Below are 144,179 nucleotides of genomic sequence, written 5' to 3'. Positions count from 1 at the left end.
TACTCCGCCCCCAATTCCTGTTTTTCTGTCGTTGCGGAACAAAGTCATCCCGGGTAATGCTAACTCTTGGTCCGAGAACTGAGAAGATATCCAGGTTTCAGATATTCCTATCAGATGGGCCTTATTAGCGTTGCTAAGTTCACGTAGTTCATCCAGTTTGTTTGGTAGACTCGCGGCGTTCATATATAAGCAGTTTATGCTTTCAATTTGGAACGCGTGAGCTTCGTCCTGTTTTTCTGTATGAACCTTATGTGAATGGACAGGTAGCCCACCTATATGAGGTTTGCCGAGGTGGTAGGCCCTGTCCTTTACACGTTTTTTTATCGTTTAGACAGTCCACAAGTGGAATGGTCAGCTCCAACTTGCCTTTGTTCTTGGTCCTAGCTTCGTATGGCCTATCCGGGTGCATGTGGATTCCAGGTGGCAATCGACGTCTGTTGGCACGAAATACTTCCAGAACTGCAGCCGCCATGTGGGAAGATGGGAAGGTTATCTTCATTAGCCGAGGTCTGGAATCACCGTCCTTCTTGGCTAGTCTCGTCACATGCTGAGTTAGTATGTGTTTGAGCCTCAAGGACTGTTTGATGAATTTCCATTCCCTGATGTCAGAATTTGATTGAGTAGGGTCTGCATTTTCCGGTATACCTTGCACAATTATGTTTCTTCCGCGGAAAAACTGATCGCGAGTTTCTTTGGGGATGTTCCGTATGATATTGCGCTCAGAGTACGGTATGTCGGGCAATATTTTTACGTTACCATCGGATTTCAACAAGTGACTTGCTAGCAAGACGTCCTCAACGTCGGCAGCATTCTTAAGACTTACTCGGAGAAGCCTCGGGTGATTTAGATGCTTAGAATCCTTTCCTCGAGTGAGCCGGGTGACCATCAAATGCTCTATTCTAGGAAGTTCGAGCTTCTTGTTCAATTCACCCCAGAGCATCCTGTCGTTTTTGTCCTGCAGACTGAGAGGAAGGTCAGGATTGTCAACGAGGTTCATGATAATGAGAGAATCGTCACGAACTGTTGTTAATTTACCAGGTTTCACGATGGGTTCAGGTTTGATAACTTGTTGTTTAATAACTTGTTGTTTGGAGGTCAGTGTGCGTTTTTGAGTCTTGGGGGTAGACTGTGCGACCAAATCCCCACTTATTTTCCGTGCAGCAACACTTGGGTTGCTCTGCTTTAGGCGGTGATGCCTGGTTCTTTTGGGCTCTCTTAACGTGGGTCGAATCACCTACAGGGTTTTTGGGAACCACTGTTGTGTTCAGGGACCCTAAGCTGGGAGACCCGAGTTTGCTTAAGTAGTCTAGTACCGTCGACGTAATGATGGTGCTGAGCCTCGACACGTCATCATTAGTGTTGACGGATGCTCCATCGGTGGTGTACCTATCGGCATCCCTATTTTTGTACCCGTCGCACGCTCTTGTTTGTCGACCGGTTTTTTTACTATCGTTATCCAAGTTAACTGACAACTTGTTCCGAAGACCCGTCAGTAGGACAATGATGTTACTCAGCAAGACTACAGCGTCCTAGCTGCACGTGACACATACCCACTTTTGCTCTGACTTGCTGAGTCTGTTGTATGCAGTTGCTGTCAGATCTGTGCATGCTTCGTGGAACCAACCTTTGCAGTTGTCGCACTGCATGCCAGTTGTGACAGCAAAACGGCATCCCGGACGTTTGCATGAGTTTTTCATGACTGTGTTGAAGCAAACTATGTTATAGATGCTTGCAAGAGCCTAAGACCTTTTAAAAAAAAACACTAAAACCACACTGAAAACGGATAAAAATGGACAAAACGAGTGATATAAACTGAAACTAGTCTATACGTGAAAAAAAAACAACCGAATAGTAAGCTGAGGCAAAACCACAGGTAACAATTAAATATATCGACTTACGATGTACCCAATCACCATCCATTATGGATGTGTGGTCGAACTCCTTCAGCTAGTGTGTCCAGGTAAATTAGCGAAGTCAGCATCAATGTCGAAGACTTACTGAACTATTTATCTCTTGAATTTATTTACTGTTAAAGTACAGGCAAAATTCGTGCAAACTTTTTTGTGTTTTTGAAACTCTTCACAGCATGCGACAGTGAATACTTTTCTGTTGATTCTTTTAACAACACATATAAGCGAACAATTGTTTTCAATTAGATCGTCATCAGGCTTTACTCTAATATACATGAATATTTATACGAAAATTTTAAACCAATCAAGGCAATATGAGTTAATAATCACAATGAAATAGAATAAGTCACTACACATAATAGGTAAAAGTACAAGTTGATAGTACGAAAACAGGTGAACAGATAGTGGTTAGAATAATAAACTACAATAACAAAGCTCTTATCAATAGTTATTCGTTGGAAATAGAAGGTCAAATAAACATGGGTAAATAGACTAGGAATAGTAATCACAAAACATTAAAAATCATTACGTAATAAGATGTGTGTAAATAATTAGATAGTGAAGAATACAAAGATTAACTATTGGTAAGAGCTTTGTTATTGTAGTTTATTATTCTTACCACTATCTGTTCACCTGTTTTCGTACTATCAACTTGTACTTTTACCTATTATGTGTAGTGACTTATTCTATTTCATTGTGATTATTGACTCATATTGCCTTGATTGGTTTAAAATTTTCGTATAAATATTCATGTATATTAGAGTAAAGCCTGATGACGATCTAATTGAAAACAATTGTTCGCTTATATGTGTTGTTCTGATTCTTTTAACAACACACTTCAGCAGGCACTGACAAGAGAGCACTCATTGACTACTTCTCTAATCATTATCTAATGCTATCGTCCTTCAGGTGTAAATGAAACATCACAAGAATTATAAATCTCCTTCAGCAAGAATGCTCTTTCTTTCCTGGACGCAATTCAGAAAAAGCGAATCCTCCGCTAACCTTGTCTAGCAAATTTGACATTATCGGCCGTACAATTCAATATTGACGATACACAAGGTCATGACCTCAAGTTGTTGAGGTATATGCCCAAAAGCTAGTGTTTTGCCTTTTGATTCAAAACAAAGTACATCAAAAACGTAGACAATGTTCGACAACGGAAAGATTTTTGATGAAAAAAGTGATGCGACTATAATTGACAAAGTTTCGATAATAAACTTGATGCAACAGGCTGCGAAAATATGAATCTCAGATTTTGTTGATAAAGTTTATGCTAAACTGCAGGTTAATTTAAACTGATCTAGTGTGACTTCGGATTTCGTCTAATAATAATGTAATTTAAGGAGGGATCACTTCAGTGCCGTGCAAAGGTTTTTGCTCTATGTACATACTAACTGACAGTGTGGAGGTCAGGAAATCAACTTAGATTATAATTTTCATAACTGTGTACCGGTAGCATAACGTCAGTGGTGTTAATTCTTGACTGATTGATGCGAATAATAATGAATCGCACTAAAGGAACAACAATGATTATTACTATTAATGGTAATAATCATTTACTTAAATGGCTCAGTTATCACGGATCACAGTACATGCATGTGGGAGACTACATGAATCTGACTGCAAAGTAAATGCTCGCAAAAATTAGCCATTCGGGACGCAAACACATCTTTTTCGATTTTCAATGGCACGTGCCCTACAAATATTAGTATATTTTTTCTCAAAACTGAGTGTTTTAAAATGGTATTTGGTTTGTAGCCAGACTACTAGTGTTTCTTGTTAGAGGTCGTTGGTTTATCTTACCTATTTTATTTCGTAACGGGATTCGATTTCATACTCATGCTCAGCTACACAAGATTCACACTGAGAATCTTAACACATCCACACCCCACCTGCCTGCGAAATCCAATTATACAGTTCATCTAGCAACTGTTTAATAATACTTCACAGGCTCCTCCAAATTGCTTTCGTACAATCTCGTTTAGATTTGGAACAATGAAATTATTTATTTGCCCCATTATTCAGAAGTTATAATTGTAATCGCGTAAAGTGCTACATCGCCTCCCTCTTCATGTTGTGTCTAAATGATTATCGTTTGTCGTCGATACGTGTTTACACAGTAATTTGCTACTCACAATCCTTCATTTAAGGTATTTGGAAGTGAGCATATTGTCCCAGCAATCAAGGAGAGATTACTGTGTTTGTGGCATGCTAGGCTATGTACTTTTTGTTTGATCCCAAGCTTGTCATATTTTGAGGACAGCGTTATTAGTGATCTTCGTTTATTCCTGTCTTTAATAAATATTGGTGGATTGTTTGCACTTTCTGGGTCGTCAATTCACTTTTTATTTTTTGTTTAGCCCTTACGCTTCTCTGGCCCCCTAGTACGTAACGCACCTTCTGGCTAGACGAAAACCGCTACTCGTTACAGACTGTTTAAAGTCTCTCGCATCTACAGGTAGTTCTGCTAACTATGTTTAAATGAAAACACAATTGTCACAAAAGCTTTTAACTCCCATTTTTCGTGGATTAGTCCAAGTTTCGGTAACATTTTTTAATTAAACGCAACAACACACTTCGCTATTATATAAGGATACCAGTAAAGTTATAACGATGATCAACCAGTCAGATGTAAATGAAACACCCGAAAGATAAATTCTATGGCTAAATGATTGACCCTTTCCGCGTGATGTAGACTGGCAATATTAATTATTTTTTCCATTAATTCAAAACGTATACTAGTAAGGCTAACAAAACAGATATTACTCACCAAGTATCTGTACCTTGTTTCACATACCAGATTATTGAAGGTGTTCTTCAAACCTATTGAGTGTTTCGACTGCTTCGGTAATGTACTGAGTAACACTTCTAGAGTCCTCGCACTGATATCAACTTTAGCTTCTGTACTACAAAGGTGAGTATTTTCTGTGTCACTGGTCAAACGTATATACATACATGTCTTAAAAGCATTACTACTTTTCAAAATTAATTCATTTCCGTCTCAACTTGTCATGGTTTGCTTACTGTGATGTTGATTAAGTAGTAGTAAAGACAAGGTTCTTATTGAACGTTGAACCACTGTCTGCACTGTGCTTTAGCAGCATCAGTACGTTACCCACCCATATTGCCTTCTCAAAAACAGAGCTTAATCTAAAAGATAACCCATAAACCCTTAGCCACGTGATTCTTCTGCCAGTAATCGTCTTCTTAGAAGTATACCAGTTTATACCACATTAAAGTTAAATATTTCAAAAAATGTTCTGTACGACTGATCTCCAGTAGTCACTGTAGTTTATGTTCACATTCCCAAATAGATAGAATCTTCATTAATGCGTTTCCCTAAGGGAAGATTACCGCCTAAAACATGAAAGGTTTTGTCTTACAAGGATCCATGACAGCTAAGTTCATTCACTATTAATATCTCAATTATTTAAAAATTTTCTATTCTACTTATCATGTGCTTTTTGTTTCTTCATTTATAGAACATCGTCTCACCACAACCGTCAGGCGTATGTAGCGTAGGTGTAAGGGGTAAACCGGACTATAATAACTAGTTAAATGAAGCAGTACGAAAGGCAACTGTAGTGTTCTTTATTTGGCGTAAATGGGTCAGTCTTTATGTGCTCCTGTTCTATCCAAGGAAACGAAGAGCTGGCAGAATGAAAATTATAGTGTTGCTGTATCCAGCATGCAAGGATGGCGTGTACATATGGAAGACGCTCATATGTGTTTACTAGAGCTTCCTGGTGATCCAAAGGCTGCCTATTTCTCAGTTTTTGATGGACATGGAGGTACAAGAGTGGCAAATCATGCAAGTCGTCATCTTCACGAGAAAATTCTTGAACAAATTGAATATAGTAAGTCTTCTTTCTCATATGGATCGATTTTAGAAAAAGCATGCTAATTAGGAAAGTATTTGACGCGCCTATTTTTCTTTCTTCGATTTGATACTCGTCGAAATATGTAATTTGCTCATCTGTAGCAATTGTCAGGTTCAATTTATGATAGTTAATAGCTTGAATTAGTCTACATATATTGTAGTGACCTCACATGAATAACAGTTGTCATACTTTCTGAAAGAAAAGTATATTGATGAATACCGTATACATATAGCAAAAATGTTGGTAACTAGGACTACATGTGACTTTTTGAAGGCTGATATCAATTTAAAGTGAGGGTCAGGTAAACTTTTAATTAATTTTCGTAACATTGGCTTCTGAACCTTCAATAGGTCTTCGCTCTGATTTGTGTTTTGTGGCAGTCACTCAGTTTATGAGTTCTGATCGTTTTAACCGATGTATAACCGGTTACCTAAACTGACTTTTTAATTATACTGAGGTTATAATCAGAAAAGCTTCCATTACGAAGCTGAACTTCTCACTGTTTTTGAGGCGGCAAATAAGAAGAGAATAGAAGTCGTCTTGTTCGTTTTATTGACGTCAAAGTTGCGAAATATTAGAATAGCATACGAGTGCATCACGTATAAGACCTTAAGGGTAATGCATACCTAAGTTGAACGGATAGAAAGCTATTTCGATCACAGACAAAGTTTGAATAAATCTCTACTTGATGTAGGTGCACGCAGTTAGGCTTTGTGGTTCGGTTATTCTCTCAAACCGTATCCGTAGTTTTTCCACCATTCATTATATCCATCTTAAAATCTGCCTGAAAAAGCGAGGTCTATAAAAGTCGAGGCTAGGACTTAATCTGGTGTTATTTCCTTTTGTCACAAACGGTTGGCATCAGTACACGTATTTTTCACGTTGAAATTCCTGGCTTAATAGCTGTTTTATATATGTGAAGCCAAAGCAATGTTTATTTTATCTCATAACAGTTTTGTTGATATCTTGATTTTCTTTCTCAGCACTTGAACCATAGGATGTATACCTATTAGGTTTTATGGGTGTTTTATAATTCTCTCATATTACAACTCATCTATTCTTATTTCATAGTATTCTTGGACACCAATTCACTCGACAAGTCTTCAAATCAGAAGGCGATTGAACAGATAGGGAATTATATTCCAAATAACAAGGGTAGATCGAAGTAAGAAGCACAATAAGAAAAACGTTAGCATATTTATAGTTTTTACAGGGGAGTATTCTAGAATGTTCTCCAAGCATCGGCTAGCGCCGATTGGATAAGAATTAAGCAATCAGCGAGCACCAACGCAATCGTGCATGGAGCATGATTTAATCCAGTCTCTGTCTCGCTAACAGGGTGTTTCAGTTAACTTGAGATTTTTGCTTATATGTTTGTATATAATGATATCTATGTCGTTCCTCATTATCTGTCTAAACACCAATTCAGTATTAGACACGTCGGTAGCCATTTTAGTTATCAAAGTTACCCCCTGCGAATATCTAGTACTTATCTGTAACGTTTTGGATTCATTCATCCTGATAGTAATATTATAAATGTCACTGGAATATACAATAGTTATAAAACTCATCTATTTCTTCCTAAAATGGCTACATGTAACACTTTGTGGTTGCAACGTATGATGATAAACACAATCTTAGCCTGCAACAATCTCCGTCAATATTGTTCTCTACGACATCGTGGTATGAAAGAAAGCTGCAAAGGGCTGGCCTCTGTTGGTCCTTCACGACTCCCTGACTGGGGTCCGAGAGATGGTGCGACGTTACCAGATATGGCTCAGAATAGAAGCCAATGGCGATCCTGCTGTAACCTTCTTTTACTTTCTTCGTAAAAAGTGGTTGTGTCTTCCTTAACTGAAAGATTTCTTCTGGTTGTACTTTTCCGTTTTCCCCATTATTATTATTGCACTACCTCACACTAATCTGGTCGTTATTGTTCTTCTTTTTTTTCTCTTACGCTCCTTACATTCTTTTTCTCTTGTCATTCTCATTGTTTTGTGTGGCGCATATATATTTGGTGCCCTCTTGTACCAATATTTATGTGTTCAAATAAATAAATAAATAAAACCAACTACGACATCCCCAGTATCATTCGAGTGACCTGGATTAGGGTTAGAAACTAAGCTGGTCATTGCATTAACCGATTGACTAACTCATGTATGTTTATGGGATTACTATGCAATTTTCCACTAGTCCTATTAAGCTGTGAGATTGGGTGGATGTTATCCCACCACAAATTGAGCGAACGATGATTTCGGACTTTTCCCATTTGTAGAACTACAATGAAACATCCTAATTTAAAGAACCGAACGATTGATTTACTGTTGGATAATAAGGTAGTACAAAGCTATGAAGCAGTTCTCACTAACTTATACTTCTAAGTAAAATACTTTTTGTTTTTTTCCTTATTACATAAGTGGAAGCGAATATGTGGAAATCAAACAATAATTTGGTCACCAGATATTACTATATCCTTAAAAGGATCTCGATACATAACCAGCCGTTAACTTGTCCTTTTTAGGTCGGAACGACATAAAAGAGGCTATTCGTCATGCCTTTCTTTCTATGGATGCTGAGATGCAATCTGAAATGACCACATATTCTGTTAAATCATCGGCACCGAAATTAGACAGCTCAGTTAATTTAACAGCTCCTGGTTCAGTTGTAGCAGTGAAAGATAGTACTGTTGAAACCCACAATGACAGTACAACAAGCTTCTCTTTGAAAATTCCAAATCCAGGTGATGAATTGGCTGGATCCACTGGAATAATAGTCCTACTGAAAGATCAAATGCTTTACTGTGGAAATGCTGGAGACAGCCGTGCAGTATGTAGCAGACGTGGAGTCGCAGAACCTTTGTCTACAGATCACAAACCAACTCTACGTGCTGAGAAAGAACGTATTTCTGCTGCTGGTGGTTGGGTCGATGCAAAACGTGTGAATGGGAACCTTGCACTATCACGAGCTTTCGGGGATTTTGTCTTCAAGCGTAATCCACACCAGTCTGCCGAAAACCAAATCGTAACTGCAAATCCGGACGTTTTTGTTCGACGACTTTCAGTCGAAGATGATGAATTTATTGTACTGTGTTGCGATGGTATATGGGATGTAATGACAAATCAGGAAGTTGTAAGCTTTATTCGTCTGCGACTCAGTTATGGTATGCTCCCATCTAAAGTAAGATTTTACATAGTAATACATCTTTTAATTAAAGCACCATATCGACATAAGAATTCGTTTTCGAAATTTCTCAAAAAGTGCTGTAGAATTAAGATCTATATGTTCCAGACTCTTTAAAAGTGTCTTTTTAGATCAATAAGCAGAAGCAGTTTAGTGATTAACCTCCCTTTATAATGAATTGATACACAATACCTAGTTTCCGTGTCATAAAAAACTGCTGTATTTCAAACAGTATATGAAAATATGGTTCATTATCACTGAGTGTTCTGAAAAGTACAGCCATTTAATACACCAAATTTTATCTGCACTGATTACAGTGACAATACATTTAATTTTGACAGAACTGCCAGTATTAATCAATGCACTGTTAAATGCCAGTATTCTACAGCTTTGAAGTATTTCCTACTTTTAATGGATGTACTACCAAAACGCATATTTTTGTAGAAATAGAAATGTTGTAAGCGGTATAAATTCAATTGATGTGTGGAAGTGAAAGTAAAGTATGATTGATTGTTGAGCGTGAACAAACAGCAATAGCCTACGGACTATTAAATATGTGATTTTCCTTTTTATCTTTGATCTCTACTCTGGACACACTGTATGTGAATGCTTGTAATTGTATTGCATAAAGTATTCTCTAGTGTTAACCTAGTCCTCTTTTGGATCGTGAATACTGGTTCTGAAATAACGTGATTAGTCTTATTAACGTATTATCTTAATGTACATGTAGAGGGGAAAAATGTTGTAAACAATCAGTTATATCACAAAAAAGTGAAAAATACCAAGTCATACTGTTATAATTTATGCTGTAGAAATTAATTACGATACAATGAATAGTGCGAGCGAGTGTATATATGCGTATTGTTAACTATTAGAAATTAGAGGGTCTGAACTGATTGTTCATTCTATGCCTAATTACTCTGAGAATTAATGTGCTTTTGGGATACTGGTAAATATAGCCATTTTAACCAGATATCTCGAAAAGTATAAGACCTCTTGTTTGTGTTCATACTAAACCACACATTTTATTGTTCTTAGGTATGTGAAGAACTTATGATGCGATGTCTAGCACCTGACTGTCATACAAATGGTTTGGGCTGCGATAACATGACTGTCGTTTTGGTCTGTCTCTTACAAGGACGCCCGTTCTCGGATTTGCAACGCAAGTGTTCTCGATCGTGTCCAGCCGGTCCAGCAGCCGATATTTTAGGTGCATGAAGCTATGGGAATTTATCGCCGTGAATTTCCTTTGTAGTCCCAGCTGAGAGCTTCACCTTGCCACTTATTTTGATCTAATATTTACAATAATTTTTTTACCTATGTAGTCTTGCATTTTGTTTCTAAGAACTGTAACCTCACTGCATGTAATTATTTTAAAAATTCGGTTAATTCTTGAAATGATACTAAAAGTTGTGAGGATTTACCATGCTTGTTGGGCGTTATGCATTAATCTTGTTGGTAGATAGATGTGTTACATAACTTATCAAATTGAATGGAAGTTTGCTTATCTATCATATTGAATAACACTGCAATTAACTATTTGACTTGACTTTTCAAGGATTTCCGACTGATAATCCGTCGTACAATTTTAACGTACAAATCTGCATTACTGCGGAACATAAGACTAAGCTCTAGATACCCAATTGTGTTACCAATAACTATCAGTTTTTCATGTTGGTAGGTGCAGTCCAGGGCAGTATTTTAACGAGTATACAAGTATGAATTATTTTTATTTGAACACATACATATTGGCACAAGAGGGCACCAAATATATATGCGCCACACAAAACAATGAGAATGACAAGAGAAAAAGAATGTAAGGAGCGTAAGAGAAAAAAAAGAAGAACAATAACGACCAGATTAGTGTGAGGTAGTGCAATAATAATAATGGGGAAAACGGAAAAGTACAACCAGAAGAAATCTTTCAGTTAAGGAAGACACAACCACTTTTTACGAAGAAAGCAAAAGAAGGTTACAGCAGGATCGCCATTGGCTTCTATTCTGAGCCATATCTGATAACGTCGCACCATCTCTCGGACCCCAGTCAGGGAGTCGTGAAGGACCAACGAAACTCAGCCCAGTTTCCTTGCATACCATGCCACCATGTCATGCACTGACTACCTCTCCGATTTTTCCAACCAATCCTAGCGTCGGCAAGTAATGCACGACGTGGAATTCTCTGGGATACTTTCGTAAAGCATGTCCAAGCCACCGAAGTCGATGTTTCAAGATGTTGACACCAGCTGGATTACCATCTCTGCACCCGAACACGATGCCGAACCTCTGCATTACTAACATGGTGTTGCCACTGGATATCAGCAATCCTTCGGAGACGACAATGATTAGACACAGAGTATTCTAACATCCTCAACTCGGAGAGGCTAGGTTTCAGAAGCATAGAGCAGAACTGCTCTCACCGACGCGTTGTAGACCCGATCTTTCACAGCCAGACTGACATCACGAAGGCGCCAAAGATGGCCCAGATTGGCATAAGCCGCTCTGGCTTTCACTATACGTGCATTGATCTCATCACTCACACCACCACTTATTAAGCTACCTAAATATACAAACTTCTCGACTACTTCTATCTCACCATCCAGGGTGAGTACAGGATTAGAATCCAGCCAGTCTCGTAGAATTACTTTGCACTTCGAAGGTGCAAAGCTCACACCGCACCTACGGACACTGATTAAGTGCGGATTGCATGCCTTGGTCATTATCGCACAGTAAGAAAATACCATCCCCATACTCAAGGTGAGAAGTCTTTCTCCAGGCAACAGATCCACACCGGTATTACTTACATCCATCAGAGCTGTTTCCAGAATGTCATCGACGGCAAACTTGAAGAGGAATGGTGAGATTGGGCAACCCTGCTCAACCCCACTGCTCGAATGCAACAATGGACAGAGGTGGTTGTATGCCCTCACTCTACCCGAGATGCTTGTATATAGGGTTTTTAGGATGTTAATAAACTTCTCAGGCACATCCTTCAACAGACAATCCCAGAGAACAGTCCTGTCCAGCAAATCGAAGGCAGCCCTAATGTCAAGAGACACTACGGTTGTTGGCCTGTGATAAGTATGATGTTCTGACATTTTGCGGAGGGTGAAGATATGATCAATACATCCTCGACCAGAACGAAAACCAGCCTGCTCCTCTTGAGTAGAGAATTTCTCGGGTTTTGAACAACCTACGAAGTATAACAGAAGACGCCCGACCTGAGCATCCAAGTCTCCGGCTAGTACCACAATATCTGTCGAACGCACTTTCTGGAGAAAAACAGTTAACTGGTGGTAGAATTCATCCTTAATTGCATCCGGCATGCAATCTGTCGGGAAATAGGCGGAGATGACGAAAAGACATCGTTTCTCACGTCGATTTCTTCTCACTTTGATGGAACTTTCTAATCTAACACCACATAACCGACTGTTAATGGGGATCCAATCGATTAGTGCTGCCTCAGCTCTAGCGCTTAGTGCGACACCAACGCCAGAAAGACTAGACGAAGATGCCACAGGGTCCCCGGATAAACGCACGTAAAACAAGCCTTTCGAAGCGACACATGGAGAGCGAACTTGTCGTACATCACCAGAGTCTTGAATACGGGTCTCGGATAGACAACAAACGTCGATATTACGACTTTCCAAAGACAGTCAGCCCTATCTGTTGTCCGACCTGCATTCAAGTTCGAACGTTGAAGGCAGCCAGTTTGAATGGTGCGCGTGGTTTCAGAAAAACTGCTTCAGTATTCGTATTTGGTGGTAGCATACAATTTTCAACCAGGCAGTGACTCGAGAACGCTTAGATAGAACCGAGTTTCCACCATAAGCGGGCTGCTGTATAAGTCGAAAAATAAGGACACATAAAGTGGGAATAAAAGAGAGTGAATAAATGACGTAGTAAATAATAATAACAACAATGTGGATCGTTTGACCGTTAATGGAAGCAAGTATAGTATTATCCGTAAGTGATATCTCCCGGGTGCCCAAACCGAAGCAGCTGGTTTTCTTAGGTGGCCGCACCCCGAGCCTTTGACCTTAAGGTCTGACCCACAAGGTGGTGGGGCGACGTCAGGAGATGCATTCCCATGGAAGCCGGTGACCAACAATTGGTTCATACTCTATTTGTTAGGATACTGGAGCCCATGTGCACCATTGGTTTGGAATCAAGGTTTCCCAACTCCTCTACGTGGACTCAACATGTCCACCAACCCGGTTAAAGAGCCGGACATTCGCTTTTCGTCCTCTCAATTTCGTAAACAACACCCCGGCCACGAGAAGGCAGTGAGTAGGACTTCCCTGGCAGATGTTGTATACGCGTGGTCGTGCGAGACCACTTCGAAAGGGAGGGCGGGCCCCCTCCGCCGTACCAGGGCATTTGGGGGTATACTAGTATGAGTAGAACACAGAACGTATTTAGCTGAGTGGGATCGCTTTACAGAACATTTTAACAGCCTTAAGTAACAGCACGTGTAGTTGGTACAAACTTCAACCTTAACCAACTTCTCTATTTTGGGGAAGCCACTGTAGAAGGTTTAGGGAAATGGCACAAATTCCCAGATTTGGGGAAAACCCCAAAGTAGGGAGATTGGGTATGTTCGAACTACTTCATGTTGTTTAATTTTAGGATCATCGGCTTTCTATTCTGAACGGTGTCTCACTCTGAATAATAGATAAACTATATTTAGTGTATAAAATGTGCTTATTTGTTCACATAAATACAAATAGTCTATAACAACTGAGACCTAAAGCATACTTTTTAGTAAGATCATAAATAAGATTAAATTCCATAGTAACCACTTGATAAAAATAAAGGTGTTTCAATCTTTTATGACCAAAATCTCAGATTGTATACAAATGAGAGCCAGAGATTAGAAAAGCTATGCTTTTAGTGTCTTGACTTAACAGAGTTAGGTTGTGTGTAAATCCCAAGTTCATGAAAACTGATTTCGGCAACCAAACTATTTGTATGCGAAGAGCAGTCTGAGATATTGCCCTAGATGAATTCATTGTTGGAATTCGGAGATAAAATTTCAAAATCAGTAGCATATAAGCTGTGACTAGGCAAAAGATCAAAATAAGTAATGAATTGTCAGGACTGGTACTACAGAAACCCCAAATGCCCTGGTACGGCCGAGAGTGGGGAGAGTCAGCTCTCCCTCTCGAAATGCTCTCACATGTCCACGTGTATACAGCCACTCACAAGGAAGTCCTACTCACACAATTCTCTTCACGGAGGTGTTGTTTACGAAATTGAAAGAACGAAAAGCGAATATTTGGTGCTTTAACCGGGTTGGTGAATAGGGAGGGTCCATCTAGAGGAGTTGGAAAACCCTTATTCCAAACCAATGGTGCACAAGGGCTCCAGTATCCTGAGGGAACAAATGGAGTATCAACCTATTATTGGTCACCGGCTGCCATGGGAGTGCATCTCCTGACGTTGCTCCACTGCCTTGTGGATCAGACCTTCAGGTCGAAGGCACGGGGAGTGGCCTCCTAAGAAAACCACCTGCTTCGGTTTGGGAACCCGGGCAGTATCACAGCCCTCATGAGATTTGTGTGGCGTATATGTATTTGGTGCCTCCTTGTACCAACATCTATGTGTTAAAATAAATAGTGATAAACTACAAAACCCAGTTACCATATTAGGATTCGTGCACTCAGCTCTGAATCCCAATTTTGGCGTGGTAGTGATGCTACCCGATTATTGAAACTAGAGATGTGCTGTAATCAATAAACTACTACACAAACAAGCACTGAAATACGTAAAAAAAGTTAGTGCACTTCTAATAAATATGTGATTATCTGTTAAGTAACAGTCAACATATTTCTTATAAGCTGGGTATTATGACTTTCGTACGATGAAATATAAAAACATAAGTAAACAGAAAACATTTACTAAAGAATAAATTGAATTAATTTAATACATATCTGGAAGTACACACGGGTGCTAGATCACAATTAAGAATCAAAATCTATACACTAAAGCTCTCTCCGCACCCACATGTGCCTTTAATATTAGGGTTATTAAAAACAAATTGACTTGATAGTACGTCCTGCTGATAGTCCATTTCAGTACCTAGTAACGTCAGCTGAGCTCGGCGATCAATGAAAATGCGGACATTATCTTGTTCTACAACTTCATCTCCGGGTTGGCGTCCTTCAAAACAAAAGTCCAAAGTATATGACAAGCCATTACATCCACGGGTCCTAACTCCAATGCGTAATCCTGTGGCTTTTGGATTCATTTGCAAGAGCTGCAGAGCTCGAGCTACAGCTGACTTTGTAAGAATCAGTGGTGCATGTTTACCAACAAAGGATGACGGTTTTGACTGCGCAGTTGTCTTTACGGAATTTGAAATCGATCCGGGTCTGGTTGAAAATCGATACACTGTAGATTTCGCAACCAAACTATCCTCTATTAAGCAGTGCAAGATTTTTGATCTGGTTGTGACCAACTTAAGGCATTTAACCGAGTTCATTGAAGCATGAAGCGTTATACCGACATCTGAAATGACAAAAAATGTATTTAGAAAATTACCAATTTGCCAACATACAACGTAACGTGTATACTAAATTCAGAATGCTACTACCAACATACATTTCAACGTAGGTAGCTTGTGCATAATTATCTCTGTGCATTTATGATAGCACTAGACATATTAATGTCAACAGCCAGAGCTGCATTCAATTTTTCATAACTCTAAAGACCACTAAGAACATATATATGTATATATCACAACCTAAAGAATAATAGATGAAGAGTATTTTAAACGGGTAATACTCCGGTCCTCATTAGTTAGTTCATTGTATCCACTAAAATTAAATAAATTGCATTCAGCTTGATTCCTGGGACAATATGCTCACTTCCAAATACCTTAAATGAAGGATTGTGAGTAGCAAATTACTGTGTAAACACTTATCGACGACAAACGATAATCATTTAGACACAACATGAAGAGGGAGGCGATGTAGCACTTTACGCGATTACAATTATAACTTCTGAATAATGGGGCAAATAAATAATTTCATTGTTCCAAATCTAAACGAGATTGTACGAAAGCAATTTGGAGGAGCCTGTGAAGTATTATTAAACAGTTGCTAGATGAACTGTATAATTGGATTTCGCAGGCAGGTGGGGTGTGGATGTGTTAAGATTCTCAGTGTGAATCTTGTGTAGCTGAGCATGAGTATGAAATCGAATCCCGTTACGAAATAAAATAGGTAAGATAAACCAACGACCTCTAACAAGAAACACTAGTAGTCTGGCTACAAACCAAATACCATTTTAAAACACTCAGTTTTGAGAAAAAATATACTAATATTTGTAGGGCACGTGCCATTGAAAATCGAAAAAGATGTGTTTGCGTCCCGAATGGCTAATTTTTGCGAGCATTTACTTTGCAGTCAGATTCATGTAGTCTCCCACATGCATGTACTGTGATCCGTGATAACTGAGCCATTTAAGTAAATGATTATTACCATTAATAGTAATAATCATTGTTGTTCCTTTAGTGCGATTCATTATTATTCGCATCAATCAGTCAAGAATTAACACCACTGACGTTATGCTACCGGTACACAGTTATGAAAATTATAATCTAAGTTGATTTCCTGACCTCCACACTGTCAGTTAGTATGTACATAGAGCAAAAACCTTTGCACGGCACTGAAGTGATCCCTCCTTAAATTACATTATTATTAGACGAAATCCGAAGTCACACTAGATCAATTTAAATTAACCTGCAGTTTGGCATAAACTTTATCAACAAAATCTGAGATTCATATTTTCGCAGCCTGTTGCATCAAGTTTATTATCGAAACTTTGTCAATTATAGTCGCATCACTTTTTTCATCAAAAATCTTTCCGTTGTCGAACATTGTCTACGTTTTTGATGTACTTTGTTTTGAATCAAAAGGCAAAACACTAGCTTTTGGGCATATACCTCAACAACTTGAGGTCATGACCTTGTGTATCGTCAATATTGAATTGTACGGCCGATAATGTCAAATTTGCTAGACAAGGTTAGCGGAGGATTCGCTTTTTCTGAATTGCGTCCAGGAAAGAAAGAGCATTCTTGCTGAAGGAGATTTATAATTCTTGTGATGTTTCATTTACACCTGAAGGACGATAGCATTAGATAATGATTAGAGAAGTAGTCAATGAGTGCTCTCTTGTCAGTGCCTGCTGAAGTGTGTTGTTAAAAGAATCAACAGAAAAGTATTCACTGTCGCATGCTGTGAAGAGTTTCAAAAACACAAAAAAGTTTGCACGAATTTTGCCTGTACTTTAACAGTAAATAAATTCAAGAGATAAATAGTTCAGTAAGTCTTCGACATTGATGCTGACTTCGTTAATTTACCTGGACACACTAGCTGAAGGCGTTCGACCACACATCCATAAGGATGGTGATTGGGTACATCGTAAGTCGAATCCTCGCGACAACTAGCTAGCATAGTTCACTCACTTTTCGAAATACCGACTGCTCCCAGACAACCCAAAAATGGAAAATAAAGGCGAAGAAAGGGGAAATAAAGGGGTAAATGCTTCGGTAGCGAAAGGGGAAATAAAGGGGAAAACGCATCAGAATTTCGCCTTTTTCGCCTGTCCGAGGGAAATAATGCTGATTTTCCCCTTTTTCGCCTTTTTATCGACAAATTACCGACTTATCGCCTAAATATCCCCCGAATTGTCGCATTTTCGCCTAAATATCCGCCGAATTGCCGCATTTTCGCCTAAATATCCGCCGAATTGCCGCATTTTCGCCTAAATATCCCCCAAATCGTCGCATTTTCGCCTAAATATCCGCCGAATTGCCTACTTATGCTATTAATTGTCTACTTTTCGCCTAAATACACACATTACCTCCTATTGTCTATCCATCGACAGAACCCCAAAGGTCTCCTATGTTCGCCTTTATTTGCAACAACAGACCGAAATATATCTGCAATGCAGTGGAAAAGCAGAAAATTTTTTAAAAATTTTATTTAAAAAGAAAAGCGTATTATTGTACAACAGTAGAGCACAAGCTTAAGCATCGATTGTTATGCATATCCAATGCAATTGCTAATTCATTGTTATTTGTAATTATCTGAAAAACAAGGAACAGGTTATATTTTATTCATAGGGAATGTGCATTTAATCAAAAGTTCACTGAAACTCAGACACACATTCTCAACACTTCAACAGTTTCCCATGTAAGTAAAAGAGTAAGCTGTTTGAAAGGATAATGTTTATTGAAATCGAGGTAGAACAACAAAAAAATTGCGCGGACTATTCAGAATTGAGGTAGTCCTCCTGTGAATTCTGAAATAAAAAAAAACGAACAAAAAAAGTCACAACCATATCTCAATGACATGCTTTTGCACAGCTAAATACTTGAAGCTGAACTTACGGTTATGTTCGTTAGTATTGTTGACTGTAACTATAGAGCCGTACAGAAGTTATCACTTTAAATTAGTACATACCGGATTTTCTTTTCTTCTATTTCGTTTAATCATCTTGTCTCGGATGTCGTGAAAGTAACCTTGTGTCGCTATGTCGTACAGCTTACCAAGGTCTTTCTCGTTGACAGAGGATGACAAAAAGCGATGAGTTAAGGCACCTGAAGTTTAAGTAATAGATATAGGTTACTTCGTATGCAGCTGTAAAACGTGCATTTCTGTAGTGCTCGTTTTGAAGAGATGCCAAGTAACGTGAATTTACTGGCAACCTCCGGTGTCAGCAGATGCGACAGAACAAAACGCATGGACGTTTTTGGATCGTCACCTGATAACCTAGTGACCATTGCCATCTGTAATAGTAACAAATTATCAAATTCATGTAAATGACTTACAAATCTGTCCCTGGTTTCTTTCTGCGACAAACCAGTATCTAGCATCTGTAGTTCCTCTTCAGATGACAAAGGTAACTGCTGACTTGACAGTCCGCAATCGAATTGATGCGGTCTTTCGCGCTCATTAGACTTTGAAAGCAATTGGTTAACATTAACATTCAAGTCCATAATGGCGGACGACATGTTGTTAATCGTTTTAGTCAAGTCATTGATAGCTGACGACATCTTCAGCACCACAGTATACAATCTATCACAGGTGAAAAAGGTAACTAGATGATGTAGGTTACTTACTGGTCCAATACAGCGCCACCAACAGGGTTACATTGCGATGTGGATGGTGATATCTCTAATTGTGTTGAACTAAATAGTGAATATCTAAATAGTAATTAAACGTACTTGGCGATTGGCGATATCACTTTGTCGAAAACACGGAATTTTGGATATTGTACGCGGCTATTCCCAGCCTGCATTTCAGCCACATCCATGTCAACTGAATTGTAAAGAAAATCTTCTTTACGCTTCATTAAACCTCTAGGAAATGTAAGTAAGATTATTGTACAGACCTCTTCGGCTGTGCTGCTTGCTTAGCTACTGCAAACCCACTACGCACGGAATCCTTAATTTTTCTCATATAAGACTCGAATGGAAAGGCTGAAAAACTATCTAAAGGTCCATGTGCACGAACGTCGTCAGGGAGGTGCTGTAACGAATGCACATTGTAGACTAAGTTTTCACACCCATAACACCATTCGTATTCATTCAGGAAGTTTACTAAATCTATTTTGGCGGTTTCTACAACACTTTTATGTAATTGTGGATGTGCAAGCAGATACATGGATAACGCTAAACGCCGAAAATTAAGATAAAAAGGTTGTGGCAATGTTTTTTCAAGAATCACCGGGCCTAAATACAGAAGGAACAATCTACATTCAGAAGCTTTCCATGCCGATACAAAGTCTAGTGTGCGGCATTTACGGGGAAAGTCAGAAGGAGTACTTGCCACACAACGAGATATTAAATTATTTATGTCCCGAATTGCACATGAGTTAAAGTTCCGCAGTCTTCGGCGTGCTAAATCTATCCATAAATTAGCTAGTTTTTTGGTAACACCAAGGTACACCATGTGCATAGGATCTAGAGGAAAAGTTACAATCATATTAATAGAAAGCGTTTCCATTATAGAATGTCCTTGATGGTGAGTTGGTTGAGTCTGACGACGGAAGGTGTCGTCTGTTCTTACAGTATATACCCCATTTGGAAAGGTCGTCTTGCCCTCCAGTCGTCTCCCAAGAACAGTACACCTATCGCAACCTGCCTTACCGTTATGATTCACCGTGTACCTAACAGAAGAACGAGCAGGTGCGTCACATATAACAGCCGCCAACCTAATAGCTATACATTTATTAAACTTAACACTAAAAAGACCCACGTCAATCATTTCTTTTATTTCAGAAATTGTGTCCGCAGAAAATTCGTTGAATTCTGCCGGCTTACTATTCCCTCCGTAGATCCCTATCATGAACACGTCACTAAGCCGAGGGGCAATGATCCGTCCAAGTATAGGCCATAACTGTTGATTGGAGCTTCTAGACATAGAAAGTCCATCTATATTGACATATAACTTTAAAGAGTCAAAATCAATAGTACACAACCAAAGCTCAACGTATCTTAGCAGATTGGTTTTCAATCCTAGATGGTAGTAAACCCCACTGCCGATGAACTTGGGTTGAACACTTGGACATGTCTTCAGAACGCCTCTGATGCTTTTCGGTATGTCCGGGATAAGAAATCTTAGACCATACAGAACCCGATCAGCATCTTTTATGCTCAGAGATGTATTTGACATTAGATACATCATAAAGTCGTTCATCTGTTCTTTGCGATTCACGAACTTTGTAGAGCACAAGTTCACTTCAGTACATCCTATAAGATATATATTCACGTACGAATTTAATGTTCATACCACTATTAGCTGGAAGCTTTTGATTGATGTTGCTAGTGAACGGTGTACTAATCGAAGTACTTTCGTTACAACTGACTTCTCTCTTTACTTCTATCAATTAAGTAAACAACATTGTTAAACTCAGTTACCTTTTACGGTGCTTTCATTAGCAAACTCACTGACCGAAGGAAAGTGATATTTTTTCATTAAAGCAGCTCTCATTTTATTCCACCTCCGATTATAAGTGGTTCTGTGACAACCAAGGAAACTTGACAAGTTCACAGTTGCCCTACGTCTACGAACATTCCCACTGATATCAGAAAAAGTCATATTATTGGCCTAAGAAGGTAATCAGTCACAATGAACCTAAAATCCTGAGAGCACGTCACTCACCTGCATCACGTAAGTTTTTTGTGATGGCTCCAAAGCATGCCGGAACACTTTAACTAAACAAAAAACGAAGTCACTCTATATGCGTATCAACCGAAAGCCTGGTTCCGTATTTTGTACATTGTTTTTATGAAAATACTTTTGTTTTTTTAATTTGCGGTGAATAAATTTGTCGAAGTTTATGAAAACTTCAGTTCCAGATGCGGTTCATTCAAACAATGTACGTTACGTAGAACTGTCGACAAATTTCCCCCAAATACACGACGTAAGGGGGAAAAAGCGACATTTCCCCTAAATAACCGACGTAAAGGCGAAAAAGCGACATTTCCCCTTTATTTCCCCTTTCGTCCGCTTTATTTCCCCTTTTATCCCCTTTATTTCCTCTTTTTGTGTTGCTTGGGCTATTCAAATATAACTTCGAATTTCTTCATTCCTGACTTCTGGTATGACTGGATTTGAGATCCTTTGGTTATGAAGGCCCAACCATCGACACAAATCAACCACAGTGGTATTCTACAACAGGAACAATTTTTCCATCTGGGAAGTAATTCAGTTCATGTTACTAACGACTCGATAACTTTGTAGCGGTAAATAAATCCCCAAAATAAATAGCTGTGTAAATCATCGACATTTGATGCTGATCGCATTAGTTTTAATGGACTCACCTAGCTGAAGGCACTCGGTAACTCATCCACACCAGGTCACGATTGGATGCTCTTTGTTTTGCCTCTCCTACAACTGTTAGCCAGCTTAGATTAGTCACTTCTCGATAAATCCATAGCCTATCAAATATATCTACGAAACTATTCGCTTCTGACTTCTGATTTCACTGGGTTGGCATATTTCGATTATAAAAGGTGTTGTTGGTTAGAGTGTTGTCAAACTCCGAATACTTGTGGCTTGTTTAGCTATTAACTTACTAATATGTCATTTGGAACACTTGTAGCGTGGAGTCGAGTTGAGGTTAATTAAGAACACCGCTACCAAGAAACACGTGCCAAATAAATCAGAAGGCGTAGGTTGAACGTAACCAAATAAATCCATAAAATCCCCGAGAAGCCAAATACCAGAAGGCAATTAATGGACCAAGTCGATGTTTATTTGCTGGCGATCTCGTGGCATCGAAAGGATACCGAGATCGTGCCAGGATACAAACTTGGTTACAGAAGGTAACCGAATTCGCACGAAGTTACAATCGAAGTGTAAGAACAAGAATGAAAGCACAAAATAGCTGTCATTAGCACAGTCAAACAAAAGCACGTTAAAACAAACACTGGTACAGTTGGTTATAATAATAATTGTTTTTATTAAACCAGTCGTGTTCTCGTGATAAATGTGAGTCACTACAGGAGCTCCCCGCTAGAAAGGGTTTACACTTTCGATAAATAGCGGTTTAAATCGTTGGACTGATCGGCTGACGGGCGATTGTAGGACGGAAGGATTGGCGAACAGGAAGGCGATCGTTGATCGTCGAGTTGTCAACGAAGGTCGTTTCGGAGATCGGTACCAGGAGCGATGTCCTGTATGTATTGCTTGAGTTGGCATGCTACACGAGAGTGGTTTGTATCCAGAATCTGAAGAGGGCGTTCGTAGGGGTCCGGACCAGAAACGCTGCAGACGTAGGACGAAACAACGTTGAGCCAAAAGACCAGAAGCGACTGTAACGACCATGTTCGAGACCAAGCGTATGCCAAGCATTCGAAACCAAAATATCGACTGAGTGCGTTGACAAGAGCTTGGGTGGCCAGTCCAGCTTTCGCCAAAGTTGACTGAAGTCGACGGAACCAAACGGAGATGGTCGAAGGCGTGGGCTCAGGAAACAAAAAGAAAATCAAAAAAGAGAAGAGTGTAGCATGAGTGTAGTATAGGAGTAATCCTACACCGTATCGGTTGTTAACTGTTCGGCTAATCGCGGAAGCGTACGGGCAACCGTACTCGGCGACCGGAACGTGAGACGGTAGTCTCGTTCGCGTCGCGTGAGCCTGCAATCTCGTCCGAAGTCAAGGGCTGCGTGGTCTGCTGATCTGGACGTGAGACTGTCGTCTCGTCCGTAGACGGTGCAGATGACGCGTGCTGTTGACCGGGACGTGAGAATGAGGTCTTAGATGTATCTAGCGTGGGATCTGAAGAAGATTTAAGGATCCCGCTAGGTTTAATAGGTCTAGCATTGAATCCCAGGGTATCAGATAGGGCACTGTCATCGACGTGTGCTGGTTTGAGACGGTCAATGCTGACGATCTCGACGCGGCCATGTCGATCAACCTTGAAGGTCTTTTCGTGACGAGCGATCACGTGAAAAGGGCCTTCGTAAGGTTGTTGCCAAGGTTTGCGTACCGAATCTACTCGTACAAAAACATGTGAACAGGTAGATAACTCTCGAGGGAGAGCGACCTGTCGATGTTGTATTTGAGTTGACACCGGAGACAGCGTTCGCATAAATGCAGACAGTCGATGAACGTAGTCTGATTTACCGAAATCAGGTCTGCTCCGTGGTGTGAAGAATTCTCTGGGCAGACGCAATGTCGTGCCGTATACCAGTTCAGCGGCGGAACATTGGATATCTGCCTTCAAGCTCGTTCGAATACCTAAGAGAACGAGCGATAAGGTTTCGTGCCAGTTGTCGTCCTCGTGTGCTCGTAGAGCACTTTTAAGTTGGTAGTGAAACCGTTCAACTCAAGCATTTGATGCTGGGAGGTAGACGTTAATGCGTATGCGAATGCATTCCGTACCAAGCAGCCGGGTCAGCGAGGAGAATAGTTAATGGGGGAAAATTTCTCGAATAAAGCGTGGAATTCACCGTCACGCGAATAATAGATGACAAGGATTCGGTACACATAAATGGGAGTCTATTATATTAATACTATTCTTATCGTTATCCGTCACGTCGAGTATATTATATATTAAAAAAATATGAAAATATACGACAGACGTGGATAAATAATTCATAGACTCACCGAATTGGCTTCTTTGTAAGATTTGACCAGAAGTTGAGGCGTGTTCCAAACCTTGGGATCACCAATTGTAGCGTGGAGTCGAGTTGAGGTTAATTAAGAACACCGCTACCAAGAAACACGTGCCAAATAAATCAGAAGGCGTAGGTTGAACGTAACCAAATAAATCCATAAAATCCCCGAGAAGCCAAATACCAGAAGGCAATTAATGGACCAAGTCGATGTTTATTTGCTGGCGATTTCGTGGCATCGAAAGGATACCGAGATCGTGCCAGGATACAAACTTGGTTACAGAAGGTAACCGAATTCGCACGAAGTTACAATCGAAGTGTAAGAACAAGAATGAAAGCACAAAATAGCTGTCATTAGCACAGTCAAACAAAAGCACGTTAAAACAAACACTGGTACAGTTGGTTATAATAATAATTGTTTTTATTAAACCAGTCGTGTTCTCGTGATAAATGTGAGTCACTACATACTCATGTAGGCGTAATTTTCTTTACATACGCATACAGCATTAGTAATTTCGCTAGTCTCCCGAAGTCTATAGCGATATTCACGGGTTGACTGCTTTCCTTATACTTTACACTTTATACTCCGTATGCTCATGGATTTCAAGAATATTCTGTGCAGTTTTAAGACGTGAAATTGAAAATGAAAACTAGTTAATAAATATTGGGAGACATGAAATACATTAAAAGGAACATATCAGTTACACTGTTTAAGCATATTGTTTCAGTAGCATCTTTATTATTTACGCAATTACGTCACAATATTAAGTAACAATTTACTCTCTGGAGCAAAATTCAAGTTTGTCAGGGTGAGTATGGAAAAAAGGGTAGGTACTATTATCCTCTTCAGTTATAAAGAGGAACATTAACACGCACAACTATAATGTATCAGTTTATTGTAGATAATTTCCGACTAATCTTGTTCATGCAATTACGACCTATGAGACAAAGAAATTTTGAGCCATTTCCAGAATTGTGTGAGTTTTGAGTTAAATTCAAAAACTGTATATATTTGCATATATGTATATATAATCCAGCCGATTCTCCCTATGGCTTAACTATGAATTGGCTGTTCACTTGATTTCGCAAAAAAAATTTGTGAGAAATGAAATATAGGAATTTGTCTTTAAAGTTTCTTGTTTGAGGATCATTCTGTGCATCCTATTTAGCCTAGAAGCTGGCTTGGTACATGTGCAGCACAATTCTACGTTCAAAATATTAAACTCAGAGATTATGTGATGATTGGTAGTATTTGAATTATTGTACGAGCTGGTAATTTCCGAAACAACGCAATCCAAGCCACAAATAACTGGGTGAGCACAAACGAATGTATCGTGTTTAGAATTCAAAACCAGGCGGTCATCAAGTACAAAAGAATCATTAGTTTATACAAGCACCACATATTACCCAAGTACGGTCATAAAATTAAATACTTTTAACGTCTTTGATTAAAACGTCTAATTTAATCGTCAATATGAGGGAAAAACGAACGACACTTGCTCTTTACATTGGCATAGAAAAATATTTTTCACAGGATTTTAGTCACCAACCCCATTCACTCAGTTAGGTAATCGAATTTCCAATAGCAATACACGTTTCCAACAAACGGGAAACGTTATTTGTTCCTCGTAATAATTGTGAAACCAGTCAATCAAATAGTAGCTATCAATAAAACAGTTAATAAATATGGTAGCCACCGAAATCCAGTGACTGAATAGGAAATAATTAAGACGGTAAGAGAAAAACCGAAAAGCAAAATTACATGCAAAATTAATAATGGTAATTTTATATCAACCAAAAAACGAAGTGAATATGTAAGGACAAAGACATCAAAAATTCCAAGTTAACACAGTGTACATATTTTATATGTAAATATCCTACTATACTCAAACATTTTTGTTCTGATGAGCAGTGGATGCGTTTGTTAATATTCTGACGATTTGTAGAATTTGATCGCTGCTACCAAGTCCAAAACACTGGAGAGTGGAAGCATATCTCTCATACAAGACAAAAAATTCTGTTTACAATGGTACATGAGCAGCATTGTAGAAATATGTATAAATTTAGCATCCATATACTAAGGTCGATAGTTCTAGTGTCTTCAGGTATTCCTTGTTGTATATGAATTTAAGAATAAAAATGATGCCGTAGTTCCTCAGTGAATCCTCAGTAGATTGTAATTCATTCCTGAAAATAATCATTTATACGAGTCAATATTGGACTTTTTACAAGTTGTGAATTTCATTTTGTTTTTATTCAAAGCCATCCTAATATAACTTTTATAAAGACGGGTATACTAAGTTCTGAACGTATTTTCAATGTAAAAGGTGCACTCTGTAAACGGAACTGTTACATCCTTGGTCTGTCTACCCAATAGTATACAAGTGAGAACTCGTTTCGATCTAGATTAAGACCTGGACGCGATAGGCTTGTAATGACTTACTTTTATCACGAGAACGCGGTTGGTTTAATGAAAACAATTATTATTATAACCAATTGAACCAGTGCTTGGTTTAATGTGCTCTTTGTTTAACTGTGCTAACAACATCCATTATACTTACTTCGATTGTGACCTCGCGCGAATCCGGTTACGCTCAGTAACCAAGCTTGTATCCTGGCACGATCTCGGTATTCTTTCGATACCACGAGATCGCAAGCAAATATATCTCGACGTGGTCCATTAACTGCCTTCTGATATTTGGCTTCCGAGGGATTTTATGGATATCCTGGCACGTGTTCCTTTGTAGTGGTGTTCATAGTCTACCATGACTCGGCACCACGCTACAGGCTAGCTGGTTTAACCTTGAGGCTGGGAATACGTGAGTCCGAATTGAAACTAACTGCCTTGGATAGAGAGACGAAAATCTATTCTATCGCCCGATTGACTGACAAGCAAGAGAGAAAACGAGTCAACTGGAACAGTACTCGATTAACTCCTGATTCCGATTCCAAATTTCAATTCAGTTTAGTGTGAAAAGATACAGTAATAAATAAATGACTAAAATGATCACAAAGTACAAGCAATTAGAAAAACACAATTATGTCCGAACTCGGCATTAGGGTAGAAAAATAGAGTACCCAAGGTTACATTTAGGTTACAATGGCTTTTAAACAGAAAAGAATGTGGTAGTGAATCATACATCAAACCAAAGCTTATTGTCTGTAGAATAAACTAGGATTCAAACTAAATGTTGGTGTTTTACAAGCTTTGAATTAAGTGAAATAACGTCCCCAAAATAGCTCCCGTTGTTCGTCATAGCTTTTTGTTTCTCTGTTCACATCAGAAACTCACATTATAATTGTTTTGAAATAATTTCTTCTATCTATTCAGTACTGCATACTGAACAAACTTTTATTATATTTTGACCATTAATTAAGTTCTATGATATAGTGAAGAGTCTGTTTAACTGTCACAGAACTTTACTAATTATCCTAGATCGTAGTCAATTCCTTTATGATTATATTACCAGAGTAATGTTCTATTATATATGAGGTTGTAAAATAATTAATATATGAAATAAATCACCTCAGAAGATTCGTACTGAAGTCTTTTACTTCGAATAATTATGTAAAATATTCATAATTTTCATTTTCCCTAGTGTTTTCAGTTTGTATTAATATTGGGGTTTAATATCATGATGTGTTTGTTTTTTAATTTTCTCGTTGAATACTGATCATTCCCATTGAAGCAATTTTTTTATTTTTGGACATTTTAAAAGTCGTTGTTCTGACTAGTGGTACTTCACATAAAACTGTTTCATGTTTTTCATTGAAGATTTATCATGGAACTTTTAATATTTTTGTTCACGTTTTTCTACTATTATTCTGATGATAGAAGAAAGTTTGAGATGAGATTACTATCATTCACTGAACTAAAAGTGTTTCTTTGTGTTTTTTTGGTTTGACTCTTTATATTGAAATAACATTTTGAGATCTGAAAAATTCCTATAAAATCACATTTTAGTGGTCCGAGATCTGATTCCAGTTAGATCGTATGAATGATTGTTGTTAAAATATACACCCTGGATATCCTCGTATATAATCATCGACTTAACTCGGGTTAGTGAATAACGGAATTAACAAAGTCAAATATGAGAATGGATTTCGAATACATATATTTCATACAATCATTGATCCAAACAAACGATCGGAGAAACGAAACGAAGAAGAAAAGAGCGAAGCGAAATGACGTGCGGTGGACAAGGCATATAAACCAGTTCGATTTAACCAAATGCGAATCGATATTTATAGTCGAACAGAAATAAGTTACAGACATGTGATGAATAGAGTAAACGCACACATATATGCTCATATAGAAAGCAAATAATTAACAAGATCAAAATATGACTCAAGAAGGATTAATGAACTGGTCTATTAGAAAGCTAGAATAAACTATGTGAACTTAACATAGCAATTGGTACTACAACATAAGTTGAAATACACCGATTAGTATAAAGATTAATAGATGAATAATGATTTCTTTGTGAACGATTCAAAATATAACATTTATCTTTTGGAGATTTACTGAAACACATTATAATTAATTACTTTGTATAAATAAATAAATAAATAAATATTTTGCATTATTTTGTTAGCTTAATAGTTTGTTTTTACTTAATGTAACTAAAATAACTTAAATTAGACTATTAATGTTATTTAATTATTCTAAACATGAATTTCTAGCATGAGCAGATTTGTTAGTTCCTTTATAAGAATAGGTTATTGAAAATTCTGTTTCATAAAAGGTCTTTCATGAATTTAAGTTGAATAACTTAAATGTAATAGGATTATTCTTGCTTAAACCTAGCATAGATGATAAAACATATCGCATATACTTTGCCTATCATAACTGAACAAATGTTTGTATGTTCATAATTTCGTTGAAATGTTAGTGTGTCAACAGAAAATCATTAATTCAGTTTCTGTGCTAGCTGACAGTCACCTGCAAGAGGTATTTGAAATCTTGAGACAAATGTTTGCTGAGTTACCTAGTATTACTGTGGGAAACGTTAGTAGTGAACTATTTAGGCAGTGACTGTCTCCCTATGGCACTGAGATTTTAAACAGGTTTGAATCTTGATGACTCCTCACAACACCCTAGAAACTTAGCATAGTGGACGGGATTTCGAGTCAATTACGCTAGTTGCCACACTATAACTTGATCTGCATAATTTATTATGGATTATACTGGCATGTCTTTATTTATAATTCACTGACCGATCGGTATCAAATATTCATATATTCGATATACGCAGAGATAATAATCTAGCAATTACTTTAAGTCCACTTATCAAATTATACGACATCTTAACTTTGGAAACCCGGAAAACATATCGTTTGTCAATTTCATGAATTTCGGTAGGTCCTCATCAGCTGCTTACAACCTAAATTATTTGAAGTTCAACGTTATTATAGATATTGACAAACTTATACAACAGCGGGTGATGAAGGATGAATATATGTAACACAATTTGTCAATGATTTCGTTAGAGTTAATGAGGTCATGAAATTTTTGTTTCGAATATATAGATTTTGGGAAAGAATGTTTTACAGTACATACTTACACATCATTATATATTACATCGTTGAATTTCAAATATTTTAGGTTGTAAGCAGCTGATGAGAACCTAACGAGATAAGATGAATTCATATTATTCTGCACCAACCTTTGTTCTTGCTCTCTTTAAAATAATAAAGGGAACTATGTGTATGAAATTTCTCAAAATGCGTCTCCCTGCACAGTCATTCAAGTCACTGAATCGCCTGGTGACAATACGCTGCAGAATATCGAGAGAAATCACTCGATTTAAGTTTTCTGATGAATGTCTCAAGTCATGCCGTTATCCACGTCAATTCTTAAAATGGTTGCGCTCATGTAAACTTCTGCCTTCTCTTAAAAACCTTCGACGCATCACAAAATCTCACATAGAATCTACAAAGTTACTGGTTGAACGTTTGAGGACAGAAACTAATGCCTTTTATGAATTAGTTAACGATCTGAGTATCGTGTGTCGCATAAAATTTATCAATTTTATCCAAGCGTTGCAAAACAAAATAAGCAAGAACTTCCACGTAACTTTGACATAGACTCTATCGAAGGAACAACTTTGCTTTGGCTTTCCAGAAAATTCTCTCTACAATCTATCAACAGTGAAGTTAAGTCAGATAGAAACAGAAGCCTTGTCGCTTGGATTTGAATTTCATATCCCAAAACACATGCCGATACAATCGACACAGAAAGTCAATTTGAGAATTTATTTGATCAAATTAAAGAGTTGCACCCAGTTAGCGAAGAAAAGAAAGGCTGGTTTAAATCTAAACTAGTCGATATCGCAAACCAATACCTCGTCTCACCCACACCGCAACCTAAGCTTTTATCCAAAGACCACCAAACAGCATTACGAAATCTTAAGCGAAATGATTATATAATGAAATTACTGTCAGATAAATGTTCAAGTGTTGTCCTAATGAACACAACAGATTATATCTCTAAGATGAATTCCATTTTAAGTGACCACACGAGATCCAAGTTAGAAAAAAGTAACAAAGACTTAACTGATTCCACTGAGAAAAGAATCACGAAAGTACTCAGAGACCGATCGATAATTCTACTTACAATAACCTACGACCTCATGGGTCTCGTTTGCCCCACATGTATGGTTTACCGAAAATACATAAACAAGATAATCCTCTTAGACCTATTCTGTCAATGGTCAATTCACCATACCACAATGTTGCACGATGACTGGCAGATAAATTAAAACCACTTCGTCAAAGATTAGCCACCTATACACTAAAGGATTCATTTGTATTTGCTAACAGTATGAATCACATAAATATTACTGGCAAGTTTATGGTTTCTTTTGATGTGACATCATTGTTTAAAAAAATACCACTTCTTGAAACCATAGACATAATTTGTCAACATTCTGACATCCTACCTCTACCAGTACCAAAATTAAAACGACTATCACACATTTGTACAAAAGATGTTCAGTTCCAGTTCAACGATATCATACAAACAAACCAACGGTGTAGCGATAGGAAGTCCGTTAGGTCCTGTCCTAGCAGATATTTTCATGGCTAACCTCGAAAGAACCAAACTCAAACGAGCGATTAATGAAATGACGTATTATTCGAGGTATGTTGATGATACCTTCATCGTATGTAATAACAAACAACATGCAATAAATCTGCTAATTTTTCAACGAAGCACATCCGAATATCCATTTCACTATGGAACATGAAAAAGAAAACAAGTTCCATTTTCTCGATATCGCGATGAAAAGGATGGTACAGTTCGACGTTCAGTTTATAAGAAAGACACATGGAATGGTAGTTATCTTAATTTCAATAGCTTTTGTCCAATCAATTATAAAAAGGCACTTGTCAAAACATTGTTTCACAGAACAGAAAGAATATGTACTGCCGATACAATAGAAGAGGAAGTTATGAATGTTAAAAAGTGTTTAAGGAATAACGGATACCCATTGAAATTTATTGAGAAATACGGGAAACGTGAAGATAAAATACCCAAAGAAACTACAGTAAATAAAAAACCTGTTTTTATTCAGCTCAAATTCAAAGGGGATAATGTCACAGGGTCAATAAATATGAGACTAAAAACTGCATCGACAAAAACATATCCTGCCCAAAACAACATGTTCTTTGACACAATCAAAGGTCGACAGGTATCCCTTTTATGTTACTACCAATTGTGTATACAATTTACATGTATCTGCCAAAGCAGTTACATTGGTAGAACAGAAAGGAGAGCCTACGTCCGATTCAAAGAACATATTCCGAAGAGTTTGAGATCAAACGGACTAAAAGCATTTAGCAGCGCTCTCGCAAGACATCTCCTTGACACAGGACCCGAAGTCGATATACTGAAGTCCTTCAAGGTGATCAACAAACAATCAAATTCAAACCTTTTGAAATTTGCCGAAGCGATAGCGATCAAACGCTTAAAACCAGATCTTTGTATACAAAAAGAAACAGTAATAAATCTTTCTTTGCCCTGGTAACATTAACTCGCCCCTTTTATTTATTACGTCATTCCAACTCCTGAATTTTATAATTACATCATTCATAACTGATTAATTTCAATTCATATCTCTCTTAATTACCATTAATCTATTTTCAGTTATTTCATTGCATAATAATCTGTTTTAATTCCATGATTTCTAATCATTATTTCAATGTTATGGAACCTTCTTTCCCAAACTCTATATATTCGAAACAAAAATTTTATGACCTCATTAACGAAATCTTTGCTAAATGTTACATATATTCATCCTTCATCACCCTCTGTTGTATAAGTATGTCAATATCTATAATAACGTTGAATTTCAAATATTTTAGGTTGTAAGCAGGTGATGAGAACCTAACGAGATAAAATGAATTCATATTATTCTGCATCAAGCTTTGTTCTTGCTCTCTTTAAAATAATAAAGGGAAATATGTGTATGAAATTTCATGAATGACATGGTCTTTTGTTTCTACCAATTCGCTTAATTTCGTTTATGCATTTAGCTTTATTCGAATTTTATTGTTTAATTTTATCATCACCTATTTTCATAGTCTATACGACGAGATATTTCACATCTAACTGTGAGAATCCTGTTGTTACTGTTCTTTTAAAAATTACCAAGAAAACGATATTTCGTTAATTCTAAACACTTTATTTTCATGAAACTATCTCTTATATAGAAGAATATATTTGTTAAGTTGTCATCTGAAAGAGATTGCTTACATCAACAATGTTATTAATTTTCGACTCTACGAAGGCTAAAGTCCTATTTAGGACTTGTCATCTGGATGTACTTGCATCCCAGAGTTGATTTTACTCCGGGACTACGAACCCAGAACCGTTTCCTTCAAACGCCATCGTGTTATCCACTCGGCTACTGAGTCGTGACAGACAAACTCAGCTGACGAGTCCTAAGTATGACGAAACGTGAGTCCTGGATTCCAACATATGCCACTATCTATCTTTGTTTATAAAGCTTGTGACTTAAAACGATCCGCATAAGATGCACATATGCCGATAAGATACTGTGCAATCGCAGTTTTAAACAGGTTCGCAACTTCAAATAATGCAATGAGAAAACTAAGTTCAGTAGAACTATGTAATATATAAGCGCAGGATATTATTCGAAATACATTACAATCGTATAGCACATAGTTCTGGTAAACTTCGTTTCTCACCGGGTTCTGCAATCATAAATCCAAATTAATAATCCATAAAATTGGCCAGATTTAAGGCAGAGTACATCATTTAAAGTTGTAATATGCGAACCCAGAATTGTTTGTTACATAAAATCAAATCAAATCGTTGATGTCGGAGCTGACTAATATGAAGTGTTAACTTGAATTAGTTTATAAGTGAAATCAAATTGTGAGACAATTTATCAGAATAAATATGGTCAACATGGGGTGAGAGAGAGAGAGAATAATGGAATAAAAATCAGAAATTACGTAATATGTAGAATAATATGAATTAGGTCAAATATAGTAGATAGGGTTGGATGCTGAATAAATTTCTCAAAAAGGTTAGCAAGTGTAATAATAAGTTTGGGACATAAAAATGAACATTAGTCAAATCATGTCACTGTATTATAAAATTGATTAACTAGTTGGCCAGGGTAAAAAAGCGGCTCTAGCTTTTCGGTCCGAATAGCAATTGCTTCAGCCGTCTGCAAGATTCTCAGTCAGACGGAATTAGGTAGGTTGCTGTTAACACTATATACTATTGAGAAAGATTGCTCCATGTTAGCTGTTTATCCCATCTGAATTAAACGGGTTAAAATGGAGCTGTTAACAGTTTTGACTACATCTTTTCATTTCACTTATAAACTGAACCAATTTAACACTTCACATCAGTATGCTCCAACATTAACGATTTTATATTATTTTATGTCACAAACAATCCCTAATTCACATATTACAATTTTAAATGATGCACTGTGCCTTAAGTCTGGTCAATTTTATGGATTATTAATTGCGTTAACTTATTTTGTAGATTAGATTCAACTTTGAACCCGTGAACATCATCAGGTGAATTAAAAGTACTCACGATACAACAGAATTTGACAATCTTGGTATCTGGCTGCTTCAAGATATCCTGAACACAAACAAGGAAGATGATAATTATTGAGAGAAGCAATATGTTCGAGCAGACGTAGAGAGTTCAACGTGAAACTATTACATTGACCACTAAGGAAAGAAGAATGCCAAATGAATTTTACCCAGGTATGACCATGATCCTTGACCGAGTGTTGTCACCTAACAATATCTGTTAAAACTAATGTTAGAATAAGCGTCGAAAGTCTCCATAGTTACGCCACACAACAATACGAATAAAACGCGAGTATTAACTAATCGACTAGTTTTCCTTTCGGAGTATCAATGAGCCATATATGAAACTTAATATGTTTAGTGAACGAGCAACTCTGAAATACCAATTCCTGCAGAATGACTCCAACTTAACGAAATTGGACTTATTATAAATAATTCAACCACAGAAACTTGTTTCGCAATGTTTGTTTCAAACTAAGATTTTGTTAATGATTTTAGGGGTTTGGTTAATTAATCGGTTGAATAATATTCTTAGAGTGAATAAGGTGATTGAAGTGACAATTCGTTTCAGAGGTCGATATTTATGTGTATAAATAAATATATTAAAAGTGACTATAACTGTTTGATTGACTAAGTAAATATAGATGGAAGATTAAAACAACCACTTATCCAAATAATATTTAAAAAAACAATAGCTAGTCAAACTGATATGGAAATGAAACGAGTATCTTAAAATCACCAACTATTTTTAATTTCTGTCCTTCAGAATACATACTTAGTAGACATTACATTTTTCATTAAGATCATGAAGCGATTGATGTTAGACCACCACCTTTGGAAACCTGGAAGCACTGGACGGCCGTTTCGTCCTATTGTGGGACTCCTCAGCAGTGCGCATCCACCATCCCGCTAGCAGGATTCGAACCCGGGGCCTTCGGTCTCGCGCGCGAACGCTTAACCATCAACATTAATCGGTTCATGATCTCAATCAAAAACGTAATAATCTCCACAACCCCTATACCAGTAATCAACATGTGCTCACTAGTGACTAGCTTCGTGAGGGAATTCTCAGAGTTCTAGTGAGAAGCCGTGATCAGTGGAGCTAATCCATGTCGGGTAGAGACAGGTATCTACCTCAGTACAATGGAAGTTGGTCGCGAAATTTCGTGGATTGGTTGATGTTAGACCCTATCACCATTGGATGCCGTCTCAGTGGTCTAGTTGGTTAGGCGTTCGCGCGCGAGACCGGAGGCCCTGGGTTCGAATTCTGCGAGCGGGATCGTGGATGCGCACTGCTGAGGAGTCCCACAATAGGACGAAACGGCCGTTCAGTGCTTCCAGGTTTCCAAAGGTGGTTGTCTAACATCAATCGGTTCATGATCTCAATCAAAAACGCAATCTCCACAACCCCTATACTAGACATTACATTCTTCTATCTTTCTGCATATTAATTTCTGAATATATGTTATAAAATGGGAAACATGATAGGAGCTGACGAATTGCAGAACAATATATTACATTTAACCAAAGCGAAATAACTACTGGTACTATTCATCAAAAAAAATAATGAGTGCTGCATTGCAGGTTGTATACAAGTTGTTAGGTGTGACTATGCTATAAATATTATTTTCTATAAGTAATGCAAACCAAGCATCGGATTAATATCGATAAAAATTACAACTTCATAAAGAAAAATTTAATAACTTTCATAACATTTGTTACATTCAAACATGAAAAGACAAAAAAAATCTAAAAAGTAAATAATAGGTGGGATTTACAGGGGAAATGCATTAGAAAAGCACTGACATTCATGTTCTATGCCTCAAACAATACTGAACATAATCATCAACCAACTTTGCAATACGTTCATCAGTAACCTTATGAGATGGTTTGTTGATAATCTATAAGCAAACAAAACAGAAAAGACAAATGGCAATCATAAAATATAACTGGAGAAATCTCAATTGTGTAAATTAATTTTGGTAAACAATATCAACAAGAATGATCATGACATAAATTCATACACTGGAGGAGTTTAAATCTTTAAACACACTGTTTAACAGGATAGTTAACATTGTTAGAAAAATCCCTATTCACGAATAACTAGAATTATTGAGAGACGAACAGATTCTTAAAGCGTTCAGTATAAATAAGTTTTAATATTGGATAGACTACGATTACAAAGGACGAGTGCACACAATAGATCGCCTAAATGTATTCACTTATTAGATCTTTAATTAGATGAGAAAAGTTTAGCTACCATTCATTTTAAACCAAACAAATAGACAAAATTAATTCTGACAAATCTAACTACGGTAGCTATCCTTATGTTAGTTCGTTATTTTCAGAAATAATTCTATGGTATTCAAAAGTCAAGTATTGTAAATAGTTTTTACAGTATTTAAAAAGCTTTTCAAATATCTAGGGAACAAGAAAGTCAACAAAATAAGACACTATGCAAACCTTGTTGACAACATTGAAATGTAAGTATTGTAAAAACAGGAAAGTACAGAAGTACATGAAAAAAGTACGATTACCTTGCTCAAGGAACGTTGAAAAATATTACGACAAGTTTCTTTGTCTATTCTGTGAGAAGAGACATATGCCTTTAAATGATGTTTCAAGGTAGACTTTACTCTTTGCAGAGATTCAGAGCTCCAATTACAATGTGAAGGATTAACTTCACTTGGACAACTGTGAGATGTTGATGGGATAGGATTATTGATAACAGAACATTTTGCAGGTGTATTGTTATAATGTTTTACTTGAGAGTTTGTATTTGAATTTGAGGATATGAGAGGCTTGGAGACAGAAGATACGCGATCTGATGTAGAAGGAGAAGAGATGGAATTAACTGTAGACAGAGAGGGGAATTTATTGTTTACTGAGTTCGCTATATTGACCTTATTTGTGGAAAGTGATGGGACCTTGGCTACCGGAATAGGCGACATAGAATGATCCGGATTTACTTGCATATGACGAGTAGAAAAGCGGAACAATGATGCCTGTCCAGCTTCTATGTCACTGAGATAAGTTGATGATCGAGGATTCGGTTGAGAAATAGAATTGTTTGAACTGAAGTTAAAACAGAGAAAGGTTTAACGAATTCATATGAAATAACACAATTTAAGTACGTTAAAGCAATTCGAGAAAAATGAACTAACAACCAGAAAATTTAAATGAAAACACTAAAAGTTAACATCGGATTATGCGAACTGGATTTTTAATCCATCAGAGATACTTTATATACTGGAACTTACTCCGTATACACAGAACAAGACCACAGAGAAAGGGATAACTACAGTTCAATAAACATTTAGTAGTCATGTGAACAACGTGTATTATAAGCATCTATAAAGAACACAATCTCCACAAACAAACGGAAAGCATAGTGGCGTTGAAAAATTGGTTAAAACACCACTTCAAACTGAAACATACAAAAACCCAGTAGCACTAATAATAAAGTAAGAATAGTTTTAAGAAACAGCTCAATTACAAAATGATTAGTAAAACCTCCAAAGGATGTTAATGAGGAAGAAGCTAACATACATCTGACGATTACATTGAGCTTAGCCAATAAATTATGAAAGGATGAAATTTGAAATCTATGATGTTTAATTTTTTTTATTAGCGATTACAGAATGATAAATGAATTTCAGTGTTGATATGCTACGAAATTGTAGTAGCCGAAGTGCAGTAAACACCATCAATAAGAAAATTTGAATAATAATTAATACCGTCTGTAAGTCAAATGTCTAACTAAAAGTTCTGAATTTTTAAAAAGTACTGAGATATAAAAACGCGTGTGGACTTTCGAAAATTACTATTAGTGTTGAACCTCGGAATAGTAACTGGAAAAAAGTTACAAAACGATTTATCGGAAACTAGAATTTATGCGTTAAGAAATGCTCCTAGTTATACAAAACTATGAACATAAGTTATGTAAGAAGCTTAATCTGAAATAGGTATATTTCAAAAATAAATTGTCTAAACATGAAAGCAGTCAGTCAGTCAGTCAGCTACAACGTAGGACTAGGCACATATGTGCATCGGTCCAGGTTGCCATACCGCATCAGCACAACAAGATGGACACCGGATTCACAGCAGTGGTTAGGTCAAAGGTGGTAATATATAAGAGAAAGATTGCATATAGAGATATAGTACAAGAAGAAAGAATTGGTTCGTAGAAAGAAAGATATGAAGTGATTTTAATCTCTTAGTTTAAGAGAAGACAGGGAGTGTATACACCGACGCCATTGTGATCGATTCTGAGCCATGTCACCCAGAGTCTCCAACCATTGGTTACGAAAGTCACGCGGACCCCAACCAAGTAGTCTGCATCTACCAACATGGCTCAGACTAGAAGTTAGTATCTTCAAGCACTGATGCCACGTTTTGGTTTGGCCGCCCCTAACTTTCTTCCAACCATCTCCAATACCGGATAGCATTGCACGTCGTGGTAGTCGGTGTTCAGGCATACGTAACACGTGGCCCAACCATCTCAGTCGATGAAGATTCATAACCTCATCAACTGATTTACCATCATTCCCTAATACCCTGCGTCTAACCTCACTATTACTTACCCGGTGATCCCAGCAATATTTCTAAGGCATCTGTGGTCAAATACTAACAGCTTACGAGTGTCTTCTACTCTTAATGGCCATGCTTCGCTGCCGTAAATTAAAACAGAACGGACTGCCGCGCAGTATACTCGTCCTTTTATTGATAGACGGATATCTCGCCTTCGCCAAAGGTGACGCAAGTTGGCAAAAGCCAAGCGAGCTTTTCGAATCCGTGCTGAGATTTCGTCAGACACCAACCCATTAGGGCTGATCAGACTTCCAAGATAAGTGAAGTTGCCAAAGCGTTCGACTACTTCACTCCCTACCCATAGTTCAGGTGTTGACGCAGACCAGTCCTGAAGCAACAACTTGCATTTAGAGGGAGAACAGTATTGATTGAAAAACGAAGTTCGAAATTCACTGGACATTCAGTGGACAATTAATGATTTCTAAACGTAGTGTTTCTATCCGTCACAGTGAAAATGGTTGGTACTAAAGTAAGCACGTGTACTTCGTTATTTGGTAAATATGGTAAATTTTCCGGCACCTGTGGAGACTGAGTATATGAAAACAGAACTTTGTGGTGAGTCATCGATGAGGAGAAAGCATTTGATATAATGTTTATTAAGAAACAATAGCACTTAACAGAAATTATATTTTTTGAGATTGTAAAACCTTTAATTAAATAGTTTCTAATGTTTAAAAAAATATACTCCTAGTGCCATCTCGTAATTAAGTACTTTAATGCAACCTAGTAACCAAGTGAAAGTTGTGAGCCCCCAAATGCCCTGGTACGGCCGAGAGCGGGGAGAGTCCATTCTCCCTCTCGAAATGCTCTCACATGGCCACGCGTGTATAGCCTCTGCCAGGGAAGTCCTACTTACTGCCTTCTTGTGGCGGGGGTGTTGTTTACGAAAATGAGAGAACGAAAAGCGAATGTTCGGCGCTTTAACCGGATTCCAAACCAATGGTGCACATGGGCTCCAGTATCCTGTGGGAACAAATGGCGTATGAACCAATTGTTGGTCACCGGCTTCCATGGGACTGCATCTCCTTACGATGCTCCACTGCCTTGTGGATCAGACCTTCAGGTCGAAGGCTCGGGGAGTGGCCCCCTAAGAGAACCACCTGCTTCGGTTTGGGCACCCGGGCAGTATCACAGCCCTCACACATATCGAATAAGATTTGTGTGGCGCATATGTATTTGGTGCCTCCTTGTACCAATATCTATGCATTAAAATAAATAAATAATAAATGTGTATTCGACTTCAAACCACACATTTTTATGTGACGCCTATCCGAGTTCACGAACTCAATTGGTGAGACAGGATTCAAACCTATGACTGGACAGTTGGAAATCAAGTGATTTACAAATGAACAACAGACTGTTAAAGGGAAATATATGAGCGATTGAAGAGTTTACACTCTTCATTGGAACCACACCCAGACATTTGTATGCAACAAGAAAAATGTTTTCGATCCCCAGTATAACGCTTAATCTCAAGGTTTAGATGGTTTTGGCGGGTTACCGTTTTGACTCAATAGGAATTTAACATTTGCCTTGACAACAAATACTATTGTATAACCTTAAAATATGTTATGAGAAGGCATTTAATAACATGGCTAACAGTTTGCAATCAGTAAGGGATGACTTTATCGAAGATACGTACAAATAAGAGGAAAATGATATAATTAATATTATTACGCTTAACGACTGTTAATTACAGATACTGTTAGCATATTCAATAACGCAACATGTTGAAACCCATTTGACCGAGATTTCTATTTGTTAAGTCAGTTTAGAAGGAGTACTAATCCCAGAAAAATAAAATGGAGACGCGACAAAATCGTAGCTATTTCTGAACATTTGTTAAAACCTGTCACCCGAAAACTACGATCAACAAATATTTTTCAACGAAATCAATGGTAGTTGAAAGAAACGTTGAACAACGTTGTAATGCATGAAAAAATAAACGTATTTCAAAACATTACACGATGATCCTTTAGCTATTCGAGTTACTGATACTTTATTTTCTACAGAACTTTTACCCAAGGGAAACTATAAAGAACCACTCTTTAACCATTTACACCCAAATTTTAGACTTTAAATAACTTAGCAGTAATTGAATGAAATACAATACATAAATCTAAACTTACGTGGAACTAGCAGTTATGATAGGTAGAGAAGGTACGATTGATGCTTTATCGTCATCTTCATCGACCAAAAGTCTAAAACTAGAAAATATGCAAAAACGATTATCTACATGTACAAATAGAAGCTAAAAGATAATACATGTTAACGATAAGTCAAACTCTTCTACTAATAATAATCATGCAAAACGTTTGGTCGATTTTAGTAACTACGTGTGTTTCTAACAGATTCCCATTAATCTTCAGGTATATTTTACTGTTGTTTAATTGTTTAAAGAAGAAATACCTCACAAGTTTTTAGTCGAGTCAACTAAATCTCACGTAAAATGTTACAAAATTAGGTAGACGTTATTTGATATTTTTCTAGGGACAAGAGAGCATGGTTGGGGGAAAATAAATTAGTAAACAGTAAGTGTAACACATAGTTTCGAACTAAAAACTTTATGGAACAACCTAATCTGCCATATTTTCTTATACGATCTCAACTATGGAGCCTTCAATGAATGAATTTACTCTTTACGCAACCTATCTAGAGATTACAGACACAGATAAAACATACTACAGCCAATACTAAATGTAAGAAGTTAATGTAAAATGCATTGTAGTTGAATTGCTTTTTCGAAAACTAACAGCCAGGCAAATTAGTAGCTTTATTATTTATTTATTTTAATGCATAGATATTGGTACAAGGAGGCACCAAATACATATGCGCCACACAAATCTTATTCGATATGTGTGAGGGCTGTGATACTGCCCGGGTGCCCAAACCGAAGCAGGTGGTTCTCTTAGGGGGCCACTCCCCGAGCCTTCGACCTGAAGGTCTGATCCACAAGGCAGTGGAGCATCGTAAGGAGATGCAGTCCCATGGAAGCCGGTGACCAACAATTGGTTCATACGCCATTTGTTCCCACAGGATACTGGAGCCCATGTGCACCATTGGTTTGGAATCCGGTTAAAGCGCCGAACATTCGCTTTTCGTTCTCTCATTTTCGTAAACAACACCCCCGCCACAAGAAGGCAGTAAGTAGGACTTCCCTGGCAGAGGCTATACACGCGTGGCCATGTGAGAGCATTTCGAGAGGGAGAATGGACTCTCCCCGCTCTCGGCCGTACCAGGGCACTTGGGGGCCTTTGTAGATCCCTCAATGATATTACGATTCCCATAAATAAAATCAATGGAGAGGTCTATCTGTAATTAATTTATTATCAAGCTACATATTCGTGTATGCTCATATATATATATATATATATATACAAACAACCGACTTTTAAACACTGGTGACTTGTAAACTCTAATTACTGTACAATTTAAAGATCAAACGATCTGATTAACTAAGAGTATATGTGTATTCAGACGAACATTTAGCTTTAAAATTGGTGTTAAGTAATGCCAAAATGATTAGGTTATACAAATGGATTGCTAAAAAAACCTACTCGCATTGTGATTCTTTACCCAAAATTGATAACTTAGGTAGACTAGATCCTATCAAGCCATTTCGAACTCGAAGTTGGGAAGAAGTTGATGGTTTCGGGCTAACAGACGGTAGGGACGAGGAGAGTTTCCGCTAAATGTGCAAACAACGTACATAATATCATTTAGAACACTTTGGAATCGATAAATATGTACAAAGATCACACAAATAGAATTATTCTAGCTATTATTTGTACAGTATAATCTAAAAACGTTTTATATTTCCGAAGCTTCAAAATCCACTGGAATTTCAATTTAGCTTTAAAACACTAAGGATAAATTAACTCTTATTTACCAGATATAGACTCATGTACTTCGAGCTACGAAATAAATGTGAAAGTTAGCAATGCTACCCGGTCTTTTCAAACAAATTAGATAGATCAAGGCTTGAAAGCACAACTTGAGCAGAAAGTTGGACGCCTTGACCGCTGAGCCTCCGACTCCACTTCAACTTCAGTGATCCGTAATGTAATGTTGACGGTAAACCGACTAAAAGCCTATGGTACGCCTATAATCTCCGTGTGATGTAAAGAAATGTGAAAATCTTAATCAAAGCATTTTGGGAGAGATTCTACGTAGCCGAGTTTATCACTGTCTCTTGGTATTATTCGTCGTACATTGACAGAAAACAAAAGATCGACTATATGTATAGTTATTTCAAAAGAATGTAAGCTAAAATAATTTTCTATTACCAATATATATTAGTCAGTCAGTCAGTCAGTACCAACGTACAACTTCGTACGTACGTACATCAGTTCGAGTTGCCACACCACATTAGCACAGAGATGCAGTGGTCGATTCAAATCCCGTAGTGCTAGATGTAGTAAGATTATAAGCTGTAATCAGAAAAAATAGGGTTTGAAGATGTTATTCAAGGACTATAATCCAGTGAAATAAATTTGGAAAGAGAAAAAAGAAAGGACATGAAGAATTCAGAAGATTATAATTTGGGAGAACACAAAGAGTGGATGCACCTGCACCATTGCAAACGATTTTGAGCCATGTCATTCAAGGTCTCTAACCATCGGTTGCTTTCATCTCGCGGTCCCCAACCAGGTAGTCTACACCTACCAACATGACTCAGTCCACTTGTCAGTGACTTCATGAACTTGTGCCATGTTTTGGTCTGGCCGCTCCTAGCTTTCTTCCAACCTACTCCTATACCACTGAACATAGCACGTCGAGGAAGTCGGTGGTTGGGCATACGTAAGTATTAAATGTAAACTGACCGCTCAGAAGAATATAAAGATATACTTTCTTAAGATTTACTCAATCTACTGTAGAAACAACAGCATAATTCATGTACATACCAAGTGATTCGATCTTTGAAACTTTGAACTAATATGTGCAACAAGATTCCTAGCACGATAAATAAAGAAATCCATAAAAAATGTCTGTGAAATCGCCAGAATCCTTAAGATAAAAACTCGAAACTGATCTCCGAGAAAATTCATACCACTTTACGTGTTTATGTATACTGAGTCGTCATAGTATAAGTAATAAACTAGAGAGCAAATAAAAATTTGAGGTTTGATATCCAATTACTTAACATCTCACTTCATTGCATAAAAGCACGTGTATATTAAATGTCTTGGAGAAGAGTACATCCATACGACTCTGGTGTAATTTAACTTAATCAAGTCTGTTAAACCTCATTCGTTCAAATAACCAAAGTTGGTTGAAATTTAATGCACGATTCGAGCAAACCACTTCTGTAGTATCATATTTTCTACCTGAGCACTACAATACTGAATAGTGATGGACTAACTCTCTCATTTGATGATAAATCTTTACTGAGAACCAACGACGAATATCGTCGCACAGTTGAGACGAAATTTGTAGTATGCCGATAATTATTTCTTAAACAATGCATACATCAGTATATTTGTTTAACTCACTATCTTTTTACGCATTGTTTTGTTTCTCAAACGCTTAAATGATCTGGATTTGAGTGACCTTTTCTTGACATGTCTGCCTTTCGCTTTTTTAGATAAGCGTCTTTTGGTTTTTCTCGTTGTTTTTCTCTTTTTCGGTGGGTTTTTCACAGCAGGAACAAAAGTTTCATCGAAATTAGAATTTTCTGAATCAGATTTACTATGAGTGACTTCAAATGTAGAATCTTGAATGAAATCCATATGAGAAGACTCCGAAGTTCTACTGCTGCATACATCCCCATTAAGACTGATAGTACTCGTTTGGATGACAATATTGCCTTCCTGAACTCCATTGGAATCGTGCGAGGATGATGGGCCCGCTAAAACAGGAAACTCTTCCACTTCTGACTCACTAGGAGATCGTAGTAATCGAGAACGGTGACCAGTAAGTTTTGTGTTACGAAGTATAACTCCATTCTGATCATCTGAATCCGAATCACTGCTGGATAGTATACGCAGTCTTTTACGGGATGGCTAGATGAGAACAAAAGTATGATCACAAAAATAATAATAGAGGTATGAGTTAGGAAATAATCACAAATCAGATAAAATGCTTAAAATCAATGCTGTGAATGTAACAGTTTATACAGGTACCTTACTTCCTTAAAAACTATTTTTAAAGCTAAATATATTACCAAACACTGATGACATCAAATGATATATTTTTTGAAACACAAACGAGATCTAGAAACATTTCGATAGTATTTCAGCGGCGAAAAATAACCTGAATTTTACAGGTGTCGTTTCATGCTTTATTAAGTTATAAATGATTTCAAAGCGAGAAACAATTTAGCTTGGTTTTCTCTGCATGAACAATTATCACTAGACGTATGTAATTTTCCCTCAATCTCACTATTGGTAATCAAACAGTTCACTAAGTGCGTTTATGCATTGTGGTGTACCATGGTGCAAGGGTATCTTGAAACATTACTTCAGAGGAATATATACACGGTAAAACCGCGTTGTTATCATGAATAATCTCTGCAGATTGTCGCGATCAATAAAAAAACAGTTAGCTGAAAATGTGCAATGGCTTTCAATAATCAACACCTGGAAGTAAACGTTTTACTACTTTCTCTACAGCATATAATGCCCAGTTATCCACCAAGGAGAATCGGTCTATGTTCTACTTCTTTGTGTGCCTAGATGATTTACTCTTGGAACTCTCACTTACTGGTGTTTAATTTAGATCGAAAACGGAGAAATATCAGCTGTATTCACAACGATTAAGAGATGTGGATTAGTACCCACCAAGATGTTTTTATGCCATACTATGAGCCACACATGTTTTAAGTTTCAACAAAACCACCCTATCCCCAAGACTGTCACTGGATTTAATTTGAACCTATACTTGGTGAGTTGCATCATCATTACTTATTGATTGGTTCTCATATGGGAAGACTAACAACTGCTCAATATAGTTCTACTAGGTCAGTACAAAACATCGAACCGAATAACATGACAACTTTTACTTAGCTTATTTTACTCTGTTCCCTCTACAAGTTATGTGCAAAGTACTTTTTATCGTACCAGGTCTACTAAATGAATCAAATTTTTTTAAAATGAAAATGAATTAAACAGATAGTTAATTGAAAAGAAAACCCCTTTGGTATCAACTAAAGCTGAATTTGCCATTTCTCACCAATTCAGGGTTTTTTTCCAAAAAACGACATATTAGCTATCGGTACTATTTGAATGACATATTAGATAAAAATTTTCTAAAATGAGACTAGGTTTCTCACCGATTCAAAAACCTTTTTTGTGATAATAAACTACTAAAATCACAATTAAAAGTAAAAAAGATAAACTATTTTCTAAATATTACCTCTGACTGATCATGACCTGATACTTGTCCATTACATTCTGACCGAACAATATTATGAATCTGGCTTCTGTGGTGAGAGTTCGAATAACTTGGAGGACGGCCCAACCGGATACTGACAGGTTGACTTGTCTAAGAAAAAAACAAATAACTAATAACACCGCGTATGAATAAAATTATGGTTAAGTCTTATGGTAGAAAAAACATACAATAGTTTTGTTTCATGAAAACAGCTTACCGAAGATGATATTTCGAAACAGATTGTCGTCTGACTGTTCGCTGGACCAGATGGACTTAAACTAGTAGATTCTGATGCAAGCTGATTTTGAACACGTTGTCGTTGACTACGACGGCGTCGCGCTCGAACAGAGGCTTCTGATGTTATTCGTTCACTTAAATCAGCGATTAAATCCTGTAATAACCGACGTCCACGATGACGTCTAGTAGCCTGCTCTTCAAGCCTCCGCTGAGCAGCAAAACTAAGCTCACGTGTTAAATGGAGGTTTTCTGAACTAGAATCTAAGGAAGTGTTCAATTCATCGTGCTCACTCTCCTCTGCCTCAGAATCAATTAACCTCCGAATACTTCTTCGAACACGTCTATTAGTAGTTGTTGTTGGCGCGACATCGGTAGCAATTATTTCGGGCGGGACAACCCCCTGTCGAAGACATTCTGGACAAAACCAGTCGCCATCTGGGATGGATGAGAGTGGGGTTGGGAGACAGTAAGTATGATACCCTCTATCACAGTGGTCACATAAAAGCAAGTGTGCTTCATCATCTGGACGATGACATACCTCACAGTTAACATCCAATTCTAATGGTGGTGTTTCTGAAGGCTGCTGTTTAACAGGTGGCGCATTAACCTATAGAAACCAGTAGGAAAATAAGATGACATAATATCAACGAAAATATCATCGAAATAATAAGGCCATAACTATTGCTAAGCATATTTTATGTCACATCAGTGGGAGTGAAATTTTCTTGATAACAGATAAGTGACTAGAGGGCGTTTTTATGGTTCGTGCGAAAAATGACCAGATAAAAGTTATTGTTATCAGTTTGCAACTATATGTATGGTATATGATTTGGATTACATTCTATGGAAATTCCACAGGAAGAAAACTTATTCGATTAAAAATGGACTAAAACCCTTTTTACTGTTGAATTAATACGAAAACCCGTTAGAGCATTAAAATACTCCTCCAGAGAAGGCCTTCATGAAATGATAAATGGACGAGTTTCTGCAGCTGTGCTATCATTAACCGAATAATAAAGTCAATTATTTTGCTACACGAATCCACAGTTCCCATGCTACAAAAAAGACAAATGTAATAAAATTACGCGTCTAAAGTGAGGGTAAACAGACCAAAACCGTCCTGGTGAATGACTGACCTCTGTATGAAATGTATTACATATTAACGTTGATATATCTATAAATCTTAAGGATGACCTTAAGCTTCCTGGAAAGAATCTCCATATCATCTTTATGAATAGTGTCTTCAGTGGACGTAGAATCATCAACAACCTAAGGGAAAAGCTTTCGTAACTAACTAATGCTGGTTATTCATAAACAACCTAAGATCCGATGTGAAAATGTATCAGTCTAAGTTGCCATATTATAACAACAAGAGGAAATAAACAAGATGGATAACAGTAATATTAATATGATAGTAAGGATAAAAGCAAACGGAAAGTATGGCTTGAATAGAGGAAATGAAAATGACCAATGAAAGGTCTACAAAAAGATTAAGACCTAAAGTATGGGAGAAAACAAAAGCTGAATAAAATAGCCACAACGACCGATTTAGGGTTAATAGACTTAACACATACAACCGCTGATTAAGATTTCCCTGGGGATCCCAACCTGAAAAATTGCATTTTCAAACACAAATCATACAGCTGGTCAGTGACCACACAAACTGATTTGATCAGTCTACGGTGATAGAGATAAATCACGACTACACTCCGATATCAGGATACCACAAATCCATTACTTCCGAGTCCCAACTACTCCAAAACACAAATCTTGTAAGGAAAACTTATATGGTAGTAACCAAATAATAATTTGCGTTCGAATCTATCTCACTAGATACATATTATACTCAATGATTGTTAGCTAAGAAATTATCATGCTGAATAGATTCAATTGACTATACCGAAGAAAAGTCAAATGAACGAAAAATCACAATGAACTAATCCACATGAGTGAAGGCGAACTTCCAATCATAATATGACTTCAGGATGGAATCTTAAGTTACACGCTATATTTTGAGATTTAGCATCTCTATGTCATTCGTTAATGTGACTGCCCATATTTTTCAATCAACCCTTGTACTATACAGCATTGTGTCGTCGTAAGGGGTAGTAGGGTATGGTTAATGTGTGTCCTAGCAGAAATAGTCCATAAAAGTTCATATCATTAATTGAAAGGCTATGTCTACCAAAATCTCTGAATCACAGCCCAGCAATGATTAGAGTATATATATATATATATACTGGGAACATTTGCATTTCCCTGAAATTCACGGACCATGTCGCACAGCTGTGGGTTAAAATAAACGCATCCAAAAGATTATCGTGTTATCTATCCACTTGTTCTTGGGGAGCCAGGTCTAATTAGTTATTCAGAAGTAATTCAAAACGTGGCAGATATCCATTAGCCCACATTGCCACATAAAGTTTATCGGTTACCCGATGAGCATTTTATACGAGAGTTTAGTTAAATGGTTAAAATGGGTTGGCAGTGGATACAATCTAGGAACTAAGCCATACGAACACGTCACTAGGAGTCAACGGTTAGGTGGAAAGGCATTTCTGAAGACGGTTTGCAGACAAAGCACTTAAACACGGAGAATACCGAACTGTGCACAAAAGAAAATTGTTTAACTATTTCTCTGAATAGGGTTGTAATATAGTCCCAAGAATTACCTTGTTTAATAATTTTTATTTATTTGAACACAAATATTAGTACGAGGGGGCACCGAAGACATATACGCTAAACAAGCCACTTGATTTGTGTGTGGGCTGTGATACAGCCTGGGTGCTCAGACCAAAGCAGGTAGTATTAGGGGACTACACCCGGAGCCTTCGACCTAAAGGTCTGATCCACAGGGTAGCGAAGTAACGCCAGAAGATGGAATCCCGTAGTAGCCGGTAACAAACGACTGGTTGATACGGTATTTAGTGCCTCAGGATCCTGGAGCCCATGTGCACAACTGGTTTGGAATCAGGGTTTCCCAACTCCCCATTGGGTCACAAAGTACAATGTAAGTAATTCTGGCCCATTATCAAAAGGTGTTTTCTTACAACTAAAAAATAAAAATCGTGACCTAAGATCTGGTCGCAATAATCATTAACCTTGAACGAAGACCAATCGGAACCATAAGTCTCGTGAATGGCGTACATGGTAAGTTAGCTATTCATTATATACTAAAAGACACCGATGTAAGACACATTGAGCAGTTGACACACTAATGTGTTGCTGGATCAATATGATTCATGAAAAAGAATACTCTAATAACTGATCACACAAGTATATATGGCTTTATATATTTTTGACAAAGAATACGACATACCCGCTTTATTATGGGGCCCCCAACCCAATCAGACAATAAAATAAGTTCATAAACGCCACGATCCAGAGGACATTCATGCCGTACACGTGACCACTCTTTTAGACATATGTAGCAAAACGCATGATTGCATGATTCCGGAGTAGCAACAGGCTTTCGAATCCTCTCGCAACATATCGGGCATTGGTGGTTCTCTTTAAAGGACGTTACTGTAAAATTTACAGAACCAGGTGTCTTGCGGATTAGTATTTCACTGAAGGATAAGGAACAACCAGAGACAGGACAGGCGAATCCCGAAGAACAGTCAAAATCACTAGCCCAATCCTCTAAGCAATTAATATGAAACATATGAGAGCATGATTTTGGTGTGCAGTTTTCGCCTTTTATACTTTCACGACATAATTCACACAAGTAGCCACTTTTCTTCAGGTTGAGGAAATCTAACATCTCAATGTAACTAAATAATCATAGGTGACGCCGGTGAGTGCGATCGTGTAACGTCAAGTTCAAATGGTTCAAATTGTTCAAATAGTTGTGGACGGAATAGAAGAAGCTTTCGCTTAACAGGCTTCCGTGTCTAGTAGCAGGGGATCACCAAATCCTCCAGGCAGGAACCTAGGTATGTTAACAACAAAAGAGGAAAAGAAATTAGTAAATCATAGTGTGATACTATCTTTAGTCATTAAGAATAGATCAAGTTGCCTCCTAAAGGACTCCTGGGAAGTCGCTTGGACTAGCTCGGCCGGCAGTGAATTCCAGCGTTTGACAACTCTTAAAGAATAGAAGTTGTGTCTACAGTCCGTTCTGCTATGTTGTGTCGATTTATCGATTCAATTTCTTCAATTGGTTTCCGAAGGGAAATGAAGGAATATAGTGGTGACCTGGTTCTAATGAAATAATGAGATCTGATTTAACTTTTTTGTAATATACTTATACTGGCCTCATTGCAGAACAAGATTAACTTCAATATGGTGTCAGTCAAATAACGTTCATCCCACCTACATAGAGAAGTGATCATATGGTCATCTTATCCAAGCTCATGACTGATATGGCCTATCAAGCAGTTGTTCTTGCCCGCCCTGATTTATGGAAGGCAAAAATGAAAGCGATCAACACTTTAACATCGGCCTACTTGAAATTTGACTCAGGTACATCAGTATAGAGGCAATGACTCATTCTCTGTATTTATGCCATCAAATAACCCGACCATTTATGCCCTGGATAGTCTTAAAAGGGAAAAAGCTCGGTCATTCATGAACAAACCAAGATATTTGACGATTACTACAACAAAAGAAGAAATGCTGGAACGTCGTCATCAGCATTGATACAGAAATACTATGGAATGATTCAAGTTGGTCCGAAATAACTGTATAACTGCAATCCGGTCGGCTCAACGATAATGCGAATAGCAGTAAGCCAAAACTATATTAAAGCAGCCAAAATGGCTGTTCACGTAGATACATTACAGAATACGGACGTATCATCAAATTTCCAATGTAAATAAAATGGGTAAACGATCTGTGAGATAATGGTTTAGGTCGATATTAGTACGTTCATTTTCGCTACCATAATAATAGGCCTAATCCCAAACCTGCGGATTTGTCATGATGTAACTACTTAATTTATAAGATTTTACTTGGAAATCCCATCACCATCTATACCGAATCGTCCTACGTGGCAATCAACAATACGTTTAGCAATTCTGAAGAATGCATTTGAGCTGGGAAAAGAGTAATATATTCAGTGTGAGTAGAGATCTATACTATTTGTCGCAAAGGTTTTTCTTACGTTAAATCTATTGGACAAACTAAATTCTGAAGATAATCCAGACAAGTTTTACTACTTTGCCACATGATTCACTTCCTAACATCTATATATACTTCATATAAACCACTTCCGAAACCATTCATTACATAATATATACTTAATAGCCTGGAATAACGACATACTATAAATCCGTGATTTTCAGGCGAACGATGTTAGATTCAACATTAATTTGATAGTTCTTAATTCTGATTATCATTGAAACAAATTACACCAACCGCCTGTGAAAAGTATACATTATACTCACTACGTCCCTAAGTGTAGTACTGAAAGTCATGTCTTGACTTTTAAATTGTTTTTTCATCATGATTTTTCATTGTTATATTCCTCATCAAGGTACATGTCAACCAAGCTTATGCATACGTTCTGTTATATTATTTCTATGCAATTGGGATCAAACAGTTACTCGAATCACCCTTTAAACTTGTCGACAAACCTATTAAAGTCGTTACTGCTATGGATATTTCGGTTAATAAATAAGGCTATAATATTAATTGCCCAACAAGACGGTTAACATAGCTCAGATAATAAAGTTATCAAAATATTATCGTACTATACTGGTATAATAACTAAACTATCTCGTATCTGTTAGTCGAGTAAGTGTTCAAAATAATAACTCAAGTTTACTACCAAAATGAACAAACAAATATTCAACTAACAGATACTTATGGATTATGATTTGTTAAGTTCTCAGGCAGCTTGGATCCGTTAGCGCCACAAGTTCATAATATTTCCAGAACACGTATAACAACAATACTCATTTCCCACTATCTAATCCTCAATCAAAACTACAACACATCATGCATAATGGCTTCTGGGTATTATCATAAGGCATTGACATGACTTGGCAATCACTTAATATGATTGATAAAGTTGGCGACATTAAAAAAAACCCGGTCGATAGATTTTTCTATGGTATCATTACATAGCGTTGGTTTCTCATGGTTATTTTTATGTGTTATGAATGATTTTAGTATATTTCTCTATTGGTTACTCATTCAGTAAACATCCTCAAACTTTGTCAATCCAACTAGAGGTTTCGCGACGCAATCGTAATCATCAGTATGACCAGTCGAGTAAACCACCTGAAAACTGAAAACATCACCGTCGAATTGTGGTGTTTGAATGGACTAATGATACCTTTGTACTGGTTGAATGCTTGATTTCGAATTCTAAATACAATACATTCGTTGGTGCCTGTGTCTTCTTAATTCAATTGCATTAATTCTGGAATTCCTAATTCATACTATAATTAGAATACTATATTGGCGTCGTGATGGAACCTGTAATGGAAAAGTTGGATATTCATTCAACTCCTGAAGCTATTGAGGATTATTTGGAAAGGTTCGAAATTTGGAGCATGACCAAGAAAGATGTTAAAGGTGAGAAAATTGTGGCACATTTTCTGACATTCATTGGGAGAGAAGCGTACAGCTTATTAAAAACTTTGGCATATCCAGAAAAACCTATCTCACTCCCTTATGCAACTCTTAAAGAGCTATTGTTAAGTCATGTAAAATGCACCAGTTTTGAATGCCGTGAAAGGGCGAAGTTTCATAAGATGATTCGTCAAAATGACCAAAAGGTTCGTGAATTCATCCTTGAATTACAGAAACGAGCTGCCAAGTGTAATTTCGGTGATCAACTTCATGTTCAACTGAGAGCTCGATTAATTGCAGGAATTAACATACCGAGTTTGGAAAGAGAGCTGTTAAGAATGCCAAACTGTTCCTTTCAAGATGCTAGAACTGCGTATATTATCTACGAAGCAGTCAATGAACTTGATATCCGGTCGATGAAGATTTCTAATACTTTGCTTAGTCGTCGTGATGAACTACAGTCTCAGGGTCAATCAAACTTGCGTTCATTTAACAGTGATTCCTATTCTCGTGTAAATATGAAAGGTGTTTCAACGAGGAATTACAAAGCAAATCACAAAGGTGAGATGAAGTTTGGTAAATGTTTATCATGTGGAAAGTTTCATGCTCGCAATTCATGTGTATTTCGTAATGCTAAATGTTTTAAATGTGGTAAGGTAGGACACATTCAGTCAGTATGCATTGCTACTGTCCATTTTGCTTCAAGCTGTACTAAATCTTGTAATTTGAATTTAAATAATTCGGATGTTTCTAATGATCATTTATCTTTATCAACGATTTCAAAAGACAGTGCAGAGTCATATGACAGTTCAGAGTGTAGCGGTAAATAAATCCCCAAAATAAATAGCACTAAGTTTTCGACATTGGATGCTGACCATATGTTTTAGTGGACTCATCTAGCTGAAGGCGCTCGGTCATGCATCCGCACCAGATCACGTGTGGTAACGCCGTGCTCAACATCAACCGCAATCGCTAGCCAGATTAGATCAGAGAATTCCGATATATTGGTCATCGCCAAATATACTCTTCCGATCTCCTCGACTCTGTCTTTTGATTTCTCTTGGTGGGAACGAAATATATTAGAAGGTGTTACTGGTAGAAGCGTTGTCAAACACTGAATACCTGTGACATCATCATTGGTGAGACCGACGTGATCTGGTACACCTTATTGCAACTGTCTGTTCCTTTTTGGGATTTTTATATATCATTACCTTATTTTTTACTTTTTTTAAACATTGTGATTTTTTTTCGTGTTTTTTCTTGGATATATATATATTTTCCCCTCGTTCATTATCGTACTTCATACTTCATCATGACTGAACAGACACCTAAAGTACTCGAGCTTAAGACTTTGTCCCCGCCTTCGTTTCAACTGATGCCTTTCTGGCCCGACAACATCGAAGCCTGGTTTTGCTACGCAGAAGCCGACTTCTCCGAGCACGGCGTGATCGACACACGTGCACAATTCCTCGCAGTAGTCAAGGCACTACCGCGCGAATTCAACAGGTACGTAACACCTAGTATGTTTACTAGTGATGTTTCCGATCCTTACAAAATCTTAAAACGCTCGATTCTTAAACGAGGAGACCTAACCGATCGACAAAGGTTAGATCAACTCTTCAATAATATCGACCTGCAACACGGTCCTGCGACGGACATGTTGCAACGGATGAGAGAGGTAATAGGCCCAAGAACTTTCGACGAAGGTCTATTCAAACAGCTCTTCTTGTCAAAACTTCCCCAACAGGTGCAAGCAGTTCTGGTCTCGTACCAGAAAAACGCCTTAGACGAGCTAGCTGCATCTGCCGACCGCATTCTAGAAATTATGAAACCCACTACCGAGGTATTTTCAGTCAAAGAAAAGCCTCACACGACTCAGAATGATATAACCGACTTATGTCACACACTCACGCGTTATCTTAGTCTTCGTACCGACCGTAAGAGATCGCGCACACCACGTAGAAGCATTTCTCGTAAGCGATCTGTCTCTAGACCACGAGAGACAGATAACCCCGACTGGTGCTGGTATCATAACCAGTATGGAAAGTTTTCCAGAAATTGCAGAAAACCCTGCAATTTTCCTAACACGAAACCGACTGATTCGAAAAGCAATTCGGGAAACTTCCAAGCCGGCACGCGTTAACGGCAACCGTAGCCGGCGAACAAAGCCGTCTGTTATTCGTCACAGATGTGACAGCGAGAGTTCGCTACCTCGTCGACACTGGCGCAGAAGTTAGCGTTCTCCCAGCAAATCCTAACGACCGACTACACGAATCGACCCTAAACTAACAGGCGGCAAGCAGAAAGTCTATCGCTACGTATGACAAAAGGTACGTTTACCTGAACGTGCGTTCACGCAAACACATTCACTGGATCTTCGTTGTTGCAGATGTCCCTATGCCAATTATTGGTATGGACCTTCTACAACACAATAATCTAATCATCGATACTCGCAAACGAAGGCTAGTAGACGGAAACACTAATTTATCCGTTTGCGTAACTTCTTTTACTGGTTGCAGAGTATCCCCAGTCACAGTTAAACATATGATAGACCCACTCTATCAACCACTACTCGATAAGTACCCTGGGATACAACAAACGCAACCGAGATTACCGTGTGTAACCAGCAACGTTACACATCACATCACGACTACAGGACCACCTGTATTTTCTAAAGCACGACGACTAGCTCCCGAAAAGCTAAGGTTAGCGAAAAACGAATTCGACCATATGATAGACTTAGGAATCATACGGCCGTCAAGTAGCCCATATGCATCTCCGTTGCACATGGTCCCTAAAAAGGACAGCAACGATTGGCGTCCAACTGGTGACTATCGGCGATTGAACGCGAAAACCATTCCCGATCGTTACCCGTTGCCTCACATTCACGATTTGACAGCTACCTTGAAAGGTACAACTGTCTTTTCGAAAATCGACTTGGTTAAAGCGTATAACCAAATCCCTATGGCTACTGACGACATACCGAAAACAGCTATCATAACTCCCTTCGGACTCTATGAATTTTTGCGAATGCCTTTCGGTCTAAGAAACGCTGCTCAAACATTTCAAAGATTCATAGACGACGTTTTTCGAGGTCTCAACTTCGTACACGCGTATGTTGATGACTGTCTAATCGCAAGTCCGGACAGAGAAACACATCTCAAGCATCTGGATCTTGTTTTCGAACGATTACAAAAACATGGCATTGCTGTAAACGTTCAGAAATGCCAATTTGGAACCGACTCATTAGACTTTCTGGGACACACTATCGATGCTCAAGGTATCCGACCCCTTAGAACCAAAGTGGCGGCCATTCTGGATTACCCAGAACCGACCACCGTCAAGCAATTACGCACGTTCAACGGCCTCGTAAGTTTCTATAGACGTTTCATACCGAAATGCGCATTACTTATGAAACCTCTGACCGACCAACTTCGTGGAAATGCGAAATCCATTAATTTGGACGACACCGCACGAAAAGCATTCTCCACAGTTAAGGAACTGATCGCTAAAGCAACAATGCTCGCACATCAGGACACCGAAGCACCCATTAGTATCGCAGTAGACGCATCGGACTCGGCAATCGGTGGCGTCTTACAACAATGGGTTAACAACTCCTGGCAACCCTTGGCATTTTTCTCTAGACGGTTGCTAGACACCGAATCTAGGTACAACACATTCGGTAGGGAACTCCTAGCTATGTATTGTGCTGTACGGCATTTCCAACACTATATCGAAGGCCGTGAATTCACTATTTTCACGGACCATAAACCGCTCACTTTCTCGTTAAGATCTCCTTCAGACAAGTACTCTCCCCGTGAGTCTCGACAACTGGACTACATTTCGCAGTTTACTTCAGATATTCAACACATCTCTGGAGCAAACAATGTAGTTGCAGACGCTTTATCTCGCATAACTTCCTTGAAGTTTCCAAGGAATCGACCTTCTTAAACTCGCCGAGCTTCAAAAAGAAGACAGTGATCTTCAGCACGAGTTATCGTCCACAACACTTAAACTACGCATCAAACAGATGGGAACAGGTAAGGAAACCTTACTTTGTGACACATCTACAGGTAGGGATCGCCCAGTCGTGCCGAAACATTATCGACGCAATGTCTTCAATACATTGCACAAACTTTCTCATCCAGGTGTTCGTGCAACCATCAAGCTTATAGCAGAACGGTTTTGCTGGCCTGGCATGAATAAAGACGTGAGGGAGTGGGCACGCTCCCGTGTAAGCTGCCAAAAATCTAAGGTCATCAGACACAATAAATGTCCCTTAGGCTCGTTTAAAACTCCCGATGCTCGTTTCGACCATGTTCATCTGTATTTGGTAGGACCTTTACCAGATTCAAATGGATACGCTTACCTCTTAACCTGCGTAGACCGTTTCACCCGATGGCCAGAAGCAGTACCTATTAAGGACATCACTGCTGAAACAGTGGCCCGTACCTTCGTCGAACGATGGGTAGCAAACTTCGGCTGCCCTTCAACCATCACCACAGACCGCGGACGTCAGTTTGAATCTGATCTTTTCCGTCGTCTGACCACAATTTTAGGAACCACTCGCTTCCGAACGACTGCCGACCACCCACAAGCAAACGGGTTGGTAGAACGTTTTCACCGACAACTAAAAGCTTCACTATCAGCTGCAAACGTTTCACAGTGGACTGACGCTCTTCCACTCGTCTTACTAGGTATTCGAAATGCAGTGAAAGCTGACATTGGATACACTGCGGCTCAACTCGTTTATGGAACGGCACTTCGAGTTCCAGGAGAATTCGTGGATCCTTCATCCTCTTCAATGAGCATGGATCTAACCTCCTACACGAACAGGCTTACAAACGCAATGCGTTCAGTTAAACCTGCTTCCACTCGACCACAATCAACTGATGTTTTCGTTCAACCTGACTTACGATATAGTACACACGTTTTCGTTCGTCGAGACTCGCATCGACGACCATTCGAATCAGCATACGAAGGACCCTTCAAAGTTCTTCAACGTGAATCTAAGTACTATATAGTTGACAAGAACGGAACAAACGATAGCATCAGCATCGATCGCTTAAAAGCAGCGTATTTAGAAGGAAATCCTATCTACGTCGATTTTCCTTCAGTACAATCGAACGATACGACTCCACTCATAATTTCTCAACCGACAACCAACACTAGCGATGATACTTCGAATGTATCTGAAAATATACCTAAAACGACGCGTTCTGGAAGAAGAGTAAGATTTCCAGAACATTTAAACGACTACTGCACGTAAGGCACTACTCGACATTTTATATTATCTCGATCTTTCTTTTTAACGATATATAATTTTTTTTAAAAAAAGACAATTTTATTATGCCTATATATTTATATTTTTATTTAAAAAAAAACAAAACATAAAAACATTTTTTTTAACGCTATTACGTGTGCTTGAGTATATTTTCCATTTTTTCGCCGACATTGTTTTTACGCACATACGAGTGTATTTCGACATGCACTTACACTTTCTTTTTTCTTTTCCAGGACGACCGGAAAAGAACGATGCAGTTTACGAGGAGTCGAAATTTTCGTTGTAACTTTCTTTTTTTACTATGTTGTACCTCGGTCCCATATAGTAAGGAAAGACGACCAGACGCTGCTACACTTAGTAAGCTATCAGAAGAGTGTTTACCAACGACAAACTCGTTGGGTTTAAACTTCTGGCTGGCCACGTCTTAGGGTCGTCACTGCCCCATTAGGGGGGGAGTGATCTGTAGCGGTAAATAAATCCCCAAAATAAATAGCACTAAGTTTTCGACATTGGATGCTGACCATATGTTTTAGTGGACTCATCTAGCTGAAGGCGCTCGGTCATGCATCCGCACCAGATCACGTGTGGTAACGCCGTGCTCAACATCAACCGCAATCGCTAGCCAGATTAGATCAGAGAATTCCGATATATTGGTCATCGCCAAATATACTCTTCCGATCTCCTCGACTCTGTCTTTTGATTTCTCTGGGTGGGAACGAAATATATTAGGTGTTACTGGTAGAAGCGTTGTCAAACACTGAACACCTGTGACATCATCAAGAGTTAGATGAAATCCAGAATTCTTGTGAGACAACAGTTCCTAATCAACCGATTCATCAGAATTCTCATGCTATTGTACCAGGTATGACTTTTCCTAATGATTCACATATTTCTAATGAAATTACTTGCAATATTGAGGAAAATATGTTAAATGAACCTATTCATGATCGGAAACCTGATGTGGTTTGGATAGATGCTGGTTTTTCTAACGATCCTACGCTCTGCAGTGACAGTCCTAATGAATTTCATGAGAATATTTCAGAAGAATCAAATCCTAATTTCGTATCATATATTACCTCTCCTCATAATGCATTTGATCCTTGTGAAAAACCTGCTCAATGCGAAGCACGAGTACTAAGTGACGTCGAGTTTGATTACATTTCGGATGATTTCATATCAACTGCTGTTTACCCTTATCACAAAAACAGTTCTAATGTTTACTCTAAACAATGTGAGAAATATGTTTTAAATGAAGCCACATTATTCATAACTTGGGGATATAAAGATCCAACATTATTTCGTGGGGGAGGATAGGATTGAAAAATCTATGGTTCAAATTCTAGATATTAATGATTTCAGTACAAAACCGATATGCTAATTGTATACAATTCCAGATACTACAAAGTTTTTATCTTATACAGTGTCTGACAGACTCAGGATGAACTTAACAAGAAGACGTACAACCGATTACCAACACTTATACTTCTATTTAAGCTGTGGCGGATGTGGTGTTTGAATGGACTAATGATACCTTTGTACTGGTTGAATGCTTGATTTCGAATTCTAAATACAATACATTCGTTGGTGCCTGTGTCTTCTTAATTCAATTGCATTAATTCTGGAATTCCTAATTCATACTATAATTAGAATACTATACGAATTTACCTAAACACTGACTAAGGTTCAAGCTATTATCAAAACATGGGTTGGGAGTTGTACTCCTCTTGTTTACAACTAACGCCCCCCTTGATAGACACATGAGCAGCACTCACTGTTTATCATCCTTTCAACATTTATCCAACAAAAGCATCGCACGACAACATGTCACCTATGTTTGTGACACAAGCTTTTTCAACTTCAAAAGCTTGTAATCTCTGTATTCCAAATAATTCGATATCTACCTTATGCCAAAGTCGATACTTACAACCAATTTGCATGCACCATCACCCGGCAAGTATGAATGTAAATAATCAATTTATTGCACATCAAAGAAAGTTTGTCACGGATCCACTCAGATTTAACTGAGTGATGCTAGCTGTCTGTCCGAAATTCACATGTATTAGTAGTTGTACAAAATCCTGTCACGGTTTAGCAATAACGAAGTCGAGAAAATCACCTGGCTATTAAGCAAATCAATGTCAATTTAAAAACTAACTGGGACACCAGTTGGGATTCTTCCCTTACAGTTATACTTCATACTCTCCAGTCAGCTTACTAATGGAAATCAACTCGTACGGATAGCGTACCGACGTGAACAATAACTGACTTTCTAATTTAAATCAAAGTTAATACCATTATCAGCCTTTCTATAACATTGATCGTTTTCCTATGAATAATCACAAAATACCTGTACTGCCAATAAACTAAGCTTCTGATCAACAGTGATTGTTATGCATTATAATATGACCTGTAAAAATGTCTCAATGCTAAATCATTGTTCATTATCATGATTCCACCTCATTTACCTCTTAAATAATCTTCATGTACATTTGCATTTTAGGCATGTCAGGAATTTAACAAAACGTGCCGGAATTATTACGCGTATTTCCTGATCAATTGCTACCACCTTCTTCTTGATTTATTTTCCTGTTTATCAAATCCCGGAGGATTCACACTGTTGTTTAGATAAACTTCGGCTCGCGACAATCATTACAGTTGGTGTCGAATCAATGTCACGTTGATTCCCCTGAGATAGTAGTATAGTGGCATTGGTTCGTAATCACACGATCTTCAAAGGTGAGCTTTTGACTTCTGGGAAGAATTACGTTCAACATGTAACACTACGAAAAAGTAAAACATGGTAGACTCTGGAACAATAAGCTAAAATCGCTTAAGTTGGTCATGTAGGCGCGGTCATTCTACGTAACTACTTGCCGATTGTATCAAGTATTATACTCCTTTCCCAGCTCAAATGCATTCTTCAGAATTGCTAAACATATTGTTGGTTACCACGTAGAACGAGTCGGTATAGATAGTGATGGATTTCCAAGTAAAATCTTATAAATTAAGTGGTTACATCATGACAAATCTGCAGGTTTGGGATTGGGCATATTTTGCGGTAGTAAAGATAAATGTACTATTATCAGCTTAGGCGAATGGACACTTACCAAGTTAGATGCTATTATGTTTATTACACTATAAAAATTGTGGTGAAATCCCAACTTTGAAACTGAGTTCAGGCTGCAATCATTTGTATAATAGGTGCCTCGGTTATTTTGGAAGGCATAAAGGGGGAAGCTACCCGTGCAATTCCAGAAATCCGGGGCGCACCAGATAAGGAATGGCTAGAACGACTAGACCTCTTTGCTGCTTTCTACAGCAGATTAAGAGGTGATCTGAAAAGATTGTGTCTACCCCTTGGACTAGAAACTCTTGGAAGCTTGTTGGTAGAATATTGATATAGACCACAGACCTTCTGTCCTTAATACACAAGTCTGATATCTGAATCTATTAGTACGGAAGGAAATTTGTTTCTCACAGTCTTTGTCGCCAGTGGTAAGGATGGAAGGTACATTGACCTTCATTCATTCTTGCAATTTGTGGTACTGTAATGTCCCTATGTCGTTATGAATTTAATTACGGACTGTGTTGATACTAAGTGTTCTAGTAGAGAATTCCATTTATTTGCTATTCGGTGTGAGCAACAGAACTCCAGACATGGACGGTTTGGTCACGATTTTTGAATTCTCCCAGAATGTCCTCTCAGATGATTAGTCAAAGATCAAAAGAAAAGAAAAGATGTATTAATACTAAGACTATCGTTCTGTATACGTTATCGCAGTGTTAGATCGTAGCCTGCGGCAAGATAATGGAAATGGGCGATAACATCTCAGTTTGTCATCATAGGCCACAGAAACATTTTAACATTTTAACCCCTCGTCGTCAAGTTCGTCCTGACATATCCGCCTCAAACTCGAAAAAAGGACTCGCTGGTTTAATCCTATATTCCAAAAGCGGTCTCACGAAAGTCGTGTACAATATACTAAATATTTCTTCATTCAAGTAATCATCCTGTACCACTATTCCATCTGAGATACTGTATATGGGTCTCCAAGCCCTTATGTCATCACAAAGAGTAGAACGGATGACTTTGCCGAAGATGGTTATTCATTCACACAAAGTAAAACGGAAGAAGACTAAGAACAGTACATTGGAGAACTCCAGCGCTTAAAGGTTACCACTATGAGAGTGCTCCATTTACACTTACTGGCTGTCTCCTATCAGTGAGAAAGTCACTTTTCATATAAAACCTGAATAAGAGTCTTTGTCAAAAACTTCAATTAGACCTGTGAAAATTACATCTACAGGAATTATCAGCTTAGGGTTGTGGAGATTATTGTTTTTGAGTGAGATCGTGGATTGGTTGAAGTTAGACATTAACACTGTTGGATGCCGACCCAGTGGTCTAGAGGTTAAGCCTTCATGCGCGAGGTTGAATACCACACACGGGATTCGAACCGTGTGTGGTATCGTGGATGCTCATTGCTGAGGGGCTCTATACTGGGACGAAACTGTGTTCAGTACCTCCGGATATTTTACGGCAAGTTTAGCATCAATCGGTTCACGACATCGATCAAAATCTACGGAAACATTTCTATCTTTTGTTGTAGCCCGATCTTCTCGTTCAACGAGCAGACTTGTCAACAAGAAAGGCTTTTCCGAAAATCAGGCTATTGCCTGAAAAAGAGATTGTGCCCTTCCACATAATTTGAATGAACCATCCGAATGATCTTTTCCATCAGTTTCGCAACTGCGTTGGCTATAATAATGGGACGATAGTTACTAACTATATGTCCACTCTCTATCTCACACACCGGAGTGATTATTGTGCACGTCCAGCCTTTTGACAGTCCGGACTGCCGCAGAGGTTGCATATTTCTTAGTTGTGTTTATCAGTGACAAACCTTGATATGGGGTGAATAAATGTAGGGATTATGGATGTCGGCTGGACTGCTAAACGAATTTAACTCTTGATTTTTATTATTTTTATATTTAGTTCGGCAAACAGATATCCAAACAAATATGTGTTCAGTATATATATATATATATATATATATATATATATATATATATATATATGAGTATTATTTTGAATAACCCCAATAAAGTTAATAGAACTAACAAGCATATATTGTGAAGTATAAAAAACGATTAAGAAGATTAGGATAATTCACTTGTCATGAGGTTTTTCTGGCTTCATATCTACTCAGAATATGATAAATTTACATACCACTGTATTGTAATCCAGCTCTCGTCACAAGAACAAAAACTATTTGAGTTATACACTTTAGGTTAAAGATCCATGTCTATATATCAAAGTAGAAAAATCACTTCTTCAAGTCATATATAATCATAGAATTATGACAACTGTTTCCATGGTAGACATCTAACTACTACCTATCAAATCTCGAAAATTTTACCAACCGTACATTTTCTGTTATTTCATGTGCATGAGGACTGCTAAAATCGTTTGACTCATCAAGGAAGGTGCCACAGTATTCAGGGTTTGACAACATTTTTGTCCGTAACACCTTAATGACTGTGAGTTACCATCTTATTCAAATCAAAAGACAGAATGAAGTTCAGCATTATAGTTGAAAGTTAATAATATGTTGTAAAGAGTTCGGTCTAGGCTGTGTAGTTGTTGCAAGGGATACGTAGCATGGAGTACCCAGTAGTGATTTGGTGTTTATGCTTGACGGAACAGTTTCAACGTTTGCTGGACGAAACGTTGAAATTATTTAAATTTCAATCGCTATGATTATTTCAAACATAATTTTCACATACAATGAGTTTTCTAAAACCAGCGCCCAATTTTTGTCAAACTACTAGTCCTAATGTTGACGAATATTCGTTTAACTTCAAACAGGTTGTTAGGTAGTTCAGTTTTCCCATTGCTATATTATCTTTCACTTTCGATTTGCAAATAGTTTATTTCTACTGTGTGAGCAGATGGATGAGACCACTAGTGGTAGGGGCTTCTGCATACACCGTCTGCGAACGGTAAGAGGGAGAGATAATGATAAAACATTTTGGTCCCTCACTTATTAATGCATGATTATCAGAAATCTGAGACCGAACAATATTGGTAAGTGAACTACCTGTTAAGTTGTAGCGGTAAATAAATCCTCAAAATAAATAGCTCCGTAAGTCTTCGACAATGGATGTTGACTACATTAGTTTTGATGGACTCACATTGCTGTGGCATCCTTATTGGTGAGCCTAACGTGGTCTGGTATACCAAAATGTAAACTGTGAGTCTGTTCCTTGTTTGGAGTTCTGTATATCGTTGCTTGGTTTTAATTTTTTACACATTGTGGTATTTTTTTCCCGTGTTTTTGATATATATATATGTATATATATATATCACTCGTTCATACTCGTACTTCATATTTCACAATGACGGAAGAGACAACCAAGGTACTTAAGTTAAAGACTATGTCCCCATCTTCGTTTCAACTAATGCCCTTCTGGCAAGACAACATCGAAGCCTGGTTCTGCCATGCAGAAGCCGACTTCTCCGAGCACGGCGTGAACGACACACGTGCGAAATTCCTCATAGTAGTCAAGGCATTACAGAGCGAATTCAACAGGTACGTAACACCTAGCATGTTTACTAGTGATGTTTCGGAACCCTACGAAACACTTAAACCATCTATTCTTAAATGCTTAGACCAACTCCTTAATAACATCGACCTGCAACACGGTTCTGCGACAAACATGTTGCAAAGAATGAGAGAGATTATCGGTCAAAGGACCTTCGATGACGACCTATTCAAACAACCTTACTTATCCAAACTTCCTCAACAGGTGCAAGCCCTGCTGGTCTCGTTACGAAAACAACGCCGTAGACAAGCTGGCTACATCTGCCGACTGCATCTTAGAAATCACCAAATCTTCCAATGCAGAGGTTTTTTCAGTCGAAGAAAAACGTCAAACAACCCAGAATGACATAACGATCACACACCCCACGAAGAAGCACTTCACGTAAGCGATCTGTCTCTAGACCATCCGACTGGTGGTGGTATCATAACCAGTATGGAAAGTCCTCCAGAAATTGCAGAAAACCCTGCAATTTTCTCAACTCAAAACTGGCTGACACAAAAAACAATTCGGAAAACTTCCAAGCCGGCAAGCGGTAACGGCAACCGTAGCCGGCGAACATAGCCGTCTGTTATACGTCACAGATGTGATAATGAAAGTTCCTTACCCCGTTGATACTGGGTCAGAATTTAGCGTTCTTTCAGCAAATTCTTACGACCGGCTTCACGAATCAGTTTTAAATCTACAGGCGGCAAGCAGAAAGTCTATCGCTACGTATGACAAAAGGTACGTTTACCTGAACGTGCGTTCACGCAAACACATTCACTGGATCTTCGTTGTTGCAGATGTCCCTATGCCAATTATTGGTATGGACCTTCTACAACACAATAATCTAATCATCGATACTCACAAACGAAGGCTAGTAGACGGAAACACTAATTTATCCGTTTGCGTAACTTCTTTTACTGGTTGCAGAGTATCCCCAGTCACAGTTAAACATATGATAGACCCACTCTATCAACCACTACTCGATAAGTACCCTGGGATACAACAAACGCAACCGAGATTACCGTGTGTAACCAGCAACGTTACACATCACATCACGACTACAGGACCACCTGTATTTTCTAAAGCACGACGACTAGCTCCCGAAAAGCTAAGGTTAGCGAAAAACGAATTCGACCATATGATAGACTTAGGAATCATACGACCGTCAAGTAGCCCATATGCATCTCCGTTGCACATGGTCCCTAAAAAGGACAGCAACGATTGGCGTCCAACTGGTGACTATCGGCGATTGAACGCGAAAACCATTCCCGATCGTTACCCGTTGCCTCACATTCACGATTTGACAGCTACCTTGAAAGGTACAACTGTCTTTTCGAAAATCGACTTGGTTAAAGCGTATAACCAAATCCCTATGGCTACTGACGACATACCGAAAACAGCTATCATAACTCCCTTCGGACTCTATGAATTTTTGCGAATGCCTTTCGGTCTAAGAAACGCTGCTCAAACATTTCAAAGATTCATAGACGACGTTTTTCGAGGTCTCAACTTCGTACACGCGTATGTTGATGACTGTCTAATCGCAAGTCCGGACAGAGAAACACATCTCAAGCATCTGGATCTTGTTTCCGAACGACTACAAAGACTTGGCATTGCTGTAAACACTCAGAAATGCCGAATCGGAACTGACTCATTAGACTTCCTAGCACACACTATTGATGCGCAAGGCATCTGATGCGGAATCCATCAAGTTGGACGAAATCGCGGAGAAAGCATTTTCCACAGGTAAGGAACCTATCGCTAAGGCAACGATGCTGACACATCAGTACACTCCAGCGCCTATGAGTATCGCAGTAGACGCAACCAACTCGGCAATCGAAGGAGTCTTACAACAATGGGTTAACAACTCCTGGCAACTTTTGGCATTTTTCTCTAGACGGCTGCTAGATACTGAATCGAGGTACAGCACATTCGGTAGGGAACTCCTAGCTATGTATTGTGCTGTACGGCACTTTCAACACTCGATTGAGGGTCGAGAATTCACACTTTTCACTGACTACTAACCTCTTATCTTCTCTTGAAACTCATTTTCAGAAAAGTACTCACCACGTGAGTCTCGACAACTGGACTACATTTCGCAGTTTACTTCGGATGTTCAACACGTTTCTGGAGCAATTTAGTCTCAGACGCCTTGTCTCGCGTAACTTCCTTGATCAGTTTCCAAGGAATCGACCTTCTTAAACTCGCCGAGCTTCAAAAAGAAGACACTGATCTTCAGAACGAGTTATCCTCAACAACCCTTAAGCTGTGCATCAAACAGATGGGAACAGGTAAGGAAACCTTACTTTGTGACACATCTGCAGGTAGGGATCGCCCAATCGTGCCGAAACGTTATCGACGCAACGTCTTCAATACGTTGCGCAAGCGTTCAGCATCGATCGCTTAAAAGCAGCGTATTTAGAAGGAAATCTTATTCACGTCGACTTTCCTTCGGTACAATCGCACAACACGACTCTTACACTCATGATTCCTCCACCTACAACCAACACTTTCGATGATACTCCGAATGCATCTGAAAATAAACTTAAGACGACGCGTTCTGGAAGAAGAGTAAGATTTTCAGAACATTTAATCGATTATTGCACGTACGATACTAGTTGACATTTTATGTGATCTCGATTTTCCTTTCTACTATATATAATTTTAAAAAAAATTTATTATGCTTATATATTTTTATTTTTATTTCGAAAAAAACAAAGCAAACAACTTCCTTGCTTCTGTCTTTTGATTTCAATTGTTGGGTACGATTCATATTAGATAGTACTGGTTAAAGCGTTGTCAAACCCAAATACCTATGGCATGCTCGACATAGTTTTGCAGTCATTTTACCAAGTACCTTGTAATGGTCAGGTGTTTTAGCTTAGCATGAAACAAACGGCTGTAGAAATAATCGAAAGCCTCGAAAAAATTTACAGACTTATGTTGACTGGATGTACTCCAGCAAGAGCATTTAGCTATTCCGGACGGTCAACAGAAATAATTACACAATCGATTATTAAATGAGTTATGAAAGTTTTACATAGCTTAAGGGTCTGATCGTTACATAAGACGGTTAAGTCGAATCATACATCATTTCATTGGCAAAGCCAGTAGAATCTAGACGCTTTCCCGTAGGAACTCCTAGAAGTACACTTAGCTAATTTTTCAATCGAGGAAACTTTCTAATCACGTTCCAAAAATAGCTAGATAGTAAGAAGATAGCAATGAAACCACTCGAAATGAATATCTTATGAAAATCATTTTGATAGCCCTAGTGATAGATTGAAGAAACGAAATAATTTTAAGGGACAAGCGTTCATGAAACCTGAAGTGAGTTTCTACCATATATCTATCTCAGCACCTTTTAAAAACACGTCAGCCAGCCGAAATATACTTACAATTGTAGGGTCACGTTTGTTTTCCTACATCATTATGTTGTGCTCTCATTAGGTCAAAGGATACGGTTTTTCAAGGCTAGACAATGTCGATTAACTATTCTGGGAGAAAGGTAGTTTTTTATGGTTATATTGTCATAATATTTTGTTTTAAATAATTTTCTGCGTGTCTGTATGCCATTTTGCTCGGATAGGGTTGATTGATCCGTAAAGCATGAACACTTGCATCATATTCAATAAAACTTAAGTGCTGTGAATAATACATGGTTTTTACTTTCTCGGAAAAGACAGATAATCAAACTTCGCACATCATGCTTGTGGCATAAACTTTTCACAGCTTCGAAAATGAGCGATCGCAACTGAAATTTTTTATCTATGTCTCTTTCCACACTTAAGTATTATCATATATATGAAGCTACTACATCTTTATAATACTTACGTTAGTATGATTAAATTTAATGCGCGTGTGAGTTCTGTTGCACTAACATAAAAACGATTTGAAACTCATATATACCCATCGTCTCGTTTTTCAATAGGTGGATATATTCCAGCACTTTCTTGCTCTTAATCTTCGTGCTTAAACATCTTTGTCTCGGATTTGGTTGTGAAATTAAAATATCTGTAAAAATAAAGGATATACTTTTTGCAAGTCATCTTAATTGAAGTGTTGTTCGTCCGCATATCCGATTTATCTCCCTGACTTGGTTGTTTACTCACACTGAAACAAACGGATTTTTCCCGAATGACAATAGATTTAGAATTTTTAACAAACAAGAAAAAACGCAAGCTGGTACGTTTTGAATTTCCTTTATGGGATCCGATTCAGAAGATTCAGTAGTAGTGAGATAAATATAAAGTCTTTCAAAGCTATAAAGTGTTTGTATGATAAACAACGTAAAATAACTTAATTATGAGGGTTTAGGCAAATAAAAGGCATAAGCGTCTAGATGTATTTGATAGATTTACAGTTTAGGCACTTGAAATGCCATCGTAGGGTAAAATGAACCTCTGAACATGAACTAGAAACTCTTCAACCCTTCACTTGGTTCATACCAAAAGTCAAATACTTTAGAATCAAATGCAATGTTTTTATGTTTTAAGATGTTTCTTTTTCATTACTGTATCGTCTTCGCGACTTATATCAAAACAGTCCATCAGTGTCAATTGATGAGGTCCTATATTAATTAGTGATCTAAGTAAATTTTACATCATTAACTTGACAAGGTTTCATTTTTCATTCAAGCTTGGGCAGTATCCATAGCGCTAGTGAGAAATCGTAATTTAGTAAAGTGACCTTATCAATAGTCCTAACTAATCGTTTCATGCTGAAAAAGCAATCTTGTATTCGATATTTCGAAGCATTTTCCTAAGGAACCTTGTATCTGTCTATCGTTCAATCTGAAGTTTAGGTTTACTAATGAGTGATTTAATTACTACTGGAAATGTTTCCGTTTTCGAGTGAATCTGAAAAGTATTGTCGTTTAGCCAATGATCAATGATTTTCTTTTGTAAAAATGTTTACACGAAACCTTTATTATTTGTAACGAAAAGACCGAAGTTTAGTCCTTCCAGCGTGCTCGAAATTCCAAGGTTCAAAAATTCAACTTGAAACGACCGATATACGAATTTTCATAATGTATTCCAATAGAGTAGGAAGAAATGTGTTATTCACTCTCTCTCATTGACTGTTAGGTTTATAAACATCGATTGATAAATTGACTTGATAAATTCCTATTGTTAGCTATCAATAAGATCTGTCCTACCAAGTACATTGGTAGATAACTGAAGTCTATGGATGTCTATTTTGCATAGAAGCCTTATCTTATAGCCAAAAAACTTTTTCAAGGTCTATTCTTGTATTTTTTTGAGAAATATGCTTTTCCAATAAATATACTATCATCCTCTCCATCCGGCCTTTGATCTATGGATATGTCAAGAACAAATTCACTCTTTTGATCATACCAATGTCCATCTTGACATTTATTTGCCCTTGCGGAGCGGGTTGAATGTAACGCTTCCTTGATGTCAAAAGAAATGCACGGGTCGATAAATAGCCCAATTCTGGAGCATTTTTTTATTCAGTTCACATTCTCGCACCATCATCTTTCCTAGTTGTCTGCAGAGTTAATTGAACTGTGTCAAATGAGGTATAAGTAACGTTTTACGCACCTCAGATGCTTTATCAGCTCACCAATTTAGGTCTAAACACCGTGTTCGGAAGCAACATGTCCAGCAATTTACCCTTTTATTGTTTCAACCTTCCTACTCTAGGTAATAATTGCAACTGACTAACTTTTTATTTCCCATACTTAATAATCATCATTATTATTTTTAATTATGCTATAATTACTACTTGACTGCCATCGTAACATCTAATTTTTGTCTTCCTCTTCACATTCATCGAGTAATCAAAGAATTAGAGAGTAAGTTCAGAGGCTGCTGTGATTACTTTTGGCATAATAATATTACCAAAAAGACTCAGCGTTAGTAGAGTGAAGACAAATGTTTCCAGAGGAAAGTTTGAATAAAAAATAAGCGGTTGATTAGCATAAATGGGTCTAATCCATATTTAAGTTATGAATTTTTTGATGAGTTTTTTACGTGAGATAATCTAACTTTATTAAGTTAGATGATGCATGGCTTCTTAGTTGTATCATAATAAAATACTTTCAAAGCGCCATAAGACATTTACTCACTGGAAACACAACGACAAATTTGAGGTATTCTCTCTGTTCTATGAACGTTGTAGTCTTATTAGTTTACTGAATATATGTTTGTCATCCTTTCTTTTCAACTCTCAGTCTCAAAGCTATCGGGTTAAACACATGTGTACATGACGAATGAAAGTGTAGTTTGTTCGTATACCGACTACGAGGTTCTGAAGTACTTTGGTTTAGTTTAGCCAATAACTAACACGCACATAGTGTATTACTAGACGGCGTCATTCATTATATACGTTTCGTATAGTTAGTTTAAGTCAATTTTTCGTTAATTTTTAACCGTAAACTATTTGTATTTTTATGAATGATTAACTACAACTTTTTATTAAAGAACATGGAGTCATATCCAATGAATTTGACTTTAGTAAGTAAAGCAAACGGTCATTTTTATTGATCTATTATTTAATACTGTATGCACGTATACGCACATTTATGTGCCCTAAAACACTGTTGGAAATTATGAACACTTCCGACGCAAATTTAGATATTACATTATGGTCTTTTTGGATTACTATTTTCCTCCAGTCAATGAAACCACTTAATCAACTAAAAACTATTCACAACGAACACTATGCCAAACTTCAGAGCAAACATGCTTCAGAAACAGAATTATTAGATGATATGAGGTTAGTTGGGATTGGATTACATTTATTCCTGCATTTTATCCTTGTTATTTTTAGAACTGAAAATAATCGTACCTGAATAAATCATACACATATTCAAAAATGACTAATTTGTTTCGGCTTAGATTGAACCTTAACTTGGAAACACATTGACCGTGAATATCTATGTTAGCTCATTCGTGAAACTGTTGAACTTGCGTTTTATCCATATTTTTGATAATATTCTTCATAACATTGTTCGTAAATAAATATCCCACTTCATTTTTACAGCACTGAGTCGGGCACAAGGGATTAAACGAGGCGTATTTTGTTCGTTTTAAGACCCATCTGTTGAATGTATAAGCAATTTAGTTAGCATCAGTGTTCATGATAAAAACTGAGAGTATGACAGGCTGTTCAGATAGAACAGGTTTCCTGTTGTTTAATTTCGTATTGGTAACTTCTAGAAGCTTCATTTACCTGTTTACAAAGAACCTCTGATTGATTGTCTAAGTACTTTGAGTCTTAGGAAAAGTGTTTTTTTAAACATCTAAATAAACAAAATAGTGGACTTTATTTTGAAATTGGCATTTTTATTACATGATTGACTTTAAGTTTGAGTCTGATAATATTCTACATTACATGCAGCATACGGTAAACGTTTGTTTGACTGACTGAGCAATTGCATGCTAAGTATTTAATAGCAGTAGCTATTTTACTGTGATAAGATTATTTTTTGGACTAAGTAATCTGTTAACAACGACTGCTACTCGTCATTAGTTTTTAGTTATTTTTGACAATTTTGCATTCCAAAATAACTTGCAGGAGAATTTAAAGTTGAAATTAATCCTCTGACTTACTTCATTTACCATGATCTCGTCAAATAGTATCTACGAATTCATGGTATCTTGTTCAGTGTACATAATATATTTGACTAACTTTCTATTCATATTCAAATAGAATGCTTAAAACATGTTAAAAACTCTAAGATTTACTGCTCCATCCATCATAGGTCTTGATGGCTTTTCATAAAATGAAATAATGAATTTTTGGGAGGGGAAAAGCAGAGCTATTCAATGAGATATGATAACAAGACAATCAATAAACTGCTTATTTTTGAGTCCATAACAAACCCGATGGTTAAAAATATGACTCTTAGAAATGTATTAGCAACGAATGAACCTTTTACTCTGGAAACGTTCTCCAATTTTATTAACATATTACGTACATGTGTCAGAAGTTTCTTGTTTATGTGATTGTGGAAAAACCATTCAGCATTCTGGTGTTTATTTCATGTGATTAGAGTTGGAAAATATTGTTTTTTAATCTCTCCCTCTGATTCAGAACTCTAAACGTGATCGTTTCAAGTAACCAACATTGCTTGGTGTTATGATTCTCAACGAATTGTATATTTATATAAATATAGTGATCAAATGACAAATTAATAAATCAGGGATATTATAACCTAGCAGACTATGTTTGTATGGAGTGTCTGACATACAAAGATTATGTTATAAATTTAAATAAATTTTTCAGAAGAATTATGATAAAAATGAAAGATCAACCTATTTTAAAACTTAAATTGAAGTAAGAGATTTCTTCCAACAGTGCGTTATTTATGCCTAAATTTTATATTTTCAGAATGTACTGTAAACAAAGGGCATCAATCGAACGTGAATATGGTCAGTCATTACAAAAACTTGTGAATAGTCTCCTTTCAAAAAAAGAATTTACAACACAATCATCCTATTCATCAGATAATGATACTATACTGTAAGAATTGTCTTATATATTTTCTTTTACATGGAGACAAAATATCAAAGTTGATTATTATTGTTGTTATTTTTATTACTCTTATTATCATCACTGTTTTTTAGTCCAAATAAACAACATAACGTTTGGCATATATGGTATTCATTGTTAGCCGAATCGAATAATTTGGCATTATCACATTTACGTGCATCAGATAATCAACAAAGATTGTCTACTGAACTCAAACCACTTAAATCTCAGCGTCTGTCAGTCAATAAACGTGTATTTGAACAATTAAAAATCCTCCAAGTAAGAATGCTTAATTTCTTGTCATATCGGTAGTTTTTTCTATTTTATTACTAATTTTTGAATTAACCTCCAATTTAGTTGAAAGCTTATTTGGTGAAAAGAAATAATTTTATTTCAGCTTGTCAAAATACTATCAAAAGTAGCCTTCATCGTGAACACTAACATTAATGAAGGAATTTATGCAAATCAGAGAGTTCTGCATAGCTTTTTTATCCTAATTTGGGATTTATTGGCAAGTCATACTCTTGAACCTAGATTAGATTAAACCTAGGATTTTCATGTCTCACTGAGTCCGAATCATTCAGTAGTCGGATTGAGATCTAATAGTTTTCATTCTTCAACTTTATCCAATCTATGCTGTATCATGGTTCTTTTTCAATGTCACTAGTGGATGACTACTATCGGTCGTTCCAAAATCCACGGGTTTTCATTTGATTTGACTAGTAATGTAGTAAGTTATCTGTTAATAGAAATCTTATCCTGGAATGAGTATCCATGTAAAAATGCACATGATAGCAATATGTTTTAAATGGTATTTAAAAAATGTTTAGTTACCTAAAACCAAAATATTTTTGCTTTGAACTTACTAATTCTCATTCTTTGCTGTGATTAGCCCATTTGGTTTATATATAAACTTTTTAGAGCATAATTATACTAAGTAGTTATATTAATTACAAATTATACTTTCTTTTTATCACTCATCTTTGTCCCCGTTTAAAAGCACTTGATCATTTTTTTAAGCCGTATGCTTTTTCAGTTGCTCGATAAAAAAACTACAGTTTATAATGAGCATTATACATATCTGTCTAAAAATGCTCATCATATTAAAAATGGATGTATAAAGGAAAAGTTTAATTGTGAATTAACAATCGCCAACTCATATGCTAAAATTTTAAAAAATGTATCTGCAATATACTTGGCATTTTTTTTTGAATCATTAATTTAGATTCCTAACTGTAAAACTTAATGACAATATATTGTAATGAATATTATTATTCTCTATATATGAGTCTTAATACATCTTCTGTTTATGCTGCAGATAAACGTAGCACTTGCATATTCAGAGTAAATTTAGAATTGGTGGTCATTCAATAGATCTTCTAGACAAAAACCCGATGACTTATTTGAGTCGAATCATTATCTATTTCTTCTTTTGAATTTATATAATTGATAAAGAATCTTCTGATCAAGGTTATCACGGGAACTATAAATATGCTCGCAAATAATTAATAAGTTTGAAAGAATATCAAGATTTACTTCAAACGGCAGTGTTACCTATAATTTGAGCCCATATAGCTGTTTTGAAGTGTTATGAAACTTAATAAACTAGTTTTCTAATTCATTACTCATAAAAATTAAGGAAAATGGGCACAGAACTACTAAAATATTATGCTTGGGTACTTCAGATTATTGAAAAGGTCACAGAATGTACTGATATTTGAAGTTTAATGTTTATAATAGTTAGAAACCGCCCTGCCTTAGACATTAATTCATGCTAACATGTGATCTGAATAATCTAATCGATCATATTTCTAGTTACTGCAAACCAATCACCATAAACCATTCAATGGTTTAAAATTGTGATTTTACGCTTACTAAAAATGTTTATAAAGGATTATGATTTCGCGATCTATTAATTCTTCACAGTCAATGACATTGATTACGTTTGAGCAGCTCAATATGTCACAAACCATTCACGGTGGATGTCTTATGAAATTTCAATTAGTCTTATTTACTTCAAATTATTTTTATTATACCGGCATGTTTAGTCATTGAGATACATACAAAGTCGCATTTACATGTTACATTGCTACTTCATATAATTCTTTTCCAAGTTGAACTGTCTTAGAGGCAAACCATACTGTGGTGAACAAAGGACTGAGATGTGGAAAACCAACTGATTATTCAGTGCGAATTTACGGAGTGCGTTCGTAAAATATAAAAACTACAATAAACACATCATTTGCACATCTTTTAGTTGTTCTTTATATGCTTCATGATTCTTCCAGTTCAGTTTTTATCACAACTACTCTCTGTATCTCTTCCTGTTCTTCCCAACTTAGTCTTCCCGATCTTCTGTTGGCAGGCATTCCACATCCGATTGCTGCTACACACTAGTTCTATCTGTCAGTATAAGTAGTACGCAATGCAATAACAGTTAAAGTTTCTCTGTATCAAATTGTATCAACTAGGAAAACAAAACATCATATACAAATGATGATGACTTTCCTTGGTTTTTCATGTTAATTTGTAATTAGTTCTTGTGTTGTTTTCTTTTCTTTTTTAGGGAGACCTAGCTGCATGTGTTCAAGAAATGGTGAAGTCTCATAAAGTTTATGCAGAAGAAGAGAAACAAGCACAAGAAACTCGTTTAAAAACATTGGCTGCTAAAGAAAAGTAAGAGTTAGAATTTAATTGGTTCTGACGTTTTCATTTATTAACCAGATGTAAATGAAACAAAAAACAATTATAAATGATTTTAAATAAATGTATTTAGTTCAATTTCAATTTCTTAGGAAATCATTCCATAATAAATTTAACATTTAAGATGAAACTTATGATTGTTTACTGTTTTTTAAGACTTGGTACTACTTCACTGATAAATTTGACGATCCCATCAGAAATACATACAGTCATGATTATTTATCCAATACTCAGGGACCATTAAACATTTAATGGTGAATCCTCTGTTATTTTATATTCTTAAATTTGTCTAACAGTTTATTATTTTTGTATTATTCAAGCTAAAATCCTTCATTACTAACTTCTAAAAATCAAATCTATTACAATTAAAAAAGCATAATGCAATGTTTGATCAGAGTAATAAAATTAAAGTTGTTCAAAATAGAAACGTACAATTAATAAACTAGCGTAAATGTGAAATCAACTCAAGTCATTAAATATAATAAACTGCAATAAAGACAGAATAAATTCTGACTTAGCAAGAAGAATTCGACACTGTTTCTATACTAACAGGTTTAGCTGTAAATTAAATTTAACCTAAACCTCTACTGGTAAGCGTTTTTTTAGCGAGTTAGTTTTCTACGGGATGGGGACGCTAACCCCATGTCCAACCTTCCTCCTTTACCCAGGCTTGGGAACAGCAGTAACTCTGGAAGGACTACAGGCGGAGAACTACAACAACCATCATCAAGAAGGTGCAAGTATTTATAAATAGCTGTCTACGCAAGATACTCAACATCCATTGGCCGGATACCATCAGCAACGGCCTTTTGTGGGAGAGAACAAACCAGCTTCAAGCTGAAGAGGAAATTAGGAAAACACGATGGAAATGGATAGGACATACACCACGCAAATCGTCAAACTGCATCACGAGACAAGCCCTAACTTGGAATCCTGAAGGAAGGCGGAAAAGAGGTAGGCCGAAGAACACATTACGTCGGGAAATAAAAGCAGATATAGAAAGGATGAATAACAACTGGAAGGAGCTGGAAAGGATTGCCCAGGACAGGGTTGGATGGAGAATGCTGGTGAGCGACCTATGTTCCTTCACGAGGAGTAACAGGCGTAAGTAAGTAAGTAAGTAAGTAAACCTCTACTATACAGATGGAAAGTAAACTTACAGAACTTAGCTTATTATATTTAGTTTAGTAAGTATTACTGCTACAAGACTAAAATAAATACTTTTATATATGTTCTCCATTTGACCATACTAAAAGTTTCATTATAAACCGTATAAGACTTTCCTTATAATAACTATTGATTACTTTGCAATAGAGAAAGTGGTTTTACCTATAATGAATTTCTTAGTATCCAAAACTTTCGAAAATCATCTTTTCTTAGTAACGTTATTTGTCGATAAAATCCAATTTTTAGTGATTTTCACTTTACATGAGCTTATAGTTAGATTGGATGTTTCATTTAACATCTCTTGAGATATTCAGTGAAATATTTTAATAGAGCTCGGGTAATGAAATAATCATCTTGTTAGCAATACATTCATTTGTAAACTAGACATCCTTTGTAGTTCATGTTTGTTGTATAGATATGTGAAGGACTACAAAAAGTGTATGGAATGTGGATTCATGTACTAGGCTTGATGTAATACTTTTTGTTTGAACTGCTAAGATTACTAATTCACCATCATAAAAAAATGAGAGGAATCAGTAGTTGAAGTTATATAACAGGTGTTTAAACCAAAGTGTGCTAACCACAAAGCTAGTTTCGACAAAGTGATAAGAGGTGTAACAAAGCATTTATAGGGTTTTTATAAACCTTAAGTGTATTTAAACGACATAGTCTACAAAAATTCTTACTGTTCGTTCTTCTGGTTGACCAAACACTTGATGGATAAGTAATTTTCACAACTAATTATTTTTTTAAAAATTAATAACGAAATAGTTTTTTAATAATAATGAAACAAATTCATTATTACAAACAAAAGCAAATCAGATCTAAAAAAGGAAATCTGTTTAGGGTCAAATTTAACGCAAAATAGTTTTCCGATTATTTTTTCCAACATGTAATTAGTATGTTATACTTACCAAAGATTTATTATTTTGAAAATGGTTTATTCAATAATGATTTAATAATAGTTGTTCCACTTTAAACTTTTATTGAAAGAATTCAACGTCGATCCACTGATATATTCCATTCCATGGCGCAGTTACATAGGAATTATGATAAGGTAAGAAACGTGTTTGATGATATTTTCGCGTTTCCAATTATCAATCGTTTAACTGAATTAATGCAATACAGAAAAGTGATATATATATATATATATACATATATATATACAACTGCACACTTCATGAGATGACATTACTTTTGAAGACACCCTCTTTAATATGAATAATTGTCATTTAAAAATTATTCATAAACATCTCATGTTGTAATTTAACGTTATCCGTTTAATAACTTGGAGTATCTTGTTTTTTAAAAGTTCAAGATTAATTGATTTACTTTTTGATAAAACAAAAAGCTACTCAATGTTCCTTAGTTATTTAAAGTTCTCCCTCTGATATTGACTCACGTTAAGAAACCATCTACTAATTGGACAAAGATATTCACAGTGCATATTCCTTAACGTCGGTTTCATTCAAAAACATTCTTAGAGAATTTGTATTTTAGTATTTTTCATACCAATGGCTCAAGCTATCCTATCATACATTGTTTTATCCTTTTAGCTCCTAGGTAAACGTCAGGCATTTGATTCCAGATCAACTACGGCCAGAAATGAATATCTCTTTCAACTGACCGCGATCAATGCTCACTTGAAACATTACTTCAGTGAAGATTTACCTGTTTTAGCAAAGGTAATTTTTTAAAATAATAAATAACTGTGGTTGAATAACACCTTATAGTTGGGATATTGATCAGCCAGTTATAGTCGACCTAAAACACATGTTAGCATCGTGAGATAGAAGCTTTACAAGCTAGCAGATTATATAAAAAATATTTTCAAATATAGAGCATGGATAAACACAAAACATATTCTTCTAAATGAGCAAACGAAACTGAAGGATGAAGTGTATACAATCACAATGAACTCGATATTTAAGGGAAGATATAAAATGAACGAAAATACGTCACTAAGACTACTTTTATGCTGCGTCACCAAACATCGTCAACTACAGACTACAGCTATTACGTGGTAATCAACCAGAATGTTTTCATCTATGGATACATCACAGACTAATAGTCAGTAACTTTGTGAATTGATACCATTTATTATTCTCGTCACCTCTAGCTTTAATTCAGCATACTCCTGTATTATTCAGCTCAGTTAGTGAATTTATATATAATCATCAACTGATATAATCAGTAAAATATTTGATAATTTGTAACAAGTAATCTAATCCGTGCATAGTTCTTATCATTGACTTACATATACTGAAAAACCAACCACCAAAAATCAAAAGGCACCTACGTTATATTGTAAATGATTTTAACAAAGAAAATATCACAATCAACAGAATAAATGTTGATTAAATTTTTAAGTCTCAATAATGGGCATGGATTTGTTCAATCACGTCAAATGTTTAAGCAATTCATTTCTAATCCGTGAAATGTGATTTCTAACTAATATTACGTATGAACTTAATGCCTGACGCTCATAAAACTGTTCATTCAAGTTTCAACAGAAGTTTTAATGAAATAGAAAAACAAGGGCCACGTAACATAAAATGTGACTACTTGCAAGCTTAGAGTTTAAGAAATCGAAAATTTTATTAGAATAGCATTTCCTAAAGAAATAAATCAAAACGCAGCTACTGGTTTTTTAAGTGTCAGATACACTTAGTTACTGAGGGATTGAAACGAGAATATTCATTGTGGGTGAAATTTCCAATAAGTTCAATTTTGAATAAAAGAAATGCAAAACTGCAAATGAGAAAAATGAGAGTCAGTTTAACTTCATTCGAGAAGTCGTTCAAAATGTTCACTAGTGTAACACTATTATAAGCATGTGTTTTGCGACAGACTGGTATATACACCACGATTAAAAATTCAGAAAGATAATATTTTTTTAGTGTTTGTATTAATCTACACGATTTAAGCTAACAATCAGTCTGAATTTTCGTTACTTTTGATCTCTGAACACATAAATCTATATTTAATAAGTAAGCTATATTATGCATGATAGCTAGTCAAGTGAATAGGATTACATGACTATGTATAATGTTGGGTGATGGTTGCAATGATGAAAATGCAATTTGATTATTAAGTCAAGCTGTTCAAAGACTGACTATGAGATAAGTATTGTCGGTAGAAGATTGTTATTCATCAATGTGATTCTATCTAATATGATACATTATTTTGGATTATTTGAAAATTAGATAACGAATTTATTCTTTAGCACCATCAGCAATAAATTATCAACCTTAGGAAGTATAAAATTAAAATGTGAACTTATTGATTTAATAATGCTCCTACTGTTGATTTCACATGTTACATAGACTTTGGATGGAGAATTATATGAAAAATTAGGTGAAGTGTTTACAACTCTTTGTGAAAATGAAATTGAATTCTGTACAATTACACAAAAGCGATTTGACAACCTTTTCAAAGAATCCTCACAAGTAAGAGTTCATCAAATTAGTCTGTTATTCTTTTATTAAAAAAATCCATAAATCATTTACTGGTAAGTATTTCAAGTTTTCCTGATGCTATGAATGGTTATGAGAATATTTCAATCAAGAAGTCATATTCTATCTCCAATCAAGATATGTTAATATCTTTGTCAAATATTAAACACTGTTTAGCTAAATATAGGTGATAGATAAGTTATAAACTGGTATATTTATGCTTATCAACTGAGGTTCATTTTTAGGACATACCTCATGTAAAATGCAAGTCTATATTTCTTCTGAAGTTTGGATAAACGTCTTATCATAGCAAAACATAGAATAAGTTAAACGAATTCGATTCAATTCAAAGTAGTAGACTAGTACTACTAAGTCGTAACGTTAAACCACTTAGCTTAGGAGTGTTTCAAACTTGTAATCCACTTTTAACCAAAGCTGTACGTTGATTCTAAATTTAAAATAAAACTGTAAATACTTTGACACAATATCTTATCTAGCTGAGTTCTAAGTGATAGGGGCAGCAAATGTAAGATTAGGGAATAAATCACATTATATGATGAATTAGATCATGTAAAACATTCAGTGGCTGTTGACAAATCGATCTTCAAATTATTTTAAGACTATTAGTTGGATCACTATAAACTATTAAAAGGCATGTGATAGAATGAAAGAGTTCCTCAATATTACTTGAATTTCAGTTGACATGTAATTTACATAGGCTAATCGTTAAAATGTTTTTCATAAACAGTTAGATTCTAATTGTTTGACATTTTTGAATTCCTAATTATTTTAATTACTGTTTAGTATTCAATTTAAATACTGTGCAACTACTTAGTTGAGTTTACTTTATTCGTTTAAAAGGAAACTCTTTAAGTTGTAAAATCAGCCACATAAACAATATTGGTGACTTTAGTTCATATAGATATAATTACAAATGAAGTTTAAGTAAATGAAAATTGTGGTTTCTTGAGTTCGCTGAGTTAGATTTATTATTTTAATCTTTGGTCTTATTACTCAATTCGTATAAATTTCAAGACATTATACTGTGTGATGATTTTATTATTGAGAGGATCTGGAAATTAATAATGAACTTCGTATTGTTCATTAGTAAGATGTTACCAGCCAACGAATCATGTCATTGGATAGTTCATTGATATACGTTTACCAAATACAGGCCTTTTTTTATTTGATTTTAGACCAAAATGTTTACGTAAGGTCCACTGTTTCTATTCCATAGATTTATAAACTGAATTGGACAGAGAGGAGGTTGAACTTATAAATTATTTGTTAAAAGCTGACCATTTTAACAACTCAGTCAATGCTACTCTACTTAGTGATATGAATAATAATTTACAACACTCATATCAATAATTAGCTTTTTCCATCTAAATAAAACTGACTTTGAGAATTAATCATTTTATAGTACTTATTTCAGTTAAAATCCAAACATATAGCCCTCTCGATATGTCTGTCAAAAATATTTTGACTGTGTAGCCAGTATTGAAATGTTATGATATAGTGTGAACCATTTACTTTTCCATATATAATTCAACTATTTACTTCACTATGTAATTGTTTTTCTTCCTCATCGATGTCATAATAACTATTATCAAATAGATTAACCGCACGAAGGCTTGGGAAGATTTTCTAAAATTATCACCACTTTTTAATAAACCCGTTCAATATCAGTTTGAACCGATTAAAGGAGACGAGGTAAATTTAAACCAATGGATATATCTTTTACTTGTTCATATTTTCACAATTGAACATTATTCAATAAACTTTTTCTATGTGATTGGTTTAAAAGAAATTTGTTATGAGTAAATTTTCCGATAGGTCATTTAGACAACTGTCATGACAATACCACTGATATTTCAATATTAATGGTATTATAAAGCGTGATCCATTACACGTTCAATACGTTTGAGGCAAAATTTTCCGTTCAATGCTTAATATGAGATTTATAATTAATGTCCAGAAAACATACTAATATGTAACTAAAGTTAACCGTGTGAACATTATATATATATATATATATATATATATATATATATATATATATATATATATATTGGTGATCAAGTTATAGAGTCATCTATGCCATCCTTAAAATGTGCAATTCAAACACGTTGCTTATGGTATGAAATAGTTTTTGTGGGAAAACAGTGTCAATAACCATATATTAGCTTCGAAGTTTCATTTCAAATGTGATGTAGTCTTGTTTACACTTTTGTGAATGGATTATACAAATTTTCGATCGAATATGATAACAACATAATTGCCAAAACGGAAATTAAATTTATTCATTTTACTTTTCAGTTTACTGTCATAACTGGATTATTAGTCAGTCAGTTATAAGCAATTAGCCACACTACATTAGGATAAAAAGATGAAATTATCAGTATTTGTATCAAAGTATTAGAAACAGTAGTATTATCATTGGCAGAAAAGTCAGTCAGTCAGCTACAACGTAGGTCCCGGCACATACATGCATCGTTTGAAGATGCCATACCTCATTAGCACAACAATATGAACACCAAATTCATTGAAACAGTTACTTCAATGTTAGTAAAAAAAGACTTCATTTATGGATATAATACAGGGAGAAAGAATTACTTGGTAGAAAGAAAGGTAGAAAGCACTTTTAATCTCACGTTTTAAGGGCAGAAAAAGTGTATACACCTACGCTAGTGTGGTCAATTCTGCGCAATGTCACCCAGTCTCCAACCATTGGTTACGATAGTCACGTGGACCCCAACTAAGTAGTCTGCATCTAACAACATGGCTCAGACTAGAAGTCAGTGACTTCAAGGATTGATGCCATGTTTTGGTTTGGCTGCCCCTAATTTTCTTACAACCGTCTCCAACACCACTCAGAGTTGCACGTCATGGTAATCGGTGTTCAGGCATACGCAACACGTGACACAACCATCTCAGTCGATAAAGATTCACAACCTCATCAACTGATTTGCCATCATTCTCTAGTACCCTGCGTATGACCTCACTAGTAATTACCCGGTGATCCCAGCAGATGTGATCAATATTTCTAAGAAATCTGTGATTAAATACTAGCAACTTACGAGTATCTTTTATTCCTAATGGCCATGCTTCGCAGCCGTAAAGTAGGATAGATCGAACTGCTGCGCAATATACTCGTCCCTTAATTGATAGACGGATATCTCGCCTTCGCCATGGGTGATGCAAGTTGATAAAAGCCAAACGAGATTTTTGAATCCGTGATGAGATTTCGTCAGACACCAACCCATTAGTACTAATAAGATATCCGAGATAAGTGGAGTTGTCAACGCGTTCGTCTACTTCACTCCCTATCCTTAGTTCAGGTGTTGACGCAGACCAGTCCTGAAGCAACAACTTGCATTAAGAGGGGGGAAAATGCATCCTCAACGTTATGGCATTGTTGCACAGTGTTACCAAAAGACTGCATTTTATCAACGTCTGACCAAACAGGAATATGACATCTGCGTATTCTAAGTCGATAAGTGGACCTCGTGGAAGTAGATCAATGCCGAAGACTTCAGTCGATGAAGTTTTTGTTTACATCAGTATATCTATGATGAAGTTGAACAAAAATGGACAACACTTGATGTTGCAAAATTAGCTGACCGTTCTTCATAAGCAAAAGAGATTTCAGATAGAGAGCATCATTCTAGAAATAACATTTAATTGTCTGAATGAATGTTATCTAACGTCTCCAACAATTAGTCATGAAATACCACGGCTTCAAACCAGATGGTCTACACTCATTTGCATTGCTTAGACCAACAGTTAATAACTTTACAGACTGATACTACATTCTAGTTTGTTTGCACCTCAACTTGCTTAGCTATTTAACTCCCTGTCATCAGTCCAAGCGTTGACGCAAACCAGTCCCAAAGCAATATTTTACGCTTATAGGGGAACAAATGCATCCCAGTCGTTCTTACGTTGTTTCTCTAGACCACCAGAAGGCTCTGCACGTTTCCAGTTTTTGACCAGTGACTTGCAGGTTTAAAATCTATCTAACATACTCTGTTTTGTGTAGCTTTGTAGCATCATTTATCTTCATACAAATAGTAAGGTTTGAACCACAGTAAATGAACCTGCAATAACTTCAAAGTGAACAGTCAACTTCACGAACCACGACTATCCTCTGAGTATTCTAAGTCAGTAAGTGATCTCTCCTGATAAGAGAGGCGTTATTTCTGAAAGTACTTATATACCGAAGATAAGTTAGGATGAAGTACCGTGGATCATGGATTGAGATTAATTTGAAAAGGTTTTCAAAGACTTAGAAATACTGTACAGTTATTTTTTCTGTACAACATTGTGCGATCGTATATACTGATAACATTTAATGAAAGATAATGGTCTAATTACAAGCCAACTGAAATTTAACAAAGAATTCATTCTCATTTTTCAACTTTACGATTTTATCTACCAAACGAAAAGAAAAATAGATTAATAGCACAGCGGTTATATACAGTTGCGTAATGAAGATAAAAAAATGTTCATTTTATTTGATGGATTGTTTAGCGAATAAAATGTGCTATGAATAGTTTAGTCAAGTGACTAGTGCGTTATACAGACTCCATGAGAACGAGAAGAAACAAAACAACATATTAATAAAATGAAGTTGGATTGCATACACTTGCTGAGTGTAAAATTCAGATGATTTTTTGCTGAAAAATATGGTATAACTACGGAATGAGGGCGTTGTCTATGTTTATTTGTGTGCGAATACCCATAACTACTACTGTAAACAAATTTAGTACCTTTTCTGTCCTGTTATTTTGCATTATAATTTATAGGTCAGTATTTTATTAAATTATTTTCATCCATTATTTATTATTTAAATTTAGACAACAAAGCTGTGCTCAGCTACAAATGAAAGTAATTTGGAACAAATCGCACGTAAACTTTCGAGACGATTGGTGATACGTGAGAGATGTATTAAATCATATGAGAATGAAATGAAAATGTTACAGGCCGGTTATGTTACTCCAGTGTCTAGTATGATGACTGGATCTAATAATCAAATACAACAACAACAACCAACTAATTCGGTGAGTTGACCAAATGTAATGTGTTTGTGTAAGTATTGATTTTAGCTTTCTTTTTTATGATACAGAATCGTTAATCATGTGATCAGGTACTCGATCAGGGTTCATTAATTATTTTACTTTAAACAAATTTCTATATTTTCCATAAGTCTATAAATAATTCGTTCGGTTTTCTACCTAATCTATAAACTTATGCATAGTTATTGTATTGAATCTATGTATTTTTATTAATATATTTTAAAACTATTTGCTTATGTTCTAATATATCGTCTCTGCTTGTATAAGTTGGACATATACCAACCAAAAGATTGAGAAGTTTCAATTCAGTAAATGCGTTGTAGCTAGTTGTGGAATGTAGGACAGGTTTCGGTCTTGCTTAAAACTTTTTAGCTGAATGTGCCTGCGAACGTATGAAATGTTAGACAAAAATTTACGGAAAATCAATGAATATGTAAAACAGAAATCTTCTTAGGGTTTTTTATCTTTAGTTTCAGTGAAACAAGTTTAACAATCACAATCTGATGTTGATTTGTTTTTTTCTTTCTTTTTCTATTTTGATCCTGATTACACTTTATTTTCACAAGTAAAATTTCATAATATTATACAACTATTTCTTATTCGTAAAATTATTATATTTATTTATTTATAGACTCATTAATAGTTTCAGTAAAGTTAACTGAAACTTTCAAAAAATTAATCTAAAACAATAACTTAATAAAAACTCCTTTGTTCTTCATCAAATGTAAAATGATTAGTATAGATTCTCACAATATTTGGGCGCCGAGTTGATGTGAGACATTAAAGAGGTAGAATGTATTTGTAAAATCTTAGAGAATGAATTTGAAGTAAATCCAACGTTTCGCCTGGCAATTTGATCCAAGCTTTTTTAAAGAAATATCCTTGAACGTTGGATTTACTTCAAATTTATTCGCTGAGATTTTACAACTATATTCTTCCTTTTTAATGATTAATATAGATGCTAAGATTTTATCATCAAAATTCATGTTTTATATTTTACCGAGGAATTTCTAGGTACATGCTGATAAATTGTAACCCAATTGATTTTCTATTAAAACAGTGTATTATTATACAATTATTAGTGAATTATTATCATATTTACATGTGGAAGTTGATGTTCTTCGAACTGTAGATATACGAAATGAGACATCTGTATTATTTCCAAGGTTGCTAACATCACGAAAGTTAGATTAAATTTCAAAGCAAGTGAGAAACTCATTAAAATAAATTGTTTAGGTTAAGCAAATGAGAATAACTGACACTACAAATAAACAAATTAGTAATAAGGATGATTCGTAATTTATATGAGTACTACTATACTATCTTCAGGCTCCAACCAAACCAGCTGATTTTTTGAAATGTCATCCCTTGAGCTGTCGACCTGGTCTTCAAGCTAAAGATGATGACACATTATTACAGAATATGTTTTCATCGTAAGCAGATACTAAATTAAGTTCATACTTTATTTCTTCTAAGTTATTTTAGCCCATTTACACTACTAGCATGCATTTAGATTTTTAAGAATACTGTAATTAGAACATTTATATCCAACAATCCCGTTCAAGCTCTGGACTTTTGATTTAGCTCTCCTATTCCTAGAGTGTAGATTCTTCCAAATGAAAACAGTAAGTAGAACATATCCAGAATAGATTAAACGTTAGTTCTATTACAATATTACTAAAGAGAAATTGTATTGTATCTACTTTCGCCGGTATAAAATTGTTTGGTTCAAATGAACTAGACATATATACTTTCTAGTTTTTTTATTTTGTAATGTCTGAGGAATTTATGTACGTGGAACTTTCTTTCACAGGAAACGGAAAATAATAATGAACTATTAGCATTCAATCAAGAATATGTTGAGAATAAAGTTGAAGAATTACAATTTGCTATACGTCGTGAAAAGGTACAACATTGGCTTCCTTTTTTTTTCTGTGTTAATATTTGCATTATTTCTCAAACATATTCGGTTTATCTAGAGATGACCGAATGATTTCGCTGGATAACCTTTTGTGTGTCTTATAAAAATAGTCGATAGAGCTAGGGGTTCATAATATATGTGGATTTGTGGAAATTGTTGAATCTTAGTTTGCGTCACAAACTGAGGCTAATTAGAAAACCACTGAAAATCAGGTTAGCTGTCTTATCCTAGTATAGAATTACTCAGTAAAATGTATCTCTGAGTGCGAAGCCATGAACAGTGGACATGTCAGGAATGAGATATTTATCCACTAATGACATTGGATGATAATTGAGTAACGTCTCATATTACAACTAAGTAATCTTAAGGTTAGGGGCTAATTCCAAGACCTGAAAGTTCCAGGTTCGATTCCTGATGTTGTTTTTAATGAGTTCTGCTGAGACTTTCCATAGTAGTACGAAATAGCTGTCAAGGGCTTCTCGCTTCACGATTGTTGTCCAGCTAGTATAAATCCATGATAAAGACTATAAAACCAGATTGCACTAGTTATCATACCTGTGAAATTTATCAACCAATTTGTATTATGAAGATAACCTACATATTGGACTAGCATTATCTGGACAATTGGTGAAAACTAGGGAGCACTAAATACCAACTCAACAGACTAAAATTAAAACGCTTTCCACAAAGCTATATTAGTCCAAATTTTGATCCTCGATTAAGTTATGCATGATCATTGCTGAGTAGTTCGGTACTAAAATAAAACTGCCGTCTAACTTCATTTTTCAGTGGACGTTCAATCAAAGTAACTCTCTTCAAATTCGACATTGTTTAAAAACCTTTCATTCTGTAAATTTGCAATAGTTAAAAATAACTCTTAAACAGTGGGGAGGTGGCTTAATAGTTAAACCATCGATGTTTTAATTAGTATGTCTCAATCTTGAACGCTGTTTCATTCAATTTTATTCGGGCAGCAGGGTAGTTTAATTATTCCAAATATAAATAATCCAAATATAAATCAAAACGGAATACACAAAAACGATTGTGCCCCAAAGGTAGGGAAGCTGAAAAACTTTCTGACATTAGCTGTAATCTCCCGAGAAGCTTTTATAGCACTTACTTTTATAAACTTCATTAATTCACTGTTAGATACGGTTTTCGATGAGTAGATGTTAGTTTTATTCACCAATTATCTAATGTATTTAGTTGTCTCCTTAATTATTTTCTTACAATATATAAGTATTAACTTTCAACAACTAAATAACTTACGGCTATCGTTCAAAAACTACGATTATTAATAATTTCCTTTTAGAATAGTTCTATATCATTATCTATCGGTAGGATGTCAAAAGAAGTTTTCAAAAAACTTATTGGTTAATTCTTCTCATTGTATGATAAAAAGAAATAAAATGAATTCCCACTAGACCGAAAATATACTTTTGACGATATGTCGTCAAAGGAGAAATTCATTAACACGAGAGATTATGTTGTAAACTCAACTTTATAAATACTTCATAAAAAGTTAATACATTTTTGTCGACATTAAAGAGGAAGAATGTCGACAGCCTAAAATAAATTTCATCTGGTACTGCAATATTTTCAAATTAAAAATAGAAACTTAAAAATAGTATTCCATAAAATTAAACTAAAAGATATTATTTAGTGCTAAGTAACTAATCAGTTTGATTAATGATATAACTGTTTTTTAGTCATCAATGAGATAATAAGAATAACACTGCTGTTATAATATTATTGATATAAAATATTTAAACCAACTAACCACTGTCTATTAGCCCTTTGTCATCCCACTTTAGTCCTTATTCTTGATGGAGTTCCATCGACCGCGTTGCAATGTTATCACTAGTCTACTTCAGTGATAACGTTTATTTCTTTTCTAATCAATACAGTTCAATTGCTTTTGAACATGATAGAGTTATCACTTTAGGCACTACGACTTTACTGAACACAAGAAAGATGTCTCGAAACTTTGGAATATTTTTAATCGTTCTAGATCGTTTTAAAAAATAAATAGAAAAAAAAAACTGTCAAAACTGTTTTAAATTAACAATGGGACATATGCATTCTTGTCAACTGCTTAAAACTATATTAAAATCTACAAAGCGTATTGATTGGGATGAAATGATACATAAAGTTTTATATTTGAAATTATAAACATGATTAGTAAAGTCGTTATTGTATAAAAACATTAGGATGTTGCTCTGGAAAGTGTAAAACCATCGATTGACCAGAATCAAAAACTGACATACATTATTGAATTATTAGAAAATGAGATTTAGACACATCTGAAAAATTAAGGTAAGAAAGAATCAAACAATGACTGCAACTATATTCTTGAAGTGAATTCGATAACTGATAATTAATTAGTTACATAGAAAATAAACCTCCGAAAAATTCAAATTACCAAGGCAATAATGATCTGACAGTTGTTTAAACCTAAACTTATAGGCTTAGTTTGTAACTTTTAGTGGCAACCACTTAAATGAATCTGGATGAAATAACACCGTTTTACTATTAAAAGGTACTGCTTTTCATTTTTTAAAAACACAAGAATATGCTCAAATCGGTTTTGATTAAAAGTATGCTGTTTGTATGCTAAATGTATGTTATTCGTTTTCTAGAAAAATATCATTTTCCAATGCTGTACCATTTTCAATATATTTTTTTAACCAAACATTTATTAATCAATTATCTACTTGTCACAGATTAGAAGAACATCGGTAGTACGTTTTACATAATAGTTCAATCAGAATGTTGTTGTAAAATTCTAAACAAATTTCTGCGGAATAATTGGCTTATGAATTAATCAAAATAATAAGAGTACGATGAAATTTAACAAGTAGATATTTCTTTTCTGCAGAGTTACATAATACGTGTATGGAATGTAATACATGACTGCAAAGTCAGAAACTCTTTATGAACTTAGAAATGTTTTCAGAGTGTATGTTGCTATCGAATAATTGACATCATTACAGACCGAAAAATACCGTTTCAATCTGTTTTATCATCGTAGTAATATAAAAGACTACGACATGTATTTGCTTCAGTCGTTATCTGATAGTAGGATGTAATTGACCTTTCCTATGAAACTTCTTTATGATCGTTAAATTGTTAAACATTTAATTTTGAAATAAATGTTATGAATTCAGTTATTTACTATTTTCTCCTTTTATTGTATATATATTTACTAGTTGTATATATGATTATCGATGTTACTAAATTCTTAATAACAATGCAGTTGATTTAAATTTCATATTTACAATTCCTTACTAATGTATTTCTCTCTAATATTTAGCACATATTAAAGAGTTCTCTTTTTTCCGCATTTCTATTTCTTTACAGATTGAACAAGTAAAAATTGAAGCTTGTCTATCATTATTACGTAACTCGTCCAGTAGGTTAAATTGATTTCTTTAAATTATACGTTCTTTTGCGTGAGAACTTAACTTGCATACAGAAATGATGAAAATATTCCTAAGACATTGTAAGATGTTAGTGGTTGCCATATTCAGACTGATCATTCTTACATTACTAAATAGTAGATGGTGCCTAAAAATCTTAAATACCGATATTTAACCGATAACTATGATTTTGTATCATTTCATTTACTAGTTAAAGTGTCTATTTGTTTTGTAAATGAGAGATATGCACTTTTTCGTTTTTATAAAGGAAAGCAGACATAATGTCATAGTACTCCAGTGGGTCCTAAAACATATCTATAGATATATGAGTAAAAGTTGAATCACAGGTTATTAGTTTGGTTGTTTTCTGTGATTTACATGAAAAAAAGTACAAAATCTGTAATAGTCAGAGTAAAATTGCAACGTATTTTACAATCGGACTGTATATTTAAACAGATTACGGATTCGATTAGTAGTTTAGCAACTGCTGAGTTAAAAGTGACTTTCAAAACTATTCTTATCTTAGTATATAGATCTTCATGTACTCAATCTTGAACATGTCCGAACTATTTTTACTATATGCTGGAATCTCAGAATATGCTCAAGTCGAACGCAAGAACAGGCAGATGTAGTATATCAGGCTGCGGATATTGAATGTTTTTCTGGTCACATATTTCCTTATTTCAAGTATTTCTTTACGCCGAAGCTAATTACTGGTTAAACACAAGTTGGTAGGAATATAAGAGTTGAACGAGTGGAAATCGAAATATAGCATCAACTCACTAGGCTGTCGACTATCAGTTTTAGTTATCGAAAATTTTGATTTCACTCTTCCTGTTCTGTAGATTAAGAAAATAAGTTATTAAGAACGCCATACCATCACATGGCTCAGTATCAATCGAAGTAATTTAAATGCATACTTTTATTTTTCTTTTTTTCTCTAAATGAGAATAGTTTTATATTTTAAAGTTATTTATCATCTCAACTCACTTTGTTGGTTTGTGTTAGTTTAATAACCTTGTATTTTTATCAGTTTTTTTCTGTTCTGAATTGTGATAATTCAGATCAATTCATTTTCCTTCGTAATACAATATTTTTCAAATATTTTTATCTATCATTGCTATCACGTAAAACTTCTATACATAGGTGAATTGCAACTGAGTTTCCCCATGTTTGTCTTGTCTGGATACCAATTAAATGGTGGATTTTCTTTAACCTTGACGGTATTAGAAAAGTGTAGCAAAGGACTTCTTCAATTAGCATCATCTGACTAGTGCATTGTCTAACCATTCGGAATTAAAGTCGCATAGATTGATCTATTCAATTATTTTAAGATACAAAACTCTCGCCTATGTTCCACTAACTTACCGCACCTGTGATGCAGGTGAGATGTCTGTTTGTTTGTCAGAGGTATAATATGCTGTACAGAAGTCCTGTTATATTGATTCATGACTTTTGAAGATTAAATATAAATGGCGATCATAAATATTTTTTAAGTACCACCTGCTGATGGTAGAACCATTGAACAAGTGACGGTGAGTTTAATCGTAGGGATTTTGGTAGAAGTGGTCATCTCGTTTCTACTTGGTAGAATTTTCAGTGACTGAGGTGGCTATGAATAAATAAACAATATCTTAACTACCGTACAATTTGAGTTGCAATTATTGCTAGCATAAGGACCTGTCGATCGAACAATATTGAACAGAGGTGTATCCGGTGTTTAAGTGTTCCGTTTCATGTCTTTTGTTTATAAATAGTTGGACACAAATGACATGGCAGTATGTTGATAATACTAATCCACATGTATCTGATTCTTGTTTCCCTCTTCACAATGATTTCTAATTTTTACACCTTATATTTTTCCACTTTTCCGTTTTTTTCAAAATATGCTCTAACTTTTGCTTGATACTATCATTTTTACAGTGTGATTTCTAATTTACTGGTTTCCATTCTATTAATTTCTTACCTTATTGTGTTGATGTGAAATGTAGTGAATTCAACTAGTTCACATGTAAGTCAAGTCCTATTTTATGAATGACTTACTGACTGGGAGTATCAAGGCTTGTGGAATAGTTTGAACTTCAAACAAATACAATTCAATGGATATGACAAAATAATATCTATTTCTCGTAATAAGCATGGACATTAGTAACTGTATTTTATATATGTATTACCTTTATTATTTTTCTGAAAATTCTTCTCCTTTGTATAATATTCTTCGAAAACCTTTTCACATAGGTCAAATAATTAAATAAAAGATCGTAGTAATAAAAATATTTTGCTAACCCCAAGGATTATCTAAAATTCGTAGCCAAATATAATGAAGAATAGATCAATCGATAGCAACATCTTGAAGAGGATATATATATATATATATATATATATGATACGTATAATTGATTAAGGGATGATAGCATGGAGTTTACTGTTTCATATTTGATATCGAAATTAAATACATGCAAAAATATATTTCCGTGAAAGGAATTTGGACATTAAGAACACGAATTTCAGCGAAGGGATTTCTTTTCAACCTATTCATTATCAAACCGTACAATCATATCTGTATAAATAGGAAAATGTTTTTGGTACTAATTTTGTGAGGACATATGAACAAAGAATAAGCATATTGATGTGATAGAGAAGTTATAATGCTAGATTACGAAATGTGAATAGTAACAATTAAAGATTGTGTGTTTTGTAAAATTTATAAGTTAGCAAAGAATTATGAAGTGAACGAAGTTAGATAGTCAAAACGTTTTTGTTACAATAATTAATGGTAATAGAGGGGTTAGATGAATAATTGACTGTGTTCAGTAGGATTACTAACTAACATATTGTGTAATGATACTTATTTACAAGAAATAAGCCAGTAGATAATTTTGCATACTTCTTGTCAACTTAGAAATAATAAGCTATACATCCGAATTCATATTTGTTCGAGTCTACAGAAGGACTTGAATATTATTTTCATCTTTCTATTCTTTTCTATCCCACTTTTCATTACTCAACATTCTTTTGATAATTTAAACCCCGAATCAGTTTGTAATGTAATCTCTTCTATCCTTCCTTTGACTCATAAAAATAATAAATAAATATATGTTAAAACGAAAGATGATGAATGAATTCAATACATTAAATAAAATAACAATAAAAATTCAACGTAGTTAGACTAACACTTACAGTAAATTTTAAAAATAATAACCAATCCTCGTGTCCAGAACTAATGTCTATGTACACTTTTATTTTTATCAGAAGGGGTTTTGTGGATATTATAGTAATTTTAATAGTTGAGATCATGAGCCAATTGAAGCTAAACAACGATGGAAAACCTGGAAGCACTTGACGGCCATTTCATCCTATTGTGAGACTCCTAAGTAGTGCGCATCCACGATCCAAGTTTTGTATGACGGTCTAGCTTCAATTGGCTAATGATCTCAATTATTAAAATTAATTTACTTTTTTTTAAAAAAAACAACTTGATCTATTTGTGTCATTCATATGTTTTTGTTAACTCAAAATAATATACATTAATTTTCAAATAACGATAGTCCTCTTTTAAAAATCCATCAAAACTATAATTAAAATTTAAAAATAATCCGTACAACAAACTTTCTATTTCCCTTCAAATTGAGAACATTGTTTTTCTACTTAATTGGTTGTAGAATAAGGTCTGGTTTTCAACCAATATTATTGAATATATATATATATATACCCATTTAACTAATTAATAATTGTCCGAATACTATAGTTACAATGAACAACACATCGAATTACATTCTTTTTCAAAACGTTTTTATTAAAAATAGTTACTAGCAGTCCAATTAATAAAATCAAATATTCCAATCTAACGTTTTCATTTGCCTGAATCTATATTTTTCTTTTTTTTTTAAGATGAAAACTATGTATTTATTCTGCTTAAACAATCATTTTAATCTTGAATATAAAAATTTTTTTAAATATCTACCTGTTGTTTATTATCATTTAATTATCTTTTTCTGTTTGTAGTTGATATAAATGAATTTATTTCTGAAGCTCGTATAGCCGCGGAAGCAGCAGCTGTTGCTGTGGCTGTTCAGTTAAATAATGACGATTCAAATAGTGGTTTGTTAAATCATTCCACACCCAATCGGCGATCGATTATTCGACCTTTAGGTGAAGGAAGTAGTGATAGTGCAGCTAGTAGTTCCGGTGTAAATCAATTTATTGATCATGATTCCAGATTATTAAGTGATTGGGATCATTCTTATACACCGTATGGATCTGAGCTTTTAGGACGTAATACAACAACTTATCCTTTTCAAAGAAGTTTCAATGTTGACGATAATGATGATAATGATGATGTCGAAGTAAATTTTAGGAAACAAACATATGATGTTTTTTTAATTTGTTAATTTGTTTTTGTTGTTTTACTTTTTCGTCATAGTTACCATTTTTCGATTTTTATTAGTTTAAACATTTTTGTTCAGTATCTCAAATAACAAATAAGCTTAAGGTTATTTATTTATTTATTAATAATGGCTTTATAAGTACTATATTTACAGTAAAATATAAAATTCTCAGCACACAGTATGTCAACAGATTTCATTAAGTTACTGATTAATTGATACTGACGATAAATATTGAAATTCTGTAGTGATACTGAGCAATTATCTTGTAAATCATTTAACCACGATTCTTGAATTGTGATTACACCACAATTACGATACATGTTTAGACTTAATAGGAATTGAAGGCAGTCCACCTTGCCAGTCAGATGTTAGCAGTCTAGGACTCGATGTCTGAATGATGTTCATTCTTTTCAATGCATATTGCCAGCCACCTCATTATCTCTAGTTGTATATTTTTGTAACTTGTACAGGGAATAGTCGTAAACTTTTCACAAATGCGCCTGAATAGGTTGTGCAATTAGTAAACATAATGATGTGTTAAAACAAACAAAGAACAGATAACTCGTTGAAATATCCAAATGGCAGGAACAGATAGCCTAGATATCCAAGCAGGCCGTTCTCATATATATGCAAAATATTTTATAAATTTCTGAAGAGATACTTAGTTATACAGATAATAGATAATAGTTAATTTAAATGTTCCGAGATATACACTATTGGTACATGTTATTATAATTTCTCTATAAATTATTGTTACAATAATATAAACTATATAATTCAAATCATGTTATCAATGGATCACATTTATGTTCTCTTTATCTATTATTTAATATTTTGTATAAAATTAAAAACAGCTCCAAACTGATCTTTTCTCACCAAAATAGTTTACTAGTGTTTATAGTCTGATGAAATAATGTTCCTTTCAAGAATCAGTTTCAAGAGGTTTAAATGTTACATTGAAGTATCTTATTGATAGTTTGGTTGTTATACTGTAACTATCAATATGAGAACTATTATTTAATCAACCACCCGGCTTCGATATATGGATTTTGGAGGTCAGGACAAGTATTAGACATTACATTTTAGCAGCTATCAAACTTAGCACTAACCTATAACTTTAACAATCGGAAGTGTAAAAGTCATAAATCATTCGTTGATTACATGACTTCATGTATTAACTGATAATTTCAATGAATTAACGTTTATTCACCCAGTACTTCTCATCAGTGTGCTAAATACAGCATAGTTTAGTTACTTAAGGCATCATCACAAATGATTTAAAATGGAGTTAACTAACACTTATGCTTCAGTGCTCTTTCTAAACAAATACAATCTATCTTATACCATATAAAGGTATTTGCCTTCTGTGTTCCCCTCTACTGCAAGCATCGTTTTTCAAGTGACGATTACATCTACATTCATTGAATGGTATAAATTATATGTTACGCCTGTGATGTAAATATTTCAGGAATCAGCAGTTACTTACTGTAGGAAAAGAAATTTGAAAGTTATGCGTCCTGCCACTGGGATGATGTGATCTCAAATTTTTCATTATATTAAAAAGTGGTAGATGGTTGATGAAAAATCTCAAACCTAGACTCCGTGTTAGTCAGTACTCCTTACTGAGTTGTACTTGCAATCTTAAAGAACTTGACGCCCTGTATGGGATTTAAGCTCGGGTTATTCCGCTTTATAATCTGAGACATTGCCGCTGACCTATTCCGTCTTAACACGCTATGTCGAGTCATCAATGAAATTCAATCAATGTCAACAGACTCTACAAAAATATCAGTGGTCACTAATTTAATTAGCAGTTGACTGTAGCCAATAAAACTTTGACGATCATATTATCCAACTGAGGAAACTCAGAATCTTCAAAATGATTTACTAATATGATTCTAGTTTTTCTTTAATTAAAAAAGTATAAAACTTCTCAGTTCTGATCATTAATTTACATTTATCTGCCTTGTTGACGTCTATTTTCTTTTGTTTTTGTTGCTTGTTTTGTTTCTTTCAGTCAACTAATCGACTTTATAGAAATGGGATTAATAATTGGTCATCTACTTGTAAGCAAATCCATCATTTTACTTTGTTGTCACGTTCTACCACTATGATATTTTTAATTAATTATCACGTCCACTAAATAATGTTACACTGCTAGATTTCAATTCTCTGTGGTTCATCAATTAAATTGATAGCCAACTACTTGAATATTCAAAAATGTTCATTCTAAATTAAATGTTTAAATTAAATATGAAATGAACTTGTAACGTTGTTATTACGTCTCATTCAAAAAGTTCTTGTCGGTGAAGTGTATTGGTCTTTAACATGCACAGTACCAAATACTGCATTGTAATACATGCTATCGACTTACATGTACCGAAAAATATTAACTACAATGTAATCTAGTGTCACGACACAGACCGCTTATAAAAATACACTAGATTTTAAGTATCATCGCTAAGGTTTGACTTGATACTTACTGGTAGATTATTAAAAATAAAAATGAATTCACAGTAAGTAAAAAATATTAAAATTTCTGACGTTACTTGACTCACCGTAAGCCATTTCCTCAAAGAATGATTATTCCAAATTTAGTCAGTAAGATTCGTTCATGCTATATTTTGAGAAAACCCCAATTTTGCTATGGCTAAAGATCCTAATAGATACCACGTACTATATTCCCTGTTAGATCGGTTACTTATTACACAAATTTACACACTAACTAATGAACAAAAACCAAGACCTTAACGCTTATCGATCCTCGAGCCACTTCTAACCCTGTAGACAATCAGAAGTTGATGATTGGAAGCAGACTAGTTCTTTATTGTACCCAATTCGTTTATGACTCAAAACTCATACGATAACACACTGAAAATGCCAGGCCGTACAGGACAGAAAATAAGAATTCCAACATTAAAACCAATCAAGTCATTAATGGTAGGGGGCAAAACAAAGAATACATTATCAGTTAGCATTAACTAGGGAATATTAAAGCAGTAAATAGTTTGACTGAAAGCTTATAGTAAGGGCAATAAAGAAATGTAACCATACAGCTATTTGCCAGTTGTAAAATAAATATATAAACAATAATTTGAGAAATAGCTCTGGAAATTTCAAATTCCTCAACATTTATCTTGCTAAAACATTTCTTCTTTTATGAAGAATAGTAGGAGTGTCCACGTGCTTTGCGTCTTCGATCTCTTAAAACTAGAAATGATTCGACAAGAAGAACATCCGTGGTTAGATCCCAATAAATGTTGTATAATTCTGAGTTACCAACATTTTCCATCCCCATGGAAAATTCTATGATCCTCCCATAATACGATGAGCTCACCTTTTATAATCTACCCGTTTTCTCTTCTTACTTCTATATTTTTGTAAGGTAGGGGTTCACGACCACAATGCTTTTTGAATATTTTATTAATTCCGATTGGGGTTCATTTACTGAATATTGTGTTGTTAGTTCCTCCAGTATTGCTCCAATTTCATGTACATTTAATATATCGTCTTGTTGTGAGCTTAACAATTCACTAGTTATACATTCTGCTTTAGACACAACTGGGTTTGAGCCCATCATAGGATATGTTTCTGAAACTACCATTAATGGAATGCCAGGTGAAACAGGTACAACTACTGTATCGTCTAACTTACTGCTTGTCAATGGTTCCTGCAGTCCTTCAATGATATATTTATTCATTCTGCAGACATTTTCCACCGAAAGTTTCATCTTCAATATTCATCCCTCCTTAAGATTACATTACTAAAACTAACTATTTCTTAATTATAAGTAGTCCTCTTATCCTTGTGTTGGTGATGAATTGATCTCTCCTCAAACCTAACAAAAAATGCATTAAGACTTTGAATTATTCTTCTTTATACCAAAAAGTCACTTTATTCATTAAGTTATAAAGAAAAATAAACTGGGTACTTTGATAACCTATCCTAAGTTGTATACATTACAATGTTGGTATACTTCATATAATGATAGATTGCTCTACCATTTCGTGTTTGCTTCCGTGAATGTCTGTTAACATGGTCAATAGTCAAGATACATATTACCACAGGACTTTAATTCGTTACTTTTACTACTAAACACTTATTTTAGACGATTTGTTCATCACAAAATCGATATTGTCACCTATCAGTATATTTGTTTAAAACAGAAGTCTATCAATGACGCGTTTTTTCTTCTCCATATTTCGTTAGTCCCTAGACCATCAACCTCTGGCCAAATGGATAACTCCACTGATAGAACTCCTCATCCAACTTATAGATCATCATCTCAGACGAGCACAAAATTGAATTGTTTAAATCAGAATGATTTATTTCCAAATAACAACGAAACGCGTGTAAAACACGATTATCAAAATGTTTCACAAATCAGTTCACGAACTCATGACGACATAACTGTCCATAGATCAACTATTAATAATGATAAGAATAGTAATAAAAGCCATCCAAATGGTACATTGAATTCATTTTTATCTATACGTATTGGTAGTTCCAATAATTTGACAAATAATAAAGACGATATAGATTTTGAAGCCATATGGTCTGAAAATAATCGTTTGCGTCGAGCAACTGTTGTACATGAATTTAGAGCTAAAAAATCTAATGAATTAGACCTCGTCGTGCATGAAACTGTTGTCTTATTGAATAACGAACCTCAAAATGGATGGATAAAAGTACGTTATGCATTTGAATTATAAAAGTATCAAGTTATTTATTGAATTATTTATTATTATTTATTAGTAGTAGTAAGTCAGCTCTCAAGTAATGTAAACCAGCTAAAGTTTTAAGGTTTTGCATACTTATAGACAACTGGTAGTATTTTCTTGAACTATTAGACGTTCCGCAAGTTGATTATGTTCATTCAAATCTTACATCAGATACATTCTAACACAGTATATAATGATTTATATATAATTCAGCGATCATTCACCAATAAATAATATTAAAAGAAAGTGATTAGGATTTAAAAATATGCTACACGTAGTCAAATATTTTCAGTAATTTAAACATAATTATGAAAGTTAGCACATACGATAAACTATTTGTCTAACCAGTTATTAACAGTATGTTTATAAGAGAGAAATAGGAATTATTTACACCGGTTACTCCCAATGGAGCACAGGCCGCCGACCAGCATTCTCCAACCCACTCTGTCCTGTGTCTTCCTTCCTAGTTCTATCCAATTCTTGTTCATTCTTCTCATATCTGTCTCCGTTTCTCGGCGTGATGTGTTCTTTGGTCTTCCTCTTTTCCTTTGGCTTTGAGGATTCCATGTGAGGGGTTGCCTTGTGACGCAGTTTTCTGCTCTCCTCAATGTGTGTTCTATCCACTTCCAGCGCTTCTTCCTAATTTCTTCCTCCGCCGGGATCTGGTTTGTTCTCTCCCACAGTTGGTTGTTGCTAATAGTGTCCGGCCAACGGATGCGAAGTATTTTGCGTAGACAATTGTTAATAAACACCTGTATTTTCTGGATGATGGCTTTCGTGGTTCTCCAGGTTTCCGCCCCATACAGCAGAACTGTCTTGACATTTGTATTGAAAATCCTGACCTTGGTATTGGTTGACAGTTGTTTTGAGTTCCAGATGTCCTTCAGTTGTAATTATGCTGCTCTTGCTTTGTCGATCGGCGCCTTCACATCTGCATCAGATCCACCCTGTTCGTCAATGATGCTGCCCAAATACGTAAAGGTTTTTACATCTTCCAAATCTTCTCCGTCAATTGTGATCGGATTGTTGCATGCTGTGTTTTATCGGAGAATCTTGTTTTTACCTTTGTGTATATTGAAACCTACTGCTGCTGAGATTGCCGCTACACTGGCCGTCTTCTCCTGCATTTGTTGTTTGTGCGATAGAAAAGCCAGATCATCTGCGAAGTCTAGATCGTTCAGCTGCATTCTAGCTGTCCACTGTATCCCATGCTTCCCCTTAGACGTTGACGTCTTCATGATCCAGTCGGTCACCAGGAGAAAGAGGAAGGGCGAGAGTAAGCAACCTTGCCTAACACCGGTCTTTACCTCGATCGAGTCTGTCGATTGTCCTCCATGCACGATTTCGCAGTTTGATCCATCATAAGGATTCCGTATGATATTGACTATCTTCTGAGGCACGCCGTAGTGTCGAAGAAACTTCCATAGTGTTGTTCTATCCACGCTTTCAAACGCTTTCTCGTAGTCAATGAAGTTGATGTAGGGTGATGGATCCCATTCAATTAATTGTTACGCAATGATCTGTAGTGTTGCGATTCGGTCTGTACATGATCCATCCTTATGGAATCAAGCTTGTCAGTTCCGGAGGTGGGCGTCTACGGAGTCCTTCATTTTGTTTAACAATACCCTGTTGAAGACTTTTCCTGGTATTGAGAGAAGTGTGATGCTTCTTTTGTTCTCACATTTGCTGAGATCGTCCTTCTTTGGTATCTTGACCAGGTTCCCTTCTTTCCAATCTGTTGGTACTAGTTCTTCATCTCAAATCTTGCTGAAGAGGATGTGTTTGTATGTGTATGTTTATAAGAAAGAAATGGGAATTACTGGATTCTTATTAAATACTAGTTTATGATTCCTCAACACTTGAATACATGCGACCCATGCGGAATTCGGTGCAGGACTTTTGAACCTCCTTTAATTGTTCAGGCATCCGACTTTGATGTTTGATATACGCCAATGTTTAACGACTATCTTCAAGGATTTTCTATCTCGTTTTCAGTTTGATTGAATCTACCAATCAACATTTATAACCATAATTTCAGGAAGTTAATCATAAACTTAACCACTATTGAAATAGATTATAATCTACTGAAGTTTTTTGTAATTTTTTTTTAGTTTGATAAAGACAATCCTCTTCATGATGTGGTATCATTGGGGAGACCATACATGTTCATATCCTGTATTGTGCATGGGGTCATTGAAGTGGACCTCTAGAGACTTCCAAAGCAAAACAAAACAGCTATCCAGTACATTGTGATTTTCACTGATTTTCTCTTTGACTTCGGAGTAGAATAAATATTACCTTCAAACTATATAAATCTCTATACAAACAACCTAGTAGACTATAGTATCTTAGTCAACATTATTTTTAGTATCGTAACACATCTTTTCGTTGTACTGAGACTTAGGTATCCATGTAAGTAGAATTATCAGTACTTATAGTCTCAATTGTAAATGAAATGTCTATTACTTTTGATACGATTGGTTAGTTGGTGCATGAATTAATAGGATATTCCATTTTATAGACTGTTTGCTTCATTGTTACTTCCTGTGATAATGAAGTAGCTTATTGAGAATCAATTTAACATCATCATCTTAAAACTTTATACTTGAAAATACATAGCCAGGCTAGACATATAACGTAATTACTCTAAATACCTATCAGATATGAAGTATATACGTGGTATTGAATTAATGGATTTATTAGCCACTATATTAAAGCAATATACTTGATATTTCTTTAAATACTATTCATCCTATATTTTTTTATCAACCTTGCACTGAGGATTTTTTTGTCAGTTCCCCGAAATTCGCTTACAGTGTTCACCAAACAAACCATGTATTATAATCACAGAAAATAGCTCCTTTTCCACAACAACCAATCTTTTATCGTACATATATGTGTTAAATTGTATATTTATAATTAATAAGTATTTTCTCATTACGTTTCGTAAACTTGGATGAATATCAATTGTTTTTATTTCGTCTGATATCAGTTCGGCATTGTTAAATACTGTTTACATATTTTTGTCTTATGAAATGAGATTTATAATTAACGTTGTATATTCATCCTGCTTCCTTCTAAGTGTTCGTATTCATCTCAACTTCAGGTAAGAAGTTTAATAGATGGAAATGAAGGTTTGGTTCCGATAAGCTACTTAAAACTATCTAACATAGATGTGCCTAAACACAACTCAAAAATCATTATGAACGGTGATAATAGTAATCAAAGTATCTCAACGCTGAATACTAGTGGAAATGACATCCTTCATTCTAAATTAACTAATTGTTCCGAAGACATTGATCAGAAAAACTCTAAGAAGCCTAATCAAGTGGATCCTACGTTTGTATCCCTTCCTCCTGAAATAGATCCACCTCGACTTTTATGCTCAGATGGTACGTTTAGCTTATGAAGAGCTTAATACAGTTTACTTGAATTTACCATTTTTCACAAAAATCATGTAGAATTGTAGAACAGTTCAATATCTCTGGCTGTTTTTCCTGTGAATTCGTTAATGATATATATTGATATCAGTTGCCATATGAGACCTAAAATGTTTATTGTAACTGGTATTTCGTCTTATTACTAATCGATATTTATGGGAATTATAATTGAAGACTGTTATGAATTTGACCATTTACATTCTCACATAAGTTACGGTCGCTTAATTATACAGTCTGCTTATGACTACTTTACCATATGCCGATTAGATCAACGGCAATCTCTTTAGCTAATAGAGCAAAGACCGGGACTTCTAACTCCTATGAATCTACCTAATTCCCTCTACTCTCAGTTGCCAATCTGAATAATAAGATAACAAGCAGATCTGCATTCTACTATTATATTTTCTTTATAACTCAAGAAATCACAGTATTATTTATTCCACTTACATGATTACTCTATCACTCTCCCTGATTTAAAGAGCTCATCATTATCTAGGGAATTCTTAAAGTTTATTTATTTAAAAACCTATTAATATAAATCTCAAAGTTCCTGGAATTATAAAATTTTCAACCCACTTGATATTTTATTCATATGAATGTCGGAAACGGTACTAACTGTTCAGATTGTCGTAGGTTATTACTTTGAAAAGTATTTGATGCATACAAGCATGAAACTATATCAAACTTCTGATAGTTATAAAATAACTACTAGCCAAATGTTTCATTTATCCTATTTAGTGTTCTTTACTTAATTAAGTTATATGAAAATTATGATTTGAATAAATCCTCTTAGAGGTGTAATGCTATTTTTGAATTTTCTTGTCAGTGTAATTTTTAAAGGAAATAAACTCTGGAAATGTTTAAGTATTTTATCTCTAATTGTTTATTTCACAGAAGTTTCTAGTCATGAATTGTCCAAACCACCTCTTTCTGGTTCTTTTGTAAGAAGTTTAATCGATTTTCGCGGAACTAATCCAGATGAATTAAGCTTTAAAGCTGGTGCAGTTATACGTGTGATTGGTCGTGCTCCTAATATTAACGATCTAGTTAATAATTCATCAACAGCAACCAGACGAGATCAGTTAACTTCAATATCTGGCTATAGTATTGATGATGGTTGGTGGGAAGGTGATCTTCTAGTGGCTGAATCAAACAAAAATAATGAAGATCAACAATTTTATTCTATACGTGGTGTTTTTCCATCAATGCTAGTACAATCACTTTCTTCTGTTGATTCTGAGTTATGGACGGTTCGATGGAATAATATTGTACCATTGCCTATAGGTATTTAGTGTATCCTTATGTAATTTGTATAAAACGTTTTAATAGATATTTTAACTATCTACACTCAGGCAATCATAAGATTACTGCATCATGATAGTTTTTTCGATCAATGGTTTATGAAATTTGTCTACTAGTTTTATTGGTTGAATAATTTAGTTTTTTCGCGATTAAAAATTGTTAATCTCAAAGTCATCAGTAGAACTCGAGTTTCAAATTTAATAGTAATAATTACAATGTAATTTTCTGAAGTTTTACGGTTATATTTATTATGGATTGACAAATTTTAACTGGGTCATTATATGAAAATCTCTGAAAAATCCAAAAATGATTTGAGATTTATATTACCGATCATTTAAGAATAACTCATCATGAGACTTGATATTTCTTGATTCAATATCAAGCAAGAATTAGTGGTGAACATTATAGTTGCGAACTAGAATTAGACGCCTCGTGAATTTTTAATGATTTTCCGGCTGCATCGAGAGTGATCACAAAATTAAATAAACTATTCGATCAAACAGTTCAAGAAAGTAGTGAAAATTGTCTCTAGTAAAACGAAATGTAGTTTTTTCTCAATAATAGCCTTTTATCAATCCGTTAAAACTCATGAAGGTAAATGTAATACTTCGAAGTGTAATAGGTTTCTTTGTTCAATTAACTTTTCGGGATGTCTGAATGATATATTTTCATTGTATTTTCAAAGAATTATTTTACTTATCGTAAGAAGTTTATTCATTTTTCAGGTAACTCATTGGAAGAAAGTGATAATTCTGAAAACCAAAATAATAGCAATAAAAATAACATTAATTCTCCTAAAATTAGTGCCAAACAGCTCCATACAACTATAAATCATAATAATAATAACTTGGTTAATAACTGTTCTGTTGATGTTAATAAATCAAAAAAGAGTTGTCATCCGATAGATGAAGAAGACTACATACAACTGCATTCAAATGTATTACCATCATCTCAAACAGTTCAAGTGAAAAGTTCAACTTGCCAAATTCATTCTAGTCCGTCAGAAAGTATTAAATTGCCACATACTTTGTTGTCAGATGATACTAAACATTCAGCGCCTAATAATCCTGTTACAAGTCGACATCCTCATCAAAACTCTCAATGCTTGCATCATCGTCATCATAATCGACATCATGAGTACAGCAAAACTGATGAGGTGAGATAAACTAGTTTCTATATTCATATTATTCAATTGAATTTCCCTTCAATATCACAATCTTCGTGCTAAAATATAACCACTCAAACAAACGATCACTTCAACATTAGGTAAACTGAATGTCCGATTTCTGTTTACATTGAATAACATCTGTTGAATAAAATATTTATATTTTGAAAACGCACACTCTATCAATTCACTACATACTCCATTTTTGACTATTAATAATCCCTTAATTCTTTGTTTCTCAAGTTAAAACGAATATGCCACTATCGAATTATAAGAGACAGTGTAAAGATGATGATACTTGAATAATTATGTAAGTGAACAAGATTGTCACCCATTACATATGAGAAATTATTTTTATTCGATGATAAAATTAATCACGAATGTTACCAAGAAAACAACCCGTGATAATTCAGTCAAGCAATTTTTATTTTGATGATATTAGCACTTTAATTGATACAAATGATTTTGTAGTTATTATTTATAGAGTATGTTAATGGATAGTAAATTAATACAGCGTTATTAACAAATTGTTGGAACATTTTTATGTACTTGAATGAAAGGTGTAATGAACGGTGTTGAAGTAAAGGTAGTTTTCAGCTGGGTAGAATAGCAATTGGGTTTCGAATAGGTGCTTCTCAAGAGGGTGAGAATGAAGTCAACAGATGATGACAAAAATCTACTGAACAGTTAGGGAATTTAGAAGCAGAAGGATCAGAGTGAATTATAGAATTGAACCAATAAATCGCTAGAATTTTGTCGTGTACGAGTTTTTGGTCTATAATTCATTTCATCTGCTCCGTTTGAAGTTATAAACAATTTTTACTGATATTTAGTTGGAATTTTTATCCAGAATTTAAGTAGTTTACTAATTTTGATTCACCCTTATATATATAACAAGAACAATTATTTGGAATGTGTTTAGAACGAACGCACACCTTGTAATCGATAAAATCTGCTCCGCAAGAGCAGATAAAATAATGAGGACACATTGAGATGATCCAAAGAGGGAGTTCGTGTTTAGAATATCATGAACATGTTCTTAAAACAAGATCCGGTAAATACAAGTGATGATCATAAATACATTTAAAGTTTAGCTAAAAGCTACGTTCATGCATCCGTACTTTGTCAGTGAGTTACACTACGGTATTACTATTTCCTATCATCTTTACACTATCTCTTATAATTCGATAGTGGCATATTCGTTTTAACTTGAGAAACAAAGAATTAAGGGATTATTAATAGTCAAAAATGGAGTATGTAGTGAATTGATAGAGTGTGCGTTTTCAAAATATAAATATTTTATTCAACAGATGTTATTCAATGTAAACAGAAATCGGACATTCAGTTTACCTAATGTTGAAGTGATCGTTTGTTTGAGTGGTTATATTTTAGCACGAAGATTGTGATATTGAAGGAAACTTTAAATGAATGCAAAAAAATACGAAAATGAAATCAAATTTTAGGAACACCTGCAAACATTTAGGATTAAAAGCAGGTAACATATCAGAGAAGTCAACTGGTATAAGCTTCAAAATGATTGGTAATAACATAAACCATCAACTATTGTAAAGTAGTGTATTGTAATACATAAAAAATAAACACGAAAGAGTTTAAGTTTAAAATCCAAAACAAATTATCGATGCTTATTTTTATTTAATCATGACTCTCTAGTCATTTTAAACTAAAATAATCTGTTCCTTCACCAAAACTGCTTTGAAACTGGATATTATTTCTCATAGATATTAATTACATAACTTTTGAAAAAGATTCCGTTTCTATTCATTATATTGGTTGTTGCTTTTCTACCCTTTGTTTAGGTGCCAATAGCTGAGGTTTGAGTAGAATTTCATCTCATTTACAAACATGATAGCAATGCATTTATTTTTTACACTTTTTATCTAAACTTCAGATATATAAAGTAATATGGAATCAATTGTTTCCGGCTTGACATTTTTTTGTTTATTTTCAGTTTGTTATACTTTCTGTATACTTATGTTCTTTTTATTTGGACAGTATTTTGTGCATATTTGTCCCTATGCTAGGCTTTTTACCTAGGAATGAACTTATTTCTATCTCATAGATAATAATGAATTGGTCCACTGTTTTTATTTGCAAACCTCCTTCCTTTAAACACTTGATGAATACATCATAATTAAACCTTATTACATTTGATTGTTATCTCACAGACCTTCATTTTTGTCTGTATTTTGATGATGTAACTTTTTATTTTAGGTTTAGTCCTATTGTATTAAGTTACAAAGTGATTGGTAGAGATTTTTCTGTAGTCACCAAAATACTAAGATATAATGAAAATATCCATCAAGTTAGAGAATAGTTTGGATGAAAAGTAAAGTGTTGTCATATTCAAAGTGTGTGAGATGTCGTGTTTAGTTTTCAATAATTGATGTCACGAATTGTCTGCACACTAGAATGGTGCAGTTAGTTTAATTTAACTTCTATTTTCACAACTAAGTAACAGTTACACAGTTTAAGTAAAGTCTTCCACTCTGATAAACAATTTAAAACCCCTTTAGGTCACTTCTGGACATTCTGTTGCTCCTAAAAAGGAGCTTTTGTTCTGAACTTGATTGTTTAATTGTTTAAGCATGATATAAGTCAATGTGTTTGTGGTGACTCAGTACCCATCAACTTGATCTCATTGATAAAACACGTACTATCAACTCTCTAAAAACCTTTAGGAAGTAAAGATACAATGTATCTATCGTACCCATTCAATCACTGACGGTGGTCCATCTATATACAGCAGCCATTAGTTTCATGATAAAGGCGTGAAGTTTTCAACCATTTTGTTGAATGCACGTAATTCTGCAAATATCTAATCATTCTCGATCCTTTCTCCCCGTCCATAACTTCAAGTGATAACATCAAACACAGTGTCGTCCATTCAGAATTTGGCGTTTACGTCTCTCATCAGGATGTTCACACCATTTTCTGAGCTTTTCTTTACAATCTAATGCAAATTCTCATAAAATATCCTTATGGTCGTCGTTGCTATGATTGGTAGGTGCATAGCATTGGATGAAATTCGTTTTAATCCTTTATTTATTCATTTTAAAAGTTGTTTCAATGATCCTGTTTTAATGAGATTCCCATCTCATAACTGCTTTACGGGCTTCTTTGGACAGCATCAGTGTGTCGATCATAAACGTAGATGATCTATGTCGAACGATTAGAGGCCTACTCGACTTAGATGGGAATGTTGTAACGAACCAGCTAACGTTGAAGTCACACCTCATTATCAGCACCTTAAGTGGACTACCCCGTTGACGTATCATGGTACTCATAGATGCTTTGAAGACTGTAAAACACAAAGGACGTCATTATAGAAATATATTAGTTAAAGTGGATACAAGCGAAAGTATGACCACCGCCGTATGGGCCAGTCCGTGGCGTACGATTAACTGATGCACGTTGGTTATCCTTGACGAGGATGGATAATTTGTTCGATATTCAGTGACTCAACTGCCGGATGATTTGACTAGGGCTCAGTGACGTTTCATTGGCCCTACAAGTGTAACTCTTGGCTTGAACATGCTCTAAAATAAAGCCATCAACTGAGCAGATCGGGCTGCGACAGATGACACCGAGTATAAATGTACCACATCTGATAGCCAGCTCGCAGCTAATGACTTCACAAGTTACACTATCATGGGATTCACAAGCAAAGGAGTAGTTATTTATATTATTGGTTAGTTATGAAGGACGCCACCTTTCCTACATCTATGTCTACCACACCTTGGGTAGTGGTATCCGGGTAATTCTGAAGTGGTGTCGAAGTCATGTAATTATCAAGTCTCTGTAACAAGTTCAGTGAGTGGCCTTAATTTTTCTACTAGTGCTCCTATATCATAGAATTTATTTCTTAGACTATGAATGTTGGTATATAAAACTCCTAGGGAAAACGACCTATTTACATAGGCCTTTGTAGCATCCTCTTTTAAGACCTGACTATTTGAAGACCCACTAAACGAAGATTTTCCTAACCATTTTGTCGAAGGGTCTCTAGTGGCACTTCACTCCTCGTTAGTTTCATTAGAAATTTTAATTTTCCGTCAATCGCAGTCGAGTGTTCAACACGTCCCGTAATAGCACGCACTAAACTGACACACTTTGTTCAATGTCAGTACTTGTATTACCAGCACAACCATTATCATTCCTCTAAACGGCCAAAACAAAGAGGCTCAGTAAGGTTAGGCTTCAATAATTTTTTATACGCGGTCGGAGGTACACATCTCATAGCACCACTTTGTACGTACCTTACGGTATTCCTTCCTCCACAAGGAATAAAGAATTAGGCTGTCCATATTTATAATACTTCCAAATATTGTAATACGTTTAAGAAGGTTTAAAACAATATTATAACAACACGAACACAAGTGTCAGAATCAACGAGAAAGAAAGTACCACAAGACAGAATTAGGCAAATCTCAAACCTTAACCGAAATATTTCAAGTTGAAGTAAACTAAGAATGCTTTTTGACGCAACAAGAATACAAAAGAAAATATAATCATAAGAAGTTATAGATTACTGCACCTTTTTGAAACATAGCGTTTTGAAGATCAACGTAGTTTCACTTCCAGCATTCGAACCTGCGTGATTGTGGTCAGAACGCAATGTAACAACCACTAGACCACAGCGACGATAAAGTCGACCGATATGTTAGACCGGTCTGTCATTTTCCAACGAAACATTAGTTTGTACAAATGTCATATATGCCCTCACTGTTCCTGCTCTCCATGACATACTTTATGAGAATACTCTGAAAAAGTTCGCGAACCATGAAAAAATTTTATCAGTTGCCTTTCGCCTTTCTCACAGGTTCATCAATGAACAAAACTTATAAACTCTACTCGTAATTAAACCCAAATCTGCAGAGGCACTTAAAAATTCAGATTGGCGGAAAATTGCTTTTTACAAGACTAGCAAAGAACATCTACTTTCTTTTCTTTCCCAAACTAATTGTTGTCGCGCGCTAAGTAAAAAGGACAGTGGTATTTTTCCTCCCTGAGTAAATGTTATTGTTTTGATCGTTTATTACCTATCAAGACTACTGTTTTCACTTTCATTGAATTCATTTCAGTTAAGGTATTCGACTAGAGTATCGTTTACTGTTTCTCAATTAGTTTTTCTTCGGTACTCTTGAGTACCTTATTTTCTACTGTATCTGTTAGTACTTTTGGTCCTAACAATCTACAGTTCTCCACTTTTTTGGTCACAGATAATTTCTTGTCTCTAAGCATTATCGCATCTCGCTCTTTTTTGAAAAGGATCCCTTTCTGATGACTGGCCAGTGCAAAAAAAGCAGTTTCCAACGTCCGGGTTGTTGTTATCCCATTGAAAGCGGAATGCAGTGCGATGACTGCAAAGGCTGGTACCACGAGGTTTGCACGAATTTAACGCTTGCAGCTTTCAAACGGTTCAGTGAAAAGGGTTGCGTATGGCTTTGTCAACAGTGCTGTTCGGATGCAAACAGCTTGTTAACCGAGGTCATCTTACTAGTAGATTCTGTGAAAAAGTGTTTTAGCAAGCGTAGTCGGGACACATCAAACGGCACTCGATCTGTCGACACGCAAATTGATATGAAGCAAACTCAAGTGAGTTCGAAAATAGGTGACTCACATCGATCAAATAAGGAAAAGCAGTCTCCAAATAGGCCTGCCTTAAACAAAAGCTCAAGGAAAGTAGGTTCTTCTGTTTCCCGTCTCCCAGATGGGATCCCACAGGAAACGCCTAGAAGCCGCAATCGCAAGGCTCGATCGGTTTTTAGCGGAAAACACAACCTGACCTCCCAGGTCGTCGACAACCCTCCGGAATCCAACAGTAGATTTGACGCAACTGTTGTTGTTCCTCCTAGCACCATTGACGAATGAGTGCAGGTTGTAAGGAAGAAACAACGTAGCGATATAAAAGGGAATCCTGCCCCCATAAAAGTAGTCGAAAAATCGAAAGTTGATCACAGCGACAGATCAGTTATTTTTCATAGAATCAAGGGGATCGAGAGCACTGAACCAAAAGCTCATTTTAAACATGACATTGTGCTGATTAAACAGCTGCTTGATCAACTCATGTCTCAAAATATCACCGAGGTCGCCTTGCTAAAGGTGTACAGACTAAGGAGTCTAGCGAATTTGAAACCAAATCAATCCAGACTGCTTAAAGTAGTATTCAAATCTTCGAACAAACGCGACCTAATTTTACAAAATGGACACAAATTAAAGGGTTCAGGAGTCTTTATCCGTTAGGACATACCGTTGGCAGACCGTTTAAAAAGGCGGGAAGCCGAAAAATAACTACAACATAGGTTAGACGCTGGCGAAAAGGACCTAAAAATTGTAAATTTTCGGGTTGTAAGACTTCGACAGAGAATGATGCTGAAGCCACTTAAATAGGCTTCGGATCTGCTACATTAATGCACGAAGCTTACTTAATAAGCGATCGGAACTAGGTGTACAGATTGACTCTACAAAGCCAGACATAATCGCAGTTACAGAAACCTGGCTGACACAGGCTATGGATAGTATGGAACTTGATTTCGAGGGTTTTACGTTAGTAAAGGCCGACGGAATACAAAAGCGCAAAGGAGGGGGAGTAGCTCTATTAATTAGAACTGCTATTCCATTTGCCATTATCGACAGTGTATCCCATGAGAGTGGGACGTGTGAATTAGTTGCCGCTTGAAATGCAAGGGACAAGAGCTGCTGATTGGTTTGGTCTATCGCAGTCCAAGCTGTGAGGCAAATGAGATCCTGTTAAGCAGTCTCAATAGTTGGTCACAAAGTGGTCGATGTCTAATCCTAGGGGACTTTAGTGCACCGATGGTAGACTGGGAAAATCTGCGAACTGAATCGTCAGAAAATTCCTCCGAGCAGGAACTATTTGATGCGGTTATCACATGTGCCCTAGTGCAACATGTGAAAGAAGCGAATAGGTACGACCCAGACACTGAATCATCCTTATTAGATCTCATACTGACTCACTATGAAAATGACGTTGCAAACCTCCATTATATGCCACCCCTAGGTAAAAGTGATCACGCAGTTTTAATTTTCGACTTCCATATAACTGTCAGTCACGAGCACGCGTCAGTCCAATCCAGACCTAACGTCTGGAAAGCAAACATACCAGATATCATGCACTCAGCATCGTTAGTAGATTGGACAATAGACACAGAGTCCTCCATTGAAACGGCCTGGGACGCATTTCGAAATTCATAATTGAAAGTTACCACACCTCACACCCCTTGGACTATACCAAAGGGGCCGAAAAACTCACCACCATGGTTCAGTAGGGAGGTCCGTATCCTTCTCCGTAAGAAAAGGAAAACGTGGGATATATTTAGGTTACTGGGGACTGATGAGTCAAAATCTCAGTATCGAAAGGCTCGGAACACTTGTGCCTCGACCCTCCGTAAGTCTAGAAAATTGTACGAAGAAAAGATTGTTAAGGAATCCATAGAATGTCCTGAGCGTTTGTATTCCTATATAAACCAAAGGACGAAGGAGAAGAGGAAATATTCCTGCTCTATGGGGAGACAGTACTGCTTCATCATTAGTGGAGGACGACTTCGGTAAGGCTCAAGTGTTCTCGAACTACTTTAGCAACGTATATACCATAGAATCACCCTTCCAGTCAGTGCATACAGATCCTCCCACACATACACTGGATAGTGTGACCATTAAAGAACTCGATGTCTTTGGTCTGCTAAATAAGCTTGACATAGGTAAATCCACGGGGCCCGATGAATTACATCCTAGGCTACTGAAGGAATTATCTAACTTCGTTGCAGGCCCTTTAAATACCTGCTTTAACCTATCCGTTACGCAGGGTCGCTTACCGAAAGATTGGAAAAACGCCATAGTAAGTCCTATCTTCAAAACAGGCACGAAACACAAACCTGAGAACTACCGCCCCGTTAGCCTAACTAGTGTGGTTGTTAAAAGCTTAGAAAAGATTATTCGGAAGGAGCTGTTTAAGTATCTCGATAAAACCGGCTCCTCTCGGAGAAGCAGCATGGCTTCAGAATAGGTTATTCTTGTCTCACTAACTTATTAGTGGCTCGTGAAAGCTGGTGTGCTCTTAAGGACGAAAAGCTACCTGTAGACGTCGCCTTTATTGATTTTAGCAAAGCTTTTGGCAAAGTTCCGCACAACCGGCTGTTATATAAGTTAAGACATATCGGGATTGGAGGTAATTTATTGATGTGGATAAAAGACTTCTTAGTTGGGCGTCAACAAAGAGTAAGGGTGAATTCAAAGTTATCTAGCTGGGAAACTGTGCTTAGCGGAGTGCCCCAGGGTACAGTTTTGGGGCCAGTGCTATTCCTCTTATATGTAAATGACCTTCCTTGTCTCCTATCATCATCGGTCTTGCTATATGCTGACGATGTCAAGATATGGAGAACGATACGATGTAAGAGTGATAGCTTAGAACTTCAAAATGACCTGAAGAAGTTATCTGAATGGTCTCAAACATGGCAGTTGCCGATAAATACTTCCAAGTGTTGTGATGCATATCGGTCATCAAGGTACAGATACATATACGATGAATAACACTGAGCTACCTGTCGTCCAGACATATAATGACTTAGGAGTTATCGTTAGTCAAGACCTAAAGACTACTGCACACTGCCGTGCAATAGCCGCCAAAAGTTTTAGAACGTTATGGTCAATACGTAGGGCTTTTAGTCATGTCGACACTAAGACGTTTTTGACTTTGTATACAGTGTTCGTACGTCCCAAACTTGAGTACTGCATACAAGTGGCTAGCCCCTGCTTAAAAAAAGACAGTGAGCTTCTGGAAAAGGTTCAGAGAACGGCGACTAAGCTGGTTCCCGCAATAGCGAAGCTTCCGTATGAATCTCGACTGGCCAAGCTGAACCTTTTCCCGTTGTCTTATCGCAGAACTTGAGGCGACTTGATTACAGTCTACAAATTGCTTAGTGATAAATTTGCACCTAACATGCCCCCATTTTTCTTGTCTTCCAAAACAGAGAATTTACGAGGACACTCCAAAAATGTTCATAAGCCGAGAACAAATTACTTGTCAGCTGACTATCGACTTTCCCATCGAATCATCAACGAGTGGAATTCACTACCTCAGCACGTGGTTGAGGCTCCATCCGTCGACTCCTTCAAAAGAAAGTTGGATCAACTGAGAGACCACCATTGCCAGGACTAACATAGGCCATCGAGCCTCCTGTCCTTCCCAAACTGAAACTGAAACTGAAACTGAATCATCAACTGGTGGAATTCATTACCTCAGCACGTGGTTGAGGCTCCACCCGTCGACTCTTTTAAAAGAAAGTTGGATCAACTGAGAGACCACCATTGCCAGGACTAACACAGGCCATCAAGCCTCCTGTCTTTCCAAAACTGAACATGAAACTAACAATTGTACACTGAGAATGTCCTTGATCACATATTCGGAATTCCTCACTACGCTTTTGAAAGTGGATGTGCAAGTAGTAATTGTACGACGTTCTTCTCGCTCATTAATCTCTCACACTCTATCTGAAGTCGTAATGTCTTTTTGCGAGACTGTAGTTTATGAGTGAAGTAGTATGGTTTACGATAACCGGTCTTGAATTTCAGCTCGAAATTCTTTATCCATATGGCTAAATGGCGTCTTGTCGTTTTAGCTGATATCAGTTCGTGATAAAAACACTAGATATAACTTCTCAACATAATTACCCGGTGCAAATCACAATCCTTATCCTTCATACAGGTTTAAAACCCTCATTCAACACCAACCTCGAGGTTGATGTTGATTTTTGTACTTGTTGTGATTATCCGTGCTTTGTGTACTTGTTGCACCAAAAAGCATTCTCAATATATCTAAACTAAAAGCGATTTGGTTAAGGTTTGAATTTTCTGCTAAACTTTGTCTCGTGGTACCTTTTGCTACTTATTGACTGACACTCGTGTTCACATTGTGATCATATTGTGTTTTAAACCTTTTTTAATCAAATTACAATGGTTAGTAAGACTTGTAAATGTGGACAAACAAACTGCTTGTTCCCCGTTGAGGGAAGAAAGCAGTGCGATGAATGTAAAAAGTGGTACCATTAGATGTGAACGCGTCTAAGTCCTACAGCTTACAAAAGATTCTCGAAGCCTAACTCGCATTGGCTTTGTATGCTTTGCTGTACAAATAATAAGTTACCGATCCGTCAACACTAACGACGAGTGAAGTGCCACTTGATATTGGTAATCATACACCTCTAGTGGAAATTGAAGACCCGGATAAAACTGTCACCGTTCCAAATAGTCCCGGTGCGGCTGTCCTGAGTGATGATAAATGGACTTCAGTACGGAGAAAAAGAAATGAGAAGAAAAAAGCTGTACGTGAAGGGCAGCTGGTTAGCAAATAATTGGGAGAGACGGTATCAGAAACAAAGACTCCACTGTGTCAAGGCAGACTTCTCTGAGAGGTCAGTCGTCTTTCATAAGTTAAGAGAATCTTCCGATAAGGAACCAAAGGCTAGGTTTGAACACGACCTCAGTCATATTAAGTCTTAAATAAGCAATTTACTCCCAGATACAGTTTCAGCAGTTAGTAAGCTCTGAAAGTCATCAGAAAAACCGCCTCTTGAAGGTTACATTTGCCACGGTTGAAGAAATGAAACTGATTCTAGGTAATTCACGTAAAGTGATTGGATCCGGAATATACGTCCATGAGGATCATAGCCTAGCTGATCGTACTAAGAGACGAGCTGCAGAACTGGAAATAAATGAGGGTCGCCAAAACGGTGAAGGAAACTTTGTTCTTAAGGGTTTTCAAAATGTAAAAGTTCGGAGCAGAACGATCTCCAAACCGCTCTGGGTGGTAAGGAAAAGTTCCCCACAGACTTAAAGGTATGCTACACAAATGCTCGCAGCCTACTAAATAAAATTGCAAAGTTCAGGTCAGTGGTGGATAAAGAAAAACCGGATGTTATTGCTGTCTCAGAAACTTGGTTAACGTCAGAAGTATTAGATAATGAAATTCAGTTGACTGGTTTTTTTACCCACCAGGGCTGATAGATTAAACCCTAGGGATGGCGGGCTTATCCTGTACCCCACAATGTATGACTTAAGAAACTCTTCTTTAGATTTAGTCTTCACACACAGTGATGACGTTGGTCAAATGACTTTCCTCCCACCACTAGGAAGGAGTGACCATGCAGTCATATTATTCAAATTCATGGCTGAGATTGCCTGTCAAACAGTTGCGCCGGCACGTCCTAATGTATGGAAGACAGATATGGAGGCAATCAACTCCGCAGCATCGACTTAAAACTGGGAAATTGGCACAAGGGCATCAGTACAAGTCATGGACTCTTTTCAGGCAGTTATACAACCGGGTAACTCAACCATACATGCCCTGGACAGTTCCAAAGAAGAAGATGCACGTCCATCCCTGGATAGGCCGGGATATTTGACGTTTACTAAGACGAAAGTAAAAAATGTTGGGATGTTGCCATCTGCCTTGGCACAGCAGGTACGATGGAACGCTACAGATCGGTAAAAAACAAGTGCATAACGAAAATTCGGGAAGCTCGAAGAAAATACGAAATGCAGTTGGCACAATCTGCACTCAGACAGCCCAAGAGAATATTCTCGTACATAAACTACGGAACAAGGATGCATCATTGGATTCTCAACCTAATTAAAGAAGAGGGTGAATGTGAAATGATAGAGGAAGATCAGGAAGAAGCAGAGACCATGGCTGACTATTTTGGGGCAGTGTTCACTCAGGAACCTCCTCTAGACAAAGAACCAAACCAAAATAAAGAGTCAACAAACCACCTGCCCACCGTTGACTTCGATCAAAATGATGCGCTTGAGGCTCTTAGCACCTTAAATATGAAAAGTCAACAGGACCAGATGAACTACACCCCAAAATATTGAGACATATTGCACAATATATCGCAGTCCCACTGACTGATATTCAATATGTCACTTGACCAAGGTGTGTTACCTGTGGACTGGAAGGAAGCAATCGTCACTCCCATACATAAAACAGTACCAAAACAACTTCCATCGAACAACAGACCTGTAAGCCTCACCAGATATTGGAAAGAATAGTCAAAAAGACCATAATGACATGTGTGGAAACCAGCAAGCAGCATGGTTTTAGAAAGGGTCTTTCTTGTACAACGAACCTCTTTATAGTAAGGGAATTTTGGATAAAGGCGCTAGACAACGGAAATTCAGTGGATGTTGTCTACATACACTTCAGTAAGGCTTTTGACAAGGTGCCAACTAAGGGACTGCTATTGAAGTTGAGAAACCTTGGTATTTCCGGACCTCTTTTAAAATGGATTAAGGATTTCCTAGTAAGTCGTGGACAGAAGGTAAGAATAAATTCCAAATGCTCCATCTGGAGACCAGTACTTAGTGGAATACCTCAAGGTTCCGTCCTAGGTCCTTTACTTTTTATAATGTATGGTAATCTTCCAAGTATAGTACAGTCTCCAATGTTATTATACGCTGACGATGTAAAGATCTGGCGAGTAACAACTGGAGACACAGACGCATGTGCTCTTCAGACAGACTTAAATAATATGATTAACTGGTCTAAAGAGTGGCTGATGCCTATCAACGCGGCAAAGTGTATCTACATGCACTTTGGGGATTCAAAGATTATTAAGTACAACATAGGGAAGTGCCATTACCCGTGATCCGGCCTCATAAGGATCTAGAGGTGACAGTGAGTCATGATCTTAAGACGACGGCCCATTGCCGGGAAGTCCCAGCTAAGGGATTTCGAACACTCTGGGCTTTAAAACGAACATTCACTAAGTTAGATACTACCATGTTCACCACAGTATACACATCCTTAGTGAGAACCAAGCTTGAGAACTGCGTTCAGACTTCAAGCCCCTGTTTAAAGGGTGACTCGGATATCCTAGAAAAGTACAGAGGGCAGCTACCCGTGCAACTCCAAAACTCCGGGGTTTATCATACAAACAGCGGTTTGAAAAGCTGGACCTCTTTACTCTGTCCTATCGCAGATTAAGGGGAGATCTAATTTTGATGTACAGAATACTGAGGAATGATTTTGGACCTAACTTATTCTCTCTTTTTCTCCCCACTAGATCAGGACATCTTAGAGGACATAGCAGGCGAGTAGAAAAACCAAGAACGAACAAAATACCAGTGGCATACAGGTTTTCACACCGAGTCATCAATGATTGGAACCTGCTGCCCGAAGCAGTGGTGTCCGCACCCTCAATCGACTCTTTCAAGAGAAGACTGGACACTCACAGAAGCATACTAGGAAAGGAATAACATAGGCCGTAGGCCTTCTGTCCTTACCACACAAATCTGAATCTAGTCAGTTGGTGAATATTCTGAAGGACGCTTTCGAGTCACTCAAAGGTTCATAAATTATGGTCTCACTAAAAACTATTAAGGTCACTTTAACGTCGCTAAAAGGCCGTCCATAAATTATAGTCACTGAATTTGTTTGTTCCTTCCCTTTTCTGTAGTTCTTCGTTATTCTTCCTGGACAAGCGTAAGTTTCACTGTTATGGACAGTTAGTCAACATTTACAAGAGTTCCTAGAAGACTCTTAGTTTCTGATATGTAAGTTAAGGGATCCCATTATATTGTGCATTTGTTTGAAAACAAACAAGTGTTGTCTATGTGTATAGATACTTAGAATACAGACCAATGGGATCATGTTCAAATCACGAGTATTTGTGCCTTAGCCGAACGAAATATTGTTTGCAAGCCGATCTCAATCTCCTTATTTTGGGAAGACTTTGGGGGATTTTGGGATTTTTCATAAAGTCGTAAGAAATATGTGTAATAAGATCCTGGGGAAAATCGCCTAAGTTTTGGGGAAATTTTGGGTATTCTTTAATTTAGTCAGATTGGGATACAATGCTCATCGTACTCATTCGTTTTTCCTAGAGGACCTGAAATTTGTGTCAAGCACGAGTGCTTATGGTTTTTTAATGCATGTGGAAAGCCCATGTCACTACTTTTTTGTTCGTTGTTTATTAGTCTACTTCAGAAAATCGATCGTTTCGTCCGGTCATTTTCATGCCATATTCATAGCAGTTTTAACCGTTAAATACACCCCTATATTTTGCATTTCGCATATTGGGATCTTATTTGATAGTAATAGTTATACACCACATCGTTCCCAACTTTTCCCTTGTCTAAAGTTACGTATGTTTTTTAGGTTTTTATCTCAATTATGAAATGTTCGCCTCTCAACCAAATATTAAACCAACACATATTCCTCCCATTATGGAATGCCCACCAATGCCTCATCCAGCAATGAATGTGAATTTCCCAACATTTTATTCTGGCAGTTTCGTGCAGAATAATATCTCATCTCTTGCACAGGAGAGCTTATATGAAATTCAACGACTTAGACTACTTCTGACTAATTTGCTGACTTCTATACAATCTGATGAAAAAGATCCTGAGGAAAAAAATAAGATTGTGGACGAAAACTTTGTGCTATTCAATAGAAATGGTAGTACGAAGTGTGAAAACATTCCTAGTCCTCTATTTACAACTGGAGAAGGAAAAACAAACGGGATCGTGCCTGAATGTCGCAACAACCTCCCTCAAACTCTTGGTACGAAGAATTTATCGTGTGAAAAGTTAGCATTACACAAAACAGTCAATCAAATCAGGTGAGAAAAAGACTTGGAAAATTGCCTAAACCCACTAGGTTCTGAACATGATGACGAGCGAAAACAAATCAGGTCCAGGTTAACCAAAAGTCTAAGGGATGACCGTGAGCAGTGGTGGGCAACGAAAGCAAAATAGATGGAAAATGCAGCGGTTGTAGGTAACACCATACAGCTTTTCAGAGTAATAAAAGAAACTGGAATTAAAAATTCAAATGTGAGACCATCTCAGAAAAATACAACACTCTTATCTGCCCTCAGCCCAGACGCTTAGATCGGTGGGCGGAATACTTTAGAGAACAGTTTAGCTGGTCTTCAGCTATTCTACCAGTACCCACCATTCCCAAACAGCTTGAATGGAACATTGACGTAGGTCCCCCGACTCTAATTGAAGTTCAAAAAGCTATAGCTAATCTGAAACGAGGAAGAGAAGCTGGTCTAGGCGGGTTGGCTCCAGATGTCTTTAAGTATGGTAATCCAGTTTTAGCGATTGAGTTGACTAATATTTTAGCTAAAATCTGGGAGTTGGACGTAATCCCATTTGACTGGTCGCAATCACTGATTGTCCCGATATACAGTAGGGATCAAAATCATGCTGTGATAACCATGAAGTTAGTTTAACTAATATAGCATCTAAAATACTAGCCTTAATTGTTATTGGACGCCTAACTAAGACTTGTGAACTGCAAACACGAGGAAATCAGGCTGAACTCAGACCTGGTCGTGGCTGAATCGACCACATATTCACCACTCTTCAGGTTCTAGAGCACAGACATGCTTATCGGCGTCCGTCAGTGATAGCTTATCTTGACTTAAAAGCAGCATTTGACTCTGTAAACTGAGAGGTTATGTTAGTGTCTGCCATTGAAAGGTGTAACTCAAAAGTACATTAACCTTGTGAAGGCTCTTTTCTCAAACACTATTAGTAGTCATCTGATTTATCAATTTCAAGTGGTATTTGACAAGGCTGTCCACTATCTCCATTTTTGTTGAGTTTCATTGTAGACATACTAATGGAAACAACGCTCTCGTCGACTGGATTTTCACGAATTGATCTCTTTCCAGTAGGTCCACTTATCGAGTTAAGATACGCAGATGGCATAGTTTTGTTTGATAAATACTCAGTCTTTTGGTGGCATTGAGCAAAAATGCCAGGATGTTTGGGATGCGTCTCTCCCCCTCTAAATGTAAGTTGTTGCTTCAGGACTGACCTGCGTCAACACCTGGACTAAGGATAGGTAGTCAAGTCGAACACGTCGACAACTTCACTTATCTTGGAAGTCTGGTCAGCCCTAATGAGTTGGTGTCTGACAAAATTTGTGCACGTATTCAGAAAGCTCGTTTGGCTTTTACCAACTTACGTCACCTATGGCGAAGGCGAGATACCCGTTTGTCAATTAAGGGACGAGTATACTGCACGGCAGTTCGTTCTGTTTTACTTTACGGCTGCTAAACGTGGCCATTAGGGGTAAAAGATACTCGTAATTTCCTAGTATTTGATCACAGATGTCTTAGAGATATTGCTCGCATCTGATGGGATCACCGGGTAATTACTAGTGAGGTTAGACGCATGGTATCGGGGAATGATGTTAAATCAGTTGATAGGGTTGTAAATCTTCATCGACTAAGATGGTTGGGTGACGTGTCACTTATGCCTGAATACTGATTACCATGACGTGCAACGCTGATCGGTGTTGGAGACGGTTGTAAGAAAGTTAGGGCAGCCAAACCAAAACATGGCATCAATCCTTGAAGTCACTGACTTCTAGTCTGAGCCATGTTGTTTGGTGCAGACTACTTAGTTGGGGTCCACGTGACTATCGTAACCAACGTTCGAAGGTTCTTGGTGACATGGCTCAGAGTCTATCACACTAGCGTAGGTGTATACACTTTTTCTGCCCTGAAACTTTGAGATTAAAAGTGTTTTATATCTTCCTACCAATTAATTCTCTCTCCCCGTATTATATCCATATATGAAGTCTTTTTTTACTGCCAATGTCGATAGACATACCATGAACAATGGTATGATTTAGCTGATTATCAGTTACTCACTAAATCAAGCCTTAGAACAAATGCATTGATTCGAAAAGGCAACGCTACTGACGTGCTGAACAAAGCCAACTTAATGTTCTTCTAACATTACTATATTCAAATGTAGTCTGTAGTTCACAACTAGAACCAATGCATCGTATTAGTCCTTAGTATTTCAACCTAAGAGTTGCAATATGAATATAATGATACGTTTTAAACTGATTATGTTTTTATATTTCTGCACAAAATGGAACATATAAGGAAGCTCCCGAAACCAATGATTAGTTTATACATACGTCGAAACTACAGGTACCGCTCACGTTTTGATTAAACTTAGTTTTGATCTCCAACTTTGTTGTAAAATACCCGAGAGAATATGATTCCACTGAGGGTTCTGAAAGTTCTTAAACGTGTTGCCAATTAGTTGCTTTGAACATATATCTTTCCCGAGCCTTTTATTTAACATACTTATTTGTTTTTTATTGTAGTGATGTTTTTAATAATTTGGATCAACTAGCCAGTCGAATGCAGGTCAATCGGTTATCTGGTCGACCTAGTGACCATGGTTTACAAAATGCATTATCTCTGTTTAACACCGTTGAACAGTTAGAATTTAGCCGTAATAGTTGGCTATATGAATCTCCGCTATCTCAGTACGTGGGGACCGATGATCACGGGAAAGAATCTGATTGTCGTCGTGTTGACTGGCTTATGGATAGAATCGAAGCGGAACGTTGGAGTCATAGATATTGGGGACGCACTCGTACTGTGCTTGAAGGTTTACTGGCTTGCTCCGCATTCAGACGGTACTTTTAATTTTTATCTTTAATAATATATTAACGTCGATGTATCCTATGTTTAAGTTAATTTTTCCAACACTTTTGGATTCTGCTTTCTATTATTACATTCTGCTAAGCGACCACATTACGTAAAATTTGCTGTAACTTTTCTTGCTATAAACGATACGTTTATTTACACGTAAAACAGTAAAGATATAATAATCTTATTAATAGACATGAAACTTAACTATATCTGGCACTTAGAATTTGTCGATAAAATAAGTTTCATAATGTTAACCTTGTCTTATATGGAAGGTATCTATCATAAATAATTTGTCTATGTTATGTTAACTGGATTGGAGGTAGAATAAGTCATATAGTGTCTGAATAGACATATAATATCGAAGTCATTAACTAACACTCTGGGATACTTTAAAGCAATTTGTCCCTTTTATCAATTTTGATGGAGCAATGAGAAGGTGGATTTGATCTGAAAAACGTGATATATTTGGGCTATACATTTCGAACAATTTGGTTATATATAATGCCCTGTTAAGTATATGTTGGAAGCATTTTATTCGATCAGTATTAAATAGAAGCTTCTCGGAAACATCTCAAAAGTGAATTCACATGTAGCATTTTTGACAATATGACTACAGATCCTGCAACTATACTTAGTATAGTCTCAGAACCTCCCAGAATCCCAAGACCATCTGAAATGTTATAAATACTAGCCTTGCAGTTCAGCGTTCTTTTCAAACCTCGCATCTTATCTCTCTTGTTCAAGTTGTTTAGATTTAGCCAGGAGTTATCAAAAGAGCTTAGGAAACCAATTTAAGCGTCCGGCTATAAGGCCTATCAATAAACAATACACTTGCCGTCAATAATAGGTTGTATTACTTGGTTAACCACATACTATTCATCATTGCATTTGACCTTAGTTTCAAGAAACCCCCATCATATTAATCTCTCCAAGATTATCAATCGGATAAATAATCTTTAATTCATGCTAATGTTGACGAAAATTGATGCAATCTATCTATTTTATAGCTCTCATTTAAATACAGATCATTCCCGCAGGCGAACGGATTTTCTCAATATAATCAATCGAGATTATGGTGCTGATTTGGAACATTTACTCAATGAATTAAATGTTAATTTGCCGGACCTCACTATAACGTTAATCGAACCATCATCTGTTGTATCCGTAGCACATTTAAGAGTAAGTATAAGGTAATTTATTGTTAAATGTATTTTATGCAGTGGCATTTTTATGGCCATTTTCATCAGTGGTCTTACGGAGTAACATTTACTAGTTCCTTATACAAACATACAAATACAGTTAATTGGTACTCCACACGTTATTTCACTTCTTCGGCATACATTAATGTGTTTTCGAAAGTTTAGCTTCAAATTACATATAGATCATCGGGATTGTAGAGCACATTTCAGTGATTGCAATTTAATATTTCAGAAGAACGCAACTCCACTTCTGGATTAATATATCAATTTGTGAGTTACTTATTGTATGTGTGCTAATATTGCTTAAGTATGCAAACCTCTGTAGACAAGTTGGAGTTTAATTTAATTAACTCATTTACCAGGAACTTGGTTATAAGTTACACTAAATGTGAAGGCTAACGGGAAAGCTCTATTTCGGATTAGACGAAGTAATAATGTCGTCCCAATAAATTCCATATTGTGCATTATTTGCCGACACTGGGACTGATTGGAGAAGTGATCAGTCTATAACATAGTGCCGGGTTGTAAGAGAGGACTGGTATCTGTCAGTCCGAGAGATAATCAAACACAGTGGCTTGAGGCTATCAAACATGGCTCAGAATAGAAACCGATGACAATCCTGCTTTAACTTGTTTTTACTTCATAAAAGTGAGAGGAACCTCTTTAACTGAGAGAATTCCTTCTGGTTATATTTTTCCTAACTGAACTGCTCACTTCACTATTTTCGGATATGGTAGGTTATGTACGTAACTAGGAAAATCCTTCCCTCGGTTATGTATGCCAATGTACAACACCAACCTCTTGCTTATGCAAAAGAACTTGTGTCATGCTGTATGGCATAGTTAATGATGATTTAATGGGTATTATCTAGACTTCTTGTTATCATCTGTTTTTAATAAATTTATCGCCACACTTTAGGAGGTAAACAAACTTTATTTTACATCAGAAAACTTCGTAGTGGTAATTAAAAAAAAAATTATTACGATTATTTTATTCTAAAAAGTACTTCAATTTTATTATGAAAACTATCCTAAAACAACCATTAAAATTCAACCCAACCTCAGTTTTATGTCATTTTGTTAATCTCTTTATTGTCTTTCTAAAGATTGGTGAGATAATGCAATGCTTTGTGACTTTTCGTCAGTTGAATCCAGAAAGAATTATTGTTCGTGGAGTATCGGAACCGATGATTATAAAAACACACTCTGATTTCCCGAACAACAATTTAAATATTGAGGAAAAACCCTTATCTTTAGCAACCGAGGAACTATTATCTGATTCAGGTCTTGATTCATTGCCGAAAATTCGTGATACTGTTGTCTCTTTACTAAGTCCTGACTCGAAAGCTCGATCACTCCCAGACCATAGACAACAGCGAGGCTCAAAACTCATCCGCTTTTGTAGTATACATCAATCGAAGCTCGATCTTTTTACACCAAGTCGTCATCCATTGTTTCGGCGTATCACTTCCTTAGCCCAATGTGCCCTTCTTCATTTTTCTAATGAATATAAACCTCCTTCTGCCATTCGTGGGTTTTGTGCTTGGCTTCACAGTTATCGCGACTTGTTCAGTGCCCCATGCTGTCGTTGCGGTCAGCTTCTAGGTCAAAATGTTGAACTACCACTTTGGCGTAGTTATCCTCAAATGAGAAAGGATAATTCTCGATCTATGGAACCCCAACATGAACACTGTCAAGCCATTATATAAACAATCATATACTTGTTTTCTGACTTTTTGATTACTTCCTATCATTTGTATAGATAAACTCTACAATTTAATATACCCTGGCTGTAACTTGAGCGAAATGTTAATTCCTATACACTACACCACCTTTGTAATACATATAAGTTATGTACCAATAATTTTGTTAATGTGAGTTCTATAAAACTCGGGCATTTCAGCCTACACGATGTACGCCCCGTCCGAAAATCGATCTACCATCTAAATCACTTGAAACAAGCTACACATTAGTAATTAACAGAAATTGGTGCCAACTACTTAAAGTCGGCTGTGTTTACTTATCAAATATATGAAAGGTTATCTCAAAAATTTGGAGTATATAAGTGTAATGACTAAAACTTAGTAAAATTCCAATAGACTACTCGCTTAATTGTAAGAAACAGTGGTTGCAGGCGTTCAATGTGACTAACCTCACAAGGAAATATTACGTTCGTAATTGAAAACCGTGGCTTATCAGTTCTTAATAAATCTAGAATATAAGCTCGGTTTTGAGGCGTATTCTTTCGTTTGATGGAGTGTCAATAAAATAGCAGTACTGAATAATGCTTAACTCTGTATCAACACTTCTATTGTATGGAATCACACTGATTTCTAATCTTATTAATCATCATATGACACTGGCTGCTAACACCAAACACGTTAACTACAGCTGAATCATTTGACAGTTTTAGTAATGGATGAGTCTTATACTGAATCCAAAAATTATTTCTCATGTAGTTACTTATCGAGCTGTTAAAGCCTGGTCACTTTATACAAACGAGTGATTTGTATTACATTACGCTACCTTAATATTTCGCGAAATTAAGGGACTGTCATTATTTAAGGTCATACATGTATCTGATGCTACTCAGTTAGTTGGGGCATTAGGGCTACATTAGTGTCATTTGTGCATCAGTCGTTTGGTCTGTGTCGTCGTATTAAATACGCTTTTGTACTAGAGGTATGTCCCATTTTTACTATTTTTGAACCCCAAGCTATCTACAATCAGATAGTGTTGTGACTTACAGAAAGCATAGGCCGTTCACAACATGCAAAATTATCGAGTTGAGATCCTTCACATTTATAGTTTGGTCTCCATTTCTGATAACATGATTTATTTGTTGCTAAGCCTTACACAAACAAAATTAATAGGTTAATTGACACGAAGTATCTTTAGTGTTATAGAAAGATATAGTACTAAAAGAATGGACTAATTTTAAAGATCATAAATTATTTGTTAAGTACAGGTTTAGGCATATCTTTGGACTGGATTGTGTGTATGAGGGTTAGTAGTGTAATCTCACTGACCAAACAATTAGAAACAGTGGATATGTAGTCTGCGATCAGTTGGTTGAAAACCAAATGCTTTCATTATTAAGCCGACTTTACAAATTTATAACAATAAAAAAATACTGCTAAATGTTGGGAAAGCTATACTTCTACTGCATACAAGATATTGATTTACAATCTCATCATTTTGCTTTGTTTGGCAGTTTCCGTCTCTAGTTTTTTCTGTTTGAGATATGCTTCACGATCTTGGAGGAAATTCGCATATCCACTGGGTGTGTAGTCAACTTTTCCAGATTCGATGTCATCTTGTGTTACAATCTCAATACCCAAACGATGTGCTGTACCAATTAACATTTTACAAATATCTTGCAAATCCGCTGTAAATAAATGTGGATCTTGTTTTTTGAGCTCAGCAATGTGATAGATATGTTTAAGAGAAAGACGTCCACACACTTCAGTACCTAAAATGTTAAAAAAGGCATCTGTGCACAACTAAAAAAGCATGGGTATATAAGACTACCTGCAGAGCCTTCCAAATTGCTGCAGAAATGAGAAGATACAACCTAGAGGTACTTGGGATCAGTGAAACACATTGGACACAAGTTGGACAACAACGACTAACTACAGGAGAGCTCCTGTTATACTCCGGCCATGAAGAAGAAAATGCACCACATACACAAGGAGTTGCATTGATGCTGTCCAAACAAGCGCAAAATGCACTTATAGGATGGGAATCTCATGGACCAAAGATCATCAAAGCCTCGTTTAAAACAAAGAAAGAGGGCATTTCAATGAACATCATCCAATGCTATGCGCCTACCAACAACTACAATGAAGACGCTAAAGATCAATTCTACAATAGGCTGCAGTCAATCGTCGAGAAGTGCCCAACAAAGGACCTGACCATTCTGATGGGAGATTTCAACGCCAAGGTTGGAACGGACAACACTGGATATGAAGACATCATGGGACGACACGGACTGGGAGAAAGAAACGAAAACGGTGAGAGATTTGCAAATCTATGTGCCTTCAATAAGCTGGTCATAGGCGGCACCATATTCCCACATAAACGCATACACAAAACCACATGGACTTCACCGGATCACTCTACACAAAACCAAATCGACCATATTTGCATCAACAAAACGTTCAGGAGGACTATAGAGGACGTGAGAACCAAGAGAGGAGCTGATATAGCATCAGATCACCACTTGCTGGTCGCCAAGATGAAATTGAAACTCAAGAAACACTGGACAACGGGGCGGACAATATCACAAAAGTTCAATACGGCCTTTCTTCAGGATACTAACAAACTCAACAAATTCAAGATAGTCCTCAGCAACAAGTTCCAGGCCTTTCATGATCTACTCAATGGAGAAGGAACTACTGTGGAGAGCAACTGGAAGGGGATCAAAGAGGCAATCACTTCAACATATCATGAGGTCCTGGGTCACAAGAAGCACCATCACAAGGAATGGATCACTGTTGATACACTGGATAAGATTCAAGAAAGGAGGAACAAGAAGGCAGCAATCAATACCAGCCGAACAAGAGCAGAAAAAGCCAAGGCACAAGCTGAATACACAGAAGTAAACAAACAGGTGAAGAGGAGCATCAGAACAGACAAACGTAAATATGTGGAAGATTTAGCAACGACGGCGGAAAAGGCTGCAAGAGAAGGAAACATGAGACAATTGTATGACACGACAAAGAAACCCTCTGGAAATCGCCGCAAACCAGAACGACCAGTGAAAAGCAAAGAAGGCAAGGTAATCACCAACATTGAAGAGCAACAAAACAGGTGGGTAGAACACTTCAAAGAACTCTTGAATCGACCAGCCCCACTGAACATTGAAGCAGCACCCACGGACCTCCCAATCAATGTTGGCCCACCAACAATTGAAGAAATCAGCATGGCCATCAGACAAATCAAGAGTGGCAAAGCAGCAGGACCGGACAACATCCCAGCAGAGGCACTAAAAGCAGACGTAGCGGCAACTGCAAGGATACTCCACATTCTCTTCAATAAGATTTGGGATGAGGAACAAGTACCAACAGACTGGAAAGAAGGACTTCTGATCAAAATACCGAAGAAAGGTGATCTCAGCAAGTGTGATAACTACAGGGGCATCACTCTTCTCTCAATACCGGGAAAAGTCTTCAACAGGGTATTGTTAAACAAAATGAAGGACTGCGTAGACGCCCAACTTCGTGACCAACAGGCAGGATTCCGTAAGGATAGATCGTGTACAGACCAAATCGCAACTCTACGGATCATTGTGGAACAATCAATTGAATGGAATTCATCACTCTACATCAACTTCATTGACTACGAAAAGGCATTTGATAGCGTGGACAGAACAACACTATGGAAACTTCTTCGACACTACGGCGTGCCTCAGAAGATAGTCAATATCATACAGAACTCATATGATGGATTACACTGCAAAATCGTGCATGGAGGACAGATGACAAAGTCGTTCAAAGTGAAGACCGGTGTTAGGCAAGGTTGCTTACTCTCACCCTTTCTCTTTCTCCTGGTGATCGACTGGATCATGAAGACGTCAACGTCTGAAGGGAAGCGCGGGATACAATGGACATCTAAGATGCAGTTCGATGATCTAGACTTCGCAGACGATCTGGCCCTTCTATCCCAAACGCAACAACAGATGCAGGAGAAGACGAACAGTGTGGCAGCAGCCTCAGCAGCAATAGGTCTCAATATACACAAAGGGAAAAGCAGAATTCTCCGATACAACACAGAATGCACCAATCCAATCACAATTGACGGAGAAGATTTGGAAGATGTAAAAACCTTTACATATTTGGGCAGCATCATTGACGAACAGGGTGGATCTGATGCAGATGTGAAGGCGCAGATCAGCAAAGCAAGAGCAGCATATTTACAACTGAGGAACATCTGGAACTCAAAGCAACTGTCAACCAACACCAAGGTCAGGATTTTCAATACAAATGTCAAGACAGTTCTACTATATGGGGCAGAAACCTGGAGAACTACGAAAGCCATCATCCAGAAAATACAGGTGTTTATTAACAATTGTCTACGCAAAATACTTCAGATCCATTGGCCGGACACTATTAGCAACAACGTACTGTGGGAGAGAACAAACCAGATCCCAGCGGAGGAAGAAATCAGGAAGAAGCCCTGGAAGTGGATAGGAAACACATTGAGGAAAGCACCGAACTGTGTCACAAGACAAGCCCTCACATGGAATCCTCAAGGCCAAAGGAAAAGAGGAAGACCAAAGAACACATTACGCCGAGAAATGGAGATAGACATGAGAAAAATGAACAAGAATTGGATGGAACTAGAAAAGAAGGCCCAGGACAGAGTGGGTTGGAGAATGCTGGTCGGCGGCCTATGCTCCATTGGGAGTAACAGGCGTACGTAAGTAAGTAAAGCAGTTTTAATACATAAACTTAGATGGCTGAAGGGATTTCAGGATACATTCCTTAAATTTACAACTAACATTTAGAACTACACAAAAATCCTTGGATTTTGGTAGCGAATCCAATGACATTACACTTATCTTACTGAAAACACCATAAAGTAATTGAGTATTTTTTGGTCCTGATGCCTGAGTAACTTAAATACTTCAGCTAACTTTAGTGCAATACGTCTAAATACATACTGCCGTCCACTTTCATGCTTTCAGAGGTGAAACCAATATAAGTGACCACGGTCTGCTTGTATGATCACATATATTCAAAATCAGATAGATAAAGTAGGGTATGGTACCTAATACGAAATTCAAGATTGAGCGAAAGTATGAGTGCAACCGAACCACTACGATAGATCGATTGAGCGATGTCACCTAGCAAAAATAACTATTGATTGTGATTATCTTGCAGTCGTTAATCTAGAGATGTGTTTTCTCTACAGCAATCGATCTCTACCTACTGATGTTCAAGGTCCGGTCATTCATCTGTAACAGATTCCGATTGCAGCCAACATAGTGGACTAGAATAGACTGTGTTTGTGCATACATGGTAACCTCAGTCATTGGGTGTTTATAGCTTAATTGATCGGCTAACCATTTACAAAACCCTACTATTAGCCTTAACATTACTTGGTCAATGGTCCCAACATGATTCGAAGACCTCAATGATCAAGTGTTTGCAATTCAGTCAAGCTTTCGTAGACTGTTATACAACTGTGGAATAATAAAGTACGACGTACTGCCCGCCACACTCCCCTATGCTATAAGTAGGCAAGGAACAAACAAACTTTTTGTCAGGCTACACAGAGTTACGAATATATCACCAAGATAGCTTGATATTAAATCCGAATGCCCAAAGTAGAGTACATGAAATGGAGACTAACCTGGAGAGGAAGCACCTTTCTTAGCTGCTGCAGCCATTCTTAGCAAATGCATAGATGATGGATGACTGATGACTAAGTCGTATGATCGATCGGCCTAAACAAATAATGTTTAAACGTTGGTTACCTTGACAGATATAAAACACGGCATTGGAGTTCCCTCTACAACATCTTTCGTTCTTTCATTGAAATCTTTACAGAAATGAGCGATGTTCACGTTTCGCTAACAAAAATTTGATTGTCTTTTAAGCAGAATGAACTTACTTTACCTAGCTGTGGTCCTAAAGGTGGTGCTGGTCGGGCTTGCTGTGCTGGTATAATTAATTTTAGAAATGGTGGATGAACTATAGAATCAGCCACTGCCTTTGTTTTGCGAGTCACTTTTGCAGCTACCCGAGAAGCCATTTCCTAAAAAAAATCACAAAACCTTGAACTCGTTGCTAAAACGTTCTTCATGAAACTGATTTACACGAATACCTACGGCACATCTAAATAACATCAACTGAAGACAATTTTTCTAAGACGATAATGAGCTGTTTCAACCTGTTGTTGAAAATCAAGTCACTAACTTAGTGAATAACGGAGCTACACTTAACTACAACTACAGTTGTTATCCATCTTTGCTTATAATGCTTGTAAATTAAGGCAATATCGAGGCATACGCACATATGCCAATAAGAGACTGATCAATTGCAGTCCTAAAACATCAATGGGGAGTTTCAAGTAAAACAATACCAAGTGAATTATAGTTGCTGTTATTATTATTACCACATCCACAATATATATGATGTATTTAGACCACCATATGACGAAAATACATTGTTATGATAGGATAATGAACCAACGGTTTGGCTGTGGACATACAGCGACTGCTCTCATCAACATACTATTGCTGAAAGATGCAAAGACCTGGATTTTGTCTTTCAAATTATTAGGTGATAAGTACAATCTTCCTTCAAAATCTGAAACAGAGTGAAGATTTGGTCACCATACTAATATCTCCTTGATCTCAAGCTAGTTCCAACTGAACATTGGACTAAAGTGTACAGGATGATTTCAGAAGTCATGTTAGTCAGACCTGAATCCGGTGTCTGCCATCTGTTATTTGTACAAAACTAAATAACCAAGGTTAGGAGACAGTCCGAGAAAATTTTCTAATAATAGTTTAGCTAGCAAAATCTTACAGCAGAATTCGAAGTGGACTGGTAAGTCATCTCACCTTGGCATGTGTTAGGTTAGTCACAGTTTTCTTGAACTCGGTAAGACTTACAAATGTTCAACATGCTCCAGTTCGTTTGTAGGCAACTGTGATAAATGTACACTACGCGAAAAACTTCTTAGTGCTCTTCTTATTTTATTTATTTAAACACAGACATTGATACAAAGGAGCACCAAAATTGTTATGTAACACATAATAAAAGTGAAATTGTTAAGAGATAGGGAGCAGAACGAGAGTACCATAAAAAAAAGAACAAAAGTGAATTGTAAATAGTAGTTGAGAGCGAAAAAAGTAATGAAAGAAACAGTTCAGTTAGGAAAAATATAACCAGAAGGAATTTTTTTCAGCTAAAGAAGTTCCTCTCACCATCGCCATGGGCTTCTATTCTGAGCCATGTTTGATAGCCTCAAGCCACTGTGTTGGACTATCTCTGGAACCGACAGACACGAGTCCTCCATTATAACCCAGCACCATGTTATAAACTGACCGCTTGTTCGTTAAGGAGGAAGAATGTATTTGTAAAATCTCAGCGAATAAATTTGAAGTAAATCCAACGTTTCGCTTGGCAATCTGGTCTAAGCTCTTTTCAAGAAAATATAATCAAAATTATCGAATATAAACAGGTATATAGTTCTTCCCCGACCGAAGCTGCTACCTTGACGCGGTGGTCGGGCTTGCATATCGTGATGACCCAACCGAGCTATATTAGCTGGAACATATGTTCCTGTAGGTTCTACCATGCCAGGCAGGTCGACTGGAGAACGGTAAGACTAAAAGCAGAAACTCAAGGTCTGAGGGCGAAGTCATACTGCTGACTGTAGAGGGGCGTGACAGCAGTAAGGTGTTTCCCTCGGACAATCAGCATGACAGCGATGCTGCCTTCCCACAAGGAGGGGTGGGGTGAGAAAAGGTCGACCCTAAAAATGTCACACCTCACCTTACCTCACGGATTTCCGTCTCCGGCGGTAAGGCCCTTTGAAGAACGGAGCTAACACGTCAAAAACCTTCCACAAAAAGGCCGTGCGCGACCGGCCTCAAGCATTTGTCCCTTGGGCTCTGTGGTCACGCTCCCAGGTCGTTAAGACCAACACTAATCCAATTTCCTTTTCAGGTTCCTCAAGAAATACCCTTCCACGGTGTGGGCAGCCGGGAAGTGATATCAGCCCTCATACCCGTAACAGCACACGAGACCAAGTTGGTCACATTCAAATCCTTCCTACACCTCCTAATACCTCTCTTATCTCCATGACTAACCCTCCTCACGTCTCTTCATCACCTCGCACCGCTAGGGCAAACGATTCGAGTACGTGGAACGCTATTCCTGGTCTCCTAAAACCACGCTCTGAACTACACGTAGGAGCTTTTAACGTCCGAACACTGTGCCAAATAGGACAGCAGGCTTCCTTAGCTAGGACTTTAGAATCTCGCCCCATCGATGTGTGCTGCGTCTCCGAAACGCGCATACAGGATCCGAGTAGCGTCATTCATTTGACCTCACCATGCCAAAATAAAGAACCGACTCGATTCACAATTCGTGTATCTGGAAGCCCTGATTCTGCTTCCCGTGACCTCGCCGGCGTAGGTATAGCATTGAGTTCTAGGGCAGAACTAGCTCTCTTAGACTGGATCCCAGTAGACAGTCGTTTGTGCGCTGTCCGACTGGACGGAACAGTAAGAATCCGGAAAGATAAGGACACTTGTCGTTGCCTCTTCGTCGTCTCTGCCTATTCTCCCACTGACTGCAGCTCAGATGATGACGCGACTGCTAGATCTCCCATGTTTCGGAGATGTGAAAGAAACTGATGAATTAATTTCTCACTTACATACTGACCTCGAAAATGACTGCAGGACGTATGAAGATGAAAACAAAAGCCTCTATGAATCCCTGATGACCAGTGATGTAAACGAGACAGTTATTCAGGATCCGCCCAGTTGTCCAGAAATGTCAAATCCCGAAACATTCCCTGTCGTGGGTTCAAGTCCCACTGTTCCTGAAACGTGTACAGACAGTGATGTACCCAGCTCACAGGAAGAAGATCTCTTATTAAATGTTCATAAATTAATTACAGTACCCTCTCACAAGGAAACAGGAAACAAATCGTGCAGTATACTGAGTCTAGCTGCTCCAAACGGTCCTCATCAGTCAACAACAGGAGATTCTGATGAATCTTATTATCTAGATCCTCTTGTACCAGAAAATGTGTTAGATGCACCAGATGATGATCAGAAGTTTAATACAATTTTGATGTATGTTAATTATCCCAGTGATCAACTATCCACAAATGAGATTTTCAAGGAATTCTATGATAATGTTCCAGAAGAATCGAACGTTGATGACCTCATATCAAGCGACGTTGGCCCACACTACTTATTCACTCTTAGTGACTTCTCTGTTCCATGTGACAATTATGTGTTAAATAAAGTCAAATTAATTTTAACTTGGGGATATGAGGACCCAACATTATTTCGTGGGGGAGGATGAACCCAGAAAATTTCAAAATCCGGATATCAACTCCGGATCTTCAAAAAAAAGGTGTTGTGGATGCGGAGGAATAGACCAATAATTATGATGTTAAGTCCAATGGTGTTCTTGGACTTTAAATGGACATTTCCTATTGGTCGATATCTGTTCACTTGTTGAATATTGTACAAAATGTTGTTTTCTATTTTTATGGTACGATGTGGTATGCTTGATTGGTATATAAACAAAGTATGTTTGAAATATAATGATTCATAACTCAGAGGCCGTGACTTGTGTTCTTGACTCAACTGGCTAGGACGGACAGCAAAGCAGGGTCAATCAGGGCACTAGGTTGTTCGTACGTGTTTACGTGTCACTGTCACAGAGCCGATCAATAAATACGCTGCTTATCAAAAACCTGCAGTCACACACGTTACAACGATGAGTTTTACAGAAAGCTTTCGGACCTTCTCCGAAAAGCTAAGCGCTCGGATGTAGTAATAGTGGCCGGTGACTTTAATGCTCAAGTAGGTAAACTAAGCGATAAGGAAAGACACCTGGGTGGATCTTATGGTGTCGTGGCTCAAAGAACAGATAATGGCGACCGTCTGTTGCAGTTATGCTCAGATAACCGCCTGTTCCTTGCAAATACTAATTTTAAGCATAAGGAAAAACATCTTTTAACATGGCGACCCCCTAATTCGTCCCAACGTTGGACCCAAATAGATCACATCGCTATCAGCCACCGATAGAGGGGCTCGATAGAAGACTGTCGCTCATTCTGGAGCACATGCTTAGATTCAGATCATGCTCTAGTACGAGCGCGTATTCGCCTGCGTCTTACTGGACGTAGGAAAGACGCTGCAAGGAAACCTCTTAGGACCCTGATGGCATTCTGTTATATTCCTAACGAGTTAGTTTTTAGTTTTAAAATAGCAATAGTTAGTGAGGAATGCTGAGGAACTTAATGATCATCCTACAAAGTATCATCTGGAACAATTTTCTTGCTGTTCATGTGTTTTTGAGTTTCCAACTAAGAATCCCGTCTCCTGGCTTAGGAAAATCCTGATGTTTACCCAAAATTTATAAAGAAACTCGTATTTATTCCTTAAAGTCTGGGATTTTGGGGAACCTTTGGAGTTTTTGCCGCATTTCCCCAAAATTTTATATTATGGCTTCCCAAAAACCAATTAAAATTCCCCCCAAAATCGGGAGATTGGGACTGAGACCTTACTTTTGGGGTGGGGCAAGAAATTATTCTCATTTCCTTGAGTTATATCACATAGTTTAAGAAATGACTATTTATTTCTTATTAACCCACAATCATATGGTTCGATTTATTGATGCAGTCGTTTGTCGTACTTATTACACATAGGATTACAAGTAATATCTTCAGAGCACTTGGGCTATACACACTACGTAACGCACGTTACAAAATTACCCCAGTTTCAATCTTATATTCAATACGTTTGTCTTCAGTCTTCAATCTTCAGTAATAAGGATAGTAGGCTGATGAACCTGTGTTAATCCTGACACATTGCTTTCCAGTGAAGGTCCAGCTTTTCCTTGAAAGTATTCACTAATGGGGCTGATACCACTTGTTCGGGTAAGGCGTTCCAATGATTGTCTACTCGATGAGAAAAACGGGATCCCACTTTAAGTTTATTAGATCGTGGTTTATGAACCTTCTTGCTATGACCTCGGAGATTATTAGTGCTGGAGGGAGCAAAAAGATAAGACATATTAACACCCAAATCATAATTAAAGATACGAAATGCCAGTATAAGGTCACCTCGTGTCCTACGATACGACAAGGGGAAAAGATTTAGGCGTTTTAAGCGCTCATCGTAAGGGAGTCTAGAAAGACCCTTCACTAATTTCGTTCCCACACGCTGGACACGCTCAAGGGAGTTAGTATCCTTTACTAGACACGGGCTAGCTGCTTGGATACAGTACTCTAAATGTGGTCTAACATATATGGGATATAAAATTCGAAACGTTTCCTCGTCAAAAGATTTGAACGCTCGGCGAAGTGACCATAACGCACGAAAACCTTTGACAGCGGCTGCTTTGCAATGCGCAGTTGTTTTTAAGTCATGACTTAATATTACTCCTAAGTCCTTATGCTCTTGAACGCATGGAAGAGGTTTACCCTCAATAGTGTAACGGTAACTATTACCGTGACCGACGTGCATTAGTACACTCTTCCTAGCATTGATTTCTAAGCCCCACTCTCGAGCCCATCTAACTAAATCGTCTAAGTCAGCTTGAAGATCCACATGATCAGCCGCACTTTTTATTGTTCTCCAGATTTTTACATCATCTGCAAACAATAATGTCGACGACCTAAGTAACAGTGGTAACTCATTAACGTAAAGAAGGAAGAGCAGAGGGCCTAAGATGGTGCCTTGGGGTACACCACTTTTGACCGGCTTCCAATCGGATAGCGTTCCATTGACCCTAACTCTCTGTCTGCGGTCACATAAGAAATTTCCTATCCACTCATGTACAGTACCTATTATTCCGAAGCTCGTGAGCTTCTGCATAAGACCTACGTGTGAAACCTTGTCAAACGCTTTGCTAAAATCTATGAATATCACGTCGATAGACAGACCGTGATCTAGGGCTGCTGCCCAATCCTCCCTCGCAATAAGCAAGTTAGTCAAGCATGAACGCTTGTTACGAAATCCGTGTTGCTCAGGAGCTAACAGATTGTGTAAATCTATGTGGCCTAGCAACCTAACCCGAATTATCTTTTCGAGTAACTTAACGACTATGCTAGTTAGACTGACAGGCCGGTAGTTAGATACTATCTGTCGCTGACCGTCCTTAAATATAGGACTAACTATAGCGTCCTTCCAATCTCTAGGGAGTTGGGCGAGTGAGAGGGACATGTTGAAGAGTGTCGCAAGCGGTTTTGAAATAATGTCCGCAAGAGATGACAGCAACCGTGGATGTAACCCGTCAGGGCCCGGTATCTTACCAGGTTTGAGGTTAGTTATCAACGGAAGGACAGTTTCCTCAGTCACCTGTACGGATTCAATGGTTGGTATCTCGGTGTGAGCGGGACAAGTATTTGTTACAATAAACGTAGAGAAGACTTCGCTAAAATAATCTGAAAAAGTCACAGCTTTTGCTCGATCTGATCCAGCTAGTAATTCTGAATTTTCGTGTAACAGCAACGGGGGAATACCATCACTACGTTTCATTTGCCGTTTAACATACGAAAACAATCGTTTCGGACAAGTACGGCTATCATATACTAACTGTCGTTCGTAAGTGGTACGGGATTTCGCTATGGTTTTCTCACAGATATTACGGTATTTTTGATACTCACGCTTAAATGGTGCATGACCTGTCAACAAGAATAAGTCCCAGAAATGTTTCCTACGCTTTAACAGCTTCCGGGTTTCCTTATTAATCCATGGAGGGCAATGTGATAGCTTACGTGCTGACCATGGGATAAACGGCGACGTTACGGACTCGAATGTAGCCTTAAACTTATTCCATTCATCTTCGATCAATCCATCCGCGTCGACCGACCAATCGGTCGAGATAGCACGGTTTCTGATTTCCGGAATATTAGCTCGCCAGATATTGGGACGGGGTGGAGCAGATACGAATTGTATACCATGCGTCCTAAACTTAAAGTGAATTACAACGTGATCACTGTTCACTAGTGGAGGAAGGTGCTGAATATCAAAGACTTCCTCAGAGTGATGGGTGAGGGCGAGGTCCAGCAGTGACGGAACATGTTGCAAATCAATATGTGTCGGTTTTGTGATACATTGTACAAGTGCACACTGAATAACGGTAGATAAAAGGTCGCTATCGAAACCACTACCTGGAGCTGTAAGCTCTATCCAGTTGATATGCGGTGCGTTGAAGTCCCCAATGATGAGACAACATTCTGCCATACTCCAAGAACAGATGTGTCTTAGGATAAAGTCGTCAGCCAGACAAGACGGACTACAGTATATTCCCCTTATAGTCACTAACCCATTTCTAGATTTAATCTTACAACATGCAACCTCACATGTGCCACTGATATGAGCCTCTGATATGGTTGATTGTATACGAAAGTGATCCCTAACGTAAAATATTATACCTCCCCCCTTGCGACTTGAAACTCTATCACTTCTGATACAGATATAACCAGCAATGAAAGGAGAACAGTCTATATCAACGGTGAACCAAGTTTCTGTAACAACGATTATATCGGGACATAATTCTTGCGCCATCAGACTTAGCTCGGACGTTTTATTTCTAAGACTACGAGCGTTCGTGTAGCACACACTTAAGGTGCTTTGGAAATCAATCGTTCTACCCATACAGGCCTTGGAAGCATTGGCTTCCAAGACCTGACTACCCGAAAACCCTTAATGGTAAGGTTATTTTCGCCATTTAACTTGCGAGTCCTCAACTCCGTAAGAGCATTCTCCCACTTGATTCGATCCTCAAGCGGCCAATCTGGTCGAATACGGATATTTGAGGCACGAGTTTTTAGTGCGCTTTTCAATAATATGTCTCTTTCTTCGAAACTCCCGAGAACCAGCTTCAGGATCCTTCTTGGTTGGGTCTCGCCTCCAACCCATTTACCAAGTCGTATTACTTTTGTAATATGTACCCCTGGAACCTCTTCAGGTAGTACATTCCTTACCACAGACTCCACTAACTGTAGGTCATGTGCGTGTCTTTTAGCAGGGTCGTTGTCTTTCGACTCCTCTAGATTCCAAATAATTAAACTAGGGATGGGTTTAGCTTCTTTTGAAACTGTGTTCACAGCTTTCGACCGTGACGTTAGATCCTGTATTTTAACTACTGGTAGCTTACGATTAGTTTTTATTTTAACAGAGTCCTGGGAGTCAAGCGAATGACTCACAACAATGTCAGACGAAGCTTTACTATGAGACTTTGGTGGATTGGTCTGAGAGTCCACCAAGGACTTACCAAGTAAACAGTCATTAGTTTTAGCTATCTTTCCTACTCTTCTGCGTTTTCGCGTCATCCATTTTCCATCAGTCAAAACGTCTACATTAGAACAACTCGGGACAGTAATTGTTTTATCTGGGTCACCGGTTGCTGCTGTAGCAATATGGCCACCAACGTCTAATGACGTGTCACTCACTGATCGTTTCGGGGGAGAACGTTTAACTGCGGGTTGCACAGGTGGATGTCTGGCTTGCGCCGTGATAGCACTTACGACACTAACGCAATCTTTGCCATCCGTACCAATGTTATCAGTACAGCCCTCATCAACCTTCTTATTAGCCAACACCAGGAGACTAATTGCTTCCTGGATAAGCAATGTTTTGCTCGAGCAACAAAAACTACAAAGCCAATGAGAGTTGGGCTTTGAACACCTTTTATATGCAGTGGGGCTTAATCGGGTGCACATCTTATGGAACCACTTATTACACTCATCACATTGCATCCCTTCATCCACGGGAAATAAGCAGTATGGTTGTCCACATTTATGAGTAGACCTAGCCATCTTGAAAATCAACTAGAACGGTGACGAAAACAGGATATGTAGAAGGATTTTCAAACCTTAACTAAATAAACCAAGTAAAAGTCGACCAAGTATGCTTCGATGCAATAAATACACAAAAGCAAAATCGAAAAACTCAATAAAATATCACTTTAACTGGGTTAGATGCAATTAAAGTGTAAACAGTAGTTTTGATGCGTAATTTACGATCAAAACAGTTAATTAACTCAACGAGAAAGAATACCATTGTCCTTTTGAATAGAGCGCGGTTTGTGTGAAGAAAGTGTTGACCGATTGGCACATTAGAGTTCATGTGTCATTACTCTGAAGTCACGATCTTCGGTAGCGTCTACTGTTGCCAATCTATTGTATCGGTACAGCTATATCCAGAAAATAAGCTGTGTCTTAGATATTGTAGTGTCAGTCATTATTTTAAGCCCATATACCTTATTCCAGTTTTCGGACAAACCAATCTATTCATTCTACTTGAGTCATATGTTGACCTTGTCAATTATTCGCTTGACAGTCTTGATTGTTTTTATATGAACGTATATGTGTGTGCCCTTCTTATCCCATTAACCACATGTCTGTATCTTTATTTTGTTTGACTATAAATATTGGGTAACGCTTGACTAAAATGGAGTTGGCTTCCCAGCCATCCTCCCTGCGCGTCATTTTGCTCTGTTTTATTACATTCACTTAACATACAAAATATATGTATTCAAAGGCCATTCTCGTTAACTGACTTATCTAAATTCCGTTATTGACTAACGTGATTTAAGTCGACGATGATATACGAGAAAAGGCGATAACAATCATCTATACTATCTAAATAGGAGTCAGATCACGGGCCACTGAAATGGTGAGCCTTTCAACGAACATCGTCTTATCTAAACGACGACAGATCTACGGGCCACCAAAATATATGTAGTGGAGGGAGAATGTGGAAGAGCAAAGAACGTGAAAAGACTTTAATGGATGACAAAGTAACCACAAAGTTTAAGCTCACTTTTTGTAGTAGAGGTAGCAGGTGGCAATAACACAAGATTTAGACTGAGAGAATCCTACTATCAATACATGAAGTTTCCCAAATGGGTTAAATCATTGGGTCACCATTGAAAGACGACATTTTTGTTAATCTTCTGTGTCTAGTTGCAATCGATTCAGGCTAGGATCTATAGAAAATAGTGGTGTTTGAGATGCTGTAGCTCACTAAACGCCCTCGTCTGTGTTGCTGATAAAGGTGCCATTGGCGTTTACATTTTGAGATCGTCGTAACCAGTAACACCTTTATAATCAACCCAGTCAAATCAGGGGTCAGAGACGAAGTGATTCGAAGGTAATCTCAGCCAAACAATTCAATCACCTAACTGTCAAATGTCGTTAAGTAATGCATCAAGGATCTTATTACAGAATGTTTAAGCTTGACTACAGTATCTACCTATTCGAGACTATGAACACATTTGCGCTGAAAGATGAAGCTGAAAAGTCTCACGTCTCGGTTCAGAGGGTACAAAACTTTCAAGTGGATAATAGCTTAAAGATTTGTATACAGCACTTTCGTGACCCTCGGGATTGTAGAAATGTAATAAGTTAATCTGGAACTGGAAGCACCCACAAATTGATCGGTTCCTGGTATATGTAAATTTTATTCTCAAAACATTCGCCCAGAAAATTATGAATGAGTAGGTTGCGTAATTTTCAGTTTTAACCACACCATGTGGTTGTCCTTCAGCCTAACCTGCCGTCACGTTCTGCTTAGACTCTTTTCCTTACATTAAACAAATGAAGAACGTATAGAATTTTCAAAATAACCTGATTTATTAAGATGAACATATATATCAGAACTGTACAAGAGTCGATTAACTACAGCATACACCAGTTCCCTGAAGTGCATAGCTGAGTCCGCATGATCGATACTTGACCTTAGGGTCGCTTGGTATATAATCCAAAATATATTGTTCAGTCTCTTGTGGTGTTGATACGCTCAACCTTATATATAATTTTTAAGGGCCCAGTGTTAGTTCACGAATCATATATTTTGTGTAATATTTTGATCCGATTTTTGTTGGAGAGTTTGAATCACGAGCCGAACATGAAGGATTTTGGAGTATTTCACATGTGAGAAGGAAAATAGGTGTAGAATAGCCTTTCTAGATGTTCCACTTACAAGGAGAGAAGACGGGTCGCTAAGAAAATAAACACGGACATGCCGATATATAAACTTTCTTAGTTTTGTTCCTCTGCAATACAAAAGGAACCTTAATAAGGCACTGCGTCATAGAATCAAGACCATATGCTTTTTAGATACGGTTGAAGGGGAAACAAAGAAATTATACACGACCGTGAAAGAAAATGGATATCCGGAGAAATTTATAAATGAAAACATAGCTCATAAAAGAGAGCATAGAGAATGCCGAACCCTAAATAAAATGCCTCTGTATATACGCTTACAATTGAGTTCGATGCACCGAGTGAAATGCTTAGAATTAAGTTAAGCAGATCAATTCAAAGGACTTTTAATGCAGGTAAACTACAACTAATGTTCTCCACACGTCCAATAATCACTCCGAGGTTTAAAGATAAATTGCCTAGACTAGACACCTCTTTCCGTATCTATCAATTCAACTGCTCCTGTGGAGGAAGTTATATTGGCAAATGTTTCAGTGATTTTTATATTCGAGCTCGTGAGCACCTCCCAGTGTGGTTAAGAAAAGGAGTAGTTAAAACGGCTAAAAAGATTTTCTTTATGAAGTTGTTGTTTTTATCGATATTAATCCGATGCCTGGTTTACATTATTTATAGAAAATAATATTTATAGCATAGTCACAGCTAACAACTTGTGTACAACCTGCAACGCAGCACTCTTTTTTTGATGAATAGTACCAGTAGTTATTTCGCTTTGGTTAAATGTAAT

At 36.7% G+C, this 144,179-nt stretch overlaps 6 protein-coding genes across 11 annotated transcripts; 4 read left to right on the top strand and 2 right to left on the bottom strand.

Moving 5' to 3' along the window:
* Positions 1-2,752: 2,752 nt before the first annotated feature.
* PPM2 (tRNA methyltransferase ppm2) lies at positions 2,753-11,055 on the top strand. Its single transcript, XM_012946669.2, has 5 exons — positions 2,753-2,994; positions 4,274-4,371; positions 5,396-5,770; positions 8,316-8,971; positions 10,013-11,055. Exons 3-5 carry the CDS (start codon positions 5,518-5,520, stop codon positions 10,190-10,192), a joined length of 1,089 nt encoding a protein of 362 aa, XP_012802123.2. The 5' UTR covers positions 2,753-2,994; positions 4,274-4,371; positions 5,396-5,517; the 3' UTR covers positions 10,193-11,055.
* Positions 11,056-30,884: 19,829 nt separating this feature from the next.
* Positions 30,885-34,974, top strand: MS3_00000856 (uncharacterized protein). The gene has a single exon (XM_051208458.1). It carries the CDS (start codon positions 30,927-30,929, stop codon positions 31,188-31,190), a length of 264 nt encoding a protein of 87 aa, XP_051074553.1. The 5' UTR covers positions 30,885-30,926; the 3' UTR covers positions 31,191-34,974.
* Positions 34,975-35,623: 649 nt separating this feature from the next.
* On the bottom strand, positions 35,624-50,231 carry PHRF1_1 (PHD and RING finger domain-containing protein 1; the record flags this gene model as incomplete). Of its 3 annotated transcripts, XM_012944941.3 has the most annotated exons (8): positions 35,624-36,084; positions 36,721-37,258; positions 40,903-40,980; positions 42,331-42,461; positions 44,266-44,775; positions 46,127-46,255; positions 46,362-46,988; positions 49,701-50,144. In XM_012944941.3, 8 exons carry the CDS (start codon positions 50,142-50,144, stop codon positions 35,992-35,994), a joined length of 2,550 nt encoding a protein of 849 aa, XP_012800395.1. In that variant the 3' UTR covers positions 35,624-35,991. The 3 variants fall into 3 exon arrangements, with proteins under 3 accessions (XP_012800395.1, XP_051074551.1, XP_051074552.1); XM_051209123.1 differs by having other exon boundaries at positions 46,127-46,988; positions 49,701-50,231; XM_051209124.1 differs by having other exon boundaries at positions 40,903-42,461; positions 46,362-50,231.
* A 17,980-nt stretch (positions 50,232-68,211) lies between these two features.
* FCHSD1_1 (F-BAR and double SH3 domains protein 1) lies at positions 68,212-108,437 on the top strand. Its single transcript, XM_051208457.1, has 19 exons — positions 68,212-68,283; positions 71,416-71,516; positions 73,134-73,265; positions 73,370-73,553; positions 75,841-75,950; positions 78,138-78,201; positions 78,701-78,829; positions 80,471-80,593; positions 82,217-82,312; positions 85,459-85,662; positions 87,491-87,583; positions 90,959-91,010; positions 95,023-95,363; positions 97,423-97,471; positions 99,615-100,093; positions 103,233-103,518; positions 104,461-104,850; positions 105,594-106,024; positions 107,851-108,437. Exons 1-19 carry the CDS (start codon positions 68,257-68,259, stop codon positions 107,869-107,871), a joined length of 3,312 nt encoding a protein of 1,103 aa, XP_051074550.1. The 5' UTR covers positions 68,212-68,256; the 3' UTR covers positions 107,872-108,437.
* A 7,023-nt stretch (positions 108,438-115,460) lies between these two features.
* Positions 115,461-126,598, top strand: FCHSD1_2 (F-BAR and double SH3 domains protein 1). Of its 3 annotated transcripts, XM_051209120.1 has the most exons (5): positions 115,461-115,524; positions 120,228-120,690; positions 123,207-123,524; positions 124,548-124,719; positions 125,845-126,598. In XM_051209120.1, exons 2-5 carry the CDS (start codon positions 120,311-120,313, stop codon positions 126,445-126,447), a joined length of 1,473 nt encoding a protein of 490 aa, XP_051074547.1. In that variant the 5' UTR covers positions 115,461-115,524; positions 120,228-120,310; the 3' UTR covers positions 126,448-126,598. The 3 variants fall into 3 exon arrangements, with proteins under 3 accessions (XP_051074547.1, XP_051074548.1, XP_051074549.1); XM_051209121.1 differs by having other exon boundaries at positions 115,461-120,690; positions 125,845-126,597; XM_051209122.1 differs by lacking the exon at positions 125,845-126,598 and having other exon boundaries at positions 115,461-115,518; positions 124,548-125,545.
* Positions 126,599-127,456: 858 nt separating this feature from the next.
* Positions 127,457-142,175, bottom strand: MRPL11_1 (54S ribosomal protein L11, mitochondrial). Of its 2 annotated transcripts, XM_051209118.1 has the most exons (6): positions 141,495-142,175; positions 137,134-137,487; positions 132,356-132,499; positions 132,219-132,314; positions 132,095-132,188; positions 127,457-128,210 (listed from the first exon to the last, which is right to left on the bottom strand). In XM_051209118.1, the coding sequence occupies exons 3-6, from the start codon at positions 132,494-132,496 to the stop codon at positions 127,921-127,923; spliced, it is 621 nt and encodes a 206-aa protein (XP_051074545.1). In that variant the 5' UTR covers positions 132,497-132,499; positions 137,134-137,487; positions 141,495-142,175; the 3' UTR covers positions 127,457-127,920. The 2 variants fall into 2 exon arrangements, with proteins under 2 accessions (XP_051074545.1, XP_051074546.1); XM_051209119.1 differs by having other exon boundaries at positions 132,095-132,314; positions 137,173-137,487; positions 141,507-141,993.
* Positions 142,176-144,179: the final 2,004 nt, after the last annotated feature.

Source organism: Schistosoma haematobium, chromosome 1 (assembly GCF_000699445.3).
Source record: "Schistosoma haematobium chromosome 1, whole genome shotgun sequence".
Lineage (NCBI taxonomy): Eukaryota > Metazoa > Platyhelminthes > Trematoda > Strigeidida > Schistosomatidae > Schistosoma > Schistosoma haematobium.
Note: the sequence above shows the minus strand (reverse complement) of the source record. Positions and strands in the feature narration are given on the sequence as shown.

Bases quoted from the DNA above. Each gene is read 5' to 3' on its own strand.
- PPM2 (XM_012946669.2), top strand. From the start codon at position 5,518: ATGGGTCAGTCTTTATGTGCTCCTGTTCTATCCAAGGAAACGAAGAGC. The intron at 5,771-8,315 runs GTAAGTCTTCTT...TGTCCTTTTTAG, and splicing joins TCTTGAACAAATTGAATATA to GTCGGAACGACATAAAAGAG. The intron at 8,972-10,012 runs GTAAGATTTTAC...TATTGTTCTTAG, and splicing joins ATGGTATGCTCCCATCTAAA to GTATGTGAAGAACTTATGAT.
- MS3_00000856 (XM_051208458.1), top strand. From the start codon at position 30,927: ATGAATCACATAAATATTACTGGCAAGTTTATGGTTTCTTTTGATGTG.
- FCHSD1_1 (XM_051208457.1), top strand. From the start codon at position 68,257: ATGTCGATTAACTATTCTGGGAGAAAG. The intron at 73,266-73,369 runs GTAAGAATTGTC...ACTGTTTTTTAG, and splicing joins TCAGATAATGATACTATACT to TCCAAATAAACAACATAACG. The intron at 97,472-99,614 runs GTAAGCAAATCC...ATATTTCGTTAG, and splicing joins TAATAATTGGTCATCTACTT to TCCCTAGACCATCAACCTCT.
- FCHSD1_2 (XM_051209121.1), top strand. From the start codon at position 120,248: ATGTTCGCCTCTCAACCAAATATTAAACCAACACATATTCCTCCCATT. The intron at 123,525-124,547 runs GTACTTTTAATT...TCTATTTTATAG, and splicing joins GCTTGCTCCGCATTCAGACG to CTCTCATTTAAATACAGATC. The intron at 124,720-125,844 runs GTAAGTATAAGG...GTCTTTCTAAAG, and splicing joins TATCCGTAGCACATTTAAGA to ATTGGTGAGATAATGCAATG.
- MRPL11_1 (XM_051209118.1), bottom strand. From the start codon at position 132,496: ATGGCTTCTCGGGTAGCTGCAAAAGTGACTCGCAAAACAAAGGCAGTG. The intron at 132,315-132,355 runs GTAAGTTCATTC...AATTTTTGTTAG, and splicing joins TAGGACCACAGCTAGGTAAA to CGAAACGTGAACATCGCTCA. The intron at 132,189-132,218 runs GTAACCAACGTT...TTATTTGTTTAG, and splicing joins CGTGTTTTATATCTGTCAAG to GCCGATCGATCATACGACTT.